This window comes from Dipodomys spectabilis, unplaced genomic scaffold, assembly GCF_019054845.1.
Source record: "Dipodomys spectabilis isolate Male_0828 unplaced genomic scaffold, ASM1905484v1 ptg000692l, whole genome shotgun sequence".
NCBI classification, from domain to species: domain Eukaryota; kingdom Metazoa; phylum Chordata; class Mammalia; order Rodentia; family Heteromyidae; genus Dipodomys; species Dipodomys spectabilis.
Window position 1 is genome coordinate 5192 of NW_024871369.1, and position 137065 is coordinate 142256.

General features: G+C 63.8%; 5 protein-coding genes across 10 annotated transcripts; 1 reads left to right on the forward strand and 4 right to left on the reverse strand.

Moving 5' to 3' along the window:
* Positions 1–13386: 13386 nt before the first annotated feature.
* Positions 13387–72682, reverse strand: Kcnq2 (potassium voltage-gated channel subfamily Q member 2). 6 transcript variants are annotated; one of them, XM_042672260.1, is made up of 17 exons: positions 72296–72591; positions 51450–51540; positions 47990–48116; positions 47487–47662; positions 46320–46445; positions 44654–44764; positions 44063–44158; positions 42538–42632; positions 40696–40725; positions 34814–34882; positions 32703–32732; positions 21899–22122; positions 21146–21254; positions 20327–20458; positions 17305–17412; positions 14734–14857; positions 13387–14109 (listed from the first exon to the last, which is right to left on the reverse strand). In XM_042672260.1, the coding sequence occupies exons 1-17, from the start codon at positions 72589–72591 to the stop codon at positions 13387–13389; spliced, it is 2667 nt and encodes an 888-aa protein (XP_042528194.1). The 6 variants fall into 6 exon arrangements, with proteins under 6 accessions (XP_042528194.1, XP_042528195.1, XP_042528199.1 ...); XM_042672261.1 differs by lacking the exon at positions 17305–17412 and adding an exon at positions 28304–28357; XM_042672265.1 differs by lacking the exon at positions 17305–17412 and having other exon boundaries at positions 21146–21251; positions 21899–22086.
* Positions 72683–82100: 9418 nt separating this feature from the next.
* On the reverse strand, positions 82101–92829 carry Eef1a2 (eukaryotic translation elongation factor 1 alpha 2). The gene is made up of 7 exons (XM_042672279.1): positions 92670–92829; positions 90844–91023; positions 90074–90370; positions 86408–86558; positions 84438–84694; positions 83407–83641; positions 82101–82228 (listed from the first exon to the last, which is right to left on the reverse strand). Exons 1-7 carry the CDS (start codon positions 92811–92813, stop codon positions 82101–82103), a joined length of 1392 nt encoding a protein of 463 aa, XP_042528213.1. The 5' UTR covers positions 92814–92829.
* A 14619-nt stretch (positions 92830–107448) lies between these two features.
* On the forward strand, positions 107449–108314 carry Ppdpf (pancreatic progenitor cell differentiation and proliferation factor). Its single transcript, XM_042672283.1, has 2 exons — positions 107449–107503; positions 108043–108314. Exons 1-2 carry the CDS (start codon positions 107449–107451, stop codon positions 108312–108314), a joined length of 327 nt encoding a protein of 108 aa, XP_042528217.1.
* A 5738-nt stretch (positions 108315–114052) lies between these two features.
* Ptk6 (protein tyrosine kinase 6) lies at positions 114053–121290 on the reverse strand. Its single transcript, XM_042672276.1, has 8 exons — positions 121061–121290; positions 120037–120158; positions 119620–119783; positions 119138–119291; positions 118317–118478; positions 115117–115298; positions 114564–114717; positions 114053–114256 (listed from the first exon to the last, which is right to left on the reverse strand). The coding sequence occupies exons 1-8, from the start codon at positions 121288–121290 to the stop codon at positions 114069–114071; spliced, it is 1356 nt and encodes a 451-aa protein (XP_042528210.1). The 3' UTR covers positions 114053–114068.
* Positions 121291–127756: 6466 nt separating this feature from the next.
* On the reverse strand, positions 127757–131325 carry Srms (src-related kinase lacking C-terminal regulatory tyrosine and N-terminal myristylation sites). The gene is given in 15 exon segments (XM_042672285.1): positions 127757–127781; positions 127783–127858; positions 127861–127932; positions 128146–128216; positions 128218–128300; positions 128367–128566; positions 129182–129251; positions 129254–129273; positions 129276–129359; positions 129432–129524; positions 129527–129564; positions 130159–130208; positions 130210–130322; positions 131070–131188; positions 131288–131325. Coding segments are annotated over 15 exon segments (1152 nt in total).
* Between the last annotated feature and the right edge of the window lie 5740 nt (positions 131326–137065).

The window sequence follows — 137065 nt, forward strand, 5'->3', positions numbered from 1 at the left end:
GGGAGCACCGTGCACTGAGCCCCTGCCCACGGGGAGCACCGTGCACTGAGCCCCTGCCCACGGGGAGCACCGTGCACTGAGTCCCTGCCCACAGGGAGCACCGTGCACTGAGCCCCTGCCCACGGGGGGGGAGCACCGTGCACTGAGTCCCTGCCCACGGGGGGAGCACCGTGCACTGAGTCCCTGCCCACGGGGAGCACCGTACACTGAGCCCCCTGCCCACAGGGAGCACTGTGCACTGAGTCCCTGCCCACGGGGAGCACCGTGCACTGAGCCCCCCTGCCCACGGGGAGCATCGTGCACTGAGCCCCTGCCCACGGGGAGCACCATGCACTGAGCCCCTGCCCACGGGGGGGAGCACCATGCACTGAGCCCCTGCCCACGGGGGGGAGCACCGTGCACTGAGCCCCTGCCCACGGGGAGCACCGTGCACTGAGCCCCTGCCCACGGGGGGGAGCACCGTGCACTGAGTCCCTGCCCACGGGGAGCACCGTGCACTGAGCCCCTGCCCACGGGGAGCACCGTGCACTGAGCCCCTGCCCACGGGGAGCACCGTGCACTGAGCCCCTGCCCACGGGGAGCACCGTGCACTGAGCCCCTGCCCACGGGGAGCACCGTGCACTGAGCCCCTGCCCACGGGGGGAGCACCGTGCACTGAGACCTCTGCCCACAGGGAGCACTGTGCACTGAGTCCCTGCCCACGGGGGGAGCACCGTGCACTGAGCCCCTGCCCACAGGGAGCACCGTGCACTGAGCCCCTGCCCACAGGGAGCACCGTGCACTGAGCCCCTGCCCACGGGGGGAGCACCGTGCACTGAGACCTCTGCCCACAGGGAGCACCGTGCACTGAGTCCCTGCCCACGGGGAGCACCGTGCACTGAGTCCCTGCCCACGGGGAGCACCGTGCACTGAGCCCCTGCCCACGGGGAGCACCGTGCACTGAGCCCCTGCCCACGGGGAGCACCGTGCACTGAGCCCTCTGCCCACGGGGGGGGAGCACCGTGCACTGAGCCCCCTGCCCACGGGGGGGGAGCACCGTGCACTGAGCCCCCTGCCCACGGGGGGGAGCACCGTGCACTGAGCCCCTGCCCACGGGGAGCACCGTGCACTGAGCCCCCTGCCCACGGGGGGGGAGCACCGTGCACTGAGCCCCTGCCCACGGGGGGCACCATGCACTGAGCCCCTGCCCACAGGGAGCACCGTGCACTGAGCCCCCGCCCTGTCCCTCTCCTTCCCAAGGCCACTCCCCTGGCACTCGGTGGGTCTACTGTCCACGGCCTCCTGCACTGTCCACTGCCTGCCTGCACTGCCTGCCACGGCCTCATCTGGACCAGGGCCTCCCTGAGCCGAGACCCCAGTGGACCCCGGGTCCCAGGGTCATTCCTGGAGGTCCAAGGTACGTCAGCGCCCCATGACGCATGCAGACTGAGCCAATGCCAGCCATCTGTCAGCCGTGCCCAGCCTCTGGCCAGGCACATGCACACCAACCCTAGAGCACTCGAGCCTCGGGCCAGGCACATGCACACCAACCCTGGAGCGCTCGAGGAGCCGTGATGGTGTGGCTGTGTTCTTGCAACTGGCCCAGACTCCTGCACAAGCGGGCTAGGGGACGGGGCTGGCGGGCACTGGGCACGGGGGACAGGGGCTGAGGAGCACTGGGCACAGGGGACAGGGGCTGGGGAGCACTGGGCATGGGGGACAGGGGCCAGCGGGCACTGGGGACAAGGGCCGGCCACAGGACAAGGTCACCTTCCCAGAACAGCTGGCAGCACACAGGAAGCCACAGCTTCCGGACACTGACACCGGCCGCCAGGAAGTGCAGCGCCAACGGGAGGAGCGCGCTGCTCAGCTGCTTCCCGGGGCTGAGCTGGGGTCAGGCAGCAAGGAGCCGGAGAGAGGCTGTGGGCCTGGACCTCAGAGATCTGCGAGAAGTTCCAGAACTCTACACAGTGGAAATGGAGCAAAATGAAGAAAACCAAGCCAGAAACAAGGCTGTAATCCTCACTCTCAGGAGGCTGAGATCTGAGGATGGAGGTTCAAAACCAGCCAGCGCAGGAAAGTCCTTGAGGTGCTTATCTCCAGTTAACCACCAGAAGAACTAAACTGGAATGTGTGACTCAAGTGGTAGAGCGCCAGCCATGAACAAAACAGCTAAGCAAGAGTGTGAGGCCCTGAGTTCAAGTCCCAGTACTGACACACAGAAGAAAAAGGAAGGAGGATGGGGAGGAGGAAGGAGAGGAGGGGGGAGGAAAACAGAAGGAGAAGGAGAAGGGAAAAGGGGAGACAAAGAGGGGGAGGGGGAGGAGGAGGAGAAGGAGGAGGAGGAGGAGGAAGAGAAGAAGGAGAAAGAGAAGAAAGAAGAGGAAGAGGAAGAAGAAGAAGAGGAGGAAGAGGAGAGGGAAAAGAGGAAGAGGGGGGGGAGGAAGAGGAAGGGAAGGGGGAGGAAAATTTAAAAGAATTAAAAAAAAAATTTAAACAGAAAAAGTGTATTTTCACCCAAAGTTATGTAACATGAACACATTGGGGTCAAATTTTTGAAGTACACAAGGAAAAATGTCAACCTGACATCCCACAGGAGCCCAAGCCCTTTTAGAATAAGGCAAGGCTGCGCCCCAGCCCAGGGCAGAGCTAGAGACCCGCACCAGCCGCCACGCACAGCCCAGCACAGCACGCTTTATGGTGCTTAAAGAGCTGTACGGGGTTACAGCTCTGTTAGTCAGGTAGAGTGCGGCTCTTCTACGCCTGTGTCACCCGGCCCCCTCCCCGCTCCGCAGCCTCTTGCGGGGGAGGAGGCTGCCCGCTGCTGCCCGAGCCTGTGGCCTGTGTCCCCTGGGCTGCACAAAAGGCTTCACAGCCAAGAGCCCTCAGGAGCCCGAACAATCGTAAAGCCAGAGACAACGTGACCGATGTTGGCACTACCAGATGGAAAGCTTGAAACAGTCAGGAGCAGCGTGGATGCTCCTGAGACGGGGTAGAAGCACCAGTCCTCATCTCTGCAGAGGCTCCAACCACAAGAACGAACCTGACAGAAACACTTGGAGCAAAAGAGAGCTCAATGCCAGGAAGAATCGGACACAGCTCCCATGCCCAGTAGACACAACACAGCCGGTGTTCATGGAGACAAAGACCCAACTCCCCACCCACAGAACACACCCTCGTGCATGAGGGAACACCACTGAGGGCAACAGAGAGGATCTGGGGGAGCAGCGGACACCCTTTCCAAACTCAATTACAGACACAAACAAAAGGGCTAGTGAAGTCACAGAGCGTCAGATAGAATAACTGCCCACAGTGGCTGCCCATGGGAGTGTCCAAAGACAAAGCAAGACTCTTGGAGAAATATGTGCATGCTCTCACACACACACACACACACACACACACACACACCCCACCCTGCACAAAGGCATGCGAACCACCCAGACTTCTTGTAGCCACAGTGTGAGCAAGAAGCCGGTTTTGGAGACATCACCTTCACTGAGCAACAAATCTGCCCATCCAGTGCCCAGCTGCGGCACTGTTGAGTTCCTCCCCAAATGCGAAGGCAAAGCAAGGCAAGATCTTCAGCCCCAGCTGTTCTCCCAAAGAAGCCCGGGGCACACTCTCCAGACGGAAGGAGTGGGGCGGCCATAGAGGAAAGGAAGATTCCAGAGATCAGATACGTACATCTAACATACAGATCACTTTATTTACTTGCTCTGAAATATTGTCCTTTCAAAGCAAAAACAGACAGCAGAATAAATGTCTAATGTCTGATCGCAGGAGAACATGTCGAGGGCTGACTGGGTTATTCTTAATTTGCCCAACAGAAGACAGAAGAGAAGAGCGATGGGAAGACGAGGCCAAACGCAGCAGCAAGATGACAGATGCCAACGCAGCGTGTCAGCAGACTCCGCGGGTGAGAACGCAGCGACGGGCAGCCCGTCCGCAGGGCCGGGGCAGGGCAGAAGCCCCAACAGCTCTGTCCCGGTGATGTCTGCAGAAGAGCAGCACACAGAGACCCCCACCCACTACTATTCTCTCGTGCACTGGCCTTCAGCAAGATACAGCGCATTCTGGATCATGAAACAGATCCTACCAAAGTCCAAGAAATGCAAATCATACCAAGTACAGAGTCAGAAATAAGGGAGAAAATTAGAAATAAGAGCCAGGCACTGGTGGTTCACACTTGTAATCCTGGTTACTCAGGAGGCTGAGATCTGAGGATCTCAGTTCAAAGCCAGCCCAGACAGAAAAGTCCCATGAGATTCTTATCTCCAATTAACCCCTCAAAAGCTGGATGTGGGTGGAACTGTGGCTCAAAGTGGTAGAGCACTGGCCTTGAGCAAAAGAGCTGAGGGACAACACTCAAGCCCTGTGTCTGGGAAAAAAATTAAAAATAAGGGAAATAAATTAAATTAGATCACAGCCACAAAAGAACTCATGAAAAGATACCTCAAGAAAAATTTGAAAATATATATAATATAATAAAAACAAACCCCCAACATATCAAATTTTGTGGGAGGCAGGTAAGGAAGTGCTTATAGAAGAATATTCCAAATATGTAAACTAAGCCTCTGCCTAAAGAGCCTGAAGAGAGAAAATCACCTCGTAGAAGTAGCTGGAAACAGTAAAGATTAGAGCAGAAATCCATAAAATTGACACCAGAAAAACATGAAAAGCAAGCCAAAATCCAAGTCTTTGAAAAAGTAAAACTGATGAATCTTTGGACAGATTAGCTATTTTTTTTAATGGAAGGAAAAAAAAGGCACAAATGACTAATTTCAGGAGAGAGAGGACAGACACGGCCAGCCCCCCCTCCCCCCTCCCCCCTCCCCCCTCCCCCCCCACCTCCCACCCTCCCCTCCCACCCCCCCTCCTCCTCCCCCTCCCCCCCACCCCCCCTCCCGTTACTGGAACGGTGAGGGAATGATTTAGTTTGCCAGCTTCAATGGATGAACAAGTCCCTTGACTTGTGTCCCTTGACACAAACTGCACTCTCTTGAGGAGAAATGGAGAGCCAGGATAATCCCCTACTTCTTAAAGACATTGAATTTATTGTTCAAAGCCAGAGAGAGAGAGAGAGAGAGAGAGAGAGAGAGAGAGAGAGAGAGAGAGAGCGCACCTCTGGGCCTCTCGTTTCACTGGTGAATTCTAACCCCGGCTTGTGTTTGAGCCTGGTCAGGGCTTGGGGACAGGGTCTGGAGGCTGTGGCTCTCGGTGCTGGTCAGCGAGGCCTGGTCAGGGCTCAGCCCCCAGCGGGCCACTCTCAGCAAATCTCCCATGGAGATCAGGAGACCACACCCACCCTGCTGTCTCTGCCTCCAAGCTTGGGCTTGAAGCAGGGCTGGAAGCCTTCCTGAAGGGGTGAGCCACGTTCTCCTCCCCCTGGAAAGCAGGGGAATGCCTGGTCTGGGGTTCACGTGTACGGCCAGCGGGGCACCACTGAGCTGGTCAGGAAGGAGCCTGACATGAGGCTTCTCCTGTGAGCTGGTGAGCAGCAGAGGATGCCAGAGAAGGATGGCCTGAGCCAGGGCCTGGCAGGAATGCCACAGCAGTGCCAACAAGGCCGTGGCATGAGCGGCAGTCGAGGCCTAGCCAGCACCTAGCCAGAAAATCTGTCCAGAAAATTAGCAGCTCTGAGAGTCTTGGTGGTGTGCATCTATGGCCGCGTGGCTCCCATGGGTGCCGGTGGAACTGCTGAGTGTCTCTCCAGCTCCCCAGCATATAGGTGCTCCAGGATGTGGTAAACTGAGGCACAGTTAGGAGGCAGGCAACTGGACACAGGTGTATCCGGTGGAGAGGTCCCTGCAGGGAGAGCAGCCTGCGGGCCAGACACGCAGGGCAGAGGGGAGACTCCGCCCCTCCAGGCTACCCAGGCCGCCCACACACACCCAAGGCCACGTCTGGGCCAGAGGATGAGGTCCTATGGGCAAAGTGACCTCCGACCCAGATCGCCCCCGAATTCACTGACAAGGGCCAAGAGTGGGTCCCAAGGAAGACTGAGAGTGCTCATGGACCCAACCCCCAGGATGCACCCTGGCAGGCTCGCACGAGGCCCGCGGGTCCCGGGCCCCTGCCGCGTGCAGTGCCCTCGGGCCGGGGGGGCCAGGCTGAGGCAGCCCGGGACAGTATGAGAACGAGGACATGTCGGTGGACCAGCTGAGCCCAGCAGTCCTGGCCACAGGGATCGGCCAAGCACCAGAGGAAGGGGCGCTGGAGAGGCCCACTCTTCTGCCCACGTGCGTCAGAGGGAGGGCGTGGCATCCTGGCGGCGTGCCCCCTTGTGTGGAAGGGACATGACACATCCCACAGGCACCTCAGGTACCTGAGCCACCCACCCAGCCACACAGCCATCCCGTGGACAGCGCTGCATCCACCCTGCCACGTGACCATCCCGTGGACAGTGCTGCATCCACCCTGCCACACGGCCATCCTGTGGACAGCGCTGTGTCCACCCAGCCACGTGGCCATCCCATGGACAGTGCTGCAGCTACCCTGCCACGTGGCCATCCTGTGGACAGTTCAACGTCCACCCTGCCATGCGGCCATCCCGGGGACAGTGCTGTGTCCACCCTGCCATGTAGCCATCTTGTGGACAGTTCAACGTCCACCCTGCCACGCGGCCATCCCGTGGACAGCTCAGCATCCACCTTGCCACGCGGCCATCCTGTGGACAGCACTGCATCCACCCTGCCATGCGGCCATGCTGTGGGCAGTTCTGTATCCACCCTGCCACGCGGCCATCCCCTGGACAGCTCTGTGTCCACCCTGCCACACAGCCATCCCATAGACACCTTTCCCCATCTCAGGCTAAAGTCCCTGCAGGAAGGACCAGAGAAGGGGAAGGGAAGGAGTTGTTGGGGCCCTGGAAGACAGAAGAGTGGACAGTGAGATGGCCAGCAGGTAAAGATGCCTAGTGGACACTCCGTAGGCCGAATGGCCTGGCCAGTACCCTGAGGGAAAGGAGGTGCCCCAGAAAAGGCAGGGCCTGCACGGGCCTCTCCTCAGAGGCCCCAGGGCTCTGGTTACTCTCCTGCCGCCACCTGACGCGAGCACCCAAGTCTATCACTGCCCGGAAAGCCGGCCCTGGGTGTCACCCTGCCCAGCACGCCGCCTGCCCGTCCAGACTCCATCGGGAGGTGCCCTCCTGCACACTTCCCACCCACCCCCTGCACACCTTGTGCCAAGTCTGGCCTCAAGGACTCGTGCATTAACACAACTGCCTGAGGATCCAGGGAGCAGCAGGGCGGGGCTTCCTGGTGGAGACTGGCAGCAGGGGCCAATCGGATGGTCCCAGAGTCAATGTGTGGCCAGCGCAGAGTTCCCACTGGGCAGGACTGCACCAAGCCCAGCGTCCTCATCTGCACAGCCACCTGCTGGTGTGGCGGCCTCTGCAGGGGCAGCTCAGGGAGGGCTGGACACGTGTAGCGCTTGGCCCTGAGACCGGTGCATTCGTGGGGCAGCAGGATGCCCAGGGAGGTCAGAAGCAGCAGCAGAGCTGCGACTCGGCCGAGGGAAGCTGTCTTCTTCCTTCGCTTTGCTCCCGGTGACAGAGGACAAGCATTGACAACGGTGCAGGTCCAGCCCTCGCCCGAGTCCTGAGGGAACGTGTGGGCACAGAGAAGTGTGGCAGGCACTGCAGCGAGGAGGCCGACCGCCGCCCTTCCCCTGTGCTGGGCGTGGCCACACCCGTCCATGTGGGACCACCGGGGACCCCAGTAATCACGGTGGCTCTGGGCACCTGAAGGCCTTGCTGGCCCCCACTACAGCCAGGGGTGTCTGCCACAGCCCCGGGGCTCAAGCCCCTCCCCTCCCACACCCTGCTGGGCAGGGACCAGGCATCTGGGCAGGTGCGGACACCGAGTCGGAAAGAAGTTCTGGGCACCAAGCGCAGGGCCAGCCGCTGCTGCAGGGCACCTGATCCCACCAAGCTCAGCAGAGACCCAAGGAGAGGGAGGGTCTGCCTGGATAATTCCAGAGGGCAGAGACAGTAAGCCGGGCCACATGCCCCCATCCCGAGGGGCTACCTTGCCCCGAGTCCTCTGGGGACCCACCAGTGAGGGTGATGGGCCAGCGGCCACCCAGCTGGTGCTCCAAGGCAGCCGGCTGAGTGCTGAGGCAGGGCCTGGAGCGGGGGCTGGGAGGGGGCAGGGGCCGGGCAAGTGCCCAGCACAGTGGAGCGGCCCTGGCTTCACAGCCCAGGCTGGACGGCCAGCCAGACCCTTGGCCAGCGTGCTGCAGACCCAGGGGCCTGAGGAGGCCTCTGGAAAAACAGGCCCACAGACTCACATCCAGGCCCCGAAGCCATTAAGGTGGGGCCTGGGGCCCTGCATAGCAGGTGCAGCCCCCCTCCCACTCCCCCACACGGCCCCTGGCTGAAGCACCCTGGGCTCCTCAGGGCACAAGCTCCGGAGCTGCCTGGACAGGAGTTCCTGGAGATTCAAGGCATCAGAAGGCTTGAAGTTGGTCAGAGGGCCCAGGGAAGCTCCCGGTCCAGGCCTTGGGGGCCACAGCCTCCCTCCCCAGACCAGCGCATCTCAGACCAGCGTACAAGCAGCGGCAGGAAGACCAAAGGCACTCCACCCGGTTGAATCACTGATTTTACTAAGTGCACGGGTCCACTGGGCACCCACTCAGCCCCATGGCAGCAGAACTTTCCAGAACTGTCCACACATGTCCTTCTGAGAGATTCTGCACCGGAAGCCCCCCGCCCCCGCCTGACCACACCAGCTTGTTTGCGTGGCACGAACGTGTCCGTGTTGTTTGGTTCTATCCTGGCGAACCCGTTAGAAGACTAGCGTCCGTTCCCTGGGCGTCCGACGGTGGTGCGCAGAGTGGAGACGTCAGCGTCCAGGGCCGCACGTTGCCGAGAGGAAAAGGCTGGTGCGGCGCCCGAGGCCACATACGAAATGGTTAGGGTGCAGTCGTACAAAGGCAGTATGAAGTATTCTTTGGAGCATGAACGAAAGTGCAAAGACAGCCAAAGGCAACCGCAGAGATGGGGAAGCTGCACACGCAGGGGAGGGCAGGAGTGCCGCAGGCGGGCGCGCGCTGCCGGGGGCGCTGCTACCCGGGGCCCTCGGGCCGGAGCGGGCGCGGCTTTGAGCCCAGGGCCCTCGGGCCGGAGCGGGCGTGGCTTTGAGCCCACGTGCCCCACCAGGGCTGCAGCCCTTGCTGGCACTTGTGTCTGGCTGGACCTGTGGACTCTCACGGCCCGGCCTGGAGGGGCCCAGGGACACCAGGCAGCCTGGGGATCGCTGTCAACATGCGTTAAGGCAACAACTTTGTCAAACCCAATCTGAGTCGGATGTGCGGTGCTTAGCGATGTGTGCTCCTGCCCCAGAGCCCCGGGAACACAAGGCCTTGGGGGGCTGGGACCCCATCCTCCAGTGACAGTCCGATGCCAAGGGAGTCTTGGGGTGGGTCAGAGACCAGACCCAGCGTCCTCGGCCAGCTAGGGGCACCGGAGCAAGCATACAGGACAGAGCTGGCCCACTCCCCCTTGGATGGATTGGGGGGTTTCGCTTCACTCTAGTTTGCTCCCCACAGCCCCCTCCTGAGGCCTGCTGTCAGCCCCACCAGGACGGCACAATCCGGTGATCCTGACCCGTCCTTCTCGCTCCGGGCGTGTGGCAGAGGCCGGGCTCAGGCATCCCGCAGGACAGGACCAGGGTCCTATCCACACCCTCTCCTCACGAAGCCCCCATGCTACCTCTTCTTAGCTCCTTGGGAGCCCCAAAGGGGGCTGGGACAGCAACCCTGGGGAAGTGACCAGCCATGCGTGGGATCGCCCTGACCTGCGCTCTTACCACACCCCGCACTCTTACCACACCCCACGGCCCTGCCCTGCCGTCTTACCACACCCCACAGCCTGTGTGCACCAGAGAGGCCGCAAGGTCCACAGGGGGCAGGGGCGGGCCTGGCTTTCTGTGGCTGAGGGCACTGGGCAGCGTGTCGGGGGCTGATCACAGCTCTGCGTGCTGGGGGCCCACAAGTGCCAGGCAGGGCCCCTGCTCAGAACCGAGCCCTGCTGCTGTGGTGCAGAGCGGCCCCTCGTGGTGGCCTTGCCATCCAACCGCCCCTACCAGGTGTTTCTAGGGGTTGTGACCTATGAGGTGGTGAACGTGTCCCCCGCTGACCTCACAGCCTGAGGCCGGGGCGGGCGTGGTGGCCTCCGCCACTTACAGCCGGGCCAGGTGACACTAACATTCCTGCGTCTCCAAAAAGAACCACCCCCGGCCTCTGGGCAGGCTGGGGAAGGGACTGGAAATACCTGGGGACCAAGCTTCCACAGAGAACAGGGCTGCTCTTCCCAGGCCCTCTCAGTAGAAGACATGGAGCGGCCCGGCCGTGGCTGGGCTCCGCGGAGGCTCTGGGCTGACCGATCCACAGCGGGGCTCTCCAGAGAGCTGTCCGCAGCGCCCGGTCACTTTGCAGCCTCAGAGCGGGGATTGGAGGCAGGCACGCCCTGCGGGTCCGGCTCTGTCTCCTGCGCTGCTCAGACCACAGGTGAGGGGCTCTCCAGATGGCCCAGCCTGACACACAGGGGCTGTGCCTGAAGAGGATGCAAAGGGAGATGCTAGGCTAGAAAATGCCCGTGCTCAATAGGCAACGCCAGCCCAGCGCAGGGCCTGGCACCTCCCAGGAGGGCACCGGGAGTCAGCCAGCACGAATGCCGGCCTGGCCTTCCATGGTACTGGACCTCCCTGGCTCCAACCTCGGCTTCTCCTGTTACTTGGCAGTCCTCGGGCTCCGGGCGGAGACCGTGAGCGGCAGCAGGCCGGGGGGGCTTGCGTGGCACTGGCAACCCCTCCCACTGCTCCCTGGAGCCCAGATGGCTGGACCCCACTTAAGCTTCAGCAGCAGCCTCGACCCATCTGCCCAACGCCACGAGTTCCGTGGAGCTCCCTCTCCAGACGTCGATGGAACAGAGGGAAAGAATGGCCAAAGTAGGCAGCCCGTGCAGGGCGCCTGTGTGTGCACACGCATGTACACGCAGCTCAGGTTGTGTGCCATGCGTGTGCACGTGCATGGAGCTGTGCGTGTGTGCATGTTTGAGCTGGCATGTATGGAGGCACACACTTGCCAGGGTGTGCGCGTGCATTTGTGTGTGCCTGCATGAAACTGTATCTGACATATGATCTGTGTGTGCATGCATCAGAGTACGCCTGTGGCCACCATGTGTGGCCGATGTATGTTTGCACCTGTGTGAGCTGATATGGGGTGTGTGTGTTAGGTGTAGCCACTAGTGTGAAAGAATGTTGTTCCCACGTGTGTTTACTTGCGTGCACACGCGACTGCCTGTGTGTGCGTGTGGAAGTGTGGCCTTTCTGTAGGCATGCCGTGTGCGCGCAGTGCAGGGAGGTGCTAGCGGGTGTGTGGGAGCGTGTGTGACTTTCCCGCGGGGTGGCCGCTGCCCCTCACACTCACACTTGTTCTCACACTCGGGTGGGCAGTGGGCAGCTGTGCAGCTCTGGCCGGGTCTGGGGGGGCCCCTGCCACCCGATGGGGGCACCTCGCCCTCCAGGCCCCGCCAAAGCTCCTCTTGCTGTGGGCAGGCAGGCCCTGGCCGGCTCCCTCTGGCTGTAACCCAGGGTCCCCTGCGGTCCGGCCAGCTGACCAGTGCTCAGCTGCAGAACTTGGGCCAGGTCACCCCAGTGCTCTTCGGGACAAGACTGGAGGCTGCCTGTCTGAGTCAGGACACACAACACCCTGAGCACAGGACGGGGGGGGGGGGGGGGTTCCTGCAGCTCCTGGGTCCAAGCAGTGCAGGCCTTGGAGGGGTAGGCGGGGCTGTCAAGGTGCACACCCCCCTCCGCCTGGGAGCCCCCCTCACGCCCCCCCATCCCACCAGAGGGCAGAGGGGCCTCTGAGGCCGGCCAGAGGCCTGAGGGCCCCAAGTACCCCATCCCAGACAGCGTCCACGCTTCACCACAACGTGGTCTCCCACGCTGAGCCACGCGCGGCAGGACTCCTGGCCCGCGGCCTGGCAGAGGCCCTGGCGGTGTCCGCAGGTGTGGAGCCCCCAACAGCCAGGCCCAGCCACACATTTTCCCAGTGGGCAGGCGGGGTGGGGCTGGCTAACCTCAAGGCCCTAGACCAGCTATAGTTCCGGTCCAAACCAACCTCCAACAAGGGCATGAGACGTGGGCGCCTGGCCTTTCTGTGCCTCTCTTTTGGGGGTGCCTCAGCTGGCCAGCCCAGCCCCGGCACACATGGAGGGGGGCTGCTGCAGAGCCTGGGCCCCACCCCACTGTGCCCAGCCTACAAACACAGATGTCTCTGGCCTGGGCCCCACGGGCCCGGCCCGGGCTTCCACCCTGCTTCTAGTGCTGAGCTCACGCCCCCCAAACTGGCTGCCCATGGACCCTGGGCCCCCGGCGGACAGGATGTCTCCCACGCTCCAAACACCAAGAGACGGCAGCCGTGGGACCAGCGTGTGGCAGCAAGGCTCCCAGGGTGACCCCCCCGCCCCAGTGGGCCCTCTGCCAGGCACCAAGCGGCTCCTGTGGGAAGGACCCTCTGCCAGCCCCCCCGTTTGATGTGGGGCGCAGGGGCTGCGTGGAAAGGCTTCGCAGCCCACCCCGCTGGGGGCCGCAGGGTGTGGGAGCGTGTGGGGGAGGCCCTGGCGGAGGACATGCAGCTCGCCCCCAGGCTGGTGTCCCCCACGGCTAACCACGGCCTAGAGACAGGCACTGACCCGGGATGAGGAGTGGAGAGCACAGGGGCCTGACCTCAGACCTCCTCAACTGGGGTGCTGTGGCTCTCGTGCACCCCAGGGACACTGGAGACCCCAAGGAGCAAGGCTGTGATCAAGAGGGCCCAAGGGGCTCTCTAGGGAGCCGGGCTGGTCCCTGAGGCCTCGTCCCTCCCTCTCCCGAGGCTTCTGCCTGGCAGCGGCTCCATGGGGAGGAGGACAGGGAGGACGCAGCCCTCGAGGTACCCAGGGGCCGGGGCACTGCCCAGCTGTGTGCACACAGACGGCTGGCCAGGCTTCCCGCAGCCTCCTGAGCGGCCAGTCCAAGGCTGGCCAGGGCCAAGGGCCAGGTCTGTCCTTCACCACCTCCCGGCAGGGCCCTACCACAAGCGCATGCTGCAGCCATGCCCGCCATCGCCCCAGCCCTCCGCGTGTGCAGGTGGTCTGTCCCCAAACAGAGCAGAGGGGCTCCGGGGCCCCCTGACCCAGCCTCCCCTCCGCCGCTGGTTAGAAAGGAACTTTTGTAAAATGTCACCTTGTGAGCCCAGGAGCCCGACCTGCCCACCACCCGACGCAGGCCGGAGCACGGACCCCACGGGGCCTCCGCCGGCCCCATGATGCAATCACTCAGTGAAAAGGCCCCGGAGGGCCAGCCCAAGCCGGGCCGGGCCGGGCCGGGCGTGGCAGGCGGCCCGCGGCCCACAGTGGCCTCACTTCCGGGGCCCGGCCCAGCCCACGTCGCCGAAGGGGCCCTCGCCCGTGGCGGAGCGCGGCGGCGGCCCGCAGGGCGTGCAGAGGTCCGAGTCCGTGTCCGACTCGCCCTCGGCAATGTAGGGCCTGACTTTGGCGCACGGCGCCACGGCCGCGTAGCAGCTGCTGAGAGCGTCCAGGTTCTCCCGGGACTGGGAGATGCTGAAGCCGCTGAAGGACCGCTCCAGCTCCTCGTGGTCCACGGACGGAATGGAGATGGACGTGTCACTGTCCCGCAGCGCCTCGTGCGGCCGGCTGGCCGGCGCGTCCTCCAGCTTCAGGAACTCGGTGCTTGCGCGGTGGCCGCCGCTGTACGCAGACAGGGACCGCTCATGCGCGGGGGGCGGCGGGATGCGCACCAGGGAACCGTGGTCCCCGACCGGGGAGGCGCCGTGCCGCTGGTGGCCCTGCTGCTGCCACGAGGTGGACGGGGGGCACTGGGCCGGGGGCGCGGCCGGGGGCGCGGCGTAGTTCCTCTGGCCGGTGGAGCTGGTGGAGCGCACGATCTTGATGATGCAGCCGTGCTTGTCCGCGTGCTCTCGGCTGTCCTCGGGGCTGTGGTAGGGGGGCGCCGGCTCCGGCTCCTTGGCCCCAAAGTAGGCCTCGGTCTCGGCCGCGGGGATGCCCATGCGCTGAGTGTAGATGCTCACCAGGAAGTCCAGCTTCTTCTCCATGGACAAGACCTGCAAGACGGGGCTGCTGCTGGGCTGGCTGCTGGCACTGGGGCCCAGCTCACCCCGCCTCCGAGGTGGGGGGGCGGGATTTGGGGTACTCCAGACCACCCCGGATGCCAGGCAGCTCAGCTTCTCACCCCGCCGTCCACATGTGGGCCGGGCGCAGGCCCGCGCCAGAGCCAGCCCCGGGGGGCCGTGCCCACGTGTGGTGATGTCTGGGGCGGGGGGGTAAGAGGGCGGAGAGGAGGAGACCAGCCAGGATGACTCTGGCAAGCCCCACAGCACATGACCCCTGCCGAGGGACCCCACAACCATGCCCCACAGCCCCCCGGCCCGGACGTGGAGAGAGCGGATCCTGGGACTGAGGAGGACCTCCTCCCAGGACGTGCAGGCCTGGCTGAGGCACACATCGCCCCGGGGGGGGTGTCAAAGGCTGGCCCCCTCCACAGCCCCCCGGATCCTAGGACCCGGGAGGAGGTCCCACATCGCCCCCGGGAGGGGGTGTCAAAGGCTGGCCCCCTCCACAGCCCCCCGGATCCTGGGACCCGGGAGGAGGTCCCACATCGCCCCCGGGAGGGGGTGTCAAAGGCTGGCCCCCTCCACAGCCCCCCGCAGCCCCTCAGTCTCGCCCACCTGCTTCTCCACCTTCCCGAGCCGTCCCATCATACTGGGGTCCTCGGGCAGGTCCACCTCCGCCGGGCCCTTGGCACGGTCCTTGTCGGTTATCGCCGGGCCCCGCCCCACGATCTGGTCCACTCTGCCGGGAACAGAGACCCGGCCCCCGAGCGTGAGTTCAGCATCGTGGGGCCAGGCCCTGCCCCCTCCTCCTGGGACATCCCACAGCCCCCCAGATCTGGGCTCTACGACCCTCTCAGAGCCGACCGGGGGGGCCGCAGGTGCCAGGACAGACGGACAGCGGTGCTCGTGTGCTCGCGCTGCCTCCTTGCGCTCCGGTCCAGTCCCTGCTCCGTCCATTTCATGGGATGTGGCACATTACTGAGGAGTAAAGTGAGGTGCTTCTGCCTGCTCAGCCCCGCCCCACCTGCGGTCCCCACACCCATCAACCTCGTGCCCTGCCCATCGCTGCCCATGTCTCCCCTCTCCTCCCTGGCTTGGGCTTGCTGGTCCTACAGCAAACCCAGGCCCCGGGATCCGTGACAGCTGGTGAGCATCTAGCCGGGGCTCCGAGCACAAGGCCAGTAGCGTCCCTTCCCCTCTTCTCCCCTCCCCTCCTCTCCCCTCCCCTCCCCTGAGCTTTACTCCTGTGTAATGCACCATGGAGGCCTCCACGCTGACAGGTACGACACAGACAACGCTAACGTCTCCAGCACGGACGACAGAAGCAGGAGGTTGAGAGCTGTTGCTCCATGCTCCAGGACAAGGGAGGGGACAGGGCTGCACGGGAAACCACAACGCACAACCAGAGGCGAGGAGAGGAGCCGCAGCCAACCAGAGCTCGGAGTGTGCAGCGTGTGCCTGTGGTGCATGTGCATGCATGTAAATGCACGTGTGTCTTGCAATGGGAGTGCGTGTGCTTGTGTGTGCAGGACGCAGACCTCAGCTGAGCTGATCTGTCAAGGCTGAAGGTTGAGGTTGCCAGGAAGGAAGGTGGCTGTGTGCCCTTGGGGGCGGGGTGGGGGGAGACTCCCATTTGTTTAACATAACACCAGAGACCCTCGGCAGATGTGTGGGGAGCAAAGGCCTGGCCATGCTGGGGCTGCAGGAAATACCAGCCTCCCGGCACGTTCCCTCACAGAGTTCGTTCAGCAAGCCGTGCTCTGCACAGGGCATGCTGAGCAGGGCCACTCCAGGCCGGCCACACAGCTGCAGCCCTGAGCACAAAGCACGTCCTGGGGCCCCTGGGCCCAGCAGCCCCGCGCAGTCTCAGCCTGCAGGGCCGCCCCCCATGCACTTCAGGGGTGCCGGCTGACAGGGCTGGGGGAGGGGCAGGCTCACATTAGCCAGGTGCAACTAGCTCCATGCTGGGTGCATGCACCAGGGTCGGGGGAGGCAGGGGGCCCTCCAGCTGCAAGCAACGCCATGGCCACGGCGAAGCCCCCCGTGTCCACACAGTCCAGGCAGATGCACAGCCCCTTCACCCTGCCACATGACAGACCACCTGTCGGGGGAGTCCCAAAGGGAGCCTTGGCTCAGGGCTGGGCCTGGGGCCGCCTGCGGTCCCCGAGGCCTCGTGCGGCCTCCTCTGGCTTCGGCCTGGGATTCGTGCTGGAGTGCTCAGCCCGTCCCGGGCTCTTCCTGGTGTGAACCTGCGTGAGGAAGGCTGGGGGACTCCCAGCCCCGGCCCAGAACCCCCGACGCCACGCCCACAGCATGCCTCGGACGGCAGCGGAGCGCCCTCTGCTGGACACACTCGGGACGCACAAACACAACCCTGTCCCTGCGGGTTGGAGCTCACAGTGAATCCTTAGCCTCCTCGCGGCCCAAGGCAGTGATGGGAGGGGGTGCGGGCTGGCCTGAGCTCCCCCTGTGCCGGTCACCTGGCTGCTCCTAAGCTGCCCAACAGAGCCGCACTGTCCACTTGCCCTGCCCCTGCCCTGGCCAGTCCCACGGGCGGGAGCAGGCCCCAGGGAAGCCAGCAGGCCCCTGAATCTGAACTAACTATGCAGGGGCCTGCTCTTGCCAGCGGGCTGTGCCCTGAACTCATCTCCCCGTGGTCATGGGTACTGCCCACGAGGCGGCCGAGGTTGAGGTGCTCAGCGCCCACACAGCCAGCCTCGTGCGGCTGCCGTCACTCTGGGCAGTAGCTTGGGAGGCTGGTGCTGTTGCTGTCTGCACCTCAAGTCCAAGGAGGGGCACGGGGAAGCAGTCCTCCCCGCCCTGCTGGGACCAGGCAGCCGTGAGCCCGGGGCCAGACACATACAGGGGCCTGAGTCTTGCCCAGGAGGCCACGAAGGCTGTGGCCTGAGCAGGGGCAGGACACAGCTTCCTGGCCATTAGCTGCTCTCTGCTCCCATCCAGAGCAGGCCCTGTTGATGGGAGTGCTCCCTGCGGGGAGCACTGTCAAGGAGGCTCTGTGCCTCCCGCCCGGGGCTGAGGAGGGCCGACCTTCTTCCTTCCGTGCGTTTTTAGGGAGATGTGTCTCGCTGTTCCAGGGAGGGGGTGCAAGGGGCTGCAGTCATGTGGCCTGGGGCGAAGGGGCTGGCCATTCACAAAGACAGGCCAGGAAGAGGTGCTGGTCCTAACCTAGGTGAGTACTGGGGTGACTCTCTCGAAGGGGCCGTGGGTCCTTTGGTGGGGTACTTCTTATGCCGGGGAGTTGAAGGGGGTGGGGGGCCCACAATCATATCTATCCTGGCAGTGTAAACAAGAAGAGAGACACCAGCACAATGCATCATCGAGCAACTCCAGGCAGAGCTGCTGGAAATGCGAAGAAACAGCAAGGGCGGCCTGGTCCTTCTGCAGTCATGCCACTCCACCCTGGCAGCACCGTGTTTGCAGACCGCCCTGGGCTCCCAGCAAAGCACTACACGCAGGAGCTGGGCCTCGGGGAGCCTGGCCCCACTGCCGGAGCAGAAGACGCGGGATAGACAGCCTCCGGACGCCAAGGCCCGGAGAGGGGGCTGCCCACAGGCAAGATGAGCTCTGTGTGTCTGCTTTCCAGACAGAAGGGGAGGGAAGGGGAAATGTCAGATTGGAAAGCTGTGGCGAGCCATGGAGACACAGCACAGGTCAAAGGCTAGGGGTTCCCACTCACCAAAACACAGCACAAGTCCGGCCGCTGCTCTGGGGTCCCAGAGAGGCCCCAGCCTGAGCTTACTGGGGCTGTGACAGGGCCCCACCTGTAGAAGCAGCTAAAGGCCTGAAGACTGCTCCTTGTCACCTGTGGCAAGTGGGTGGGCACAGGGCAAGGGGAGGCTGCTCGTGGTGGCCAGCTGTAGACCCAGGCTGCCCACCCCGCCCACCCTCACGGGTGACAGTCCCCACCCTGCCCACCCTGCCCACCCTCACAGGTGACAGACCCCAGGCTGCCCACCCTGCCCACCCTCTGACGTGACAGTCCCCAGGCTGTCCACCCTCACAGGTGACAGACCCCAGGCTGCCCACCCTGCCCACCCTCACAGGTGACAGTCCCCAGGCTGCCCACCCTCACAGGTGACAGACCCCAGGCTGCCCACCCTGCCCACCCTCCGACGTGACAGTCCCCAGGCTGCCCACCCCGCCCACCCTCACAGGTGACAGTCCCCAGGCTGCCCACCCTGCCCACCCTTACAGGTGACAGTCCCCAGGCTGCCCACCCTGCCCACCCTCTGACGTGACAGTCCCCAGGCTGCCCACCCTGCCCACCCTCTGACGTGACAGTCCTCAGGCTGCCTACCCTCACAGGTGACAGACCCCAGGCTGCCCACCCTGCCCACCCTCACAGGTGACAGACCCCAGGCTGCCCACCCTGCCCACCCTCCGACGTGACAGTCCCCAGGCTGCCCACCCTGCCCACCCTCACAGGTGACAGACCCCAGGCTGCCCACCCTGCCCACCCTTACAGGTGACAGACCCCAGGCTGCCCACCCTGCCCACCCTCACAGGTGACAGACCCCAGGCTGCCCACCCTCACAGGTGACAGTCCCCAGGCTGCCCACCCTGCCCACCTTCAGGGGTGACAGACCCCAGGCTGCCCACCCTGCCCACCTTCAGGGGTGACAGACCCAAGCACCACCTTCAGGTCTGAAAAAGTGCCCCAGCCCTGCTGGCCCTGTTGCCAGGGGTCTGATGGTGGGGATCTGATGGCGGGGGTCTGTTGGTGGGGGTCTGATGACGGGGGTCTGATGGTGGGAATTTGATGGTGGGGGTCTGTTGGCAGGGGTCTGATGGCGGGGGTCTGTTGGTGGGGATCTGTTGGCGGGGATCTGATGGCGGGGGTCTGATGGCGGGGGTCTGTTGGTGGGGGTCTGATGACGGGGGTCTGATGGTGGGAATTTGATGGTGGGGGTCTGTTGGCAGGGGTCTGATGGCGGGGGTCTGTTGGTGGGGATCTGTTGGCGGGGATCTGATGGCGGGGGTCTGATGGCGGGGGTCTGATGGCGGGGGTCTGATGGCGGGGGTCTGATGGGGGGAGTCTGATGGCGGGGGTCTGTTGGCGGGGATCTGATGGCGGGGGTCTGTTGGCGGGGATCTGTTGGCGGGAGTCTAATGGCAGGGGTCTGATGGCGGGGGTCTGATGGTGGGGGTCTGATGGCGGGGGTTGATGGCGGGGGTCTGATGGCGGGGGTCTGATGGCGGGGGTTGATGGCGGGGATCTGTTGGCAGGAGTCTAATGATGGGGGTCTGATGACGGGGGTCTGATGGCGGGGGTCTGTTGGCGGGGATCTGATGGCGGGGGTCTGATGGCGGGGGTCTGTTGGCAGGAGTCTAATGATGGGGGTCTGATGGGGGGGTCTGATGGCGGGGGTCTGTTGGCGGGGATCTGATGGCGGGGGTCTGATGAGGGGGTCTGATGGCGGGGGTCTGATGGCGGGGGTCTGATGGCGGGGGTCTGTTGGCGGGGATCTGATGGCGGGGGTCTGATGATGGGGGGTCTGACGCACCTCAGAAAGGCCTGGCAGACCCAGGGCTCCTTGCTGTGCTCCGTGTGTACTTGTGTGTCGTGTGTGGCTTAGGGTGGAGCCCTGAAGGCTACCGGGCTACCGGCTCCTAGTGTGGGGCACAGGGGCCCTCGCCGTGCCCACAAACCGCAGCTCGTGTGACTCCTGGGCAGAGTAAGGTCTCGAGTTCTCACACCCAGAGGAGCCAGCAGGTGCCCGCTACAAGCCACACACACCTGACTCCCCGCTGCCCAGGAAGCACAACCCATCACCAACACGCCTACACCGTGTGCATGGACATGTGTGCACGACCCACACACACATAGCACACGCATGTGCCACACACATGCATAGACATACATGCACACACACGTGTGTGCGGGCTCCCGTGTGTACATCTGCACGCACGTGTACACATCCATGCAGTGAGCATGTGCACCACACAGCTACACAGCGCGGTACGGTGAGTCAGGGAAGAAGGGAAAGACAAAAGAAACACTCAGAACAGACACACTGCGTGAAGACTCGCAGAAAGCAACAAGAAGCGGACGTGGGGGCGAAGGCCCCCGTGCTGGGCACTGGCCCTGCCTGGACACATCCCACACCAGCCCTGCATGTCTCCTACTCCATGCCTGGCTTTGGCCACAGGGCCCAGCCCTTGCCAGCCTGGACAGCAGGGCCCTTGCCTGGACTGCAGGCTCTTGATGCGGGACAGCATGTCCAGGTGTCCAGCCGAGTACTGCTCGATGACATCCATCACGTCGTACGGCCGGAGGCTCTCCTTGAACTTGCGCTTGGACACCAGGAACCGCATGACACTGCAGGGTGGGGGGAGGGGACTATGAGCTCTGGCAGGTGCCATCTGGGCCAACCCCATAGCTGGGCCGGCCCCAGGTCCAGTCCAGCCCCACAGCCAGTCCAACCCCACGGCCAGGCCAGCCCCAGGTCCAGTCCAGCCCCACAGCCAGTCCAACCCCACGGCCAGTCCAACCCCACGGCCAGGCAGCCTCACATCCAGGCCAGCCTCACGGCCAGGCCAGCCTCACGGCCAGGCCAGCCTCACGGCCAGGCCAGCCTCACATCCAGGCCAGCCTCACGGCCAGGCCAGCCCCAGGTCCAGTCCAGCCCCACGGCCAGGCCAGCCCCATGGCCAGTCCAACCCCACGGCCAGTCCAACCCCACTGCCAGGCAGCCTCACATCCAGGCCAGCCTCACGGCCAGGCCAGCCTCATGTCCAGGCCGGCCCCACGGCCAGGCCAGCACCACCTCCATCTGCCTGTCACCCTCCCAGCCTCTCTAAGTCTACGGTCCAGACACAGGTGCCAGGAGCAGGGAATTGAAAGGGGTGAGGGTGAAGCTCCCTCGGAGCAGGGCCGCAGGCCCACCCGTGGCCTCTCCTCTCTGCCTGGCCAGGAGGACCAGCAGCCGTTGGCACCGAGAGGGAGGCTCCTGCACCCTGCGCGCAGCCCTCGTGCACCCCCCCCCCAGCAGCTGGGGTCCCTCACCACACAGCTCTGATGCTGACTTTGAGGCCCGGGGTCAGATCCTCGGTCACAAACTCGCAGTTGCAGCTTTTGTTGTCCTCCACGATGTCCTCCCCGGGGAGACTTGCTTCTAGTTGGAAGGAATGCAGACCATCAGAGGAGCCCTCAGCCTGCGCGTGGGTCCCTGGAATGTCCCCGGGGTGCCCTGCCTTCCCACAGGCCCGTGGGACCCTCCTGGATGTGGCCCTCCGGGAGTGGCTAGCGTGAGGGCTCGCGTGGGTGAGTAGATGGTGGCAGATTCAAATCACACCTAGAAAGCAGCTCCACTATAGAGGAGATGCTGACCCACGCCACACGGAGGAGCCCACACTGTGCCGGGTGAGAGTCCAGCCACAGTGTCCCTGGGCCCACGCTGCGGAGTGTCCCCACGTGACACGCACAGAAGAGGAACTAGCGGCCGGGAGCAGGCGCTCTGGCCAGGGCCGGGGAGGGGAGCGTGACCGGTGGCAGCTCCCGTCTTCCCTTCTGGATCACGACAGCGTTCACACCGGGACAGCCGTGTGGTGGCAAGCACCGTGGGTGTGGGAGACGCCACGGAATGGTATGCATTTAAAATGGTTCCTCTTACACAAAATTTTCCTAAAAGCACAAGGAGCAGGGGCCTCCCAGCTGACAGCGGCTTCCGCCTTGCTCTGTGTTTGAGGGCCACCTCCCCTCTGGGCAGCCCCCGGCCCCAGGGCCCATCGTGGGACAGCCAGGCCACGCCAGACCCACCTTCCGAGTTCTGGCGGGACGCCGCACCCTTGATGCGGAAGGCCTGCCGGGCCCGGCTGCGGTCGCCGAAGCTCCAGCTCTTGGGCACCTTGCTGGGGCTGTCGTCCAGGCTCTGGTCAGCACTGGGAGAGCGCCGTACCGTCTGGGCCTGGGGAGACCCCTTCCCTTTGGCAGCCACTCCCCGGGGGCTGGAGAAGACACGATCTTTCAAACTGACCTTCTGACTGCTCCCGGGAAAAGCGATGGCAGACAGACAGAAACACACACAGACAGAAAAACAGCAAGAGAAGTCACTCTGGAAGAGACACAGGCTGTGTCTGTGCAGCCAGTGTCGACCCACAGGACAAGGGGGGACGCAGGTTCGAAGACCAGCCAGCCACGCGAGGGCTGGGCAGCGGCGGGAGCACGGGGCGGGGGGACAGGCTCTGTGGTGCCCAGGACACTGAGGCCAACAGGTGACACTGGGGCGCGCCTCCAGACGCCCTGGCGCTGGGCCCTTCCCCGAGGCTCGTGTCTGCATGGGCCTGGCCACTAGCGTTCTCCGCCGGCCCTTCGGCTGTCACCAAGAGTGGCCTCCCCGCCCTCAGCCTCTCCCTCTGGCTCCTGAGCAGAGGAGGTCATCATAGGCTGATGCCTGTCCATCCATACTCTGGCCTTTCCAAGGAAGCCTGGAGCCTCCTGGCCTCCGCTGTGGGGCCACCGCGTGGCGTCTGCCGGGTGTCACAGTCCACCGCACCTGCGCTCATCCGAGCAGCTGACCATGTCTGCTTCTGGAATGGCGGCAGGAACAAAGCCCCGGCCCAGCCCTGGCCCAAGCCCAAGCCCTGGCCTCGGGGGCCGGGGGAGGAGGTGGCCACAGCGACAGGACAGAGGTCAGGCCCTACTGTATGTGCGTATTGCGAACGCATTTTATTTATGGCGGTGCTGGGATCTGAACTCAAGGCCTTGTGCTATCACTTGAGCCATGCTCCTGATCTTGTGTTTGCTTCAGTTATTTCTCAGGTAGAGTGTTGAGTTTTTGACAAGGGCAGGTCTTGAACTTGGAATCCTCTGATCTAGGGCCCCCTGTGTAGCTAGGATCGTGGTCTGCACCCCCGTTTGACCTCCTGCAAAGTTCTTTTCAGTCTGTTTCTCAGCTACCCAAGACCCTGGGCCCCTCCCCCCATTGCTGCTGTCCATGAGGACCCTGGGCCCCTCCCCCATCACTGCTGTCCGTGAGGACCCTGGGCCCCTCCCCCATCACTGCTGTCCATGAGGACCCTGGGCCCCTCCCCCCATTGCTGCTGTCCGTGAGGACCCTGGGCCCCTCCCCCCATCACTGCTGTCCGTGAGGACCCTGGGCCCCTCCCCCCATCGCTGCTGTCCGTGAGGACCCTGGGCCCCTCCCCCATCGCTGCTGTCCGTGAGGACCGCGGGGTCCCTCCCCATCACTGCTGTCCGTGAGGACCCTGGGCCCCTCCCCCATCACTGCTGTCCGTGAGGACCCTGGGCCCCTCCCCCATCACTGCTGTCCGTGAGGACCCTAGGCCCCTCCCCCATCACTGCTGTCCGTGAGGACCCTGGGCCCCTCCCCCATCACTGCTGTCCGTGAGGACCCTGGGCCCCTCCCCCATCACTGCTGTCCGTGAGGACCCTGGGCCCCTCCCCCATCACTGCTGTCCGTGAGGACCCTAGGCCCCTCCCCCATCACTGCTGTCCGTGAGGACCCTGGGCCCCTCCCCCATCGCTGCTGTCTGTGAGGACCGCGGGGTCTCCCATCGCTGCTGTCCGTGAGGACCCTGGGCCCCTCCCCCATCGCTGCTGTCCGTGAGGACCCTGGGCCCCTCCCCCATCACTGCTGTCCGTGAGGACCGCGGGGTCTCCCCTCCCCCACATCACTGCTGTCCGTGAGGACCGCGGGGTCCCCCCCCATCGCTGCTGTCCGTGAGGACCGCGGGGTCCCTCCCCCATCGCTGCTGTCCGTGAGGACCGCGGGGTCCCTCCCCCATCGCTGCTGTCCGTGAGGACCCTGGGCCCCTCCCCACCACTGCTGTCCGTGAGGACCCTGGGCCCCTCCCCCATCACTGCTGTCCGTGAGGACCGCGGGGTCCCCCCCCATCGCTGCTGTCCGTGAGGACCCTGGGCCCCTCCCCCCATCACTGCTGTCCGTGAGGACCCTGGGCCCCTCCCCCATCGGTGCTGTCCGTGAGGACCGCGGGGTCCCCCCCCATCACTGCTGTCCATGAGGACCACGGGGTCCCCTCCCTCATCGCTGCTGTCCGTGAGGACCCTGGGCCCCTCCCTCATCGCTGCTGTCCGTGAGGACCCTGGGCCCCTCCCCCCATCACAGCTGTCTGTGAGGACCGCGGGGTCCCTCCCATCACTGCTGTCTGTGAGGACCGCGGGGTCCCTCCCCCATCACTGCTGTCCGTGAGGACCGCGGGGTCTCCCCTCCCCCCCATCGCTGCTGTCCGTGAGGACCGCGGGGTCTCCCATCGCTGCTGTCCGTGAGGACCGCGGGGTCAGGGTTCACCCCCTCCAGGGGTCTCCAGCAGGCACAGCCTCCACCTCTCCGTCTGGGACGTCTCAGGCGCTGGTCCAGGCCTGCTGCTTGCTCCCCCCTCTGGGGGGCCCCACTACCATTCCCAAGGGAGACTGGCTATGCGTGGGCCAGCCAGACTTCCCAGGTCAGCCCCAGCCCAAGGGTCAAGAGGCCCCAACACACAGTGACACCCACGGGTGCCCGGATCCCTCTCCCAGCCCCTCCTGCCACGGCCCACAGGGACCCACAGCCAGACACGTACAACCGAGTGCCAGGGTGACCACCACAGTGAGGAGTCAGCACCACGCCCTGCATGGCCTGGACACCCTGGCCATGGCCTGCGCGACCTGAACACGCCGGCCAGGGCCTGGACACCCCGACCGTGGCCTGCACGGCCTGGACACCCCGACCATGGCCTGGACACCCCGACCGTGGCCTGCACGGCCTGGACAACCCGACCATGGCCTGGACACCCCGACCGTGGCCTGCACGGCCTGGACACCCCGACCATGGCCTGGACACCCCGACCGTGGCCTGGACACCCCGACCGTGGCCTGCACAGCCTGGACACCCCGACCGTGGCCTGGACACCCCGACCGTGGCCTGGACACCCCGACCGTGGCCTGCGCGGCCTGGACACCCCGACCGTGGCCTGAACACCCCGACCGTGGCCTGGACACCCCGACCGTGGCCTGTGTGGCCTGGACACGCTGACCATGGCCTGCGCGGCCTGGACACGCTGACCGTGGCCTGTGCGGCCTGGACACCCCGACCGTGGCCTGGACACGCCGACCGTGGCCTGCGTGGCCTGGACACCCCGACCGTGGCCTGCGCGGCCTGGACACCCCGACCGTGGCCTGGACACCCCAACCGTGCCCTGGACACCCCGACCGTGGCCTGCGCGGCCTGGACACCCCGACTGTGGCCTGGACACCCCAACCGTGGCCTGGACACCCTGACCGTGGCCTGGACATCCCGACCGTGGCCTGTGTGGCCTGGACACGCTGACCATGGCCTGCGCGGCCTGGACACGCCGACCGTGGCCTGCGCGGCCTGGACACCCCGACCATGGCCTGGACACGCCGACCGTGGCCTGCGTGGCCTGGACACCCCGACCGTGGCCTGGACACCCCGACCGTGCCCTGGACACCCCGACCGTGGCCTGCGCGGCCTGGACACCCCGACCGTGGCCTGCGCGGCCTGGACACCCCGACCGTGGCCTGGACACCCCGACCGTGGCCTGCGCGGCCTGGACACCCCGACCGTGGCCTGGACACCCCGACCGTGGCCTGCGCGGCCTGGACACCCCGACCGTGGCCTGGACACCCCGACCGTGGCCTGGACACCCCGACCGTGGCCTGCGCGGCCTGGACACCCTGACCGTGGCCTGGACACCCCGACCGTGGCCTGGACACCCCGACCGTGGCCTGGACACCCCGATCGTGGCCTGGACACCCCGACCGTGGCCTGCGCGGCCTGGACACCCTGACTGTGGCCAGTGCCTTCCCCACCCCATCTTTAGGCAGTGGGAAACTTGGGAGAGCATCTGTGTCTACATATCAATACAGAGGAGGAACAAGGCAGAAGCCACAGGGCCAGTGCTAGCCACGGGGCCACTCGGGAAGGGTGTGGTGACCGCCAGGCATCCTGTGAGCATCAAGGAGCAGAGGCTCTGTTGGCCTCAAGTCTAGCTCCGTGCCCTGGCCCCACGGCCCCCTGGCCCTGGGCCCGGGCCTCTGTGCCCCCCGGAGGCCAACCCACCGGAGCCTGAGCTCCTCCCAGTCCACGCGGCCTTCTGGTTTTGGCCTCAGCAGAGAATCTGGCTGGCACAGGGAGCACTGAATGTTAACACTACCTGAAAACAGCTGAGGACTGTGGTAGCACTGGGGCCCACCTAGACCTGTTCAGCTGAGGGAGACTCTGGCTTCTAGGACATTCCTCGCGACTCTCACAGACAGACCCCTTCTCTAGCAGAGAGGCCACTGCAAACACAGGAAGGGAGGCCCCTCTGGGCCTCCCGGGGAGGACCTGACCCTGGGAAGACCATCTTCCGCGGTCCCTCCGACTTGCACACACAAGGTAGGGAGAGGTAAGCAGCCCGAGAGCAGCCCTGGCTCAGTCCCAGCTGCGAGGATGCTGGGCGGGCGTCGGTCCAGCCTCCACCACAGCCAGCATGTGGCCGCTGCGCTCAGCTTTCCCAGAAGCCTCAACGCTGGCAGTGGGCAACCACGGAGCCAGACACGGAATCAGGCACGTCTCCCACCACTCAAGGCCGAGTGGCGGCGGGTAGCGTGGCCACGGGCTGCCTGGAGAGGGGCTGGGCAGTCTGTGGGACCCTCCGGGTGAGGAACCCCAAGGCCAACCCCATCTCCCTCCTGGTGGCACTTCCTCCGGGTCTCTAAGTGCCAGTACAGAGGCCTCTCCAAGGCCTCCAGCCACATGCGTGACCGGGCCACGGCAGTCTCAGCTCTGTGTTTCCAGCTCTTAACCCTGCTCCCACCCAGGCCCAGAGGAGGCCCTGCCCAGGGAGGCCCTGCAGAGGAGGCCCTGCCCAGGGAGGCCCTGCAGAGGAGGCAGGCACAGTGACAGGCCTTGGGCCCATCAGCCTTCCTCACCCCGGAGCCGGGACACCAGCAAGGACGGGGGGGGGGGGGCCTCCCTCACCTCACCACACAAACCAAGAACCAAGCAAACCCAAAGAGGGGCTCTCAGGGGCTTCCTCCACTTACTCAGCAAGAGCTTGCGGCCAGACCCGACCTGTGTACAGAAGCTGTGGGTCAGGGGTCACTCAGGAACGGCCGGCAGAGCTCTGGCCCTTCCCCACTAGCAGCCTCCCCAGGGCCCTGTGGGGGGACGGCCCCCGCCTGGCCAGCACGCAGGCGCCCAGCTCAGCAGTGCAGGGGCTGGCATCCACAGGAAGCTGTCCAGCCTAACTGGGGACAGAGGACACCCAGGAGAGCAAGGGGACCTTCCATGAGAATGCACACAGCAGAGCCCCAACACTTCCACAATCTTCTGGTCCCAAGCGGCCTGACCCCATCCCCTGTCCCAAGGCCCAGCCCAGGGCCAGGAGCCGCCAGACACAGGGGTAAGCAGGTAGCTTCAACCAGGGCTCAAGCCAGCCGCCGCCCCCACTGGAAGCTTCAAGAGGCCCCCGGGCAGGGGGGACGATCCTGCAAGCCCCTCATCCAGGTGGGAAGGTCTGGAGCATGCACGGGTGCAGATGCACAAGCATGCTGCTCGTGCTAACCGGCCACATGCACACAATGGGGGCTCTTGCAGGTGGGCTCTGCAGCTGCCGGCTGCACTGGGCTGCACTGGGCTCACTGGCCGGGAAGGGGGTGGGCAGCACGGGGAAACAGGAGGCAGAGGCCCTGGAGCAAGCAGGAGCACAGAGGCCCTCACACACAGACAGCAGACAGGGGACAGGGACAGGAAAGGTGTGGTCAAGGTGCAAGGGACGGGGTGTCTCCGCCATCCTGTTTCCGGTCTGCCCTGAACCAAGCCTGCAAGTCACAAGTGGTAGCCATGGCTTCAGGCTTTTGGAGGTGGGGGGGGGGGGGGTGAAGAGCCCAGACCACAGGACGCAGCCTCTACGGTGAGGTAACCAGCTCAGGATCGGTCCTCAGTGCCTACTAGAGGCGCCAGACTGACCAGCCCAGGGCGGGGCCTCTCTCTGATGGGCATGTCACGTCCACATCAGCGCCCTGGCCACGGCAGGGCTCCGTGTGGAGGAGGGAGGCCAGGCACCCGGGTCTGCCCTGTGCTCTGGGCACCAGGGAGTCAGAGCTGGGCCGGTGCTGCCGTGGCTCGTCCCAACCTCCAATAAGCAGGGAGGGCAGGGGCGTGCAGCGAGGCCGGTCCGTGCGAGCGTTGCATGGTACCTAGAGTGTCCCGGGCAGCATCCACACAGGCACCCTTGGCACGGTCTGCCTTTACTGGAAATGAGGAGAGTACAGTTAGTCCCGGGGAGGGCGGGGGAGACAGCGGGACCAGAGAGCGGGTACCGAGTCACGCAGCCCCGGCGTGGGGGGGGGGGGGGGGGGGGACAAGGACAGTGAGGCAGCCTGGAAGAGAAAACAATCACCTATTTTTGGAGAAAAAGAATCCCCGTGGTTTTTCTCCAAAAATACCTTTTCCTTCCAAAGCCAGAGTTTGGGTCATGTCTTAAAAGATGTATTACTATTATTATTTCAATTTTTTTTTGTTGTACTCATGCCAACAAAAAAAAAAAAACCTGCATGAGGTAAGACTTTAAAGGCTCGTGGACAGACATGATCCCCGAAGTGGCCGCTCTGCAGCATGCGCGTTTTACAAGGGGGAGATGTGCAGCTCAGCTTTACAAATCCACCAGCGAGGCTTCACCATGCCAGCCTGCGGCGGCCCAGTCCAAACACAGTGTACCCCTAATTCTAGGGAGCTCAGAAGAAGGGACACCTGGGTTCAAGAGATTTGCCCCAAGTTGACTTGCCTGAGGCCTTGCAGGCCCTGAGCCTTGGACTGTGGTGAGTGGCAGCGTAAGGGCCTGTCAAGGCCTGGAAGATGCTGCCTTCCCCAGAGCCCCATGGACCTCAGAGGCACACCCGCACTTCAAGAATAATCCTTCTTTCCCTTCAGGCTCCTCCCTGGCCCTTCCTGGCCAGCAGATAGCGTCCAAGGAGCCCAGCGTTCATGGCAACGGTCTCACATCAGACACCACCGGGCCGGGGAAGAAGGCGCTCACGTCTACTCTCCTCCCACATTCGTTTAATGTCAGCCGACAGTTATGCCCTGTCCACATACATCTCTCCATCTGGGCCTGAAGGGCGAGTCACCACCTCTGGTAAATGAACCTTCGGATGGCAAGACTCCTCAGAGTTCTCTGGTCTCTTCCCAAGCAAGGCCCTGAGCCTGCAAGCTCCGGCCCGCCAGTGAGCGCCAGCCCGCGGCCCCGGCCAGCAGTGAGTGCCATCCCCTGCTAGGCTCAGTTTGCTAAAGACAAGCAGCTTTAGGTCCCCTTGGGGTGCGGAGCTGAGGCCGCACTTGTGCATGGCCAGCCCACCAGCAAAGCTCCTAGCCTTCTGGAGTTGGCCAGGGCAGCGGCACCTCCCACTTCCCCTCAGTGGTCCCCAGGCCTACCGCCCCTGAGCCCCTTCCCACCCCTAGGGAAGGAGGGGAGTCCTGTGGCCCAACCCAGCTCTGCAGAGGGGAGATGTCCACGGCTGCACTGTGGTGGTAGCCACCAGCCACGCAGGGCCACCAAGACAGGGCTGAGCTATTTGAATGAGCGTGGTGGCAGCTAGTGGCCCCTGTGTGGGACAGCAGGGCTAGCCACAGCAGGCGAGAAGGCCCGCTGGCAGCAGCCCTCCCGGGACACTTTCCCGCTTAGGCTACCATGATGTGGTCTATTGCCTCTGAGCTCTAGGCCCAGGCAGGGGCTGCCTGTGGAGGGCAGATACCCGCACAGATGCGGGCCAAGGCCAGGCGCGGGCAGGCACCAAACTACACAGAACGCCACCACCTGTGAAAAGAGACGGGACACAGACGGGAAGGCCAAAGCCAGGGCACGAGGGCCTCGGCATGGAGGCGGGAGGCAGAGGAAAGGCGTGGGACCACACAGGGCGGGTCACAAGAGACACGTCACAGCCTGAAGCCCAGCTCCCCAGGACCCCACCCCAGGCCCCGCAGCGCTCTCTGAACAGCTCCATCCCAGTCCCCCAGGGGTGCTTAGAGCCGAGCGCCCCCGCTGGCCAGGGCTCACCCCCGCGTGTGAGCCCTGCGCAGGGCACAGAGCCTCCTCTGAGCAGCACCTACGCACTGGGTGCCAACCAGGGGGTGCGTGCCGCACCGCGGGGGGCGGAGACGCCACCTCTGCCTCCTGGCACCAGGTACAGACCCCAGGGAGGGGGTCCTCACTCCCCTGGCACCCCGATCCCCCCCCAGGAGCCTCACACCTGCCAGCCAGGTGTCCATGCTGAGGCCCTGGGAGCCCTCTCGGCTGAGCACGGTGGGGTCCCAGACCTGGTGGCAGTGGCCCTCAGGGAAGGGTGTGGGAGGCACAGGCAGGCAGGGACCACCAACACACGGGAGGGAGACGGAGGAGCGGCAAGGGGCGGAGTGGGGAGCCACGGACATACCGGAGAGCCGGGCTCCCATGGTCCTCACCTGGAGTCCCACTTTCAGGGCCAGCACCTCATCCCAAAAGACAGAGCAGACGAGAAAGGGGCCAAGAAGGGCAGTGACAGTGATTAAAAGCACTTGGGGGCGGCAAGGTTTTCCAGATGGGGCAGGAGAGGGGGAGAGAGAGAGAGAGAGAGAGGGGCTGAGACAAGAACAGGGCAGCCAGCCCCGCAGCCAGGGCGGCAGCGCACGGGCCCAGGAGCCCACAGCCAGGGCGGCAGCGCACGCCCGCGGGGAGACCCGCAGCCAGGGCGGCAGCGCACGGGCCCAGGAGCCCCGCAGCCAGCCCCGCAGCCAGGGCGGCAGCGCACGGGCCCAGGAGCCCACAGCCAGGGCGGCAGCACACGGGCCCAGGAGCCCCGCAGCCAGCCCCGCAGCCAGGGCGGCAGCGCACGGGCCCAGGAGCCCCGCAGCCAGGGCGGCAGCGCACGGCCCGTGGGGAGCCCCACAGCCAGCCCCGCAGCCAGGGCGGCAGCGCACAGCCCCGCAGCAGCCGCTCCCAGAAGGGCACGTGCCAGGCGGGCTGGGTGGCACAGAGCTGGGTGGAGAGGCCTCCGGAGCCATCACGGTCAGGATCCATCTCTGCCCACCCGAGGCAGGGCTGTGGCGGCCGTGGCCAAAGGGGCTGCTCCTCTCGCCCACCACCTGTCAGCTGGAGGTCACAGCAGGGCGGGGGGGGGGGGGGGGAGGGGGCTGGACCAGGGTCCCCTGACAGTGACTGAGGAAGGAGGGCGGGCTGACCTCCGGGAAGCTGGACAACTTTCTCACTTCACCTGTGTGGGCCAGAAGGGGTTCTCATCCCTGCCATCGGGACAGGGGACAGCGCTAGGTCCCATGCCAGCCAGGGGACAGTGCTAGGTCCCACACCAGCCAGGGGACAGTGCTAGGTCCCATGCCAGCCAGGGACAGCGCTAGGTCCCACGCCAGCCAGGGGACAGTGCTAGGTCCCACGCCAGCCAGGGACAGTGCTAGGTCCCACGCCAGCCGGGGGACAGCGCTAGGTCCCATGCCAGCCAGGGACAGCGCTAGGTCCCATGCCAGCCAGGGACAGCGCTAGGTCCCACGCCAGCCAGGGGACAGCGCTAGGTCCCACGCCAGCCGGGGCTGCACTACTGGCTCCCCTCTCCCCAACTAGCTTCCCTTGTGGCCTGATCACTGCCCACTGCTCACTGCCTTTTTTCTTCTTCTTTTTTTAAATGGATATTAGGTGATGACATAAATTTCACACACTTCACAGTATCCCACTGGTCACTGGTTACTCTCCTTTCCTGGGATTAAGAGAAGGTCATATCCAGCAGATAGAGACGATGGGTTGGGCCCGATTCCACCTCGTCCCACAGAACAGGCATGCCTGTGTGTCCTGCCGTCTGGTCATCCGAAGGCCCAGGCAGGCGTGAGGGGGCAGACAGGGCACAGGAGACCCGGTCTGGGGCTAGCGTCCTGTAGCCCTGGGGATGGGCGGTGTGGGGAGGGGACACACTGTGGTCAGGCTGGCTTGCAGCCAGCAGAGACGCCCAGGGGCTAGAGTTTTAGGCTGGGGCTTTGTGACCAGAGCTTGGCACGCTTCTAATGCTAGGGAGGCAGGGGCCAGCTCCTGCCGGCACTGAGCTCTGCCTCAGTGGCCAGATGAGCAGCATGTGGGTCCCGTCAGAAGCTAGACAGGAGGCCTGCGAGGTCTGGATGCCCATGGGGAGGCCCCCAGAGCCCAGGCTGATCCACACTCTCCCATTGTCCCTGGCGAGGGCCTCCTCCACGTGTGTAGTATTCGGGCTCCGCCTGTATGTGCACGGCCCTCCTCCCTGCCCACCCCACGGGAGCTCAGGGCCCATTTGGGGGATTTTCACTCTAGCTGAAAATTGGGTTACATGCCCACCGGAAGTACTTAAACAGAAATGTCTGCCTCCAGGCCCCTAGGGGTGGGGGGGTGGAGGGGTCCCAGGAAGGCCCAGCTGCCGGACAGAGCCCGGGGAGAGGCCGTGGGTAAAAAGCAGAGACAGAGCCATGGCAGCCCAGCGGGCCCTGACGAGGGCACACGGAGAAGCGGGCACACACGTGTGCACACACGCACACACACACACACACACACACACACACGCTGGGCGGCTGGAGGCAGGAGGGACTGACCTTGGTGATGGCTCTGGCGGAGGCTCCTTCCTGCAAGAAGACAAGAGGAGGACTGGTCACCACTCAGACGGCCCCAGGAGGGGCTGATGGCCAAGGTCGCAGACCCCAGAGCCATGGTCCCACCCGACCCATGCTCCACAGTGGAGCTGCGTGTGCGGGGTGCGGGGAGGCGCTGCCTCTCCGGGGCAGCGCGGGTGGGCCCGGAGCCCTGGCCTCAAGGAGCCCTGCCTCGACCTCCTCCCATGCAGCTCTGGCAGACACACGTCTCCACAGAAGGCATGCCCGTCTCACGGAGGTTCAGGAAGGAAAGGCTTGCTGAAGAACACGCCGGAATTCGTGGAGTTTCTCTCCTCTGTGTCATGAGGGTGGACCGGCCAACCTTCCACTGCTGTGTCTGTTTCTCCCACCTCATTATGAAAGTGATAAAAGATTGGTACTGGACCATACTTGGCTAAGCACAAAAAAACAGGCCCCAGGGACGGTGGCTCCCCGGTCAGTCTCAGAGCCTGGGGGCAGTGGCTCCCTGGTCAGTCTCAGAGCCTGGGGACGGTGGTCCCTGGTCAGTCTCAGAGCCTGAGGACGGTGGCTCCCTGCGTCTCCTGTGATACTAAGAGGCTCTCTGGTGCATTTCCAAGTACTGTGTGCAACAGGACCTAGTCACTGCGTCAGTACAGCAAATGACAGCAGAGGAGAGAGATATGGGCAGACTCCCTGCTTGGCCTAGAGCTCCGAGACTGAGCCTAAGCCACCGGGCTCCATTTATTGCTTCAGGAGCAACGTGCCTCAGAGGGCCAGGCACACGTGAAGGCCATGCCTGCGCTCGGCTGTCCTGGTCTGGTCCCACCGCCGTCTGGCCAGCTGGCCAGCTGGCCAGCTGACACTTGAGGCCAGGTGTCCAGAGCAGCAAAGATGCTCACCGGGGCCCCATCCACCCCAGTGCGGTTCTGCAATCACCACAAACTTGGAAGATTTAACCTAGGAGGAATTTACTCTTTCTCTGTTCCAGAAGCCAGAAATCCGAATGGTCAAGGCCATTCTCCAGTTCATCAGGGAAAGTCCACCTGCCTCTCCGGCTCTGGGCGCTCCAGTCCCCTGTCCCTAGGGGACTCTCCTTTGCTGCCTGTGTCCTCAGAGAGACAGCGCCGTGTAGCTGTAGCTGGGACAACCAGGATGCCCTCCCCTCCACAAAGGCCCTTTTCCAAATAGGGTTGCATTCAAGGCTCAGTGTCAAAGGCTTGCTCCATAGACAAGTTCATGGCTGTGGGCCACGCCGGGAGGCGGGGCCAGGTTGAGGAAGTGGATCCCTGTGGGTGTGGCTTGGGTGGGCAGGTCTTGCCACTGGCCGCCTCCAGTCTCTCCCTGCTTCCTCTACCATGACGCTCTGCCTCACCTCAGCCTAAAAGCAACGGAGCCCAGCTGACCAGGGACTGCTCCTCTAAACCGGCCAGCAACTGAACTGCCATAACAAAACCCACAGTTGGCAGCTTAAACCAAGAATGTTACTCTCTTAGAGTCCTGAAAGCGAGGGGCCACAGGCCAACTCCTTCCCCAGAGGAGGAAAGGATCCCTCTGCATTTCCCCCAGTCGCATGGCTCTAGGTGTCTGTCCCTGGCATCTCCACCGGGACGTCAGCAAAGTTCCCTCTCGCTGGGACGCCGCCACTCAACCCAGGGCCCCACGGGAAGTCCAGTGTGAAGCGGATGGTGACAATCGGGCTCAGTTCCAGGGTGCAATGTCCAGACTCTGCTGAAGGCAGCTTGCTCTGGCCGCTCCGCACGCCCATCTGCGTGGGAGCCCGGGGAGGACCACTGGTCTGGGGCTACAGCGTCTGCCCCAGCTGGGGTCACTCTCCCGAGCTGCGGACGAGCTACCAGCAGGGCCTCCTCTATCCATCAGCCCTACACTCCTCTGGAGACAGAAATCTCCACCCGTCAGCAACAACGGAAAGAGAACCACATGAAGACCAGCGGCCAATCCCAACCCAGGCTCCCTGCCCTCTGGGGACAGCACCAAGGCTCTTGCTGCTCGCCACAGGGTCGTGGGCCCCTCAGAAAGCCTGAGCTCTCCTCCGCCCCACAGCTCCAACCCCATCCTGGAACCACCATGCTGACCTGAAGGTGAGGCCAGATTTGCTCTTGAGGTTTCTCAGCAGCTCCAGCTGGTTGAGGGGTGGGATAAGTCTGGGGCAAAAGAAGGAGAGGCAGGTCAGCCTCACTCTGGAGGAGGTGGGGAATGTCAGGGGCCTGGGCCCCGGCCACGCCTCCCCACGTGCCCCCAGGGCCTGGGGCCTGGGCTCAGACTCTGGCTCTGCCCAGCTCCAGGGCGGCTCAACTCTGTGCTGTTCCTGAGGCTGAGGCCTTGGGCAGGGCCAGCATGCACAGCAGAATCCAGGCTGCCACGAGATCCTAGACCTCCAGGCTGTGGAAGAGGGCATCCCCTCCCCTCCCCTCCCCTCCCCTACCCCCCCTGAACATCCCCTCCCCTCCCCCCTCCTGAACATCCCCTCCCCTTCCCTCCCCCCTCCTGAACATCCCCTCTCCTCCCCTCCCCCCTCTTGAACATCCCCTCCCCTCCCCTCCCCCCTCCTGAACATCCCCTCCCCTCCCCCCTTCCTGAATATCCCCTCCCCTCCCCTCCCCCCTCCTGAACATCCCCTCCCCTCCCCTCCCCCCTTCCTGAACATCCCCTCCCCTCCCCTCCCCACTCCTGAACATCCCCTCCCCTCCTCTCCCCCCTCCTGAACATCCCCTCCCCTCCCCTCCCCACTCCAACACGGTCTGCCCCAGGCCCCCTCACTCCCACAGCCCCCCTCGCCACTACAGCCTGCCCCCGGCCCCCCTTACCCCCACGGCCTGCCCCAGGCACCCCTTACCCCCACGGCCTGCCCCCGGCCCCCCTTACCCCCACGGCCTGCCCCCGGCCCCCCTTACCCCCACGGCCTGCCCCCGGCCCCCCTTACCCCCACGGCCTGCCCCCGGCCCCCCTTACCCCCACGGCCTGCCCCCGGCCCCCCTTACCCCCACGGCCTGCCCCCGGCCCCCCTTACCCCCACGGCCTGCCCCCGGCCCCCCTTACCCCCACGGCCTGCCCCCGGCCCCCCTTACCCCCACGGCCTGCCCCCGGCCCCCCTTACCCCCACGGCCTGCCCCCGGCCCCCCTTACCCCCACGGCCTGCCCCAGGCCCCCCTTACCCCCACGGCCTGCCCCCGGCCCCCCTTACCCCCACGGCCTGCCCCCGGCCCCCCTTACCCCCACGGCCTGCCCCAGGCCCCCCTTACCCCCACGGCCTGCCCCCGGCCCCCCTTACCCCCACGGCCTGCCCCCGGCCCCCCTTACCTCCACGGCCTGCCCCCGGCCCCCCTTACCCCCATGGCCTGCCCCAGGCCCCCCTTACCCCCACGGCCTGCCCCCGGCCCCCCTTACCCCCACGGCCTGCCCCCGGCCCCCCTTACCCCCACGGCCTGCCCCAGGCCCCCCTTACCCCCATGGCCTGCCCCAGGCCCCCCTTACCCCCATGGCCTGTCCCCGGCCCCCCCTTACCCCCACGGCCTGCCCCAGGCCCCCCTTACCCCCATGGCCTGCCCCCAGCCCCCCTTACCCCCACGGCCTGCCCCAGGCCCCCCTTACCCCCACGGCCTGCCCCAGGCCCCCCTTACCCCCATGGCCTGCCCCAGGCCCCCCTTACCCCCACGGCCTGCCCCAGGCCCCCCTTACCCCCATGGCCTGTCCCCGGCCCCCCCTTACCCCCACGGCCTGCCCCAGCCCCCCTTACCCCCACGGCCTGCCCCAGGCCCCCCTTACCCCCATGGCCTGCCCCAGGCCCCCCTTGCCCCCACGACCTGCCCCCGGCCCCCCCCCGCCACTACAGCCTCCATAAACTTTCTCTCCTTGTTTGGGGGGACAGCTGGAGGGTGGTGGACCCCAAGTCCTAGCTGTCCCTCTGGTGACTCAGGCCCTACCCTGCTGTCTGAAGCCTCATGTGCTCCACTCGGCCCCCACCCGGACCCCAGCTGGAGTCCATCCAGGGCGGGGTGCGGGGCCCCAGCCAGTTCTTCTCCGTCTCCATGCTGCCCGCTCTTCAGTGCAGGGCGCCCTGGCCTTCCTGGCCTGGGGTCCTGGGGAGCAGCCGGCCCCTCCCATCACCTGCTGCTTCAGCCAGCAACTCTGGACCCTTCACCCAGACCCCCCTCAGCCAGGTCCAGCAGGCAGACCTCCAGAGCCCTCACATCCCCCACTCGAAGCAATGGCCCCAGTGCCTCTAAAACAAGAGGACCCTGAGCCCCCAGCCTCCCCCATCTCCAGCCTCCCCCATCTCCAGCCTCCCCGATCTCCAGCCTCACCCCAGCTCCAGCCTCACCCCATCTCCAGCCTCACCCCATCTCCAGCCTCACCCCATCTCCAGCCTCTCCCATCTCCAGCCTCACCCCAGCTCCAGCCTCACCCCATCTCCAGCCTCACCCCAGCTCCAGCCTCACCCCAGCTCCAGCCTCTCCCATCTCCAGCCTCACCCAGCTCCAGCCTCACCCCAGCTCCAGCCTCACCCCAGCTCCAGCCTCTCCCATCTCCAGCCTCACCCATCTCCAGCCTCACCCCATCTCCAGCCTCACCCCATCTCCAGCCTCACCCCATCTCCAGCCTCTCCCATCTCCAGCCTCACCCCAGCTCCAGCCTCTCCCATCTCCAGCCTCACCCCAGCTCCAGCCTCTCCCATCTCCAGCCTCACCCCAGCTCCAGCCTCACCCCAGCTCCAGCCTCACCCCAGCTCCAGCCTCTCCCATCTCCAGCCTCACCCAGCTCCAGCCTCACCCCAGCTCCAGCCTCACCCCATCTCCAGCCTCACCCCATCTCCAGCCTCTCCCATCTCCAGCCTCACCCCAGCTCCAGCCTCACCCCATCTCCAGCCTCACCCCAGCTCCAGCCTCACCCCAGCTCCAGCCTCTCCCATCTCCAGCCTCACCCAGCTCCAGCCTCACCCCAGCTCCAGCCTCTCCCATCTCCAGCCTCACCCCAGCTCCAGCCTCACCCCAGCTCCAGCCTCACCCCAGCTCCAGCCTCTCCCATCTCCAGCCTCACCCAGCTCCAGCCTCACCCCAGCTCCAGCCTCACCCCATCTCCAGCCTCTCCCATCTCCAGCCTCACCCATCTCCAGCCTCACCCATCTCCAGCCTCACCCCAGCTCCAGCCTCTCCCCAGCTCCAGCCTCACCCATCTCCAGCCTCACCCATCTCCAGCCTCACCCCATCTCCAGCCTCACCCAGCTCCAGCCTCACCCATCTCCCGCCTCCCCCATCTCCAGCCTCACCCAGCTCCAGCCTCACCCCATCTCCAGCCTCACCCATCTCCAGCCTCACCCCAGCTCCAGCCTCTCCCCAGCTCCAGCCTCACCCCATCTCCAGCCTCACCCATCTCCAGCCTCACCCCAGCTCCAGCCTCTCCCCAGCTCCAGCCTCACCCCATCTCCAGCCTCACCCATCTCCAGCCTCACCCCATCTCCAGCCTCTCCCATCTCCAGCCTCTCCCATCTCCAGCCTCTCCCATCTCCAGCCTCTCCCATCTCCAGCCTCACCCATCTCCAGCCTCTCCCATCTCCAGCCTCTCCCATCTCCAGCCTCACCCCAGCTCCAGCCTCACCCCAGCTCCAGCCTCTCCCATCTCCAGCCTCACCCCATCTCCAGCCTTACCCATCTCCAGCGTCTCCCCAGCTCCAGCCTCACCCATCTCCAGCCTCACCCCAGCTCCAGCCTCTCCCAGCTCCAGCCTCTCCCATCTCCAGCCTCACCCCAGCTCCAGCCTCACCCCAGCTCCAGCCTCCCCCATCTCCAGCCTCACCCCATCTCCAGCCTTACCCATCTCCAGCGTCTCCCCAGCTCCAGCCTCACCCATCTCCAGCCTCACCCCAGCTCCAGCCTCTCCCATCTCCAGCCTCTCCCATCTCCAGCCTCACCCCATCTCCAGCCTCACCCATCTCCAGCCTCACCCATCTCCAGCCTCACCCATCTCCAGCCTCTCCCATCTCCAGCCTCTCCCATCTCCAGCCTCTCCCCAGCTCCAGCCTCACCCCTGCTCTTCCACCTGGGAAGGCCAGCACACCCTCAGGGCCACAGCCAGTGCCACCCACAGCCCTGCAGTGGGCATCTGCCGCATGGAGCCCTGGGTGTCTGGTGTCCTCCAGAGAAGGCAGCACAGACCGCAGGAGTGGCGGCCCTGGTCCCCCACTTCTGGAAGCCCAGCAGAGCCTGGCCCCGGGAGGGCTCCGCGGATGGCAGCAGCAGGGGGAGGGCCCGTGCACTCTGCCCGCCTCTTCCTCCTCCCTCCCTCGCGCTCCTTCCCCAGCCCCCCACGGTCCGCAGACCAGCACTGACAGCACAGGTGCTCCTGCTATGGTGCAACAAAGCCCGGAGGCCAGCCAAGCCCTGGGGACGCAGCTGGCCCCCAGCCTCTTCCCCTGCCCATCCCGCCACTCCCCGCCCCCCCTCCTCACCCGCCCTCCCCACTGCCCTCCTCAGCCCGGAGCAAGACCCTAAGGAACACCTCCCGCACGGGTCCCATGCACACAGGCCCAGGCTAGACTCAGCTCTGTCCAGACAGGACACATGCCACAGACACTTGGGCAGGCCGTGCGCAGCCTGCCACCACAGCAGCCACAGCGGCGAGGGTGCAGCGTGCCCATGGGGAGGTGGCAGGGAGCACCCAGGGAGGAGCACAGCCCGGCCCGGGGACGCAGCCAGCTGCAGGGACCGCGCTGGCCGGGAGGCGGGGGCCGGGGACGCAGCCAGCTGCAGGGACCGCGCTGGCCGGGAGGCGGGGGCCGGGGACGCAGCCAGCTGCAGGGACCGCGCTGGCCGGGAGGTGGGGGCCGGGGACGCAGCCAGCTGCAGGGACCGCGCTGGCCGGGAGGTGGGGGCCGGGGACGCAGCCAGCTGCAGGGACCGCGCTGGCCAGGAGGTGGGGAGGGACAGCCACACCGCCTGTGCCAGGGACCTCTCATTTCTTTCTCCAACTTGCCTGGCGAAGATGGGCAAAAGAAGCCACCGCGTCTAGGAGGGCCTGTGAGGGTGCAATGCCAACCCCACCCACAGGGAGCGGAGAGCTGTGGGACCTGGGAGGAAGACACTGCAGCTTGGCCTCCACCGTGGGGGGTCCAGGGGGGCACAGACCCCCCTCCGGGCCTGACCGACAGCTGCTGTTCACAGCCCCTCCATCCTGGAGACGGGCTGGCAAACTGTGGCCCCACGGAAGGGAGCCTCCTGCACTGGCCAGGGCTCACTGGGACGGGCCACCACTCCCTGAGCAGCTCAGCAGCCCCACTGAGCCAAGGGCTCCGCTTCCAATCTCCACGCCCGGCCACCTGGGTGGGCACTCTCTAGAACAGAGAGGAAGGGCCACGCGAGCAGGCACATTACCCAGGACGGGGCGCGTAGCTGCTCTCGCTGCTCTGCCCCTGGGGCCTGGATGGCTCCTAAGGCAACAGGCTGGGGGACGCAGCCCGGAGAGAGACTCCAGAGGCAGGCCATCCAAGCAGGGCCTTCGTGAGGGCAGCCATGCTGGTCGGGGAATTTTCACCCAGGAGCTACTCCTGCCCTGGACGCACTTCCCCCAGGAACACGGCAAGCCCCACAGCCAACAAACTGCTCCGTCGTTTGTGTGGCCAGGGGCTGGAAAGGAGGCAAGGTGAGGAGGCTTCAGTTCTAAGACAAGGTGGAAGCAGGCCAAGGAAAGCAGACAGACTGAGGACAGGGATCCGCAACAGGAAAGCAGAGCAGAGCAAGGGAGGGGAGCTCACACTGCGTCAGGGAGAGAAAGGGGGTTCGTGGCCCAGGCAGGGGGGCGCAGGGTGCCCAGCATGAGGACCACAGGGTTGGTGCTTCGGAGCTGGTAGACCATGAGACTCCCAAGGCCTAGCCCTCCCAGCCCCACGGAAACAAGAAACACGCGCACACGCACACGCACGCACACGCACACACACATGGCTTTAGTCCCATGCATGTCCTACCTGGAGGCCCCGTAGGTTTGAGTTTGCGAGCTTTCAAGTGTTTTCACACACACGCACACACAGAGAGAGAAGAACCAAAATGGTTTAAAGAACGGGATAAGAAAAATGAAAATGAAAGAGAAAATAGTCAAGGGAAGTGGGGGAAACAAAGAACAAAGAAAATTAGCACAAGGCTCCGTCCTGGCGGGGGGCACGGCGCTGGGCACCCTGGTGTGGGAGTGGACTGAGGGACAGCAGGGCCAGGGACGGCGCTGGGCACCCTGGTGTGGGAGTGGACTGAGGGACAGCAGGGCCAGGGACGGCGCTGGGCACCCTGGTGTGGGAGTGTCCTGAGGGACAGCAGGGCCAGGCACGGCGCTGGGGGACAGCGCCCTCTAGTAGACGGAGGAGGAAGCTGGCCTGTCTCAGCCTCTCGCTCACCTGGTGCAGGGACAGCCGTCAGGAGGTAGCCACCCAGAGGGGCTCTGTGCCCAGCACTCAGGCCTCAGTACCTAGCCTAAGCATAGTCCAGCATTCGCGGCTCGGTGAGCGCTGCCTCCTTTGCCCCGCTGGCCCACAGGCCCATGGAAGCTGCCCTCCATGCCTAAGGAGGCTCTCTTCTTGCTGGTGTCCCAGGCTCTGTCCTAGAGTCCCTGAGGATCCCCAGACAGTGGCCCTGGGCTGATCCTCGCTGGACAGTGGGGTTCTTGGCCCTGGGCTGACCCTCACTGCACAGAGGGGTTCTTGGCCCTGGGCTGACCCTCGCTGGACAGTGAGGTTCTGGCCCTGGCTGACCTCTCTGGACAGTGGGGTTCTGGCCCTGGGCTGACCCTCTCTGGACAGTGGGGTTCTGGTCCTGGCTGACTCTCTCTGGACAGAGGGGTTCCTGGCCCTGGGATGAGCCTCACTGGACAGAGGTTCCTGGCCCTGGCTGACCCTCACTGGACAGTGAGTGGGGTTCTGGTCCTGGCTGACTCTCTGGACAGAGGGGTTCCTGGCCCTGGGATGACCCTCACTGGACAGTGGGGTTCTGGCCCTGGGCTGACCCTTGCTGGACAAGGTGGCTCCTGGTCCTGGGCTGACCTTCACTGGACAGTGGGTTCCTGGCCCTGGCTGACCCTCTCTGGACAGTGGGGTCCTGGTTCTGGCTGACCCTCTCTGGACAGTGGAGTTCTGGCCCTGGCTGACCCTCTCTGGACAAGGGGGTTCCTGGCCCTGGCTGACCCTCACTGGACAGTGAGTGGGGCTCTGGTCCTGGCTGACCCTCTCTGGACAGTGGGGTTCTGGCCCTGGCTGACCTCTCTGGACAGTGGGGTTCTGGCCCTGGCTGACCTCTCTGGACAGTGGGGTTCTGGCCCTGGGCTGACCCTCTCTGGACAGTGGGGTTATGGCCCTGGCTGACCTCTCTGGACAGTGGGGTTCTGGCCCTGGCTGACCTCTCTGGACAGTGGGGTTCTGGCCCTGGCTGATCTTCACTGTGGCTAGCCTCCCCCCGGGCAGCCCCAGCCCCTGCTGAGGACAGGGCCTTCGGCCTCACACTGTGGGATACCTGTTCCTGCAGGGCACAGTGCCAGAAGGATCTAGCGCCCAGACCTAGGGCCCTCTGGGAGAGGCCTGCCTCCTGTCCCCTTACAACACACACAGCAAAGGACAAGAAATGGGGCCGAGAAACAAAAGCCGCATACTACAAATCAAAGAACAAAACCAATACTGTGAAAGAAACCACACTGAATATTTTTTTGAAAAAGACATACATTTTAACAAAAAAAAATCAATCAACATAACAAAATGGGGTTTCACATGGAATTAAACAGTTGACAAAATTAAAAAGCAAAGCATGGGTGCCGGCGTGGGCGGTGGTACCTGTACATGGGGACGGCCACCGTGCGTTCGTAGTACTGCCACGTGGAGTGCAGGTCTGTGCGAGACAGGTTGGTGGCGTAGAACCTCCAGGCAGACTGCGGGGGGAGACAGGGCGGTCAGCATGGCTCAGCTAGACAAGGACCACCCCTCTCCGAGCCCTCACCCTACCCCGTCAGGCAGCGGAGGCTCTAGGAAGCTGCATCCTCACACCCATCCTCATACCACAGCCTCAGTTTACCCTTAGAAGAACAAAGTACCACCAACACTGGTGTGAAGAGAGGGTCTCAAGGGCTTGGGCCCGGCTCACAGTGGAGAGCATTCCCCACCTGACATTTGAGAGGCCTCAGAGCCCTCTCTAACCCTAGAGGCACACGGCCCTGACCCGGGGCAGGGAGGGGTGGGGCATGGCAGGCGGTCCTGGCCAGACAGGCCGGAGCCTGCCACTTAGCTGGTCTGGGCTTCTTTTGTCTACACATCCTCTAAAATCATCATCGCAGCCATCACCGCAACCTGCAGGCTCGCAGGACCCCTGGGGCTGCCCCATGGGTCTGTCCTTCCTTGGAAATCAGAACCAGACGCAGGTCACAGGCCCTCAGAAAACAGCTGGTTCCTATAACTGAAACTTCAGCACCCAGCCTTGCAGAAAGCTCAGCTCCTATCGCTTCCCTCCCACAGAGACTGCACCCCTACCTGCCCATCAGAGCCAGGCTAGAGATGCCCTTGATGCTCTGGGAATAGCCCGGTGCCCAGCCTCGGTGGCACAGCTGGTCTCTAGACCTGCAGGCCACTGGGTCACCTCAGAGAGGAGGTTCGTGGAGGCTATGCGGGGTTTCTCATTCCCTGCTTAAACCTTTAGCCACAAGCACCTACAGTCTTTTTTTCCCCCCATTCTCAATAGCAGGGTGAGATTGTGAGTAGTTCTGTTCTTCATTCTCTTTCACAACTAGCAAACAACCATTTGGTGTTTGACGGTGAAAGAGAAATGTAGGCACCCAAGGCCAAGACCACAAGCACGACAACTTCTAAAAGAAAGCTGGTCCTGGACAACCAGAGAGCCTGGAGACAACTCTCAGCTCAAGGGGCCTCTGCGCCCTTCCTGCCTCTGAGCTGGAGCTGGCTGTCTGCGCTCTGGCAGGATGGGGCAGTGACCACAGCTCAAGCTTGGGGCCACAGCAAGATCTCAGGTGCTACTCACTACTGGAGCAAAGACACAAACCTCAAACCCCACAGCTGTACCACAGGTGTGCGAAGGGATCCACCTCCCAGGGTGCTGGGAGGCGGCCTGGGTGCTGCACACCCGCTGGGGACGGGGCCACCCAGCACCACCACCTGGGGCATCTGTACTTCTGCACTGACCTGCCTGCCTGTGACTGGGCCTGGACAAGCTCCTGCAGGGGAACAGGGCCCCAGCCCCAGCCAGGAAGAAACCTGGAGAGGCCAGCCTCAGGCCAGGGCCCCGGCAGGCCCTGCTTCTGGGCAGGGTGGTGCTGCACGGTCATTGGGGCCCTGTGGGGCCATGACTGACCTGGATGAGGCCGGCCGCTGGGTTCCGCCGCTTCTCAAAGTGCTTCTGCCGGTGCTGCTCCTGGACTTTCAGGGCAAAGCCAGACCCCAGAATGCCCTGCAAGTCGTGGAGGTGAGGCCAGGTCCAGGGAGCTGCTGTGTCCCTGGCATGCTGGTCCATACAACCCGGCTTTGCAAGCTCTGCCCCCCACCCCCCAGTCCCTCAGCACCAGGGACCAGGCCTGGGGAACCCAAGGAAGGCTCAGGCCAGCAGGAAGCACGGCAGTACCCACAATGAACCCAAGAGGGAGCCCCCTTCCCTGCTCTGCCACAGGGCACCCAGGCCAGCCGCCAGACGCTGCTGTGGCCCACGTCTGCAGGCTTCCTCCCCCTCCCGGCAGCCTTGGTCTCAGGGCCCTGACAGAACTTCATCTGCTGGAGAGGCCGCTGGACCAAGGGGCGCCGGGGAAGCAGGGCTGCCGGGCCACATCTGGGTGGCACTCTCCACAGAGGGCCGTGAACTCCGTCCCAGGCCCCCACCTCGGCGGGGTGAACCACGGAGCGCGTGTGAAACCCCGTCTGCCCCCAAGGCAAGATGCGGCCCTGGGCTTACCGCAGGCAGAGCGAAGAAGGAGACGCCAATGAGGGTGAAGGTCGCCGCCAGGAGCCGCCCGTTCCAGGTCTGCGGGTACTTGTCCCCGTAGCCAATGGTCGTCAGGGTGATCTGAGGGGCAGCGGGTGCGGGCCATCGGACACCCGAGCTCCAGGGCACCTCTCGCGGACCCGTGGGCCCGGCTGCACGGCCGCAGGACTGCCTGCGTCCCAACACCCCCACCAGGGCGAAGCGAGCTCAGGGTCTGCGCCGGCCACGCTGGAAGGGCAGCCCCCCAAATTCTCTGCTCCCCATTTTCTCCAGGAACGAGTTTTCCCCCAGTGCAGAGCACAGAGGCATCTATGCGCTGTAGGTGGCTGGCCCGCAGCCCTGGACTGCTCCGGGGCGGGGAGGCGGGCACAGGAAGCCCTGAGCAAGCCTGGTCCAGAGCAGAGGAAATGTGTGAGGAACCTGACACAGTCGTGGGCCGGCTGGGACCGGCTAGAGGCTGCGGAGGCCAGAAAAGGGAGCAGGCCAGGCCCAGTCCAGTGGTGGCTGCCAGGAGGCGAGCGACTCCACAAGAAGGTGCTAGAAGGGAAGGCTAGCCTGCGTCCTGGTATTTGGGTGCATAATTTCCTCAAGGAGGGGCCGCCAAGCCTCCTTGGGTGATCACAGAACCCTGCCTGAGGGAAGAGAAGGCGGGGGGACACACTGGAGTCTCTGCACCGCCTGACCATGAGTAAGGCAGCAGGGGGGCCTCACAGCACTCCGACACCCCCACGGCCCTTGCCCAATGGCCTGCCGTGGGAGGTCTCCTGGCTGTGAGCAGGAAGTGGGCCCGGGAGCTTCCTGTGAGACGGTCTCGGGTGACTGGGGATGGGCAGGCGCAAGCCAGGGCTGTGCACTCCCGTGCGGGCCGGGACCGGGCTCCGGCTGGCTTTCAGTTGTCACAGGAAGTGCCCTTGAGGTGAGCCTTAGCACTGGCCTCACTCCTGGCAGCCCATCCTCACGATGATAACTGTCACCACACACACACAGCACGGTGGCCTCCTCCCTGGGGAAGCCGCCCTGCTTCCCAGTGGCTCCAGCTACACAGCGCCTGGCTGGCCAGCCGCCACAGCACCTGGGCCAGCACGTTCAGGGCTGGGATCGGCCCTGGCAAGGGCCACTCAGAGTGCCCAGCCCCCAACTGGAGTCCAGAAGTGGCCGCAGGAGTAGGCCGCTGGCACACAGGCGAGCGATGCGCAGGGCAGCAGGGAGGCCACCGAGGAGCTCTGCCAGGACGGACCGGGTCAGCCTCAAAGGCTGAGCCCAGAGTGTGGCGCCCCCTCCCTCTCTCACTGCGGTGGGCAGGACAGGGGTGGGAGCCAGGAGCAGGGAGGCCGAGACCTGAGGACCAGGACTCCAGAAACCGCCGCAAGGCCAGGAGAGTCTGGGCCCTTGAGGCTCAGCTCCCAGCCCCCTCTTCCCACTGCTCAGCCTCCACCTCCTGCACTTTCTCCTCTCCTACCCGGGGGAGCCAGAGGGGTCCACAGGCCTCAGTGACGGGTGAGAAGATGCCAGCGTCCACCCACAGCAGGACAAGATCGTGACAAGCCGCCAGCAGGCATCTCCCCAGCCCCACAGCAGAGCAGCAGGAGGCAGGAGGCGGCTCTGGATGAGTGGAGGGCCACAGAGCAGGACTTACCAGGCCCCACCAGAGTGCGTCTGCATAGGTGTCAAAATGGTCATTCTCCCCCTTCTCTGCCAGGTACACCAGAAACGAGGCTAGGATGAGGCAAAGGAAGCCGATGTACCAGGCCGTCACCAGCTCCTGAAAGGCACACGGGTCACCCTCAGCCTGGCCCGAGCAGCGGACAGCCCAGGAGCCGTCCCCAGGCCCGCCTCTCCAGGACTTGGCAGGGTAGATTCTCATGCAGCTGGGGTGGACCCTCATGGGACTGGTGGGAGGGCTAAGCCAGCAGGATCAGGGCCGCCGCTAGGACTACGAGCAGCCAGAGTCCTTCACCTGTGCACCTCACGGCCGGACACCAGCGGCCCGAGTCTGTGCCACACGTGGCCCGTCAGAGACGGCACCGGGTAAGATGAGGCCCAGCTGCCGCGTTCTCAGCACCAGCACCACAGAGGCAGAGGAGAGGGTCTGGGCCCCAGGGAGCCACGCTAGCTGACAAGGGCTTCATGGGGTGGGGGGGCATGTGTTCCGCGCACCTCACCCTAACAGAACCAGTTTCAGCCACTGGGGGCCCTGGGACCCCCTGAACTCAGGTCAGGTGGCCACAACCGCCCCATGTGTCACATGGCCCACGCTGTAAACCACAGCTTGGACAGTCACGAGGACTCAAAACCAGGGAAGAGCACACAAGCACCCAGCAAGTGGCTCCGAGGACAGCTGTGCAAGCTAACCTTGCAAAAACACTTTCTGGGGGCAAGTGACAAAGATGGGTCGAGTTGTACAAAGAAGGAAGGGGCTCGTTTGTCTCTGATCAGCCTCCTGACTCCCGTCGACTCACTGGCTGTCCACGCCCCCTGGACTCCTGGGGAAAGCCCACAGTGGTGGGGAACTCGGATGGGCGGACGGCAGCCCCCCAGGGCCTGGGGGGGGGGGGCAGGAAACAGATGGTAGCTCCCAGGACCCGGGATAGATGGACGGCAGCCCCCAGGGCCCGGGGTGGGTGGACGGCAGCCCCCCAGGGCCTGGGGGGGGGGGGGAACAGATGGTAGCTCCCAGGACCCGGGATGGGTGGACGGCAGCCCCCAGGGCCCAGGATAGATGGACGGCAGCCCCCAGGGCCCGGGGTGGGTGGATGGCAGCCCCCAGGGCTCGGATGTGTCCTCAGGGCTCTGGACCACGCACCTTGCTGTGCGCATAGACCACCGAGCCCAGCAGCTTCCAGGTGCCCCCCCTCCGGTCCATGCGGATCATACGCAGGATCTGCAGGAAGCGCAGGCTCCGGAGCGCAGAGGTGGCGAAGACATTCCCCTGGGAGCCAGCAGCCAGCACAGCAATGGAGGCAATGAGCACCATGATGTCTGCAGAGAAGGGGCAGGGCTTGTGAGGGAAAGGCACCTCCACTGCCCTGCAGAAGGGGCGGGGTGGCCAGGGCTCCAGCAAGAGGGACGGGCCGGCCTGGCCAGGCCTGCAGCACGCTGCCCTACTAGATGGTCGCCTGCCCATAGGGTCCAGAACCAGCTACTCAGCACTTGGTCCCTCCAACAGCTAGGCCACATTTGCCAGGGGAGAGGTGAGGTGAAACTTCCAGGAGCAGGGACTTTCCCTCTCTCCCAACCACGGTGGCTGACACAAAGGCCAGCTCCAGCCCCCCCCCCCCAGCGTCCACCCCCCCCCCCCAGCCTCACCAATCACACAGAAGGGCTTTCTGGCAAACTTGAGCCTCCCCCTCCAGCCTCGGTACCGGCAACAGCAGCCAGCCGCCCAGATCCTCACAAAGTACTCCACACCAAATACCACGATGGTCACGATTTCCTACGGGGGTGGGGGTGGGGAGGGTACAGCTGAGGCCTAGTGGGGTTCCCGTGTGGGGTTCCCAGCCCAGGGACAGAGCCTCGGGCCACAGGGTCCCCAGCTCCAGCCAATGGAGCAGCAGGGGCCAGGCCTTCCCTGCAGAGCCAGCCCTGGAACCTGGCCAAGTCAAGGCCTGAACCACCCACCTCCCTGAACCTCCCTCTCTGTGGTTCAGCCTGGTCTGAGAGTGGGGTCTGCTTGTCCAACTGGGAGGTACTTCTCATTTGGAGGAGTCTGTCCTTTCTAACCCTGGGCAGGGGTGAGCTAAGGATGGGAACTCTGCAGGGGAGGAGAGGGCTGAGGGTGGGAACTCTGCAGGGGAGGGGAGGGAGGGCTGAGGGTGGGAACTCTGCAGGGGAGGGGAGGGAGGGCTGAGGGTGGGAACTCTGCAGGGGAGGGGAGGGAGGGCTGAGGATGGGAACTCTGCAGGGGAGGGGAGGGCTGAGGGTGGGAACTCTGCAGGGGAGGGGAGGGGAGGGCTGAGGGTGGGAACTCTGCAGGGGAGGGGAGGGAGGGCTGAGGATGGGAACTCTGCAGGGGAGGGGAGGGCTGAGGATGGGAACTCTGCAGGGGAGGGGAGGGCTGAGGGTGGGAACTCTGCAGGGGAGGGAGGGCTGAGGGTGGGAACTCTGCAGGGGAGGGGAGGGGAGGGCTGAGGGTGGGAACTCTGCAGGGGAGGGGAGGGGAGGGCTGAGGGTGGGAACTCTGCAGGGGAGGGGAGGGGAGGGCTGAGGGTGGGAACTCTGCAGGGGAGGGGAGGGAGGGCTGAGGGTGGGAACTCTGCAGGGGAGGGGAGGGAGGGCTGAGGGTGGGAACTCTGCAGGGGAGGGGAGGGAGGGCTGAGGGTGGGAACTCTGCAGGGGAGGGGAGGGCTGAGGATGGGAACTCTGCAGGGGAGGGAGGGCTGAGGGTGGGAACTCTGCAGGGGAGGGGAGGGGAGGGCTGAGGGTGGGAACTCTGCAGGGGAGGGGAGGGGAGGGCTGAGGGTGGGAACTCTGCAGGGGAGGGGAGGGCTGAGGGTGGGAACTCTGCAGGGGAGGGGAGGGAGGGCTGAGGGTGGGAACTCTGCAGGGGAGGGGAGGGGAGGGCTGAGGGTGGGAACTCTGCAGGGGAGGGGAGGGAGGGCTGAGGGTGGGAACTCTGCAGGGGAGGGGAGGGAGGGCTGAGGGTGGGAACTCTGCAGGGGAGGGGAGGGAGGGCTGAGGGTGGGAACTCTGCAGGGGAGGGGAGGGGAGGGCTGAGGGTGGGAACTCTGCAGGGGAGGGGAGGGGAGGGCTGAGGGTGGAAACTGCAGGGGAGGGGAGGGAAGGGCTGAGGGTGGGAACTCTGCAGGGGAGGGGAGGGAGGGCTGAGGGTGGGACCTCTGCCGGGGAGGGGAGGGGAGGGCTGAGGGTGGGAACTCTGCAGGGGAGGGGAGGGCTGAGGATGGGAACTCTGCAGGGGAGGGGAGGGGAGGGCTGAGGGTAGGAACTCTGCAGGGGAGGGGAGGGGAGGGCTGAGGGTGGAAACTGCAGGGGATGGGAGGGCTGAGGTGGGAACTCTGCAGGGGAGGGGAGGGAGGGCTGAGAGTGGGAACTCTGCAGGGGAAGGGAGGGAGGGCTGAGGGTGGGACCTCTGCAGGGGAGGGGAGGGCTGAGGGTGGGACCTCTGCAGGGGAGGGGAGGGAGGGCTGAGGGTGGGAACTCTGCAGGGGAGGGGAGGGAAGGGCTGAGGGTGGGAACTCTGCAGGGGAGGGGAGGGCTGAGGGTGGGAACTCTGCAGGGGAGGGGAGGGCTGAGGGTGGGAACTCTGCAGGGGAGGGGAGGGAGGGCTGAGGGTGGGAACTCTGCAGGAGAGGGGAGGGGAGGGCTGAGGGTGGGAACTCTGCAGGAGAGGGGAGGGGAGGGCTGAGGGTGGGAACTCTGCAGGGGAGGGTAGGGAGGGCTGAGGATGGGAACTCTGCAGGGGAGGGGAGGGAGGGCTGAGGGTGGGACCTCTGCAGGGGAGGGGAGGGAGGGCTGAGGGTGGGAACTCTGCAGGGGAGGGAGGGCTGAGGGTGGAAACTCTGCAGGGGAGGGGAGGGCTGAGGGTGGAAACTCTGCAGGGGAGGGAGGGCTGAGGGTGGAAACTCTGCAGGGGAGGGAGGGCTGAGGGTGGGAACTCTGCAGGGGAGGGAGGGCTGAGGGTGGAAACTCTGCAGGGGAGGGGAGGGGAGGGTTGAGGATGGGACCTCTGCAGGGGAGGGAGGGCTGAGGATGGGACCTCTGCAGGGGAGGGGAGGGCTGAGGATGGGACCTCTGCAGGGGAGGGGAGGGGAGGGCTGAGGGTGGGAACTCTGCAGGAGAGGGGAGGGGAGGGCTGAGGGTGGGAACTCTGCAGGGGAGGGAGGGCTGAGGGTGGGAACTCTGCAGGGGAGGGGAGGGAAGGGCTGAGGGTGGGAACTCTGCAGGGGAGGGAGGGCTGAGGGTGGGAACTCTGCAGGGGAGGGGAGGGAGGGCTGAGGGTGGGAACTCTGCAGGGGAGGGGAGGGAGGGCTGAGGGTGGGAACTCTGCAGGGGAGGGAGGGCTGAGGGTGGGAACTCTGCAGGGGAGGGGAGGGGAGGGCTGAGGGTGGGAACTCTGCAGGGGAGGGGAGGGGAGGGCTGAGGGTGGGAACTCTGCAGGGGAGGGGAGGGGAGGGCTGAGGGTGGGAACTCTGCAGGGGAGGGGAGGGGAGGGCGGGACCTCTGCAGGGGTGGAGTGAGCAGCTGTTGGGTCATTGTAGGGACCCAGCTCCCGCTCAGCTCTCTGGTAGCCAGGCCGGGGGCAGGTGAAGGAGTGTCTGGTGGGAATCCGGCTCCTTGGAGCCCTTCCCCACCCCGTTACCAATGACAACACCGAATCAACTATGGTGCTGTCAGGGTGCCTACTCCTGCCCTGTCTGGGGGGTGGGGGGGGCATGGCTGTGCCCACGTCTGCTGGGGAGCGCCCCAGGGCTCCAGGGTGAGCAGAGGAACAGCAGAGTGGACTGGGGTCATGGGGCTGTCAGACCCTGTGATGTCAGACCACCGAGGTCCCGCAAGCCACCCACAGCACCGGGTAGAACAGCATCACCCATGTGAGGAGGGCATGTGAGACCAGTGCCAGGCCACAGGGGTCCCCTCCCCTCCCCGCCTCCCCTCCCCTGCCCGGCTCCCCTCCCCTGCCCGCCTCCCCTCCCCCTCCCCGCCTCCCCTCCCCTCCCCCGCCTCCCCTCCCCCTCCCCGCCTCCCCTCCCCTCCCCCGTCTCCCCTCCCCTTCTCCTGCTTTCCCCTCCCTCCCCCGGTGTGGGCTCACCAGAATGTACAGGGCACCCTCTGAGCTCTTCTCATACTCCTTGATGGTGGAAAACACTGAGAGAACAAGGCAGGAGAAGACCAGGAGGAACCTGGAAGACACAGGAGACAGATGGGCCACTTCAGCCATGCAGCAGCTCCAGACACAGGCCTGGTCCTGCGCTCGAGCCAGCAGGGTCTGAGGGCCAGCGTGGGCCGAGTCCACAGAACCCCACGGAGGGACCAACACCTCCCGTCGCTGCCCCTCTGGAGCCCGCCAGCCCATGCTTGGGAAGTCCTCCAAACTCTCCAGGGAAACAGGCTCGTGGGAAGATGAGGAAAGCAGGCGGGCGGGCACCGAACACCCTTCCTCAGGGGAGGGAGCCCCGCCCCGCTGTGGGCGCACCCACCCCTGACACCACCTGCTTTGTGGTCCCCAACCTGTCCGCCATCCTCTCCAGCAGAGAGGCAGGGAGGCCCACGGCCAATGCCCGGCATTTGGGCCTGGTGACTGGTGGGCTCCCTCTGCCTTTGTGCTCTTGAGGAAAGGCCCCGGGGCACCATGGGGACCGTGAACCCTCCACACAAGTCATGGAGGCCCTGGCTTCACTTCACCCCCAGAGCGACTCCATGTCCTGGGAGAAGACTCAGACCTGCACAAGGGCACATAGCACGCAGGGACTCAGGGCCAGGCCTCCTGACTGCAATGCCTGGCTTTCCTCCAGAAGGCCCGTTCTCCACATCCCCAGGCCGGAAGTGGGCCCCCAGGCTGGCAGTGGGCCCCCAGGCCGGAAGCGGGTCCCCAGGCCGGAAGCGGGTCCCAGGCTGGAAGCGGGTCCCCAGGCCAGAAGCAGCCCCCAGGCCGGAAGCAGCCCCCAGGCCGGAAGTGGGCCCCCAGGCTGGCAGTGGGCCCCCAGGCCAGAAGTGGGCCCCCAGGCTGGCAGTGGGCCCCCAGGCCGGAAGCAGCCCCCAGGCCGGAAGCGGGTCCCCAGGCCGGAAGCGGCCCCCAGGCCGGAAGCAGCCCCCAGGCCTCGCCGTGCACTGAGCAGCACCGGCGGCACAGCCTAGTGTGGCCCCGGAAGGCACTGGGCGCGTGTCTGGCCCACACAGGCAGCGCCTCCACCGGGCCACTTGATCTCACCTTGCTCACATGAGCGCGCCAACCTCTGTCCCTGTCTCCTCCTCCCGTCCAGAAGGGACAGCCCACTGTGGCTGAACCTCTGCCTCCATCCCCCACCCTCTGACCCCCAGAAGGCTCCTCACAGGCCACCTGCCTTACTCAGAGCGGCTGACTGAGATATGTATCGAATCCAGCAGCACCTGAACATGTGCTGGTCACCAGGGCACCGGTGCAGCTGTGCTGCCACAGGAACTGACCGTCCAGGCCCTTCCCAGGCGCGGGGGGACCAAGGCCTTAGACAGGGTCTGGACACACTAGGCCACTCGAGAGGCACAATGCCTGAGGACACTGTGGAAAAGACGATGGCAGGTACTCCTGGTGAGGGCCGGTGCCCACACTGGCCTCAGAAACACCTGCCCAGCACTCTAGCCACCTGTCTGCATCCGTGCTGGGCCGTGGGGACAGGAGACTCCACACAGCATGGGAGGGACACCAGGACCCGGCCCAGGCCACTCACCATCAGGGGACAGGTCTATGCAGAAACACAGAGCAGACGCTCTCACAGTGGACAGAAGCTGGACAGTATCCTGGGAACTGAGGACAAGCTACGGTCAGAGACAGCACCCCCAGCCCCACTGGCTAGAAATCAAGACTACACATCTCCCCAAGGAAGCCTGAGCCCTGCAGGGCTAGCCGTCACAGTCCAGCCTGAATCCTGCCATCTCTGTGGCGCTCGGAGCCAACCACCAGCACAGGAACTCACAGCTCCAGCTGTGCCAAGGCCCCGTCAAGGCTGGTGCCAATACCCGGAGACACACGGTCCCCCGAGGTCGCCTCTGGCCAGGTAGACCAGCCGAGACCTGGTTGGCAGGGCGGTGTCCCTCATTTGTGACCCCTGCTAAATCCTAAACACATCTCCTGATGTCCAGGCCCTCCAGGCTGCTCAGCTCCTGGCAAAACACAAGCAGCGGCAACAGAGGCTGCTGGCACAGACAGAACACGCCAGAAGCCACAGTCATATTTCAAAACAGCAATTAATTTCCTTTGCTCATTAGCCAATTTATTCAATTATTGGAGTCATAGAAAAAAAAAAGAAACAGGAAAAAAGAAAAGGAAAATCATGTGAACATCTCAAGCATCTCATGAGCCTCCTACTGGTGATTCCATATCCCTGATGGGATCTTTTACCAGCTCAGTGGGAAGGAGCATGAGGGAGGACAGGGGATCTGGAAGGAGCAGGAGGGAGGACAGGGGATCTGGAAGGAGCAGGAGGGAGGACAGGGGATCTGGAAGGAACAGGAGGGAGGACAGGGGATCTGGAAGGAACAGGAGGGAGGACAGGGGATCTGGAAGGCAGGAGGGAGGACAGGGGATCTGGGGAGGAGCAGGAGGGAGGACAGGGGATCTGGGGAGGAGCAGGACGGAGGACAGGAGATCTGGAAGGCAGGAGGGAGGACAGGGGATCTGGAAGGAGCAGGAGGGAGGAGAGGGGATCTGGAAGGAACAGGAGGAAGGACAGGAGGTCTAGGCGCCAGTCAGGACTTTCGGAGTTGGACAGTAGGGTAGAGGGAGACTCAGGAGGGCTGTGGTTCCAGGACCAGCCCAACCCAGCAGAGCAAGGCCATTGCAGGTGCCCCACAGAGGTGTTTCCTAGGACAAACATGGAGAGCAAGGAGGAGCGGTCCTGGCATCGTGAGGAGCATAGGCACAAGCCCCGGGGTCTGAAGAGCAGGGGTGTGTGCGATCAGAAGGCCGGGGGCAGACCTGCAGACTCAGCACACTGCAGAGCATTCTTCCAAGATAAAACTGTAGGTCCGGGGCTGGGAAGATGGCTCAGTGGTAGAGCGCTTGCCTTACATGCATGAGGCCCTGGGTTCATTTCCTCAGCACCACATAAACAGAAAAATCCACAAGTGGCGCTGTGGCTCAAGTGGTAGAGCGCTAGCCTTGAGCTGAAGAGCTGAGGGACAGCGCCCAGGCCCAGAGTTCAGGCCCCAGGACCGGACCCAAAAAAACCCAAAAACTGTAGGGCCAACGGCTGAACAAATGCAGCAGCGGCACTCATTAGATACTATGTAGAAGATGAACTTTATAGCTTGTAGGCGTGGGTGGGAGGGAAACCCTGGGAGAGAGCAAAGGGGCGACGCTGCCAAAAAGACAGGAAAGTGTTATCCCTTTGTATGTCACCTTTATAATAGCAATTAAGAATAAAATCATTTTTAAAAGGCGCAAGCCCAAGGTGCCAAGTGATCTGATCCTCTTGGGTCTGTTCCTAAGGGGCTCTGGCCAGGCATCTAGAACATTCTAGAAACACAGAAGACAGGCCATCACATATGGACCTGCAGCCTGCGTGACACCAGTGATTTACACGGGGAAACGAGCCCAGCACCTGCAATGTGGGCAGAACAGTTTGGTCAGGGACAGGTGAGTCCTCTGCACTGGGCTCCAGGGTGCACCCCAACTGCGCAGCCCAGCTATCCCAGACGGCCACTCCACATTTTGTTTTTTAAGTTTTGGGAACAGACAGCACAGATGGCCCGATGCGCAAGGAAGCCACCCACACTGTTCCTGGAAGCCGGAGAGAGGGGGCTTGGGCTGCAGCTGAGGGCTGCCCCAGGCTCCACGCTCCCTGGAGGGAGGGGACCCAGCCCAGAGCGGAAGAGACACCCCCGGGGGCAGCAGGTCCTCTACCCACTGCGTGAATCAGGCCGGCTGAGTGGAGGCAGCCATTCCCAGCCCTCATCCGCCTGTGAGCACCAGGGTAGTCAACCAGGACCCGGCAGCACCAGACACAGGCCCCACACCCACCTCACAACCAGGGAAACCGAGGCTGGGGAGGCAGGCAGAGCCGGGCCACTCTGACTTCTGTCCCTGGGAGGAGCAAGCCCTCCAGCCTCAGCTTCCGAGAGGCCCCGCTTTGGGGGCCCAGTGTGGAGAACAGACCCTTATCCTCAGACCCAGCCCCACCATAAGACCAGCCACCTCGAGGCCAAGCCGGGGTCACTGGTCACTGATGGGGACCTATGCCCCAGGCCTGGGAGAGGCCATGTCCTGTCTGGTCTTCCCCCTCCTCCCTGCAGCACTGTTCTACTCACAGAAACCACAGCGGTGGACGGGGGATCCATCTCCTCCCTTTAGGAGAGGACAGACACCTTGGGAGTCCTGGGTCCACAATGGCCTATGGCTGTGCTCAAAGGGGCCCGGGACCTTCCACAGGACAGGGACCAGCCTGTGGGGAGACATGCGGACCTGGAGGTCAGCGTTCTGCTCACCGGGGTGGGGCTGGGGAAACCTGGGCCAGAGGCTCTGGGAGCTGCAGGCTGGAGACCACACTCTCAGCTTTGAGGACTGGCTGCATCCCCCTTCACCACCAACAAACCAAAGCAGGGAGCCAGCTGGGAGGAGGCCCTGTCTACCCTCCCACCTGGGACCCACCCAGCCGCAGCCTCAGACAGGACCAGAGGACTGTGGTTTCTGTGCTGCCCAGAATTACAACACAAGGAGTTTCAAGGGTAATTATGATAATAGATTCGACTCAAGATGCTGTCCGGGCAGCGGTTGCCAAGGAGACAAGCATCACAAGCAGCTGTCCCCAGCCCAACTCCTGGGCCAGGATAGGGCAGGCAGGGGCCCCGGAGAGCCGAGGCGGCCCACGGGCATGTGGAGCGTGTTGCCAGGAACCTCCTGCGTCCCCATGCACATCCAGGCTCCAAAGCACAAGAGAGCAAGAGAGTCATATGGGGGCTCAGCGGGGACAGACTGCCTTCACCAGCAGCTGGAGGAAACTGGACAAGAGCAAGAGCCTGAGCCCTAGGCAGAGGGGAGGTGCTGTGACAAACAGAGGGCAGAGGGGAGGGCACAGATGCCAGGCAGCACCTGGGGACAAGCCAACGGCCAGCACCGGTAGGTTCTGAGATGCAGAAGGGCGTGTGTGTGTGCACGCACGCGCATCTACATGTGTGCATATGTATATGTGCGTGCATGTGTGTATATGTGACTGTGTGTGCATCTACGTGTGTGTGCGTGTATATGTGTGTGTGCAATTGTGTATGAGTGTGTGCGTATCTACGTGTGTACATGTGTGCATGTGTATATGTGTGTGTGTGCGCACACATCTACGTGTGTGCATGTGTGTGTATGTGTGCATGCGTGTAAGTATGTGTGTGTGCACATCTACATATGTGCACGTGTGCGTGTGTATATGTGCGTGTGCATGTGTGTATATGAATGTGTGTGCTCATCTGCGTGTGTGCACGTGTGCGTGTGTATATGTGCGTGTGCGTGTGTATATGAATGTGTGTGTGCATCTACGTGTGTGCACGTGTGCGTGTGTATATGTGCGTGTGCATGTGTGTGTATGAGTGTGTGTGCGCATCTACGTGTGTGCACGTGTGCGTGTGTATATGTGTGTGTGCATGTGTGTGTATGAGTGTGTGTGCGCATCTACGTGTGTACATGTGTGCATGTGTATATGTGTGTGTATGTGTGTGCACACATCTACGTGTGTGCATGTGTGCGTGTGTGTGTGCGCGCATCTACGTATGTGCACATGTGCGTGTGTATGTGTGCGTGTGCATGTGTGTATATGAATGTGTGTGTGCGCATCTATGTGTGTGCACGTGTGTGTGTATATGTGCGTGTGCATGTGTGTATGAGTGTGTGTGTGTGCATGTGGGCGCGTGGGTGCACACACTGGAGCCCTGCTCTCCAGGGAAGCCCCCACTCCCTTGACTCCTCTGCTCCCACCTTTCCCCTCCCACCCCACCATCCCATTGCAAGGAATCTTTTTTCCCTAGAGAAGACAAAGCCCTGCTGCCTCATCCACTTCCTGTCCAATCTCCCTTCCCGCACGGGGGCTCAGCTGCTGTCTGGAGGTTGGTGGACAGCTACGACGCTGGCAAACACCAGCAGACACGGGCAGATACCCACATGGGATCGCAGACTCCGGTCAGCTCCAGCTCCAAAGACAGACTCCAGAGAGATGGGAGGGGTCCCAGCCCACTGCATATATTTAGTGACAAAGACCCCAACATGTGAGCAGCTGGCACAGGCTTGTCACAACTCCCCATCAGCAGACCCCCATCCTCAGAGCGCTGGGGAAGCCAAGTGGGAGGGAACTGGGACACCAGCCAAACACGGAGAGCGCCGACTTCATGCAACAAGGCAGCCATGTGTGCACACCCGCCCCACATGCCAGAGACAGGAAAATGGAGGCGCTAAAGTAACTTGCTGTGGCTCAGGAAGGAATCCAGCTGGAGCAGGCTGGCTGGGGGGGGGGGGGGGGTAAGGGAGGGAGGACAGGGGAGGAGACATCAATGGGGGGGCAGGGAGGGGAATTGGCCTCGGAATCCTGCCCTATATTCCCATGAGTCCCCTGCAGAAGCCACGCGCCCCTCCCAGGACAAGCACTGGGGGCCCAGGCACTCAGCCAGCCCTGGAAGAGGGGACAGCCAGGGAGAGAGGCCAGAGCAAGCTCCCATGGCCCAGCTCACACCCAGCTCCCTGGGGATGTTCTGCACATTAGGCCTCAGCCAGCCCCGTGGCCTGAAATCTAATTGTCCCCCTAATAAACTGCTCTGCCGCCAGACCCGCTGCCTCCTCCAATGTCGGGAGGGAGGAAAGAGTGCTGACGGCAGCTCCAGGCACAGGCCTGACGGACGGGAGGCCGCGCTGCTGCACCTGGAGCCTGGAGGCTGAGGCCGCGCTGCTGCACCTGGAGCCTGGAGGCTGAGGCCGCGCTGCTGCACCTGGAGCCTGGAGGCTGAGGCCGCGCTGCTGCACCTGGAGTCTGATGGATGGGAGGCCGCGCTGCTCCACCTGGAGTCTGATGGATGGGAGGCCGCACTGCTGCACCTGGAGCCTGGAGGCTAAGGCCGCGCTGCTGCACCTGGAGTCTGATGGATGGGAGGCCGCGCTGCTCCACCTGGAGTCTGATGGATGGGAGGCCGCGCTGCTGCACCTGGAGCCTGGAGGCTGAGGCTGCGCTGCTCCACCTGGAGCCTGGAGGCTGAGGCCCCACTTGTCCAGGGCTCCTCAGGGTGTCCTGCGCCGGGGTCTACATGGGCCAGCACACCAGAGCCACCAGCCAGGAAACCCCCTCCAGAGCCTAAGGCCCCAGAGGAGACAGGCCAAACACACCAGGTGCTCAGGAAATGCTGGAGACCCCATGCACACCCCGGGAGGCCCAGCCCAGAGACCGCCAGAACCTCTCATGGCATGAAGCACTCCCAAGGGACCCGGGTGCCACACTGCCCGGTGACGGTGCAGCCAGAAGGACCCTCTCTACAACAGGGGGGTTGCGGATGTCAGCGCCCCCCGTGGCTCCCTAGCCACCTGACTCACTAGAACCCTAAGACTCCTGAGGACCTCCCCCAGTACTGCTACAGCAGCTGTGGGCTCCCTGGGAGGGGCTGGGTGGGAGCGTCATGCTTCGGAGGATTCTGGAACCTCAGCAGGGAACCGCCAGCTCAGCAGTAGGGGAGAAGGCTCCTCCCGGGAGGGCACTGCTTCCTGACACGGCACCTCCAGCCGCAGAGTCCCTCAAGGCCGCGTTCCACAGTTAATTACTCCCGTCAGTCACCACGGGGGCTGCACAAACACCCGGGGTCCCACAAAACCGGGGAGTCCACACAGGGCTGCACAAGTACCCGGGGGTCCCACAAAACCGGGGAGTCCACACAGGGCTGCACAAGTACCCGGGGGTCCCACAAAACCGGGGAGTCCACACAGGGCTGCACAAGTACCCGGGGGTCCTACAAAACCGGGGAGTCCACACAGGGCTGCACAAGTACCCGGGGGTCCCACACAAGGCTGCTCCTGCTCAGGTCCACCCGGGCAGCCTGCCCTGCACAACAGCCCCTCCTGAGAGCCACAGCCCACCAGGGGCACCCTGCGCTCCTAAGAGCTCATCTGGGCCCAGCTATGCCCACTCGCTGCCCACTCCAGCTGCCTTCCACCCTACTGGGGCTGTGGGAAGCCCCTCTCATGGCCCCCCAGAAGCCACCGGACTGCTGGCATGCATCAGCCCTGGGGACCCCCGTACGACCCCACACAGGTGCCCTGGCCTGGTCAGCCCTGGCGACCCCCACACGACCTCCACTCAGGTGCCCTGGCCTGGTCAGCCCTGGCGACCCCCACACGACCTCCACTCAGGTGCCCTGGCCTGGTCAGCCCTGGCGACCCCCACACGACCTCCACTCAGGTGCCCTGGCCTGGTCAGCCCTGGCGACCCCCACACGACCTCCACTCAGGTGCCCTGGCCTTGTCAGCCCTGGCGACCCCCACACGACCCCCACACAACCCCCCCACAGACACTCTGGCCTGGTCAGGCTGGCGACCCCACACGACCCCCGCACAACCTCCCCACAGACGCCCTGGCCTGGTCAGGCTGGCGACCCCACACGACCCCCACACAACCCCCCCACAGACGCCCTGGCCTGGTCAGGCTGGCGACCCCACACGACCCCCGCACGACCTCCCCACAGACGCCCTGGCCTGGTCAGGCTGGCGACCCCACACGACCCCCGCACAACCTCCCCACAGACGCCCTGGCCTGGTCAGGCTGGCGACCCCACACGACCCCCGCACGACCTCCCCACAGACGCCCTGGCCTGGTCAGGCTGGCGCAGCAACTTGCTCTCTGCCCCCCTCCTGCTCTTGCTCAGCCTCCCCAGCCACTCCCTCCCCCAGGGTCTTTGACCATCTTCTTGCTGCCCAGCCTTGACCTCCAGGCCTCTAGCCCGGGTCCTGAGCCAGCCCCTCCTGAGACTGTGTGCTTCCTATACCTAAGAGCAGGGCCTCATCCACTCTGCCGTTCTGCCACCCAAGACCCACACACAGGGGCCACGACCCTGACGGGACCAGCTGCTGCTGAGCCGGCCCAGCTGGAGAGCAGAGGGCCAGGCCGCGGAGCACTGTCCACCGACTGCTGCCACCTGCCACCGGGCCGAAGGCAGGACCCAGCACACAAAGGCCGCGGGGGGTGACTCTGTGGGCCTGAGACCCACAGGCACACAGCCTGAGCCAGCAATGAGACCAACAGCTCAGGACAGAAAAGGCCGGGTCCCCAGAGAAGCCGCGTGTGCGCGTGTGTGAGCGCCAACACTTTGGTCAGAGCCCTCACAGAAGCCTGACAGCAGACTCCAGAGGCCCATTAACAGATGCCCAGACAGCCAGGGTCCCAGGAGCCACCAGACAGTGTGAGGCTCCAGTGCACCGGCGGGGACTGGCGTGGACCGTGCTCAGAGGAAGGCAGGAATCCTGACTCCAGAACAGGCACGCACAGAGGCAGAGAGGCCAGGGACTGCGGGGCTGGGGGAGGGGCCTGCGGAGACGGGGGGGGGGGGGGGGGGGGGGGGGGAGGGGAACAGAGGTCTCCAGAGAGCACTGGCGGCCGCCCTCCACATGTGCACAAGCACCATCAGAACATTTTCACCTGTGTTGACCTGGGGCAGTACTGGGGCTTGAACTCAGGACCTGGGCACTATTTCAGCTTCTTTGCTCAAGGCTGGTACTCTACCACTTGAGCCACAGCTCCACTTGCACATTATTCCCTTTAAATGGTTAAGTGCACATTAAAGTTTCACTTCAATTTCCCAAGAACTGAAGCAAGCAGGGCCACCTTGTCCAATATGGGATGCAGGGTTCTGGCAGGGAACTGCCCGCATTGTGCTGCCCCAGGCTGGCCCTGGTCCTCAAGGGCATCCTGCACAGGACGGACCCTAAGGAGGGCTGGATGCATGCTCCAGCCCACAGGAGTTGGGGTCCACAGGGCCATCTTACTGGGCAGTGAGCCCATCTGCTCGATAGGTAAAAAATACTATTCTACAGCCTCTCTGGACAAGAATGTCCCCACACTGGGGCGTTTTCCAATACAGAGAGGGATGGCAAGGCCAGCGGACAGGGCAACTCTTCTTCCAGGACAGCTCCTCACAGGTGAATGGTCCTGTCCATGGTCACCTGCAGTCCCCTGCCTCCCCACTCTCAGACGCCTCGGCCCGGGTGAGCTGCTGTGGGCCACATTTGGCACAGCCCAAGCCTTCAGCAGCCTTACTGTGTAGCAACCAAGCAGGGTCCAGATCCCTCCTGTCCCCAGAGCACAGACCCTTGAGGCATCTTGAAGCACCCTCCATGGCTCAGGATGCCGTCTGGCCACACACAAACCCAACCCCCTGACAGGGGTCTCTGGCAGGCCTTCCCAACCCTGGAGTGGCCAGGACTCTGCCTTGAACCCAGGTCAGGCTCCAGGTTGCTCCCTGATGAGTCCTCTCTCAGTCACAAGCACAGCTCCAGTGGTGGACTGATCCTGGTCACGTGCACACCTCCAGTGGTGGGCTGATCCTAGTCACGTGCACAGCTCCAGTGGTGGACTGATCCTGGTCACGTGCACAGCTCCAGTGGTGGGCTGATCCTGGTCACATGCACAGCTCCAGTGGTGGGCTGATCCTGGTCACGTGCACACCTCCAGTGGTGGGCTGATCTCAGTATGTGCACACCTCCAGTGGTGGGCTGATCCTGGTCACGTGCACACCTCCAGTGGTGGGCTGATCCTGGTCACATGCACAGCTCCAGTGGTGGGCTGATCCTAGTCACGTGCACAGCTCCAGTGGTGGACTGATCCTGGTCACGTGCACAGCTCCAGTGGTGGGCTGATCCTGGTCACGTGCACACCTCCAGTGGTGGACTGATCCCAGTCACGTGCACACCTCCAGTGGTGGGCTGATCCTGGTCACATGCACAGCTCCAGTGGTGGACTGATCCTAGTCACATGCACAGCTCCAGTGGTGGACTGATCCTGGTCACATGCACACCTCCAGTGGTGGGCTGATCCTGGTATGTGCACAGCTCCAGTGGTGGGCTGATCCTAGTCACGTGCACACCTCCAGTGGTGAACTGATCCTGGTCACGTGCACAGCTCCAGTGGTGGGCTGATCCTGGTCACATGCACAGCTCCAGTGATGGACTGATCTTGGCATGTGTACACCTCCAGTGGTGGGCTGATCCTAGTCACGTGCACACCTCCAGTGGTGGGCTGATCCTGGTCACATGCACAGCTCCAGTGGTGAACTGATCCCGGTCACATGCACAGCTCCAGTGGTGGGCTGATCTTGGTATGTGCATACCTCCAGTGGTGGACTGATCCTGGTCACATGCACAGCTCCAGTGGTGGACTGATCCTAGTCACGCGCACAGCTCCAGTGTTGGACTGATCCTGGTCACGTGCACAGCTCCAGTGGTGGGCTGATCCTGGTCACGTGCACAGCTCCAGTGGTGGGCTGATCCCGGTCACGTGCACACCTCCAGTGGTGGGCTGATCCCGGTATGTGCACACCTCCAGTGATGGACTGATCCTGGTCACGTGCACAGCTCCAGTGGTGGACTAATCCTGGTCACATGCACAGCTCCAGTGGTGGACTGATCCTGGTCACATGCACAGCTCCAGTGGTGGGCTGATCCTGGTATGTGCACAGCTCCAGTGGTGGGCTGATCCTAGTCACGTGCACACCTCCAGTGGTGAACTGATCCTGGTCACGTGCACAGCTCCAGTGATGGACTGATCTTGGTATGTGTACACCTCCAGTGGTGGGCTGATCCTAGTCACGTGCACACCTCCAGTGGTGGGCTGATCCTGGTCACATGCACACCTCCAGTGATGGACTGATCCTGGTCACGTGCACAGCTCCAGTGATGAACTGATCCTAGTCACATGCACAGCTCCAGTGGTGGACTGATCCTGGTCACATGCACACCTCCAGTGATGGACTGATCCTGGTCACGTGCACAGCTCCAGTGATGAACTGATCCTAGTCACATGCACAGCTCCAGTGGTGGACTGATCCTGGTCACATGCACACCTCCAGTGGTGAACTGATCCTGGTCACGTGCACACCTCCAGTGGTGGGCTGATCCTGGTCACATGCACAGCTCCAGTGATGGACTGATCTTGGTATGTGTACACCTCCAGTGGTGGGCTGATCCTAGTCACGTGCACACCTCCAGTGGTGGGCTGATCCTAGTCACATGCACAGCTCCAGTGGTGAACTGATCCCGGTCACATGCACAGCTCCAGTGGTGGGCTGATCTTGGTATGTGCATACCTCCAGTGGTGGACTGATCCTGGTCACATGCACAGCTCCAGTAGTGGACTGATCCTAGTCACGCGCACAGCTCCAGTGGTGGACTGATCCTGGTCACGTGCACAGCTCCAGTGGTGGGCTGATCCTGGTCACGTGCACAGCTCCAGTGGTGGGCTGATCCCCGTCACGTGCACACCTCCAGTGGTGGGCTGATCCCGGTATGTGCACACCTCCAGTGATGGACTGATCCTGGTCACGTGCACACCTCCAGTGGTGGACTGATCCTGGTCACATGCACAGCTCCAGTAGTGGACTGATCCTAGTCACGTGCACACCTCCAGTGGTGGACTGATCCTGGTCACATGCACAGCTCCAGTGGTGGGCTGATCCTGGTCACATGCACATCTCCAGTGGTGGGCTGATCTTGGTATGTGCATACCTCCAGTGGTGGGCTGATCTTGGTATGTGCATACCTCCAGTGGTGGACTGATCTTGGTATGTGCATACCTCCAGTGGTGGGCTGATCCTAGTCAGGTGCACATCTCAGTGGTGAAAGGCTCCATCTACAGACAGGACCCAGATCCTCTCAAGTCAGCCCTGGCTCTCAGGCAGCTCATTAGCCTTTCTATTGTACTGACAGGCAGAGCAGGGGACAAGGACATCCGGCCACCTGCTCCTGTGGTAGGAGATATGGAGTACATGGGAATGACCCACCTGGTCCACCTAGATAGGACACACCTGGGAACAGGTGTATCCCTGGATACGTGACAGGCTGCTTGTGGCTCTATGATGGAAACTCGCGCGCCCATGTCTCCACAGACTGGCCTGTCGGAGTGACAGAAGATGAGGGAAGAAGACGCACGGAGACATTCCAAGGCACACAAAGACACAACAGGCCACAGCACCACTGGCCCATGAGAACACCCCGTTACAAGCCATGAATGAAGGAAAAGCTAGGAGCCCAGCCCCTGGTTTGTTCAAAAGCTGTGCAAGAGGAATAAAGGCATGGAACTGGTCAGAAAGAGCAATCACTCTCCTCATGTGTTCCAGACTTCTCCCAGTTGCTGCCAGTGCTGTGTATTGTTTTTGTAACAATTACTTTAAAAAGAAGTGATCAGCCCGATGCCAGTGACTCACACCTGTAATCCTAGCTATTCAGGAGCCTGAGGTCAAAGACAACCTGGGCAGAAAAGTCTGTGAGATCCTCTCTCTAAAATAACCAGCAAAAGGCTGGAGACATGGCTCAAGCCAAGCAAGCAAGTATGAGGCCTGAGTTTAAACCCTAGTACTGACAAAATAATAATACTAAGGAACAGTGTCGCCAGGTGTTTCTGCAGCAGATGAAGGAGCCAGCCCGGCGCGAGTCCCATAACCATCTGTCTCAGACACAGCACGCCTCCCTACTGCTGCGTCCACACCCCACTCTGCGTGCCCTGCGTGTGGGAACCCCGGACTCGGGAAGCACAGAGCCGCCTCGGGTCTCCACCCCGCAGACAGGGCTTCCCTCAGCAGTGCCTCCCAAACACCGGCCCTTCCTGAAAGCTGGCAGCGATGAGCCAGCCACCACCCTGAAGAGCTCCACCAAAGGAGTCCAGCATGCGCATATCCACCCAAGGAGGCAGCGCTGTGGGTGCGTTTCAGGACCATGGCCAGCACCCCAGAGCGAGCCTCCCTCTCAGCTGCCCCAGCCCACCTCCTGGCATGGAACTAACTCCCAGAAGAGGTGGGAGCGTGACCCTCAGCCCCTCCCCTGTCTCTGGCTGGCCACCTCCCACAAACAGCACACACAGAGCTACTCAGCAACACTTGCTGTCTGGTTCAAGGGAAAATGTGACTGGCGATGAGAGTCCTTCCTCTAGCCATCTCGCCTAGACACGGCCTCTGCACGTGTTCGTGCAGACATCCGCTTGCAGGAGCCTCCCTGCAGCGCCTGGTGGAAGGGAAACCCCAGGACAGGCCTCCGTGAATGGGGAACCTGGCATAAGTGTATCCATGCACCTGGGCCACCGTCCCGGCCCTCACGGTGCAGGCAGCACACGCACAGTCAGGAGCTACACGGAGGTACATGCGCTGAACCACCAGGACGTGTGCCAAGAACATCTTGGAAGAAGCTCTGCTCTTTTTATTCTGCGACAGGTACTGAACTCAGTAGCTGACATTTTTGCTCACTGCCTGGCACTCTACCTGAGCCATGCCTCCAAACCCTCACTAGACATTTTTAAATATGTCTCAGGGTTTTCCGCCATGCTTTGTTTTCCGTGTGTGTTCTTTGTGAAACTGACCTATTCTGGAAGGAGATGAGAAGGGCAGTAGTCTCCAGTCCACCAAGAGGCCTCCCAGGCTGGCTTGGGGGTAAGGAGGTCAGCGCCAGAAGCTGCTGACCGGCACCCCGGGGCCAAACTCCACCCCACCACGGGGCCTGCCCCAAGCAGGGCTGTCCCTTGCAGACAGGCTGTCCCTGGCCTGTTGGCTTTGCGCCCAGGAGCATATTTCTGCACTCTGAGAGAGGCAGTCACGGAGACCTGCCCACAGCACCGCTCGGTGCCCCACACACTCACCGTGACTCCTTATCCACAAGCCCTGACCGGGCCTTCCAAATCCCTGCCTTGCCCTCAAAGCTCCTCGCTGCTCCTCACTACTGAACCCAAGGCACTTCGCCCTTCCCCCTACTCCCCGGAAACTGTCTTTCCAAGCCTAAACAGAAGCGTAAGGAGCAGGACAAGGCAGGACCAGGAGGCCAAGGCAGACCCCGGCCACAAAGGGGGTGGGCAGACCCCGGGCCCGGGCCCCCACAGAGGGGGTTGAAGACACAGCAGGACTCTTCAGGCCGCCCAGGCAGCCTGAGGCTCCTGGCATCACATGACACCCCAGAGCTCTGCAGATACTGGTTCCAACAACTCCTGTCAGAATGTGCTGGAACAATCACTTTTCCGGACAGTCACAAAATTATCCCCAGTAATGCAAGAGGAAACTGAAGACCTAATTTTGTTTGGGGCGGGGAGCCGGCAGAGCCAGTGGCAAGAGGCTCTAGAACCGACCCGGCCTCAGGTCCCGGCCCAGAGAAGCCTCTGACACCAAGGCCTCGCTTTCTGTGCAGAGAAGCTGCTGCAGGAGCGGTGGGACACTGGCCGGCAGCCCTTCCTGTGGGCCACTCGAGCACAACAGGCAGGGACAGCCAGGGGACATGGGTCTGAGGACCAAAGGCCCTGGGGGACAGCTCCTGCTCACAAGAGCCATGTCTCTCCGCGTCTCACTTCGTCTAACCATCCACCTGCCTGGCCCTGGGAATGAAGTGGTAACGGGAACACCAAGAGCCCAGAAGACTCTTGCAGCCAAGTTGTGCGCCAGGGCTGCAGCCTGGCACGCTGGCTGCCTCTGCCATTATTCTCGGCCTGCTTGCAGAATTTCCTTTCCAAGATCCCACCTGGGAAACACAGACAGGAAGCCCTGCACCGGCTCACATCCCACAAGGGGACACACCTCGGATTCCCAGGGGAGACCTGGGACCGGTCAGCAGAGAGCCTGGGCCCGCAGAGAACCCAGCTGGAGTCGGTGGTGGATGGCTGGGCAGCAGGGTGGCCGTGTGAGTCAGCTCCAGGCTGCTCCTCGGGGACAACCCCGGAGCAGCTTCCCCTCTGCCCTCCACGCTGGGCCCAGCTGCACTGTGCCCGCTGTGGTTAGGCAGCTGGACAGGTGCCGCGGGGCCACCTCCTCCCAGCCTCAGCCTGGCGCGTCACCACAAGCCAGCAAGGCACCGTTTTAAGATGCCCCTGCTCAAGGAGCTGTCAGCACATTGCTGTCTGAAAGCAGAGCTCAGCTCCAGCCCCTGAAGGGAGAGGGGCGCGCGCCCTACACGCAGGAGCAGCACTCATGGAGAAATGGGCCCAGCCTGGCTGACTGCACCCCAGCCTGGCTGGCTGACTGCACCCCAGCCTGGCTGACTGCACCCCAGCCGACACAGCCACGGCTGCGTGGAAATCGATGCCTGGGGCTTTCTTGAGGCTCCTCCTCAGCCTCAAGGGCTTGCCGGAACCTCCTTCCCGCTGAGGTGTTTTGCCAACCAAACAGTTCCTCTCCTCCGTGCTGACTCCCGAGGACGCCCAAGCAGGATGTCTCTGAACTCCTGCAGCCACAGAGCAAGAACTCTGTTCTAGGGAATGACCAGCTCCTGGGTGGGCTCACAGCAAACCCCCAACATCCGGAACCCAGAGCTCACACCCAGATGTGTGCTTCTAGTTACCGTGCAGCCCCAACCAACTCTCAAGGTCAAGGCACTGACGTACAGGCATGAGAATTTTCCAAGGGACTGGACGAGGGTCAGAAGCTGAAGGACACTGTCCAGGGCAGGCAGTGTCAGTCACCCCAGCCTCCACGCCCCATCTGGCAAGCCTGGCAGGTTGTAAGGACGGTGGCAGGCCTGAGCACCGAACAGCAGCACCAAGTGCTGGGCCACATGACTCATGTGAGTCACATGACACAGGGCCCTGCCATACCCAAGGCTGTCACTCCCACTTCGTGACAAGGAATCGGGTCCTCAGCAGGGAGGCAGCGCCAGCAAGAGCCTTGAAGACAATCTCCCTCGTCTTTAAGTCCCAGGCCTCCAGCGGCCCACCACGCCACCGAGCCTCACACCAGCGGGGCAGGAAGCGGACGGGCCCCTGGGGGATCTGAGGCTGCGTCTGTCCACAGCATACACGCTGACCAGCAATCTCATACTTCAGTTTCGTTACGTTTATGCCTAAGGTATCTCAAACGACCCACAGCAAGGTGGGCTGCTTTACCTGGACGCCGTGTGGAACACAACGTGGGACACTCAGCAAAGCATGGGTGGTGGCACCAGCCTGGAGCAGCGGCCTCCTCCCTAAACAGGGCCGTCCCAGCCCCACCCTGTCCTGTCCAACCTCAAGGACAGAGAGCACAGCACAGACAGCCTTCTGCATGACAATTCAGCCCTCTCAAGTTCAAACACCCCGTGAGGTGTTCCCCCAAGAGTGCTCGGCCCTGACACTTGTACATTTCCCCAGCTCTGCCCCATCTTATACAAGAGTTTTGCCAAACAGACGGTGAGACCCGCAGGCCAGGCCCGCCCAGCCCCCAGCCCCCAGCCGGCAGCATGCTGACAAGCGGGTGCTCACCATGCTGCCCCCATGCATGCTGCGTAGCCCACCAGGAGAATGGGGACTGAAGTCTGCAATTCATTTAATAACGAGAAGAGCTGGGAGCAGGCCTCCTCTGGACTCTGCCCATGCGCTGGACCCTCCTGCAGGCTCTTCCAAACCATGTGTGATTCAGAACTGGAGAAGCCTCCGACGGACGTGGTCCAGCGTGGTCCACATCAAAAGTCTTCAGGCCACTGACCACAGCCTGTGTCCTCCTGAGGCTGTGTATAGGCCGATTTGAATATCTGACTCACACAGATTTTTGTAGAACTACTGTAGTCTGAGACACTGCCCAGAAAGCCCCCTACCAGCCTGCTAATTAACTATGTGTTCCATTACCATACAGAAACAAGAATGTTTAGAAATTTACCCCCATGAGTGACCAAGACAGACTGATTTAAAATAGTTCACCATTTTAGAGTAATCACTGTGAGGGTTAGGAATGCTACAGAGATTTGGAAGATGGATAAGCCCAGGTTCCCAGCAAACCCAGGTCTCCCTGGAAAACACCCTCTGAGGCATTTTCACTTTGGGGGAAATTTCCATACGATTCTCCGACCCCTCAGTCAATAGACATCTCCTCCTCAGGCGGGCTGAGACTGTGGGGAGAAGTTGAGAGCAGGCCACCGTTCGCAGACGTGGCCTCTCTCGGGGGAAGAGTACCCAGCCGCAGAGGCCTGGCCCTGTCACAGGGCTCTGAGGCTGTCCCCACCGAACCAGGGCCCTCTGAGGGCTCCTTTGAGCCTTAAAAGCGACCACAGGGATGAGAAGGGGTGATGAAGGGGCCCAGGGGCGGGTGGGCTCCACCCCACTGGGTTGTCCGGGGAAGGACCACCAAAGAGCCTGGAGGGAAGCCTGGCTGGGGCGGGTGGGCACAAGTCAGGCAGCCCACACCAGCATGGCCCCGGAGCTCCCAAGGCCTCCCAGAACAGAGGCACCAACTGTGAGGGAAGCAGCCCCAAGACTCAGCCGCGAGTATTCACTCAGAGTTTCCATTTAGGCGATGTTAAACACCATCTCCTCCTAGCCTAGCCACCCTCCACCAGTGTTGGGAAGGGTATGCAGTCTGCACCCCAGCGCCCTCCTCCGAGGCAGAGGCCCACCCACAGCCCACACAGGAAAGCCAACAGGACCCCGGCTTCCCTGCCCTGCCCACCTGGCAGGAGCAGTCCCATCACCGTCCAGGTCCCATTCCCTCTGCGGCCCGAGTCACAGGAGGGCCAGGCCAGGCTCTCACCTGCAGCTCCAAAACCTGACCCCTAGGCAGCTCCCTGGAGCCGCCCGCCTTGATCACCCATGTCTGCCCAGTCAGGGCCTCTCCTGACTTGGTACTCCACACAGACTGTCTGTGCAGCCCCGGGCTGGGTGCGGGACTCTGCCACTTCCACAGGCCCTTCTAGAAATGCTCACAAGCAGCGCAAAATGGCTACAGCTCTGCCAGAGGTGCACGGCAGGGCCCTGTGGCTGGCGGCCTGAGTGATCCTGCCCACCAAGCCCTGGGCCCAGGGCAGTGGCCTCCTTCCCCACTCTGGGCAGCGGTGGCCAGCCAGGATTCTGTCAGGAATGGTCAAGCGGCTGGCACCGCTGGGCCTTTCACAACGCTCAGAAACCAGGCTCAGGTAGCCAAAGGCAGAAGAAAATGGCTCAGGAGGACCCAGCACTGACTAGACCTGGGGCTCCCTTCTACTGTGAGGTCCTTTCCCACCAGGCTGTCCAAGAAGAGAAGGGACTCCACCCCATTATTAACCACTGAGCAGGCCAAAGGCCCATGCATCACGGCCAGTTCATGTGGCCTAGCAGGGGAACACACATGCTCCAAACCCCGGGATTCCACACCTGGGAGCCCGGGGGATGGGCCAGGAACAACCACCGCTTTCAGGGGACATGTCACCTGTCACTCCACAGCCAGACCCAGAGCGGACACCCAGAGCACAGGAAACGGCTGTCTCCCCTTCTCTGACAAGGCTTCAGAGGTTCTGAGCCAAACCTGGCTGTCTGACTCAGGAAGTGAGGGCCCAAAGACCCTGCTGGGTCTGCACATCCTTCCTGCCTTCCCCGCTCTCCCCGGAGCACTGCTGTGGCAGCTCCCCTGCAGCCTCCCTATCGGGAGTTGAGGAGGGCCTGGAACAGGAGGGCAGCCTCCACAGTGAAAGCCTCACCCCAGGTCTCACACTGGCCACACAGCTCTGGAGGCTGCCACTCAGGAAGTGGGCAGCAGAGACCCAGGGGCTGGCCAAATCCGGCCAAATTCTGAACTGCCAGCCAGAAGGACCACAACCAGTCCCCTGGACCCTTGAGTTTTGTTCTGTCTGCATCTCAGATGTGACTAGTGCCAGGCTGGCCAACCACAGCCAGCCTCCACAGAAGCCTCTGGCCCCAGTCAGGCAGAGAGGGAGGCAGCAGCGCAGGTGGGAAACCTGCTCCACCTTGCTGGAGTTGGTGGCACAGGCCCGCACAGGGCGGCCAGGGAAGCCCCACACTGGGCAGTCTCCAGACCTCCGGCAGAAGCCACCAAAGGCTGTGGACACGCCAGGACACCTGCCCTGCAGGCAGCCTGGCATTTCCCTCCGTGGATCTACCTCCACCACCCCCCACGTCACATTCCAGAACATACACTGAGCACAATCACTGCACACACCCTCGGGGCGGAAGACTTCCCCAGAACCTGCTCCCCATTTCCAGTCCAAAATACCTCTTTCACACAAAATGGCTGAGTCCTGCGCTCTTCTTGTGTCCCTGGTTAGCTGGAACAAGAGAGCAAGCATCTCACACAGGGAGGCTGTGCACACTTGCACAACTTGTAAATACCACAAACATCCATGAGTGCACAAACACCAGGGCCATGCCAGGAGCAGGGCGGAGGCAGACCCCCGAGCCGGAGCCCCCAAGGGGTACAGCCCACTCGGGGACCAGGGCTGAGGCCCCAGGACAGACAGCAGCCTGCTGCTCTTGGCTTCGGCTGCCAAGGGGATCAAAGCCCCGATGTGCAGGGGGCCTTCAGCGGCGATGCAGGGGTCGGCTTGTGCTGAGGGCAAGGAGGTGGGGGGAGCAGAGGGGGGGCTCAAGCCCGGCCATGAATGGGGTCGCAGGCAGCTGCCAAAGGCTAAACCTGGGGTGATGCCGGGACCCCTCCCCATCTCTGCCACCAACAGCTCGGGGGCTGGCGAGACCTCTCCCTCGGCCCCCACCCGCTGGGGGACCCTGAGAAGGCCCAGGCCGCCCGCCCGGCCGCCTCGCTGGCCCTTTGTTCCGCGCCGTGGGCCCTGGGGAGGGGCCTCGGGGCCCGGGTCTGGCGCGCGGCGCCGCGCCGGGCCGGACACCCCGGCCCCTCCGCGAGCCAGCTGCGGGATGGCTCTCCATCGCGGCGCTCCGCTCTGAGCAGGGCCCGCAGTGCCGGGAGCGGCTGCCAGGGCGGGCGGGCGCGCACGCACACGGAGACCCCGCGGCGCGGCGCGGCCCGCACCGGAGGCCCCGCCGCCCGCCGCCCGCCGCCCCCGCCGCCGCCCGCACTCACACGTAGGCGTGGTAGATGAACGCCCAGCCGCGGGGCCGCTCCAGCACGTTGTAGAGGAAATTCTGCAGCTTGCGGTAGAAGGCGTTGCGCTTCGGGGGCTTCCCGGCCCCGGCGCCGCCCGCGCGCGGCTTGCTCAGGATGCTGCCGCGCTTGGGGGCCTCGGAGCCGGCGATGAGCAGCGCGCCGTCGCGGGTGGAGTCGGGCGCGCCGGGGTCCAGCCCCACGAAGCCCACCTTGAGCTTCTTCTCCCCGCTCGGGCCGGGGTACACGCCGCCGTTGCGCGACTTTTGCACCATGGTGCCGGGCGGGCGGCGCCCCGGCCGGGCGCGGGCTCAGCGCGGACGGCGCGCGGGGGGCGGCGAGGGCCCCAGCCCAGGCCCCGGGCCCGGGAGCCGCATGGCCGAGGCGGCGGCGGCGGCGGCGGCGGCGGCGGCGGCGGCGGCGGCGGGCGGTCCTGCCGGGCCCGGCCGCGCGCGGGGACGCTGCGGGCACCTCGCTCCGCGCGCGCCTGGACGCCTGGCTCGGGGCCGCGCTGACTCCGCCCCGCGCCCGCCAGGCCACGCCCCGCGCCCGCCAGGCCACGCCCCGCGCCCGCCAGGCCACGCCCGCTCCCGCCAGGCCACGCCCCGCGTCCGCCAGGCCACGCCCGCGCCCGCCAGGCCACGCCCTGCGTCCGCCAGGCCACGCCCCGCGCCCGCCAGGCCCCGCCCCCCAGCCCTGTGGTCACCCCTGACCCGGGCAGGCCCATGTCGGCGCCGCCCGGCCGGCCTCCAGGTCGGACGCTGGCCCGGGCCCCTGTGGCCGGGAGGGTGTGGGCTCTGGCCGAGCTCTAGGGCAAGGTCCGCACGCAGACCACGTGTTTAGGCCCCAAGCCCCACATTGGGTGCAGGGAGAGTCGGGGGGCTTTCTAGGACACGGGTGGGGCTGGGCCGGCGCAGGCTCGGGCAGGGGCGGCTCCCGGAGGCTAGGAAGCAAGAGGAGAGGCCAGACCCCAGACGGACCCGGGCGGAGGCCAGGGCAGCACGGAGGCCCACGGAGATGCTGGTCCAGGACTCGGGACGTAGACAGGTGTCAGCTAGCGAGGGGAGCACAGGCCGGGATCATAAGCGTCCTGCGAGGATCTCTGGGCCATCCCGCAGGCCGGGCTCCCAGCACCGGCACCTCGCCACACCCCTCTCCAGGGCCCCTCCTGCACACCTGGGCAGCATCAGCTACAGGTGTATCACCTGACCATATCCAGCCTCCTCTCCTCCGCTCACCTCCACCAGCACCGCATGAGCTTGCTTTTCTTTAAAAAAAAAAAAAAAAAAATGGCCAGGCGCCGGTGGCTCATGCCTGTCATCCTAGCTACTCAGGAGGCTGAGATCTGAGGATCATGGTTCAAAGCCAGCCTGGGCAGGAAAGCCCATGAGACTCTTATGGTGCTGTGGCTCCAGTGGCAGAGCACTCGCCTTGAGCTGAAGAGCTGAGGGACAGCGCCCAGCCCCAGAGTTCAAGCCCCCCCCCAAAAAAAAATGTTACTTATATGATTATTTTAAGACAGAGTTAGAAGCCAGGTGGCTCATGCTGTAATCCTAGTAGCTACGTGGGAGGCTGAAAGCTAGAGGGTTTCAGAGGAGTTTGTGAGACTCCATCTCCAATTAATTAGCAACGCTTATCCTGCTGAGGAGAAATCGGGGCTTGCTCCCTCCTGGGAGAGCAGCTTCTCAGGTTTGAGGTCAGAGCAGAGTGGAACTGGAGGTCAGAGTTGGTTTCCAGGGACCTCTAGCAGGTGCCTTACACCAAGCTGAGGGGCAGGCTCAAGGCACTATGGAGTTTCCTGGCATCAGGAGGAACAACGGTCTTCATTTTGTCTTTCAGAAGAGAAGGGGAGCCAACAGAGACTCCACCATTTCCTGGGGGTTGTTGAACATGAAGCCCCCCCCCCAGCAGGGGGTGGGGTGGAAAGGGACCCGGCTTGGTGCTCAGGGGTCTGTAAACCCCCTGATCGCTTTCCCCTCCCTATTCACGGTGCTTGCGTTAGCAGCTCTGACACATCCCAGAAGGTTCCAGAAAGTGACTTCTGCATCAAGGATTAGAACCTGCTGCTTCCTCTATTTAGAATGTCCTCTCTGTGAGCCACCTCATTAATCATTTATACTCTCCATATCGTGCCTCGCACACTGGTGGACAGGGCTGTCAGCAGCCTGGTCACCCATACACCCACACACACACACCCGGCCCACGACTGGATGAAGTAGATCATGCAAACTCAGTGGTGAATTTCACGCGGGCAACAGGAACTCCCTTTTACTTCAAAGTAGATGGGAAAAGCTTTCAGACTCAAGCCATCTTTGCCAAGACTGCAGCGACAGGATTCCAGAATTGGGGAGTGGAAAAGTTGCAATGCACATGAGGGCTCCAGCTGGGAAGAGCTCTGCTCCAGCAGTGGGTAGCTTTCCTCCAAGCCAGGAGCTGTCCCTCCAGCACCCGGAACCTGCCTGCACAGCCAGGACCTCTGGCTGCTCCCCTGGGAAAGAAACCTAATGAGCTTCTTCCCACTGCTGAGCCTGAGTTCCTGCCCCGAAGCCCAGGTCCCATGCTCTGGAACTGTGGGGGGATGGCGTCCATGCCCAGGCGCGTGGCCACCCTGGCTGTGAGGGCCAGTGGCCACAGAAGACAGCATACCTGGACCCTGGAAAGCAGGGTCTGCTTTCTGCACCCCCTCCTGAGAGAGAAAGGAGACTCCTCCTGGGTGTGGCCCACAGGAGCCCAGAGGAGAGAAGCTCGGCCAGCCTAAAAACAAGACTTAATTCAAGGAAATGAGAGCAGACAGGTTCTCAATCACTCTAGTTGGGTCAGAGCCGCTGCTGTTTCAGTCCTGTAATTTGGACAACAGGAAATGCCTACCCAGGCAGAAAGGCCCAGCCACCCCCCCCCCAAAGGAATTTTCCATTATTAGGAGGAGGCAGGGCTGTGTTTACCCAGCTCATGAAGAGCAGGGAAATAGGGGAAAGATTTAAGATATGAAACATTGATTTTTTTAGACATCTTACACTAACGCCTATTGGCTAAAGTCAATAGAAATTTAATTTATAGTTTTTTAAGAAGAACCAGAGCTCTCAACAAACTCCCTTGGGCTTTGGCGAATAGCTAGCTGCGCGAGGAAATAGACTTACTCTTCCCAGACACATGCCTAGACACAGGTGACAGCCAGAGAAAGCGTGGCACGCGGCGCTGGGGGTGTCCAGAGGCCGACACCTGGCCCCGGGCCTCCACTGTCCACTTGGGCCCAGTCTCACAGTGACACGCCCATATTCCTTCCCACAGCTCCAGGCAAAATAGAGCCACCTTGACAGCCATCTTTTTCTGGTGTGGGGGTGAGGACTACCAAGGCCTGGGCTGTGGCCTCACCACAAACGGCTCCATGCCCTCATTCCTCTCCAAATACTTTCCAACCCCAGCCCCTGCCTGAGAGCGGCCTTGACACTGGCTCTCAGCGCCTCCCAAGCTTTGTCTGAAACTCCCACCTGGCACAGGGCAGAATACGGTTTCCTGTTCCGGCATCAGTGGCTGCTCGGCCTCTCCGCAGGGAGGTTCTGCCCGTGGGCGCTGCTGCTTGTCTGCCAGACGCTCGCCCACCCTGGGCCGTGCATAAAGTTGGGAGCTGACGCCTCAAGCCCAGACCATCCACAGGAGAGCCGCATCAGCACTCACTAAGGAGTGAGCGGTCACTCTGATCTAGGCCCAGGGAAGGTGTGGTCAATTAGATCTCAGGGCCGTGGAGATAGCTCCTGAAGGCAAGCATTCAGTACCTGCTCCTCGCAGGCTGTCAGCCACTGATCCCTGGCTCCCGCCCACTGTTAGCCTAGGTGTGCTCGAGTGCCTCAAATGACCAGACATCCAGTAGGCCTTGGACCAAGCTAGCCAACCTGGGCTGTTGGAGTTACCAGCCTCAGCCCAGACAAGGTCAGCAAACCACACAGCAGGGGAAAGACAGGTCTCTAACAGGCCAGGGCACATCAGTCTAGACCAAGGGCTCCACGGGCACCCTTGTCGACAAGGATACACCCTTGTTGTATACCTCCTGGTATACAACAAGGCTGCACCCCCACACCCACAAAAGCTCCATCCTGCACGGCTACAGGAGGGGGAGTAGGGGCAGGGCTGGGTCTGAGCTGCAGAGAACAGCCCCCAGGTGGCACTGGGCGCCTCTCAGCTTGGCAACCTTGAGCAGACCTTGAGTCCAAACCGGATTCAGCATTTGTGTCTCTCATGTGTTGACATCCTAACGAACGCACAGTAATGGTGTAAGAAGCAAGACCAATGCAGCCAGTGGGCTGTGGGCGTACAGCCCCATGGAGGGGTCCAAGCCCCTTCAGGGAGAGACCAGAGGCCCAGACTTCCTCTCCACTCTGCCAGGTAAAGCCCAGGAAAGGGAATTCTCATGGAAAAGGGAGGAGAGCCATGGCACAGACAGTGCACCCCACCCACCAAGGGCAGGAAGGGCTGTGAGCAGCCACTGCTTCAAGCAATGGCTGGGCCCCAGGTGCTCGGGTGGACCAGCGGCTGAGGTGCCCAGAGCTCCCACAGTTCCCCTGCTGTTCATCTCCAGCCTGCTGGGAAAGTGGTGCTTTCACGCATCACAGAAGGAACACGTGTGCCCGTGTTGCACCGTTAGGAGCTTGGTTTACATCTGTGACTTGGGCACACGTGCACTCTCTGTACCTTGGTTTCTTCACCTGTTAAGTGAGGGGAAGACAGTAAATCCACTGTGGCTTGTTATGACTGTGGGATGGGGTTTGTGAAGCACTGAGAACGCTCCTTGCTCATCTAAAACAGAACAAAAAGGCAAAGGCGTTATGTAAGCACTGAGGTAAAAACAAGCAGGCTGGGTCCTGGCCGGCCGGGCATAGCTTGGCAGGCTCTGCCTTCCTGGGCCCTCCAGCCGACCAGGAGGCACATGGAGCAAGCAGGAGAGCATTGCCACCAAAGGCAGCCGGCACTCCAGTGCAAACAGCCTTGGCCTTCTGGGAAGAGCTGCCTGAGCCCCGCCAGCCCACGGCTCCTCCACACTGGGGCTCCCGTCTCTGCCAGAGCAGCTGGGGGAGACCTCCCTGAAATCTCAGAGAGAGGGCCGGAGAATGCCAACTGTTCCCCCGACCATCCCAGGCCTGCCCTTGAAGCCCTGCCTTCTGCTGTACCCCTAGCTCCATCTTGCCAGTGAGATGCAGCAGCCCTTCCTCCATCCTCAGCTCTGCAGCAGCTCCCAGGGCCCGGATAGGGGCCTGCTGCCTGTCCACGGCCGGCCTGTACCTCCAGCGAGAGTCCTGTCCCTAAACCCACGGGGGCATGTGAGGGACGAGCTTCACCCTTCCTGACTCTCATATGTCTGCCCTGTCTCTGTGCTTTTGGGCCACCTTGGGCCACACAGCCCAAGCCTGGACCCTGGTTTGGTGAAGCTGCGCTGCCCGCCGTGCCGGCCAGGACCCTGGCCAACCCTACCGCAGGGTCCCTGTTGGCCCCACACCGTTTTATCATCCTTGCTGCTCCTCTGACCTCTTCTTCTTCCTCTCCCAACCAGCCCCAAAATGACACACCAAGAATGACGAATGGGGCTCGGTGGGAGAGTGCTCACCTGGCATGTAGTAGGAAGCCCTGGATTCGATTCCTCAGCACCACACACACAGAAAAAACCAGAAGTGGCGCTGTGACTCAAGTGATAGCTGCTAGCCTTGAGCAAAAGCTCGGAGACAGTGCCCAGGCCCTGAGTTCAAGCCCTAGGACTGGCAAAAAATTAATTTTTTTAAAAGAATGACGAATGAAGCCAGAAATGAGCCAGAACCTCCCAGCTCCCAGCTCCCAGGGGACTTTCCTCCTGCCGGCAGCAGCCGCCTCCAGCCTGTTCACCTGCCAGTCCACCCACACCCCCGCTCTTCCTGGCTCAGCTCCCAGACAGGGACGGCTGTCACCACGCTCCTGAGCCCGGCACCCAGCGAGCACCTTCCAGGGACTCAGTCTCGACTCCAGGCAGCCAGCCGCAGAGACAGAGCCAAAACACACAGACATGCGTGTGTGAGTGCTTTCTGTGCACACCCTACATATCCACACGCATTCACACACACACCATGTATGCACGTGTGCACTGCCCTGGCTTCTCAGGCTCCAAGATTCCTACCACAAGACACACGTGGGGGGGTGGGGGGGGGCAGGGAGCCCTAGGCCCACGTCCACACAGGAGCCCGGTGGGGGGTGGGGATATGCCCTCTGACCGGTTTAAGGGAGGGTGCAGGGGCCCTAGGGAGACCTGAGGAAATGAGCTCAGCGGACTCCAGAGCCCAGCTCCAACGCCTCAGTCTCCCAAAATGCTCATCAGACTGCCACGAAGGGTCCGAGTAGAGCCTGCTTTAAATTATCCGCCAACCCTGGCGCTGGTCGCCCACCCCATAGCTGCATGCAGGACCTGTGCCAGGCCCCAGCTGCCTCGGGATGGCACTCCAGTACCTGCCAGCAGCCAGCTACCCGGGGTCCAGGACACCCAAACAGCAGCCCAAGTGCCCCGGCCCTGACAGCCCCCCTGCTAGGCCCCTGGGCTCTCGGGGTGCTGTCACCTGTCCCTGCCCCTGCCATCTGTCCAGCTGTCTACTGGGCTCCCTAGGCATGTCCTGGGTCTGGCCCCACTGGACTTCCAGGGGCTCCCCCTCTCCCCCCCCCGTTGGCAATGGCAGGGGCCACCACAGGCCCAGGCCTGACAGGGTCCCAGCCCCGCCCCAGTGTTCCCCTTCCTCTGGGCCTGGCTCAAGTAGCACAGAGGCGTCAGGTCAGGATGAAGTCACACTCCTCCCAACAGGAGGCCCACCTCAGCTACCTTGTCCCTCAGCTCTGGTGTGTGGTCAGCCGTGCCCAGTCCCCCAAAGCCCCTTCCCTGAGAGCTTCAGGAGCAAGTCAGAGCCCTGGGGCCACAGCTGCCATGGGGCCCAGGTTTTGACCTCTCCAGAGTCTGTGGTGGGCTGGACACAGGATCTGCAGAAGGCATCCAGCACAGAAACTCGGGTCTCCCTTACCCCACCCCAGAAGAGGACCCGCCTTCCAGGCCACTGCAGCCAATGGACACTCATCTTACAAGGACTCCATTGGGAACAGGAGGGCCCCACCTGTCTTCAGCGTCCTGGGAGCTCACAAGGACGTGTCTTTCTTCACCCAGAATGTGCCCGCCTGATGGTAGATAGTATGGCCCAGCAGGACACCGGCCAGCAGGACAGGCGAGCCTGGCAGCAGGCTGACCTGACTGGACCGCAGCCTGCGGTTAACTAGGGCCTCCAGGGGGGCCAGAGCTGGCATCGGAAGAGACAGGAGGGGGAGGGGCTTGAGGCCCCTGGGGGTCTGACATGGGGCTTCCTCCAACTCCAGGCCAAGGACTGTTTCTCACTCCAGCCCTGTCTCAGGATAAGAAATTTCTTGTTTGAGCCCAAGCGGGCTCAGTGCGTAAGGACAACCTCCTTGGACCAAGAGGTTCTGTGGAGTCACACTAGGTCCTCCTGCAACAATGGTCCTGCACAGGCCAGCGGCCCAGGGACCGGCCCAGGAACGACTGGTGTCCTTGAGCAGGACACCCAGTCAAGTCAGATGAACAACTAATACCTTTTAGTGTAGCTATGTCCCATGTGCATGCATATGTGTGTGTGTGTGTGTGTGTGTGTGCGCTAGTCATATATATTGCACTGGTCCTAGCACTTGAGCTCATGGCCTGGCATGGTCCCTGGGCTTTTTCACTGAAGGCAAGCTCTCTACCACCTGAGCCATGCCTCCGCTTTTTTTTTTTTTTGGTGACTAATTGGAGAGAAGAGTCTCACAAATTTTTCTGCCCAGGGCGGTTTTAAACTGTGATCCTCAGAGCTCAGTCTCCTGAGTAGCTAGGTGTGAGCCACTGGTACCTGGCTGTCCCAAATATTTTAGGCTAACAACGTAGGTGGTATGTATCTGAAGGTCAGGTTTGATGGGGCATCTTGTATCTTTGTCTGCTAACTCGGCCCCCTCCCTGGGAGGCCTCTGATGTGTGGGGTCTGTGGGCAGCCACCGCTTCCTGGTCGCCCACGTTGCCTCACTCCCTCTGCTACCTTCCTGAGGTGCTGAGGGTTGGTGGAGACAGCAGCAGTCCTTCTGAGGGCTCCCTGTGTGTCTCTCTGGCCGGCAGAACTGCCCCTCACTCAGGCTGCACGGCTTCCATCTGCCCAGTGTAGAGCACTAAAGAACACCTGGAACTTGTGATGACAACTCTATGCAAGAAAGGATTCCAGGCCTCCAGGAGAGGTCTGACTGCAGTCACATGGGCCTTAGGGGGGAGATGTGACACACCCTCCAAAGAGGTGCAGCCACCTGACAGGGAGACGGGGGCAGGCGGGCTGGACACCAGGGCCTGGCCCCAGCTCCGGAGCGGGGAGGACGGAGGCGCCCTGCCTGCCTGCAGTACCTTGCCTCCATGGTGCGGACTCTGAGCTGGACGGTCACTGTGACAGGGACCCGGGGGGACTAACGCACTGGGATCTGGGGGCCCCTGTCTGCACACCTCTCGGGAACTGCCGCAGTCCACACCCACCGCAGGCAGGATGGGGGGAGGGGAGCCGAGAAGACTGCCTTGGACCCTGTGAGCAGGACCAGGGAAATCTGCCAACCAGCCTCCATCTGCAGCAATAAGAGCAGGCCTGGCCAGAGGAAGCTTCGTGGAGCAGGGGTGAGTGGACAAAGAGCAGCCATGCTGACCAAGGGCAGGGCAGGGCCGGCTGGATGACCACAGGGCCACAAGGAGGGCCGACGCCTACTGACAAGTCCTTCTAGGCCAGGAGTTCTCCCTCCCCGGCGGGCGCTGGCGGACCTGGGGCTAGCTCGCCCACACTCGGGGAGGGGCGCCCTCTACTGCCCACAGGGCAGCCCGGGGCTGGGCTGGGTGACCTCGGGGGTCAGAGGGCGGCTGGGCTGGGTGACCTCGGGGGTCAGAGGGCGGCTGGGCTGGGTGACCTCGGGGGTCAGAGGGCGGCTGGGCTGGGTGACCTCGGGGGCCAGAGGGCGGCTGGGCTGGGGTGACCTGGGGGCAGGGGCAGCGGCGTGGGGGCGGGCAGCAGCGCACACAGCCGTGGGGTCGCTCAGTTTATTGGGGGGCACGGGCACTGAGCGGGGCGGGCGCGCGCGGAAGCCGGGGCGGGGCGCTTTTCCTCTTGAAGAACTTCCACTGGACCTTGATGGCGAGCATCCAGTCGCTGACGTAGAGCCTCTTACAAGCGGAGGTGCAGACATGCGCCTGGCGGGGGGGCGGGGCGGCGCCGCGGAGGGGGCGGGGCCGCGGGCGGGGGGCGGCGCCGCGGAGAGGGCGGGGCCGCGGGCGGGGGGCGGGGCCGCAGAGGGGGCGGGGCCGCGGGCGGGGGTCGGCGCCGCGGAGGGGGCGGCGCCACAGGGAGGGGGCGGCGCCGCCGGGGAGGGCCGAGCCGCGGAGGGGGCGGGGCCGCGGCCAGGGGGCTGGGCCGCGGGGAGGGCGGGGCCGCGGGCGGGGGGCGGGGCCGCAGAGGGGTCGGGGCCGCGGGCGGGGCGCGGCGCCGCGGAGGGGGCGGGGCCGCGGGCGGGGCGCGGCGCCGCGGAGGGGTCGGGGCCGCGGGCGGGGCGCGGCGCCGCGGAGGGGGCGGGGGGCGGGGCCGCAGAGGGGGCGGGGCCGCGGGCGGGGCGCGGCGCCGCGGAGGGGGCGGGGCCGCGGGCGGGGCGCGGCGCCGCGGAGGGGGCGGGGCCGCGGGCGGGACGCGGCGCCACCGGGGAGGGCCGCGCCGCGGGCGCCCGCGCTTCACTTGCCGGCCTTCTGCGCCTTCTGCGCCGATTTGGTGACCTTGCCTGCCCCGCCACTCTTCTTCTCCACGTTCTTGATGACGCCCACGGCCACCGTCTGCCGCATGTCGCGGACGGCGAAGCGGCCTGTGCGGAGGGATGCGTGAGCGGCGGCCGAGATGCAGCGCGCATGCGCACTGGCCCAGACGGCATCCCGGCCCGGCCCCGGCGGCCCCGCACCACGCAGGGGTCCGGCCCCGCCTGTGGCTGCCGGCCGGGCCATCCTGCTGGGAGGCCACTCAGCCACTGTGGGCCTTGCGCAAGTCATGTAAGGGACGCCATCGCCGGTCTGCCCAGCCACCTGCACTCAGTCACCAAAGCCAAGGGTCTCTTGAAAGCCAAGGGCCCCCACCCACTGCGCACCTCCTCCCCAGGGGTCTCCACTCTCAGTTGGGATGGGTGGCCGGCTCCAGGCTGCGAAGCCCTCAGCACCCCCAGCTCATCTAGGAGTGGGTACCACGTTCAGCCCCCCAGCTCATCTAGGGGTGGGTACCACGTTCAGCCCCCCCCAGCTCATCTAGGGGTGGGTACCACGTTCAGCCCCCCAGCTCATCTAGGGGTGGGTACCACCCTCAGCACCCCCCAGTTCATCTAGGAGTGGGTACCACCCTCAGCACCCCCCAGTTCATCTAGGAGTGGGTACCACGTTCAGCCCCCCCAGCTCATCTAGGAGTGGGTACCACCCTCAGCACCCCCCAGTTCATCTAGGAGTGGGTACCACCCTCAGCACCCCCCAGCTCATCTAGGAGTGGGTACCACCCTCAGCGCCCCCCAGCTTATCTAGGAGTGGGTACCACCCTCAGCGCCCCCCAGCTTATTTGGAGTGGGTACCTCCCTCAGGCCCCCCCAGCTCATCTAGGAGTGGGTACCACGTTCAGCCCCCCCCCAGCTCATCTAGGAGTGGGTACCACCCTCAGCACCCCCCAGTTCATCTAGGAGTGGGTACCACGTTCAGCCCCCCCAGCTCATCTAGGAGTGGGTACCACGTTCAGCCCCCCCAGTTCATCTAGGAGTGGGTACCACATTCAGCCCCCCCAGTTCATCTAGGAGTGGGTACCACCCTCAACCCCCCCCAGCTCATCTAGGAGTGGGTACCACGTTCAGCCCCCCCAGCTCATCTAGGAGTGGGTACCACGTTCAGCCCCCCCAGCTCATCTAGGAGTGGGTACCACGTTCAGCCCCCCCAGTTCATCTAGGAGTGGGTACCACGTTCAGCCCCCCCAGCTCATCTAGGAGTGGGTACCACGTTCAGCCCCCCGGCTCACCGAGGGGTGGGTACTGTGAGAAGCTCTCCACACACATGGGCTTCCCGGGAACCATCTCCACGATGGCTGCATCGCCAGACTTCAGGGACTTGGGGTTGTCCTCCAGCTTCTTGCCAGAACGCCGGTCGATCTTCTCCTTCAGCTCTGCAAACTTGCAGGCAATGTGGGCTGTGTGGCAGTCGATGACTGGTGAGTAGCCAGCGCTGATCTGCCCAGGGTGGTTCAGTATGATGACCTGAGGACAGGGTTGCATGAGACCGTGAGGCATGCTCTGTGCGTGGCTGCCTAAGGAGGGGAGGGTCAACCCTAGGTGGAGGCTCGGGCATGGGGGTGACGCCTGGACCCCACCCCCACCCCCAGCCTGCGTGAGAGTGTTGACTGGGGAGGAGGCTCACACCATGGGGGCCCGCCTCCAGACCGAACCCCAATGAACTTGCTGAACTCCTGAGAAGCCACTGAGCAACAGCTGACTACACTGTTTGAAACCCTGTCCATGGGCGAGAGAGAAGGCAAGTGAGCCTCACAGTTGTTACAACCTACGGAAGTCATTTTAGAAATTTTCCTTCCACGAAGAGATGATCAAAGAGGGTACAACTTAAAAGGTAGAGAATCATCAAGTATTGCAGAGGAGCTGGGCAGAGGGGGACACTCCTGAGATGTACAGGTATGGTTTGAGGCCAACCCAGGCAGAAAAGTCTGTCAGACTCCATTCCCAAACTAACCAGCAAAAAGTAGGGCTGGAGATGTGGCTCAAATGCTAAAGCACCAGCCAAGAAAAGCAAGCAAGCTAGCAAGTGAAAGGCCCTGACTTGGAACCACAGTACTGCAAAATAAACAACCAAACATGGATCTCAAAGACAAGCTCTGGCAGCCTAGGGCTGCGCAGAGGCTGCAGTGTGTGTGTGGCGGGGGACTCGGGTGTCACTCTGCCTGCCCACCGGACGCCTCAGGTCTGGGTGGCCCTGTGCAGACATGGTGATTGTCATCCCAGCACCAGCAGGCCCTGTCCCGCTCTGGGAGCGAATGCCCACCTGGGAGGTGAACTGGGCGGCCTCCTGCGGCGGGTCCGACTTGCTGTCCCCACACACGTTGCCCCGCCGGATGTCCTTGACAGACACATTCTTCACGTTGAAGCCCACATTGTCCCCAGGCAGGGCCTCGCTCAGCGCCTCATGGTGCATTTCTACCGACTTCACCTCCGTGGTGATGTTCACCGGAGCGAAGGTCACCACCATGCCCGGCCGAAGGATGCCAGTCTCCACTCGGCCCACGGGGACCGTGCCAATGCCTGGGCCCAGAGGAGGGAGGTGTGAGGGGCTTCGGGTGGGGATGTGGGGCAGGTCGTTTAGGCACAGAAGCAGAGGCCTCAGGAGCAGGGTGGGAGCGTGCCACACGTTTGGGGTAGGGCAGGGGTCCTGGAAGAGGAAGACGCTGAGATTCTGAGAGGTGGAGGTCCCCTGGTTCAATCAGGGGAGGAAAGGCCGGAGTTCCAGAACCTCGAGGGCAGGAGACAGTGCCGTGTGGGGAAGGGTCCCCTCCAATGGCTGTTCATAGCACGGGGCGGGCTAGTTCACCCGGGGCCCCTGCGGTGGGCCCAAGGCCCTGCCCACCAGGGGCTCCCTGCGCCCAGCACAGCCTCTGTCGCGGAAGGGGCATCCACACCCAGCCCTTCCCACAGGTCTGCCCACAGCAGCCTGGGTGGCTGCCAAGATGACAGCCTGGCTTCCCAGGGAGGGGTTCTCTGAGGCCTGGGTCGCACAGTGGGAGGCAGATGTGGAAGCTGTGGCTGGGGGGCTGGGGTCACACCTCGGGCTGGAGCCCCTGCAGGTCTTATCTGTGAGGGCCTATTTATCCTGTGACCTGTTTTTCTCATTTCTGGATGGGGACCTTTGTGGGGTGAAGTGTGAGTCGCCTCTGCTCCCACCTTCTGCCTCCACCTCCTGGCTCAGAGCTGAGCACCTGGAGGGAGGAGAGTGGGTAGGGTGGACAAGTGGAGGACCATGGGTAGGGTGGACAGGTGGAGGACCATGGGTAGGGTGGACAGGTGGAGGACAGTGGGTAGGGTGGACAGGTGGAGGACCATGGGTAGGGTGGACAGATGGAGGACAGTGGGTAAGGTGGAAGATGGACAGATGGAGGACAGTGGGTAGGATGGACATATGGAGGACAGTGGGTAGGATGGACAGATGGAGGACAGTGGGTAGGATGGACAGATGTGGACAGATGGAGGACAGTGGGTAAGGTGGAGGATGGACAGATGGAGGACAGTGGGTGAGGTGGAGGATGGACAGATGGAGGACAGTGGGTGAGGTGGACAGATGGAGGACAGTGGGTGAGGTGGGTAGGATGGACAGATGGAGGACAGTGGGTGAGGTGGAGGATGGACAGATGGAGGACAGTGGGTAGGATGGACAGATGGAGGACAGTGGGTGAGGTGGAGGATGGACAGATGGAGGACAGTGGGTAGGATGGACAGATGGAGGACAGTGGGTAAGGTGGAAGATGGACAGATGGAGGACAGTGGGTAGGATGGACAGATGGAGGACAGTGGGTAGGATGGACAGATGGAGGACAGTGGGTAAGGTGGAGGATGGACAGATGGAGGACAGTGGGTAGGATGGACAGATGGAGGACAGTGGGTAGGATGGACAGATGTGGACAGATGGAGGACAGTGGGTGAGGTGGAGGATGGACAGATGGAGGACAGTGGGTAAGGTGGAGGATGGACAGATGGAGGACAGTGGGTAGGATGGACAGATGGAGGACAGTGGGTGAGGTGGAGGATGGACAGATGGAGGACAGTGGGTGAGGTGGACAGATGGAGGACAGTGGGTGAGGTGGAGGGTGGACACACGGATGGGAGAGTGGGCAGGTGTACTGAGGGGAATGGGTCGTCCCCTCCAAAGCGGGTGGTGTGAGGATGCCAGGCTCCGCGCTGGGCCCTGGTGCAGGGGAAGGCGGTGGGGGCTGGGGCACCGCGTGAGCATGAGCCCTCACTCACCGCCGATCTTGTACACGTCCTGCAGCGGCAGGCGCAGAGGCTTGTCTGTGGGGCGTGTCGGGGGCAGGATCGTGTCCAGGGCCTCCAGCAGGGACACGCCACTCGCGTTCCCTTCCTTGCGTTCCACTTTCCAGCCCTTGAACCACGGCATCTAGAGGGGGAGACACCGATAGAGCACAGCCTGCCGTGGCCTCCGGCCCTGGGGCCTGCCTACCAGGCCTGGCCCTCAAGAATGGGCGGCATCAGGCCCTTGTCTCGGGGTTGCCCCGGAAGGTGGTATGGTGGCCCCTGGTGCCTGACTTCTGGCTCATTTCAGGGGAGGGGTAATGGGGGTTTGGACCACTGGGCCTTGTACCTGCCAGGCAGGTGCTCTGCCTCTTGAGCCCTGCGCTCAGCCATCCTTTCTCTGGTTATTTTTGAAAAGTGTCCCTTCTTGCTCAGACCAGCTTGGACTCAGACCCTCCCGTCCTAATGACGTGAGAATGGCAGGCCATGTCCCACTCTCGGCTTTGTTTTCTGTTTTATTCTGTTTGGGGGGGGAGAGAGGGAGAGGGAGAGTGTGTGTGTCTGTGTGTGTGTGATGTGTGTGTGTGTGTGATGGGTGTGTGTGATGGGTGTGTGTGTGATGGGTGTGTGTGTGTGATGGGTGTGATGGGTGTGTGTGTGTGATGGGTGTGTGTGATGGGTGTGATGGGTGTGTGTCTGTGTGTGTGATGGGTGTGTGTGATGGGTGTGTGTGATGGGTGTGTGTGTGATGGGCGTGATGGGTGTGTGTCTGTGTGTCTGTGTGTGTGTCTGTGTGTGTGTGATGGGTGTGTGTGTGTGATGGGTGTGTGTGATGGGTGTGATGGGTGTGTCTGTGTGTCTGTGTGTGTGATGGGTGTGTGTGATGGGTGTGTGTGTGATGGGTGTGTGTGATGGGTGTGTGTGTGATGGGTGTGCGTGTGTGATGGGTGTGTGTGATGGGTGCGTGTGTGATGGGTGTGTGTGATGGGTGTGTGTGTGATGCATGTGTGTGTGATGGGTGTGTGTGTGTGATGGGTGTGGGTGTGATGGGTGTGATGGGTGTGTGTCTGTGTGTGTGTGATGGGTGTGTGTGATGGGTGTGTGTGTGTGTGATGGGTGTGTGTGTGATGGGCGTGATGGGTGTGTGTCTGTGTGTGTCTGTGTGTGTGTGATGGGTGTGTGTGATGGGTGTGTGTGATGGGTGTGTGTGTGATGGGCGTGATGGGTGTGTGTCTGTGTGTGTCTGTGTGTGTGTGATGGGTGTGTGTGTGATGGGTGTGTGTGTGATGGGTGTGTGTGTGATGGGTGTGATGGGTGTGTCTGTGTGTGTGTCTGTGTGTGTGTGTCTGTGTGTGTGTGTGTGATGGGTGTGTGTGATGGGTGTGTGTGTGATGGGTGTGTGTCTGTGTGTGTGTGATGGGTGTGTGTGTGATGGGTGTGTGTGATGGGTGTGTGTGATGGGTGTGATGGGTGTGTCTGTGTGTGTGATGGGTGTGTGTGTGATGGGTGTGTGTGTGTGATGGGTGTGATGGGTGTGTCTGTGTGTGTGATGGGTGTGTGTGTGATGGGTGTGTGTGTGATGGGTGTGTGATGGGTGTGTGTGTGTCTGTGTGTGTAAGTGATGGGTGTGTGTCTGTGTCTGTGTGTGTGATGGGTGTGTGTGTCTGTGTGTGTGATGGGAGTGTGTGTCTGTGTGTGTGTGATGGGTGTGTGTGTCTGTCTGTGTGATGGGTGCGTGTGTGTGTGAGAGTGTGTGTGTGTGATGGGTGTGTGTGTCTGTGTGTGTGATGGGTGCGTGTGTGTGAGTGTGTGTGTGAGAGTGTGTGTGTGTGATGAGTGTGTGTGTCTGTGTGATGGGTGTCTGTGTGATGGGTGTCTGTGTGTGTGTGTGTCTGTGTGTGATGGGTGTCTGTGTGTATGTGTGATGGGTGTGTGTGTGTGTGTGTGTGTGTGTGAGATCCTTGTCAGTACTCAGGGCTTACAGCTCTTGCTCAGCTTCCTCACTCATGGCTGGTGTTCTACCACTTGAACTCTGCCTCTGGTTCTGTTTTTTTCTGTTTAATTGGAAATAAGTCTCTCAGATTTGTCTTCCCTGAGCTGGCTCTGGACCGTGATCCTCAGACCTCCACCTCCTAAGCAGCTAGGATTATAGCTGTGAGCCAGAGGCCCCGAGCACCCTCCCAATGTTTTACTGGTTGAGATGAGGTCTTGAAAACTCTCTGCCAGGCGAGCCTAGAGCCACAGCCCTGCTAGCCTGCATCCTCTGGCTGCAGGCGTCAGCGCCTTGCTCAGCCCTGGCTCAATGATTTTGTGCCTCTCCCGGCACCGGACAACTCACAACTCGCCTTTCTGCTCACGTCCTCAACCACAGGGACCCTGGGCCAACTCATCTTAAGGAAGAGCAAAGAGAAAAGGCCTTCGCCTCAGCCCAGACTTCTCTAGAGTGCATCTGACCCGTGAAGAATCCCAGCCCTGTCTGACTCCCGCAGCTCCCAAGCCTGTGGCCAGCAGGCTCCTGAACCAGACAAGAGCTGGGCAGAAAGGGACAGAGTCCGGGGAGTGGCCTCGCCATGGACGGTGGCTAGCGATGCTCCAGTCCCAGAAGCTCTTCTGGATTCCACGGTGTCTCCAGGCTGGGCACTCCACCCTGAGCAGACAGTGAGTCCTCCCTGCATGGAGCTCCCCGGGGCCCTACCATGGACAGGGACAGAGAGGGGCCTTGTGCCTCCTGCCCTTGTCTTCACAGCAAATACCAACACCCCGGGTCCACCGTGGGCAGTCAGGCCCTGGCCCTGGTCACAACAAACTCACAGCAAGTGCCAACAAGGGGGCCCTGCTTGTTAGGGGCTTCCTTGGGACGGTAGAGAGCCTGCCTGTCTGCTGCGACATGTGTGAGGGTCGGTATGACCCACAGGCAAGCAACACCTAGCAGAGCAACATGGAGGTGGGCTAGAGCACCCCTCACCCCGCGAGCAGTCTCTAGACTCTAAGCTGTGGGCTCTGTGCAGCTGGTCCAACAGCTCCTGACCGCCTCTAGCACTCCAATTCCATGCGACCTCCCTTAGTGGTTGCCTGACTTGGACCAGGGTCTCCTCTGGATGGACAGTTAGGAGCACCATCCCAGTCCCCAAAAAATGCCCCCCCACCTCTGACCAGCCCTGGACTGCAGGCTGCTCAGCCTCAGGCCTCCCAGATTGCCCGCCAGAGCCAGCCCTCCACCGTCCTGTCCAGCACAGGATCCAACACGCTTTTCAGAGTCCAGCCCACCCTCCACACTCCAGGGCAGGCAGCCCACGAGCCCCGGGGCCTGGCTGACCCTGCACAAAGTCCAGGGTCAAGACAATGCCTGCGAAAAGCCATCTTCCTTATCGTAGGATTCTGGGGCCAAGACCCTCAATCCTGTGCCTGGCCACTGCTGCCCCTGGAGCCAACTCGGGGACCACACCTAGCAAGAGAAGAGCCCTTGGCTGCCCCCTCCCCGGCTGTGAAGGCCACCCGGGGGGACCTCCAGGACAGCCCCCCTACCAGACAGACACCCCCAGGCCAGTGTCTGACACAGCAACGCTGTGGGTCAGCCGCACTGACCCTGCTCAGCCCTGGGCCCTGCCCTGACTCGGCCTGACCGGCATTGGCGCGCCCCCAGCCGCCCCCAGCACTCACGTTGGGTGAGGGCTCCAGCATGTTGTCGCCGTGCCAGCCCGAGATGGGCACAAAGGGCACTGTGGCTGGGTTGTAGCCGATCTTCTTGATGTAGGCGCTGACCTCCTTCACAATCTCATCGTAGCGCTTCTCGCTGTAGGCAGGCTCCGTGGAGTCCATCTTGTTGACGCCCACAATGAGCTGCTTCACGCCCAGCGTGTAGGCCAGCAGAGCGTGCTCGCGGGTCTGCCCATTCTTGGAGATGCCAGCCTCAAACTCACCGACGCCTGCAGCCACGATCAACACCGCGCAGTCCGCCTGTGCAGCAGGGGCGCAGTGAGCCTCCTCTGCCTGCCGCAGGCCCCACCACACAGGCTGTGCTGGCGGTGGGGACTCCGTGGCGTGGCGTGGAGGACAAGGCTTGCATCGAGGGACCCAGATGTGGGAACCACGCTACCATGGGTGCTGCTGGATGAGTCTCTGTCCCTCTGTCCGTCTGTCCGTCCATCCATGAGTGCCCCCAGGAACATCTGGTTGTGTAGTCTGACTGTCTGAGTGTCTGCTCACATCCCAGTCTCTATCCTGGCTTTGTATCTGTCTGTGATGGGCACAGGGCGTCCATATCTGTCCCCCCCAATGGTCCCAGCACATAGTGCTGGATGCAGGCTGAGATCTGGGCCCCTGACTCAATTCTCAAGGACTCTGTGACAAATGCCCTGGTGGGAAACACAGGAGACCCCAATGCTCTGGAAGAAGTACAGGGGTCCCCAGGTGCACCCCTCACTGCCCACCTGGGACGTGCCAGTGATCATGTTTTTGATGAAGTCCCGATGCCCTGGGGCGTCGATGATGGTGATGTAGTATTTGGTGGTCTCGAACTTCCAGAGGGAGATGTCGATAGTGATGCCACGCTCCCGCTCGGCCTTCAACTTGTCCAGCACCCAGGCATACTTGAAGGAGCCTTTCCCCATCTGGAGAGATAGGGGGGCCTCAGGGCAGGTTCTCAGGGCCCTGGCCTCCCTGCTGGGCCAGCCCCAGGCCCTGGACGCAGCCCATGAAAGGCAGCTGGGCCCTGGGACGCTGGCCCTGGCCTGTCTCAGTGCAGCCACAACCCACCAGGTGCTGACAGGTCGTTGCCACCCAAGTCCACCAGCAGGTGGCGTGAGGGCCTAGAAGCTGACGGGCCCGGCTGACCCCCGCCCGAGTGGAGAGCTCCCCTTCATCTGAAACGGGGTACTCCTCACCCCTTCATCAACAAGAGGCAGTCACACCATGGATTTGTGGCTGTCCAACAAAAGGCCATCTGTGTTATTTTTAATAACAAGAAGGAAAGGAAAAACTGGATGAGGTTTTGATGAAGGCCTTGCTCTCCGTAGCCGGTAAAGACTCCCAATAGCTCAAAGGTACCCCTCCTCCCTCCACCCTCAGGATCAAAGCTGGCAGCCTTTCACAAACACTTGGGTGCCTGGGAACTGTGGGACCCCACCCCTACCCCCACCCCCGGGCTGGGCAAGAACTGTGCTTCAGAACCTCCATGGACAGACATCTGCCCTTGGGGAGACTTCCAGAACCTCTGCCCTTGGGGAAGCTTCCAGAACCTCCATGGATAGACGTCTGCCCTTGGGGAAGCTGCTGGTCCCCGAGCACCCACTCAGACAGGCGCAGCAGCTTGCCCTACCCCCATGCCAAGGGTGGGGACGTGGCTCTCGGGCCAGATGCACAGAGAACCCTGTCCATCACCAAGGCAGGGCCTCAGGCCAAGGTGCTAGACAAAGTCCTCTCAAAGCCCAGGGATGGGGGCAGAGGATAGACCCTGATCTTGGCTCTTTCTCACTCACCAGCCTCAGCCAGGAGGGAAAGACAGAGACAGAGAAAGACAGAGAGACAGAGACAGAGAGAGACAGAGACAGACAGAGACAGAGAGACAGAGACAGAGAGACAGAGATAGAGAGAGAAAGACACAGAGACAGAGAGACAGAGAGAGACAGAGACAGAGACGGAGACAGAGAAAGACAGAGACAGACAGAGAGACAGACACAGACACAGACAGAGACAGACACTGAGAGAGACAGAGAGACAGAGACAGAGACAGACAGAGAGACAGACACAGAGACAGAGAGAGAGGGATGGAGGGAGAGGGATGAAGGAGATGGAGGGAGGGAGGGGGGGGAGGAGGAGGGAGCGCGCCAGCCCCCTCATCCTCAGAAGGCGCTGGAGCCCTGCTCTGGGCAGATGCGGGGATAAGCAGCCCTCCCTCCCCCCCAGCCTGAGGAGATGGATGTGCAGGCCAGCTGCCCATCAATCAGCTATTAATAGCAGCCCTGAGCCCAGCCTGGTCCTGGGATGAGAAAGGGCAGCACCAGCCCAGCCCCAGCTTCAGGCCTCAAGGGCCTGCGAAGCTCTCACCCTCCAAGGCCCGGCCGTGGGCCTGTGCAGAGCAGGGGCCTCACCTCTCTGGTCCAACCCCCCACGGGCAAATCTGGCAGCACAATGGCCCCTTCCCGCCCATCGACCCCCCCCATCTTCTCTGGTGGGGACCGGGGCACACAGGCCCGGTGCCCAGGGGGAGAGCCGTGTTCCAGGGGCCAGGGCTAGAGCGGGGGACCCCCTCCCTCACCTCAGCCGCCTCCTTCTCGAACTTCTCAATGGTCCTCTTGTCGATGCCCCCACATTTGTAGATGAGGTGGCCGGTTGTGGTGGACTTGCCGGAGTCCACGTGACCAATGACCACAATGTTGATGTGAGTCTTCTCCTTGCCCATTGTGCCGGCCTGGGGAGAGGCTGGAGAGGCTAGCACACCAGGAGCTGCTGAGTGGGGGCTGGGGGGGGCTCACCCTCACCCTGTGTGGGGCGGGTGGGTAGCATCCACACCCGAGGCGGGGCCGGCTCTCCGCCCCTCTCCCAGGAGAGGGAGGCCTGGTCCCAGGCGAGCCAGGCGGGGTGTGGGCCCCACAGCGCCCCCGCCGCCGTCAATGCCCGGGGGAGCGCTCCTCCCCAGGGCACAGCGCGCGCGGCGCGCAGCAGCGGGGCAGCGGCTCCCGGTGATGAGTCACCGCGCGCGCCCGGGTGCCCTGTCCTGCGTGTCCTCGGGCTGCCACCAACCCCACCCCCGCCCTCGGCAGCCCGGGCAGACACCGCGCCCCACCCCCACCTGCTGCCGCCCGGGGGAGGCGGCCAGCGCTCCCGCGCCCCTCCCCGGCCCACGGCGCCATCTTCCTCTCCTCCCGGCCTGCGGGCTGGCTGGCGTCGGGAGGCGGGCGGGCGGTGCCGGCCCGGAGCCCAGAATAGCTCGAGCCCCTCAGGGCCGGGCAGAGGGCAGAGCTGGGAGCTGAGGGTCCCCGTGCGGCCGAGGCCAGGCTGGGGGGCTCGCCGCTCAGTCGCTGCTGGGGGCCTCGGCCGCACCTTCCCCCTTAGCCCAGTGCGGCCGGCTCGCCCGGCTCGGCCCGCGCCCGGAGAGCCCAGGAGGGGCCGCGGCCTGGGGCGGGGTTCCCGGACGCCCAGCCCTCCAGCCCCCTCCGCACCGCGGGCCCCAGGGCCTGCCCGCGCCCGCCCCGCAGCCCCGCGCCCCGCGCCCCGCGGGGCAGAGCCGCCAAGGTCACGGCGGGCGCCGGGCCGGAGGATGCGCGCGGCTCCGGACCGCGGCGGCAGAGCGGCCGTCCTTACCGAGCGAGCGGGCGGGCGGGCGGCGGGCGGAGCGGGCGAGGTCCCGGCGGGCGGCGGCGGCGCGGCGGTTTTATCCCTGCAGGAGGGGTCCTCCTCCGTGCGGCGGGCGGTGCGGTGCGCGCGCCCTGCGCTAGGGCACTGCGGTACCGGGGAGGCGGGGCGGGGGGGAGGACGCGGCGGGGGGGGGGGGGGGGGGGACGATCCGCTAAGACTCTCCAATGAGCGGCGCGCAGACGGGAGGCGCGGGGCCGGGGCGCAGGCGGGGCCGGGCCGGGGTGCGGGGCCGGCGTGCCGGGCCGGGGCAATGGCGGGGCTGGGGCACGGGGCTCAGGACGGGGGCAAAAGCGGGGCCGGGGCGCAGGCGGGGCCGGGGCATAAGTGGGACCGGGGCCGGGGCGCAGGCGGGGCCAGGCTGGGGCGCGGGGCCGGGGCGCGGGGCGCAGGTGGGGCGCGGGGCCGGGGCGCGGGGCGCAGGCAGGGCCAGGCCGGGGCGCGGGGCGCGGGGCGCGGGGCCGGGCCGGGGCGCAGGCAGGTCAGGCCGGGGCACGGGGCGCGGGGCGCAGGCGGGGCCAGGCCGGGGCACGGGGCGCAGGCGGGGCCGGGGCGCGGGGCACTGGGCCGGGGCGCAGGCAGGGCCAGGCCGGGGCACGGGGCGCGGGGCCGGGCCGGGGCGCAGGCGGATCAGGCCGGGGCACGGGGCGCGGGGCCGGGCCGGGGCGCAGGCGGATCAGGCCGGGGCACGGGGCGCGGGGCCGGGCCGGGGCGCAGGCGGATCAGGCCGGGGCACGGGGCGCGGGGCCGGGCCGGGGCGCAGGCGGGGCCAGGGCGCGGGGCCGGGCCGGGGCGCAGGCGGGGCCGGGGCGCAGGCGGATCAGGCCGGGGCACGGGGCGCGGGGCCGGGCCGGGGCGCAGGCGGGGTCGGGGCGCAGGGCCGGGCCGGGGCGCAGGCGGCGCCGGACTGCGCTCTGAGCCCCTGGACGCACCGAGCCTGCGCCTCCCACATGAACAGGGTCCCCGGAAACCGCTCCGGCCCGGGTTGGGGCGAGGAGGGGCCGTGTGTCCCGCCGTGCCGAGGCCGGGCCCGGGGCTTCCCGGGCTGCCCGGAGACCCAGCCCGCCGCCCCGCCCCAGCCCTCTCCTCCCGGCCCGGCATTGCCTCCTGGGCAGGCGGGTAGAGGTCTCGGCCGGTGTCACGAAGCAGGTCGCACAGCCTCCCCACCGGGCCCGGCTGGGTCCCTCCCGGGACCCTCCTTGTCACCCCACGCAGACTCCGGCCTTCTCCTGGCCCTACTCCACAGGGGTCCTCACCCCTGCGGGGTCTGCAGGCAGGGTGGACAGCAGGGGCACAGGGGACACAAGAGAGGCGCCCGCCCGCACCCCCACCCCAGCCTCCTGGCTGGTGTGAGGAGGGGCACAGGTGAGGGTCTGGGCCTGCCTGGGGGCCCGGGCCTGCGCCCCAGCCAGGGCAGCGGGGCCTCTCAGATGGCCTGACACTTCCGAGGGCTGCTGACCGTGTCCGTTGGGAGCCAGGAATTAAAAATAAACCCTCTAGCCCTGCCCCACTGGCCGCTGGCCGCTGCCCGCCACGTTCGGTGCCTCCTTTTCTTGCCAGGTTGGGCCAGGATCGGGATTGGAGGCTGGCTGGCTGTAGGTGCCGTGATTGGCCAAGGCTGGCAGGCAATGGTCAGATCCTAGGGACTTCCACCAGTAGGCAGGGCCTGGGCACCCCTAGCTCCAGGGTCTGCACCAGACACTGTTTCCTGCACAGTCTGGCCACCGCCTCACCCCCGGACAGCAGTGAGCGGCAAGGTCGGGACCAGGACCTCGCACCTGGCTGGGGACTGTGCCACCCAGACCACTGGCCACAGCCAGGACTCTGCCCTGACCTGGGGCTCCCTGGCCCCCCTCCAGAGCCTACGTAAGGTAGCGATGCAGTATGGTAAAAAGCTAGCCCTGCAGGGTAGCTCTAATGCTGTCAGTGCCAGGCGACAACCAACAACCCAAAGCACCGAGTAATCAGGACAGTGCCGGGTGACAACTAACCACCAAAGTACCGAGCAATAAGGACAGTGCCGAGTGACAGCCCCATAGTACCAAGTAATTGCAACTGTGCTGTGACAACAGTCCAACAGTACAAGAATCCCTACCTACAAATTCTCCACCTGCTGGGTAGCTACTGTTGCCATCTGAATGAGCCCCTCAAGTCCTGTCAAAGGCTTAATCCCAGAGCTGGGGACCAGCGCCTGTCATCCTAGCTACTCAGGAAGCTGAACTCTGAGAATCCCGTTCAAAGTCAGCCCAGGCAGAAAACTCTGTAAGACTCTTATCTTCAATTAACTACCAAAAAAGCCAGAAATGGAGGTAAGGCTCAAGTAGTAGAGTGCTAGCCTTGAACAGAAAGCTCAGGGACAGTACCCGGACCTTGAGTTCAAGACCCAGGATCAACACCAAAAATAAAAACGAAACAAAAAGAAACTTAATCCCAGGACAATAGTGCCGGTAGTGGGGGTCTTGGTGGGGGTGTCTGGGGGCCCACCTCAGCCGTGGGTTCGTGACCCTGGAAAGGCTGTAGGAAGGGTCTCTCCTACTCTATGCCTCACCATGTCACGCCTCAGCCAGCAGCCCTGACCACGAGTCCAGTGTTGATCTTGGACTTCTAGCCACCAAAACCACAAGGAGTAAAACTCTGTTCTTCATAACTTCCCCAGCCAATGGTCTCCTGTCAGGCCAAGTGGACTAGGATGGCCGAGAACCATACAAAACAATACTAAGTAACTACATCAAACACAAGATAGTGACCAGAATTTCCACGCCCTGTGCAGGGAGGAACTGAGCACAGAGAGGTTAAGCATGCTGCCTGAGGTGACACAGCGAGGAGGAGGCTCAGCAGGCCTTGGCCAGGCCAGTGTAACGTCCAGTCAGACTCCGGCCCCACCTGCGGCCACGACCTGTGCTGACTGTCCCCTCTCCGAGTGGGTCGTCACCACCGGCGGGGCCAGCTAGGCAGGGAGGCACGCCAGGAAGGAAATCGGGCTCTCCTCCTCAGCCCCCTCCTGGAGCCCTGGGGGTCCATCCTTGAGCTGTTGGGAGACTCAGCAGCCTCCTCTTTGGCTGGCTGGGGTTTCACGAGCTTGGGAATGAAGGTCCAGCTAAAATTAACTATTATCAAGCTGTCAGCCCTGGAAATAAACTTGCTTCCCATTGGGTGCCGGTGACGTCACTTCAGGTTAATAATAGCTCAAGTGCACAGAAGCCACCTGTGCCTTGCCTCCTGGGCCTCTCCTGACAGTGACCTGTGAGCCACGGCCCCGGGGCACTGCAGATGGCTAGTGCTGGGCCCAACGTGGCTGGACAGGGGCTTGGGGTCAGAAGAGAACCAGGGTGAACTGTCTGTGGATGGCCGAAGCCCAGCCTTGACCCCAGACTGCATGCATGTACATCTTACCGGCCCTCCTCCCTGGCATGCAGGGTCCCGAATGGCCACAGGGCCAGGTCCTCCCCGTGGCCACTCTCACAGCACCAGGAGCCTCGCAGGCCAGGAGCTCTTAGCTCAGCTCCGCTTGGAAAAGCAATGACTTGCCTTCCCAGGGGCTGGGTGGTGGCCGGTGCTGGGCAGACCAGCCAGCCAGACCAGGGCCAGCATGGCCGGGCCCAAGCCACCCTCAAAACTCACGTAGTCAGGGAGCCCCAGGCCCCAGGGAGCCGTTGCCGCGGGGACGGGGGGGGGGGGGGTGGGGGGGGGCACCGCCGGTGGGAGGCTCCTCCCTCCTCTCCAGGGATCTCAGCACTGGCTAAGGAGCACTTCTGCTCACCAACAGCCCATGGCGGAGGGAGCAGCGGGCCTCTGCGGTGCTCATCGAGGACCCGGATGCCAAGGAAGAGGCCAAGCTAGCCTGAGAGCTCCTGGGGTCAGGATGAGGGCAGGGCCAAGAGGACTGGAGGGGGTTCTTCAGTAGATGGGGAGACGGCTCTGCTCCCTCTGGCGGCCCCCATCTCTGGCTGGACCCCTTAGCGCTCACCAGAGTCCGCTCCCTCAGGTGAGCCAGCCCTGGAAGAGGAGCGGTCACACTGTGCTGCCCGACTCCGCCCGGGGACCTGACACCAGGTTCAGGGGGGCCTGGGAACCCGGGGCTAGGGGCGCCAGGAGCAGGGGAGGAGGGCAGGGTGGCACCCCTGGCTGGGTGGGGCAGGGCGGCACCCCTGGCTGGGTGGGGCGGGGCTGGGCGGGGCAGGGTGGCACCTGGGCGGGGCGGGGCGGCACCCCTGGCTGGGTGGGGCGGGGCAGGGCGGCACCCCTGGCTGGGCGGGGCAGGGTGGCACCTGGGCTGGGCGGGGCGGGGCTCACCAGCACCCACAAGGAGGCCAGAGCCTCCCCACAGCCCACGGCCACACCAGAGGCAGGAGGAGGACACGACAGCCACACCAAGGACAGGAGGACAGCACGGCCACACCAGAGGACAGAACAGCACAGCCACACCAGGGGACAGGAGGACACAGCCACACCAGGGGACAGGACAGCACAGCCACACCAGGGGACAGGACAGCACGGCCACACCAGGGGACAGGAGGACACCACGGCCACACCAGGGGACAGGAGGACAGCACAGCCACACCAGGGGACAGGAGGACAGCACAGCCACACCAGGGGACAGGAGGACACAGCCACACCAGGGGACAGGAGGACAGCACAGCCACACCAGGGGACAGGAGGACAGCACAGCCACACCAGGGGACAGGAGGACACCACGGCCACACCAGGGGACAGGAGGACAGCACAGCCACACCAGGGGACAGGAGGACACAGCCACACCAGGGGACAGGAGGACACAGCCACACCAGGGGACAGGAGGACACAGCCACACCAGGGGACAGGACAGCACAGCCACACCAGGGGACAGGAGGACAGCACGGCCACACCAGGGGACAGGAGGACAGCACAGCCACACCAGGGGACAGGAGGACACAGCCACACCAGGGGACAGGAGGACACCACGGCCACACCAGGGGACAGGACAGCACAGCCACACCAGGGGACAGGAGGACACCACGGCCACACCAGGGGACAGGAGGACAGCACAGCCACACCAGGGGACAGGAGGACACCACGGCCACACCAGGGGACAGGAGGACACAGCCACACCAGGGGACAGGAGGACACAGCCACACCAGGGGACAGGAGGACACCACGGCCACACCAGGGGACAGGACAGCACAGCCACACCAGGGGACAGGACAGCACGGCCACACCAGGGGACAGGAGGACACAGCCACACCAGGGGACAGGAGGACACCACGGCCACACCAGGGGACAGGAGGACACCACGGCCACACCAGGGGACAGGACAGCACGGCCACACCAGGGGACAGGAGGACAGCACGGCCACACCAGGGGACAGGACAGCACAGCCACACCAGGGGACAGGACAGCACGGCCACACCAGGGGACAGGAGGACAGCACAGCCACACCAGGGGACAGGAGGACAGCACAGCCACACCAGGGGACAGGAGGACACAGCCACACCAGGGGACAGGAGGACACAGCCACACCAGGGGACAGGAGGACACCACGGCCACACCAGGGGACAGGACAGCACAGCCACACCAGGGGACAGGAGGACACAGCCACACCAGGGGACAGGAGGACAGCACAGCCACACCAGGGGACAGGAGGACACAGCCACACCAGGGGACAGGAGGACACAGCCACACCAGGGGACAGGACAGCACAGCCACACCAGGGGACAGGAGGACAGCACAGCCACACCAGGGGACAGGAGGACACAGCCACACCAGGGGACAGGACAGCACAGCCACACCAGGGGACAGGACAGCACAGCCACACCAGGGGACAGGAGGACACCACGGCCACACCAGGGGACAGGAGGACAGCACAGCCACACCAGGGGACAGGAGGACAGCACAGCCACACCAGGGGACAGGACAGCACAGCCAGGAGAGAGAGCTTGAGTGAGCACACACATTGTGCAGGTGGCCCTGATCTCGGAGTACAAGCCTGCCAGTAGGCAGGACCCTCCAGCTACACAGCCACGGCCTCTCCGCGGACACCAGTGTCCTACCCTCCTGAGTCCACAGCCAGCTGCTGAGCTGTACACCATACCTGCTCCCTCCAGTGTTACGCTGATCTGTACACCATACCTGCTCCCTCCAGTGTTACGCTGATCTGGACACCGTACCTGCTCCATTTACAGTGTTACGCTGATCTGTACACCATACCTGCTCCCTCCACAGTGTTACGCTGGTCTGTACGCCATACCTGCTCCCTCCACAGTGTTACGCTGATCTGTACACCATACCTGCTCCCTCCAGTGTTACGCTGATCTGTACACCATACCTGCTCCCTCCACAGTGTTACGCTGAGCTGTACACCATACCTGCTCCCTCCACAGTGTTACACTGAGCTGTACACCATACCTGCTCCCTCCACAGTGTTACGCTGAGCTGTACACCATACCTGCTCCCTCCAGTGTTACACTGATCTGTACACCATACCTGCTCCCTCCAGTGTTACGCTGATCTGGACACCATACCTGCTCCCTCCACAGTGTTACACTGATCTGTACACCATACCTGCTCCCTCCACAGTGTTACGCTGATCTGTACACCATACCTGCTCCCTCCACAGTGTTACGCTGAGCTGTACACCATACCTGCTCCCTCCAGTGTTACGCTGAGCTGTACACCATACCTGCTCCCTCCACAGTGTTACGCTGAGCTGTACGCCATACCTGCTCCCTCCACAGTGTTACGCTGAGCTGTACACCATACCTGCTCCCTCCACAGTGTTACGCTGAGCTGTACGCCATACCTGCTCCCTCCACAGTGTTACGCTGAGCTGTACGCCATACCTGCTCCCTCCACAGTGTTACGCTGAGCTGTACACCATACCTGCTCCCTCCAGTGTTACACTGATCTGTACACCATACCTGCTCCCTCCACAGTGTTACGCTGAGCTGTACACCATACCTGCTCCCTCCAGTGTTACGCTGATCTGTACACCATACCTGCTCCCTCCACAGTGTTACGCTGAGCTGTACACCATACCTGCTCCCTCCAGTGTTACGCTGATCTGTACACCATACCTGCTCCCTCCACAGTGTTACGCTGAGCTGTACACCATACCTGCTCCATTTACAGTGTTACGCTGATCTGGACACCATACCTGCTCCCTCCACAGTGTTACGCTGATCTGTACACCATACCTGCTCCCTCCAGTGTTACGCTGATCTGTACACCATACCTGCTCCCTCCACAGTGTTACGCTGAGCTGTACACCATACCTGCTCCCTCCACAGTGTTACACTGAGCTGTACACCATACCTGCTCCCTCCAGTGTTACGCTGATCTGTACACCATACCTGCTCCCTCCACAGTGTTACGCTGATCTGTACACCGTACCTGCTCCCTCCACAGTGTTACGCTGAGCTGTACACCATACCTGCTCCCTCCACAGTGTTACGCTGATCTGTACACCATACCTGCTCCCTCCACAGTGTTACGCTGAGCTGTACACCATACCTGCTCCATTTACAGTGTTACGCTGATCTGTACACCATACCTGCTCCCTCCAGTGTTACACTGATCTGTACACCATACCTGCTCCCTCCACAGTGTTACGCTGAGCTGTACACCATACCTGCTCCATTTACAGTGTTACGCTGATCTGTACACCATACCTGCTCCCTCCACAGTGTTACGCTGAGCTGTACACCATACCTGCTCCCTCCACAGTGTTACGCTGAGCTGTACACCGTACCTGCTCATTATTTTCTGTTTCTTCTTTGATGGTAGTGTCTACCAGGAATGCATGTTGAATTTTATTCATCGCTGACTCTCCCTTATTTGATCAAAAAAGTACTTACAGGTGCCTGTCGGTACTTTACTTTTTCCTGAAGTCTTTGTTGGACAATTCCAACCTCTGCATTACCTCATCACTGATGTTGGTTGGTTGTCACACTCTGTATGAATTGAGGTTTTTCCTGGAATTTTTATGCTGAGTAATTTTGGTATTTTTCCTAAGGCTTGGCATTTTTTGATGAATGAACACTGATTGGCTTGCTGAATGTCTTTGGTTGAAATCCAGAGTACTAAGATGGCGGATGTAGACAGCACGGCGCAGGCTTCCGGCGCACTGGGGCTGATGCTGTTTGCTCTTCTCCCTGCTGGCTGCAGAACTTCGGCGTCTTTTACTACTCCGTTTGCTCTTTCATCGCGTGTCTTGAAGTCTACTATGGAGCCGATGCTGCTTCATTGAGGACCCCATGGTCAACACAGATCTTGCTTTACCAGCCAGCAAGTATGTTAGACTACTTCCAACAGCGACAAGCACAGCAAGTCACAATAATGTCCAACAGCGACAAGCACAGCAAGTCACAATAATGTCCAGAGATGTGTGTGTGCTGTGTGTGAGCTTAGGGCTCAGACATGCTAGGGAAGCACTCCACCATGGAGTGACAGTCCACCAAGCTCAGGTCTGAGCATGTACAGGAAGCTTCATCAGTTCAAGACAGTAGCCCCATGAGTTAGATACTTCTCTGCTTTACAGACAAGGAAACTGAGGCACAGAGAGTTTTCTAGCCGCTGTTGTCCCAGGGCTCCACCAGTCCACCTCCATCATAATCACTGGTCACTAACAGCAGTCTTGTCCTCTTCAGCAGGTGATGCCAGCTTTGGAGACCAGCTCATTCCAGAGCCAGGAAGCACTGCAGCAGAGGCCAGCGAGCCTTCTCACCCCAAGGCCCAGGGGCAGGGCCTGGGCTGGTGCAAGGACCCCCCCCCCCCGGGGCAGACAGAGGAGTGGTGTGGGCGCCGGCCCTGGCCAGGGGCTGGCACAGCTCAAGCCCCTAATAGCTGTGGCTGGAGAGCAGCACAGGTCTGGATTGAGATGGCAAAGCCTCTGCAGGCAGGAGCTTCCCGCCACCATCACGCGCCTGTGGCAGAGGCCCGGCCGGGGTGGGGGGGTGGGGGGGGGAGAGGGAGAGTTATCCTTGGGACTCAAAGCCTGCAGCCGCCAGCTGATATGAACGGTCAGCAACCTGCTCTCCATTAGCACAGCGTGCGCGACAGATTCCCACCCACATCCAATTCCTGCGCTCGGAGGCCAAGCTAACTCAGCCCTGCAGACCTGAGTCCCCAGCTGTACTCCAAACACACCATGCAGAGGTCCCCGAGCTCACGCTTCCAGAGCACAGCCCCTCTGCAGGCTGACACTGTGTGGGAGAGGCTGAGCCATCCCCCGCCGGAGACCAGCAGGCTGGACCACAGGCCTCACGGCTCAACTGCCTGCACTCACCCACGCCTCTCTGCCCAACAAGGAGAAGGACCAGCCGCCACTGAGCACCTCAGAGGAGACAGCGTGGGCAGCATTCACCACCCGTCTTCACAGAGGCGGGGGCTGGGTGTGTGGAGACTGAGGGCCTGCGCCAGGGCCGCGATGCAGCCTCCAAGAGCTAGAGTCTCCTACCATGCTGCAGTCCCACCGCCCGGGAGGCTGAAATGGGAGAATAACTAAGCCCAGCCACCCAGGGTCAAGCAAGGCAGTGTAGCAAGAACTGCCTGTCTCTGTAAAGAAAGAGGGATGGGGGCCTCTAACGACCGCTCCTTGCACACGCTAAGTCGAACAGCTATTTTCACACCCGGCCACTTCCACAGAGCTAGGGCGATCAGATAACGAACTCACAGACCGAAAGAGACTTCCTCAGGGTTTCTGAGTGGTACAGCTTGAACCAGAACCCGCCTTCTGATTCCCAGCCAAAACTCTTTCTCCATATCAGAATCTGTGGCATGTGTGAGGATGCCTAACACACATTGATCTTTCCACAAGTGAGAAGTCTCTGTTGAAGAAACCAGTTCTACCCACTGAGAGTTCTCTGCATTCTTGCTTCTGCCTAATCAAAGCTTTTGACACCCAGAACTCTCTTTTCAACAATATGTGCTTTGCATTTCTCAAACCTATAGCATCAAGGGGTGAAGAAATAATGTAAACATTGACCCAAGAATAAATGAAGTTCAAATGTTTAAAGCATGTGGGAAATGGAGCTCAAAGTCTTTTTAAAAAATACATGATGAGGGGGCTGGGAAGGTGGCTCAGTGGTAGAGCGCTTGCCTTGCATGCCTGAGGCCCTGGGTTCTATTCCTCAGCACCACATAAGCAAAAAGAAAAAAGCCAGAAGTGGCGCTGTGGCTCAAGTGGTAGAGCGCTAGCCTTGAGCTAAAGAGCTGAGGGACAGCGCCCAGGCCCAGAGTTCAGGCCCCACAACCGGACCCAAAAAAAACATGATGAGGGGCTAGGAAGGTGGCTCAGTGGTAGAGTACTTGCCTCGTATGCATGAGGCCCTGGGTTCAATTCCCCAGCACCACATAAGCAGAAAAGGGCAGAAGTGGTGCTGTGGCTCAAGTGGTAGAGCGCTAGCCTTGAGCTGAAGAGCTGAGGAAGAGTGCCCAGGCCCAGAGTTCAGGCCTCATGACCAACAACAAAATACACGATGAAAAAGAAATAACCAGCCCTTTTGGCATGGCAATGTCGCTCAGCTGGCAGGATGCTAGCCAAGGAGTGAAAGCATCAGGTATCCAGTTTGAGTCCAGGTCTCAGACCTAAAAGGAGAAAAGAAAGAGATGTGCTGGTCATAGTGCATCAGGGTCATCTCACCAAGAGCAGGAGAGACCTGCGGTATGAAACAGATAAGTCCTACGGTTTCGATTTCTTAGAAAAGAATTGTCAAGGGCTGGGAAGGTGGCTCAGCGGGAGAGTGCTTGCCTAGCATGTATGAAGCCCTGGGTTGGGTTCGATTCCTCAGTACTGCCAGAAGCAGAACTGTGGTTCAAGTGGTAGAGCACTAGCCTTGAGTAAAAGAAGCTCAGGGACAGTGCCCAGGCTCTGAGTTCAAGCCCCAAGACTGGCAAGAAAAAAAAAAAAGAATTGTCAAGTTAGGTCTGCAAACAGCACAAGGGGTGAATAAGACTATACAGCAACAATATAATGTAAAAACTAAAATACAGCATAGAACAGGAGGTTGAGATCTGAGGATCGTGATTCAAAGTCAGCTTGTGCAGGAAAGTCTAAGACTCTTGCCTCCAATTAACCACCAAAAAGCCAGAAGTGAGCTCTGGCCCAAGTGGTAGAGCACTAGCCTTGAGCACAAAAAGCTCAGACAGCACCCAGGCCCTTCGTTCAAGCCCCAGGACCAGCACATACACAAACACACAACCTAAAACACATACCTAAAGTACAAGTGTGCTCATTTTGATATGACTGCCTGGCTAAGAATAGCTACTGTTATTGCTAATCCTACCTGTGTCACTACCACAGCTGTTGCTATGCGTTCTCCATTTCTGGAGAACCTAATACCTGCCAGGAGCTACTTAATGCTTCACACCTGTGATTTGTTCAATTACCAGATCAACTCCACTTGATAAAACAAGGTCAGCTGTGAGTGATGGAGCTGCAGTGGCAAATAGATCTGACTCATGATCTGCACTCTTAAAAAGAAGGGGTGGCACATGCCTATAAGGCACTCACCAGAGGCAGAAGGGTCTCCAGTTGGAGGCCAACTTGGACTCATAGCCAGAACCTGTCAAAACAGAAACCAGCTGGGCACTGGTGGCTCACACCTGTCATCCTAGCTATTCAGAGGCTGAGATCTGAGGATCACAGTTCAAAGCCAGCCCAGGCAGAAAAATGTGTGACGCTCTTATCTCCAATTAACCACCAAAAAGCTACAGGTGGAGCTGTGGCTCAGGTGATAAAGTGTTAGCCTTGAGCAAAAACAAACACTCAGGGATAGGCACCCAGGCCCTTAGTTCAAGCCCAAGGATGAGAGAGAGGGAGAGAGGGGGAGATGGAGAAAGAAGGGGAGAGGGAGAAAGGAGGGAAAGAGAGAGGGGAAGAAGGGACGAGAGAGAAAGGGAGGAGGGAGAGAGGGAGAAAGAGGGGAGAGAGGAAGGGGAGAGAGAAAAAGGAGGGAATAAAGAAGAAACGGTTCAACTATAAACACAGTGCACTGTGATTCAGTTGGTGGATGCGGTGGGGATTGAACTTGGGCCCTTGTGCTTGGAGTACAGGAGCTGGGGTGACCCAGACCCACGACGTGCAAGCCCGGCGCGGCCTGCAGCCAGGCCGGCCCATTGCAGCCCTCCCTCCCACTCTGGGCTGGCTGTCTGTCGGTCGGGCCAGCCTCCGTCCGAGGCCCGGCAGGGCTGTCTGTCGGTCCGGCCTCCGTCCGAGGCCCGGGCGGGCGGGCTGTCTGTCGGTCCGGCCAGCCTCCGTCCCAGGCCCGGCGGGCTGTCTGTCTGTCTGTCGGGCCAGCCTCCGTCCGAGGCCCGAGCTGTCTGTCTGTCTGTCGGTCCGGCCTCCGTCCGAGGCCCAGGCGGGCGGGCTGTCTGTCGGGCCAGCCTCCGTCCGAGGCCCGGGCTGTCTGTCTGTCTGTCGGTCCGGCCTCCGTCCGAGGCCCGGGCTGTCTGTCTGTCTGTCGGTCCGGCCTCCGTCCGAGGCCCGGGCGGGCGGGCTGTCTGTCGGTCCGGCCAGCCTCCGTCCGAGGCCCGGGCGGGTTGTCTGCCTGCACGGGCCGGGCCACCACGGGCCCGGGCCCGGGGCTCCGGAGGGCGGCGCGGGCCAGCGAGCCGCGCATGCGCATGCGTCGGGCTCCGGGAGCTGCTCGGCCCCGGCGGCCGGAGGGCTGCAGGGCGGGGCCTCGTGGGACCAGGGGGTGGGGCCTAGCTGGGGCTCCGCCCCTCGGCGCGGCTGCGGCTGCGCACTGGGAGCGGGCTCTTCGCGTCCAGCCCCGCCGGCCTCCAGCGTGCGCCGCGGCCCGGGAGCGGACGGCGGAGCGGGGCGGGGCGGAGCGGGGCGGGGCGGAGCGGGGCGGGGCGGAGCGGAGGGGGGCGGGAGCGGACGGCGGGGCGGGGCGGGGCGGGAGCGGACGGCGGAGCGGGGCGGGGCGGACGGCGGGGCGGGGCGGGGCGGGGCGGGGCGGGGCGGGGCGGAGCGGGGCGGAGCGGGGCGGGGCGGGGCGGGAGCGGACGGCGGGGCGGGGCGGGGCGGAGCGGGGCGGAGCGGGGCGGGGCGGGAGCGGGGCGGGGCGGGGCGGGAGCGGACGGCGGGGCGGGGCGGGGCGGGGCGGGAGCGGACGGCGGGGCGGGAGCGGGGCGGGAGCGGGGCGTGGCGGGAGCGGGGCGGGGCGGGAGCGGGACGGGGCGGGGCGGGGCGGGAGCGGACGGCGGGGCGGGGCGGGAGCGGGGCGGGGCGGGAGCGGGGCGGGAGCGGACGGCGGGGCGGGGCTGGGCGGGGCGGAGTGGGGCGGGGCGGGAGCGGGGCGGGAGCGGAGGGCGGGGCGGGGCGGGGCGGGGCGGAGCGGGGCTGGGCGGGGCGGAGCGGGGCTGGGCGGGGCGGGGCGGGGCGGGGCGGAGCGGGGCGGGGCGGGGCGGGAGCGGACGGCGGGGCGGGGCGGGGCGGGGCGGGGCGGGGCGGGGCGGGGCGGGGCGGGAGCGGACGGCGGGGCGGAGCGGGAGCGGACGGCGGGACGGGGCGGGGCGGGGCGGGAGCGGGGCGGAGCGGGAGCGGACGGCGGGGCGGGGCGGGGCGGGGCGGAGCGGAGCGGGGCGGGGCGGGGCGGGGCGGGGCGGGCTTTGTGCGGCCGCGCGTCCGGCCCGAGCTGGTTGGAGCCGCCCGATCGCCAGCCGCGGGCGGGACGGCGCCGTCCCCGCGCCCACGGCGAGGCATGGCCGCCATCCCCTCCGGCGGCTCGCTCGTGGCCACGCACGGCTACTACCGGCGTAAGTAGCCCCGGCGGCCGCGCTGGCCGCTCCTCCCCCGCCGTGCCCCCGCCGTGCCCCCCGTGACCCCTCCGTGCCCCCGCCGTGCCCCCGCCCGGCCCTCCATGACCCCTCCGAGCCCCTCCATGACCCGCCCGTGCCCCTCCATGACCCCTCCGTGCCCCTCCATGACCCGCCCGTGCCCCTCCATGACCCCTCCGTGCCCCTCCATGACCCGCCCGTGCCCCTCCATGACCCGCCCGTGCCCCTCCATGACCCGTCCGTGCCCCTCCATGACCCCTCCGTGCCCCTCCATGACCCCTCCGTGCCCCTCCATGACCCGTCCGTGCCCCTCCATGACCCGCCCGTGCCCCTCCATGACCCGCCCGTGCCCCTCCATGACCCGCCCGTGCCCCTCCATGACCCCTCCGTGCCCCTCCATGACCCGCCCGTGCCCCTCCGTGCCCCTCCATGACCCGTCCTTGCCCCTCCATGACCCCTCCGTGCCCCCGCCCGGCCCTCCATGACCCCTCCGAGCCCCCCCCCCGGGTCTCCCCAAGGCCGACCCCGGAGCAGCGAGCCGTCCTTCCGGCGGCGGCGGCTTCTCCACATCCCGGCTCCGCTCCCCGCAGGCCGCCCCCAGCCCCGGCCCCTAGAGCCAGGAGGAGGCAGCCGCTCAGCCCGCCCGGCCGGGCCCACGCTGGGCGCCCACCCTGCGCCCGAGCAGCTCCTGGGCCAGAGCCCGGCCTGCCGCGCCGCGGACCCGGCCGGCCGCCAGCGGACACCGGCGGAGGCCCAGAGCCCCCCGCCCCCGGCACCGAGCAGAGAATGACCCCACGCAGCTGTCCATCCCTGCCGTCCAGTCCACCGAAACGCGATCCGGTCCCCAGCCCCAGGGCCTCCTCCCAGCGAGGCCCCCTGCGCCCCAAGACGCTGGTGCATGGATGGGAGCCTTCCCCTAGAAGAACCTTTCCCGTGGAAGACACCACCAGGGAGGCTGGCAGAAGAGACAGGCCAGCTGCAGAGCTGCTGCTCCTCCGCAGGGACAGGCCGGCAGGCTGTGGGTTGGGAGGATGGGTCCTGCCATGAGTAGCCTGGCTCTCAGGTCAGAGAACACAGGAGCTAGGCAGGAGTAACGGCATAGAGAGGGAGCTGCGGCTTGGGGTTTCCTGCCCCCTCCCACCCTCTGGGGACACACACACACCCCTACCCTACCCTCTGTCTATGGCGAGACACACACATGCACACCCGTGCCCTCTGTCTGTGGGGAGACACGCTCACCCCTGCCCTCTGTCTTGGGGAGCGGTTGGGCTTGTGCTCCTGAGAGCCGAACCTCCTTGAGGCCCAGGGTAGCAAGGGCAGGTGCTTCCTGGCCGGCAGGGAGGGAGGGTGTGGAGGGGGGTGTGGGTCTGCCCAGTGGCAGCTGCCAGTCCTACAAGAGGCCAGGGCCAGCCATCAGGGCTGGTGAGCAGGCAGCACACGGACCTCCTCCCCTCTTGTGGGCAGATGGGTCTCCTCACCAGGCTGCCCAGCTGCAGTCTGCAGTTTCAAGGAAGGAACTCTGAATGCTTACTGATTACAAGCCAGAAGGTTGGGGAAAGTTGGGTATTAATAGTTTTGAGAGTGGTAGTCAGATATTGGAGGAAATAGTTCAGGACCCAGTGGGTCCCAAGACCTCAGACGCAATGGGCAGGTCTGCAGTGGGGTACTCAGACAGCAATGGGCAGGTCTGCAGTGGTGCACTCACAAGCAATGGGCAGGTCTGCAGTGGTGCACCCAGAAGCAATGGGCAGGTCTGCAGTGGTGTACTCACAAGCAATGGGCAGGTCTGCAGTGGTGTACTCACAAGCAATGGGCAGGTCTGCAGTGGTGCACCCAGAAGCAATGGGCAGGTCTGCAGTGGTGCACCCAGAAGCAATGGGCAGGTCTGCAGTGGTGCACTCACAAGCAATGGGCAGGTCTGCAGTGGTGCACTCACAAGCAATGGGCAGGTCTGCAGTGGTGCACTCACAAGCAATGGGCAGGTCTGCAGTGGTGCACCCAGAAGCAATGGGCAGGTCTGCAGTGGTGTACTCACAAGCAATGGGCAGGTCTGCAGTGGTGCACTCACAAGCAATGGGCAGGTCTGCAGTGGTGCACTCACAAGCAATGGGCAGGTCTGCAGTGGTGCACTCACAAGCAATGGGCAGGTCTGCAGTGGTGCACTCACAAGCAATGGGCAGGTCTGCAGTGGGGTACTCAGACAGCAATGGGCAGGTCTGCAGTGGTGCACTCACAAGCAATGGGCAGGTCTGCAGTGGTGTACTCACAAGCAATGGGCAGGTCTGCAGTGGTGCACTCACAAGCAATGGGCAGGTCTGCAGTGGTGCACTCACAAGCAATGGGCAGGTCTGCAGTGGGGTACTCAGACAGCAATGGGCAGGTCTGCAGTGGTGCACTCACAAGCAATGGGCAGGTCTGCAGTGGTGTACTCACAAGCAATGGGCAGGTCTGCAGTGGTGCACCCAGAAGCAATGGGCAGGTCTGCAGTGGTGTACTCACAAGCAATGGGCAGGTCTGCAGTGGTGCACCCAGAAGCAATGGGCAGGTCTGCAGTGGTGTACTCAGACAGCAATGGGCAGGTCTGCAGTGGTGCACTCAGACAGCAATGGGCAGGTCTGCAGTGGTGCACTCACAAGCAATGGGCAGGTCTGCAGTGGTGCACCCAGAAGCAATGGGCAGGTCTGCAGTGGTGCACTCACAAGCAATGGGCAGGTCTGCAGTGGTGCACTCACAAGCAATGGGCAGGTCTGCAGTGGTGCACCCAGAAGCAATGGGCAGGTCTGCAGTGGTGCACTCAGACAGCAATGGGCAGGTCTGCAGTGGTGCACTCACAAGCAATGGGCAGGTCTGCAGTGGTGCACTCACAAGCAATGGGCAGGTCTGCAGTGGTGTACTCACAAGCAATGGGCAGGTCTGCAGTGGTGCACCCAGAAGCAATGGGCAGGTCTGCAGTGGTGTACTCAGACAGCAATGGGCAGGTCTGCAGTGGTGCACTCACATAGCCTCCCCCAGATGCCTCCACAGAATTCGTGTAGCCTCACAGGCTGTGGTGGCTTTTTTTTTTTTGGGGGGGGGTCCAGTCATGGGGCCTGAACTCTGGGCCTGGGTGCTGTCCCTCAGCTCTTCAGCTCAACGCTAGCGCTCTACACTTGAGCCACAGCACCACTTCCAGATTTTTCTGCTTATGTGGTGCTGAGGAATTGAACCCAGGGCCTCAGGCATGCAAGGCAAGCGCTCTACCACTGAGCCACCTTCCCAGCCCTTCTTTTTTTTTTTTTTTGCCAGTCCTGGAGCTTGAACTCAGGAACTGGGCACTGTCCCTGAGCCTCTCTGTGCTCAAGGTTAGAACTGTACTGCTTGAACCACAGTGCCACTTCTGACCTTTTCTGTTTATGTGATACTGAGAAATCACACCCAGGGCTTCATGCATCTAGGCAAGCAGTCTACCACTAAGCCACATTCCCAGCCCCTGTGGTGGCTTCTTAACAACCACAGAGAAAACTAGGAAGTTAGCAATCGAAGTGAGTCCACTGTCGCTCCTTTGATGGACACTGATCATTTTTAGACGCGTGTCCTACCTCACTGCCCAACTTTCTGTGCTTACAGCCGCAAGCTCTATATACTGCATAAGTATAGATATTACGTTTAGTAATTACTCTTTCAATGTCTTTCTTAGAAATGACCCAGATATTCAATGACTATTACTTAAGTTAACTTCAATATTGGAAACTTTGTAAGTAGGCCTCTTACAAAAGAAAACTGCTGAAGAGTTCATTTATAAAGTTTTATCACTAAAATTCATCTTATTTGCTCATTCTTGGCGGTTACTGCTGAACTCATGCGGATAAGAAGTCTCATAGACTTAGCCAGCCAGCACCCTAGGTAATTCTTGTTACAAGTGAAGCAAATATCAGAAATAGCATAGAAGAAAGGAACTACAAAGAGGGTCCAGGCATAACAGTGCACACCTGCAATCCAGCACTTAGGAGGCATGAGGACCGAAGTTTGAGGTTAGCCTGGGTTATATAGCAAGACACGGGTACTGGGCTTGGAATCAGAGACTTATGCTTATTGGATGGCTTGCTCATGGCTGCTGTTCTACCACTTGGGCCATGCCTCCAGTCTGGCATTTTGACACCTTTCTGCCAGGATTGGCGTTGAACACAGCCCTTGAGTAGCTTAGATTATAGGCTGAGCCGCGGGTGCCCAACTTCTCTCCTTTCTTCCCTCCTCTCCATCTCTCTTCCTGTCCATTCTGCTTTTGGATTGGATTTCTAGTTTTATCATCCAGTAAAATTAACTTAAGCCTGTTTGACTAAGCCAAGTTGGAAGAAGCTATATCTGCATCACTTTCAATGCTGATGTTTCCAGAAACTTCCTCGTTTCTGTTCTGCCAGCACCTAAAACTAGTTTTGCTTACCAAAAATGGTTCTAAATTGTGAACGTTAAATAAAAAGTGCTCTATATACATAAAATACTTCATATACATAAAACAAACCTCCATGACACAGAGACAACATAGAATGTGCTAGTCCGGAGTAACATAGGCTTATATCCACTTGCATTTTTGCCCAAATTGTATTTCTGGCAAGAAAAAAAAAAAGGTTCCATTTACTCAGGTGGCTAAAAGTGGTACTAATGTTTGTACAAAAGACCTTTTCACCTGTTCAGTTTTCGAATAGTTATTTCTGGTGGTATTGGGTTTTCTAACTTAGGGCTTTTCCTCCGCAGGCCAGTGCTCTACCCTGTGAGCCCGCTCCCGTCCACAAACAGGAGTTTGCCCTTCTTTCCTTTTTTTTTTTTTTTTTCCCAGTCCTAGGGTTTGAACCTAGGGCCTGGGCACTGTTCCTGAACTTTTGTTTTTTTGGGGGGGGGTCCGGTCATGGGGCCTGAACTCTGGGCCTGGGCGCTGTCCCTCAGCTCTTCAGCTCAAGGCTAGTGCTCTACCACTTGAGCCATGGCACCACTTCTGGCTTTTTTCTTTCTGCTTATGTGGTGCTGAGGAATGGAACCCAGGGCCTCATGCATGCTAGGCAAGCGCTCTACCACTGAGCCACCTTCCCAGCCCCTGTTCCTGAACTTTTCTGAACAAGGCTAGCACTCGACCACTTTGAGCCACAGCGCCACTTTTGTTTTTCTGGTGATTAATTGGAGATATGGGTTTTATGGACTTTCCTGCCCAGGCTGGCTTTGAACTGCCAGATCTCAGCCTCCTACATAGCTAGGACTACAGGCGTGAGCTACCAGTGCCCGGCTGGATCCCTGAAATTTCTATTTCAAAGATGATTCTGTTGCAGGAGAGCACAGGACACTATCTCTGGCGCAGAGTGCACGCTCGGCGGGCTTGGAGGCATCTGCCTCCCGTCAGGGGTCCTGAGATTGCATCAGCTCGTTCCAGTAAGCCAGCAAGAAGTTGCCCCTCCAGAGCGCGAGGGCCCCGTGGGGGTGGGAGTGGGGGCCCTGCTGGGCCGCAGCTGTGGCAGGCAGGGGCAGGAGCCACCCGGGGCCAGACCCCAAGGGGCAGGGGAGACGGGCAGAGCGTGTGACCAGCAGGCTTTCAGAAGGGGTGGGGGCTGCTGGCTAAGTCCATGCCGGGGTTGGGGGAGGGTGCTTAGAACACATCTTCCATTTGAACATGAGCTTCTAGTAAGTCCGCTTTTGACCAGCAAGCTCTAAAAATCCTCAAGTGCCCCATTATCAACAGGACAGGGGTGAGCCCACAGCATGAGCTCCTTTAAACCTAAAGATGACTGTCCAGTGGCAGAACCAGAGCCAGAGCCCTTATAACTGCACCGTGGGCCAAAAAGCCCTGAGAAGGAAGGGCAGGAAGTGCAGGCTGATCAAGCCTGAGGCCAGTGAGAGGAAGAAGGGCCTGTTTGGGGGGGGAGCAGGCTGGGCCCCTCTCCTGCCTCTGTGCCCATGCCCACACCCATCAGCATGGCTAGCCTGTCAGAACCCACAGCCGCCCCTGGAAGGAACGGCAGCCCACCCAAACCAGACCGGCCTGCGAACCCTCATCTGACTTTGGCAAAGAGGACAAGAGGCTTCTCCCTTTCTCTTCCACGCAGGCACCACAGGCAGAGACCTGGGAGGGCCGAGGCTGGAACCTTACCTCTCCCCCCTCTGCCGCCCCTCGCTGGACACCAGAAAGGACTCTTCTCAGGTGAGGCAGGCTGGCAGAAGGAAAGGTCCAGTTTATACGGCCTGAGTTCTGTGAAGATGCAGGAAGGGCTGTGGTGCAGGGCCTGGCCTGGCAGGTGTCTAGTTGCTCAGACTCCTGGCAACTGTGAGTAACAGGCCTCTCCTCAGGGACAGGCAGGACACCTGTGCCACGAGATCACGGAGCAGGGAGAACAGAGACAGTGGCCTCCTGGGGACTGTCCTGAAGGAAGGGGTGGAGAGGGGCCGCTGCTCTGCTCTGCTGGTCCCACCGAGCCACATTTGCTGTGTTTGCCGTGTGTCTTCTGTGCCCACTTTGTAGCCAGAGGATGTCCGGGACGGCGGCAGGCCCCTCGTCCGCCCGGCCTGGCTGCCTCTGGGCTGTTCAGAGCGGGTTCTCGTACCTGGTGAGGCTGGACAGCCGCTCACGCAGGTCTCTGAAGCAAGGCCTCCGCTCGGGATCCTGGCTCCAGCAGGAGCACATCAGCTGGTGCACGCTGGGCGGGCACCCTGCGGGGCAGGGCATTCGGTAGCCTGCGCTCACCCTCAGGAAGGCCTCATGGTTGGACATGCCTGCGGCCAGGAGGGAAGGCGGAGCTGGAGAGAGGGAGGCTGGTGCTGGTGCCCCCTGGCACACAGCTGCCTGCCAGTCCCTCCGGAAGCTTTCCCCGGCACAGGGCACGGTGGCCTGCCATGCAGGGTGCCTCAGCACATGCCCTCTGGACAGAGATGCCAGGAGGTCACGCCAGGACAGGGCAGAGGAGCAGCTGCCCTGGAGGGCCAGCAAACGCTTCAGGGGCGAGGCCCCCGGGCAGCGCTTCTGCTGGACACCAGGGCCCTGCCCCACCTCCTCTTCAGGCAGAGGCACCGGGGAGAATACCTGGGTAGGGGGTCTGACCCCTGCTGAAGATCTCATGGAGGAGAACGCCGAAGGACCAGACATCAGACTTGATGGAGTAATGCCCTCGGGAGAGCGCCTCGGGAGCCGTCCACTTGTAGGGGATGCTGTGCTCGTGAGAAAGGTAGATGTCCTCCTGCAACCACACAGGGGCCAGTGACCCGCCTGCAGTGTGGACAGTGGGGCCAAGGTCCTGGGGGCAAGTCTGCTGCCCGCGGTGCTGCCCAGTCTGATGGCTGACTGCTGCCCGCGGCGCTGGAGGGGGTCCAGGCAGGCTCCATAGGACTGCCTGGGCCCGGGCGCAGACGGAGGCAGCGGGGAGCAAGGCTGTGAAGAACACGGGCGGCAAATGCAGGAGGCTCCAGCTTACGTCTGGGTGCCGAGGGCTGGGCCAGCGCACCCGGGAGTGGGGCCACATCTGTGTGGACGAAGCCGCCCCTTGTCCGCAAGGAATCTCTCCCCGCGTGGCTGAGATTGCAGCCAGGAGCCCAGAGGAGAGGAGGCCCCACCACCCGGGCCATCCCCCGGAGCCCACCTTGATGAGCCGGGCCAACCCGAAGTCGCCCACTTTGCAGATGTTGCTCTCCCCCACGAGGATGTTCCTGGCAGCCAGGTCTCGGTGGATATAGTTCTGTGATTCTAGATAGCACATGCCCGCAGCCACCTGTGCCGCCATGTCTGCCAGCTCTGACCCGGGCAGGACCTTCTCATCAGACTCTGCAGCACAACCGGAGGTCAGAGTCAGCCGGCCAACCAGGGGAGGGCAGGAGGGCTGGGGAGGCCAGGGGAGGGCAGGGGAGGGCAGGAGAGCAGGGGAGGGCAGGAGGCCAGGGGAGGCCAGGGGAGGGCAGGAGGCCAGGGGAGGGCAGGAGAGCAGGGGAGGGCAGGAGGCCAGGGGAGAGCAAGGGAGGGCAGGAGAGCAGGGGAGGGCAGGAGGCCAGGGGAGGCCAGGGGAGGGCAGGGGAGAGCAGGAGGCCAGGGGAGGGCAGGAGGCCAGGGGAGGGCAGGGGAGGGCAGGAGGGCAGGAGGCCAGGGGAGGGCGGGAGGGCTGGGGAGGCCAGGGGAGGGCGGGAGGGCTAGGGAGGCCGGGAGGCCTGGCTTAAGATCAGCACAGAAGCACAGGCCAGCCCAGTCCCTCCACAGTGTGCATCTGGTCCAAGAGCAGTGCACACACCACCTCTGCCCCGCAGCTTCGCTCTGGGGGCTGAGAAAGTCAACTCAGCTCCAAGATTTGTGTATCCGGGCATCGGCCACAGCTCTGTCACCTACCCTGGGCACCCTCCCGAGGCGGGGCGGCAGGCATGGCTGGGGGCTGTAGCTTATCTGGCTGCGTTGGACAATGGAGCTTGTTATGTGAAAAACAGGTTACAAACTTTCTGACATGAGAATTGTAAATGTGACACGCAAACACGTTTCACAGGCACACACAAACACACGATGTCATTCTTCCTAAGTGCAGCGTTTTGTTCTAGGATTTGGAAATAGAGCATCTCAGTGGCTTGGGAAAGACCGTCGTGGTTTTGGCATTGAAGATGATGCTCTTGGAGAGTATGAGAGGCAGCAGGTCCTGGGCCGGAGAAGCTGCAGGGCCGACAGACCACTCTGAGCCCACTGGTAAAGTGGACTGCACTGGCTACGGGTGTAATCATTGCAACTTTTTTGTCGGGTCTGAGACTGAGACTCAAACTCTACCGATGTTTTCTCTCAGTGGCTCAGGCTCTACCAACTGAGCAGCGCCTCCAACCCCAAGAGTGGCTCAGGCTCTACCAACTGAGCAGCGCCTCCAACCCCAAGAGTGGCTCAGGCTCTACCAACTGAGCAGCGCCTCCAACCCCAAGAGTGGCTCAGGCTCTACCAACTGAGCAGCGCCTCCAACCCCAAGAGTGGCTCAGGCTCTACCAACTGAGCAGCGCCTCCAACCCCAAGAGTGGCTCAGGCTCTACCAACTGAGCAGCGCCTCCAACCCCAAGAGTGGCTCAGGCTCTGCCAACTGAGCAGCGCCTCCAACCCCAAGAGTGGCTCAGGCTCTACCAACTGAGCAGCGCCTCCAACCCCAAGAGTGGCTCAGGCTCTACCAACTGAGCAGCGCCTCCAACCCCAAGAGTGGCTCAGGCTCTACCAACTGAGCAGCGCCTCCAACCCCAAGAGTGGCTCAGGCTCTACCAACTGAGCAGCGCCTCCAACCCCAAGAGTGGCTCAGGCTCTACCAACTGAGCAGCGCCTCCAACCCCAAGAGTGGCTCAGGCTCTACCAACTGAGCAGCGCCTCCAACCCCAAGAGTGGCTCAGGCTCTGCCAACTGAGCAGCGCCTCCAACCCCAAGAGTGGCTCAGGCTCTACCAACTGAGCAGCGCCTCCAACCCCACGTGGCTCTCCTCATCTGTACTGGGCAGCGCCTCCAACCCCACGTGGCTCTCCTCATCTGTACTGGGCAGCGCCTCCAACCCCACGTGGCTCTCCTCATCTGTACTGAGCAGCGCCTCCAACCCCACGTGGCTCTCCTCATCTGTACTGGGCAGCGCCTCCAACCCCACGTGGCTCTCCTCATCTATACTGAGCTGTGTTCCTCAAGTGCATTAATCACATTTTAAGTCATTTCTTTTGGCAGTACTGGGGTTTGCGCTCAGGGGTGAGTGTGAGTGTGTGCACACACACACCAGTGTTGGGACTTGAATTCAGAGCCTCACACTCTCACTTGGCTTTTTGCTCAAGGCTGGCACTCTACCATTTGAGCCATACCTCTACTTTCCACTTTTTTGCTAGTTAATTAGAGATAAGAGTCAGTGAGACTCTTCAAATTACAAAGATTTGCTTCAAATTACAAATCTCAGATCTCAGGTCTCAGCTTCTTGAGTAGCTGAGCCACCAGTACCCAGCTAAACCCAGTATCTGAGCCACCAGTACCCAGCTAAACTCAGTAGCTGAGCTACCAGTACCCTAAATTCAGTGCTTGTGTTTGCTAGGCAAGCACTCTACTTCTTCTTAAAAAAATGTTTTATTGAGCCAGGCACCGGTGGCTCACGCCTATAATCCAAGCTACTCAGGAGGCTGAGATCTGAGGATCTCAGTTCAAAGCCAGCCCGGGCAGGAAAGTCCATGAGACTCTTATCTCTAATAAACCAGTCAGGAAACCAGAAGTGGTGCTGTGGCTCAAGTGGTAGAGTGCTAGCTTTGAGCTGAAGAGCTGAGGGACAGCGCCCAGGCCCAGAGTTCAAGCCCTATGACTGACCAAAAAAAAAAAAAAGTGCTCCCTCTGTATGTCACCTTATAATAACAATATTAATGTGTGTGTGTGTGTGTGTGGTCATGGGGCTTGAACTCTGGGCCTGGGCGCTGTCCCTCAGCTCTTCAGCTCAAGGTGAGTGTTCTACCACTTGAGCCACAGCGCCACTTCCAGCATTCTAGTGGTTCATTGGAGATAAGAGTCTTATGGACTTCCTGCCCGGGCTGGCTTTGACCTGTGATCCTCAGATCTCGGCCTCCAGAGTAGCTAGGATGACAAGCGTGAGCCACCAGACCCAGTTTAAGTCATTTCTTGGTCAAACAAGTGATTAGCGGTTGGAAGTGAGGCCGGGTGCTTGACCACCAGCCAGGGGGTCAGGGGAGAGAGGGGGGAGACAGGCTTGTTCGAGAATTCGCTGGCTATCCTACAAGAAATGGACAATCTACATCTTCACGGTCTTCTCTGTGTTTCCCAGGCTCTGGGAGCTCTGGGCAGGGCGGGCTGCTCACTCACCCCGCAGCAGCTCCAGCAGGCTGCCCTTGGCCATGAGCTCGGTGATGATGTAGACAGGGTCCCCCAGGGATGCCACCGCGTACAGCGCCAGGATGTGCTTGTGCCGCAGCTGCTTCATGGCCTGGATCTCCGACTGGAAGGTGTGCTGGTGCTGGAGGTTGTCTGCGAGGAGGGGCCGGTGGGAATGACCTGCCCTGCAGGGGCTCTGAGAACATGGATGTCCTGGGGCCTGACACTCCAGGCCACACAAGCCTGCCCCGCCCCAGCAGAAGCTTCTGGGCTGCTCTGCTGGCCCGTGTGGTTTGGGGACAAACCCTAGAGGCTCTGGGGTTCAGGTGAGCCTGTCAGACTTCTAGTGATTATTTTAAGTTTCCTATTTCGTTAAGGATTTAAATTTCTTTAGCTAGTAAGTGCATTTAGGGAAAAACAAGGTGCCTCCAGGTGCGGCGGTGCTCATGCCTGTCATCCTAGCTACTGAGGAGGCTGAGATCTGAGGATCACGGTTTGAAGCCAGCCCGGGCAGGAAAGTCCGTGAGACTCTTAACTCCAATGAACCACTCAGAAAAAGCTGGAGGTGGAGCTGTGGCTCAAGTGCTAGAGAGCTAGCCTTGAGCACAAAAAGGCTCAGGGACAGGGCTCAGGGGCAGGGCTCAGGCCCTGAGTTCACATCCCAGGACTGGCAAAACGAAAACCTGGGCATCATGAGAAGAAAGCACCCCTCCAGGGTGCTGTGTAGGCCGGTGTCTGCGTCAGGCACAGCCCTGGTGGAGGACCAGGTGGTGGGAAGAGCCCCTGACCAAGCGGACCATGACCCTACTCACCTCGAGAGATCACCTTGACGGCCACTCGGACTTGGTCTTTCCAGAGCCCCTCAAAGACCTCCCCAAAATAACCAGCCCCCAGCTTCCTGCATAGCGTGAACTCCTCCCGCGGCCGCTCCCAGTCCGCCCACTGCGGCAGAGGCTCCGACTCGTGCTGGAGAGAGAGGCGGGCAGAGAAGACAGGGCAGAGAAGACCGGGCCGGCAGGGTGCCAGCCAGCGCTGGTGCTCAGGAAGGGCTTTCTCCAAGCCTGCCCAGGGAGCTCGGACTCCGCCCCACACTGAGGGCCCCACCCAGCATGGCAAAGGCTGAGCGCCCCTACCCTGGGGCACGGCCAGGGTCCTCTCTAGCTTTTGGCTCTCTTTGGGAATTCCCCGTGTGGGGCTTCACCGAGCTCCTGCAGCACAGCTGAGTGACGGCCGGGCGCGTCCCTGCGCATCTGCGCTCCCTCCCGAGGGGCGGCTGCACGGGGGCGGGGCCTACCTTCCAGCAGGGCGTGGTCAGCCGCAGGCCGGGAGCCAGGCTCCGGGCCCTGTGATAGCTCACCAGCTCCGGCAGGCTGGGGAAGGACACCGTGTCGTTCAGGTGCAGCCGGCCGCCCGAGAGCCGCCGAATCCGGTAGTGCCGAACGGCCTGGGCATCCCGCACTGGGGAGGGCGGTGGGCCGAACGGTGAGGGGCCGCGCGGCCCAGGACCCCAGCCCTCTCCCAGGCAGGGCCGCTTCCCGTGTCCAGCTCCTGCTCCCAGCTCTCAAGTGCAGGGCCACGCATAGGACAGGACCCCTGTGGGTCAGCCCGAGAGGAGCTCAGAGAAGCCCCCACCCCAGAGGGGCCCCTTGCCTCCTGCCCGTGGAGGCCTCCGTGTGACCCGACGGCCCTGGGATCCCCCCGGCCCAGGTACCTGAGAGCACGTAGTCAGCACCCGGCTTCTCGCTGACCCTGACCAAAAACGAGCCGGTGGAGCCGCCCTCTGCCTGCAGCCGCTGCGTGGCTTCCGAGCGGGAGATGCGGCCGAAGAACCACCTGCAGGGAGGCAGAGTCTGACTCCACAGGACCCCGACCCAGCCCTCAGCCCACCCCACGGGGCCTCTCTGCCCATCGGTGCTGGGGCCCCTCAGGCCAGCTCAGAGCTGCCTCAGACACCAGGTCCTCAGGTGCTGCCACCTGTGCCAGCTGTCCCTGGAGCTCACGGGCTCTGGAAGCCCCCCACGTAGAGGACGGGGTGGGGGTAGCATGGACTGGACCAGGGGCAGCAGCAGGGAGGGGACGGGAGGGGAGGGGGCATGGACTGGACCAGGGGCAGCAGCAGGGAGGGGAGGGGAGGAGAGGGGGCATGGGTCCCGGGTGCCAGGCAGAGGGGAGGGGAGGGGAGGGAAGGGGAGGGGTATGGACTGGACCAGGGGCAGCAGCAGGGAGGGGAGGGGAGGGGAGGGGGCATGGACTGCATCAGGGGCAGCAGCAGGGAGGGGAGGGGAGGGGAGGGGGCACGGGTCCCGGGTGCCAGGCAGAGGGACATGGACTGGACCATTTCTTCCCACACACGCTGTGGGTGACAGGCATGTCCCAGTACCATCCTGTCTACTAAGTAGGTCGCAGACCTGGTTCTGGCTGTTTGGAAAGTGAGTAAATGTCACACCCAAAGGCCCTATGCTGGCACACACTTCGCTACCAGTGTCCTGGCCGCCCACCCCGGACCTCGGCCCTGAGAGTCACAGAGCCGCACTCATGACTGGAGGTGGTCGTGGGTGGAAAGGAGAGAGAGGCCCTGTCCCCAGAGGCCACACGTTCACATGGCCAGCCCTGCCAGGTACCAGGGTGGCACACCCAGGCTAGGACCAGCCAGACGTGTGGCCTCTGTGGTACAGCCGTGGTCTCTGGCCCTGGGGCCCTGCCCTCCCTGGTGCCCGCCGCCCGGGGCCACTCACGGCTCAGACTCCACCGTCTCCTCCTCAGCCAGGTAGTTGTGGGGCACGTAGCCCTCGGCCAGGGTCCTGCCCGCTGCGTCCAGCCGCCTGGCCCACCACCACTGCTCCTCCCTCCAGACCACGCGGAGCGGGTCCCCCGCCCGGAAGCTCAGCTCCTCGTCTGTTCTGGCATCAAAGTCCCAGAGGCCCACGTACTTGGGGCCCAGGGGGTCCTGGCCGCGGGACACCATGGCAGGCAGGGAAGCAGGGCCAGCTGTGGGCTGGGCCTGGCACCGAAGCTGGGAGGAGGAGGTAGGGCCAACTCAGCAGACTGCCCCGCCCGTTCCTGAGGTTAGCAAAGGCCAGCCACTCCCAGGGCCTGGGCAGGTCCTGGTTCCGCTCAGAGAGCCTGGCCGGCCTGCTCCCCACCTGCCCCCCCCCATCCTCGGCCTGCCAGGGCCTTCATGCTGGGCACTCACACTGTCTGTGGCCATGTGGGAGGCAGGTGGGGTCAGATGAAGCCATGGCCACATGGGTAGCACTTGGAAGTGTGGGTGAAATACAGAAGGGGGATGAGGGTTGTGGGCGGGTTTCTGAGCACACGCTGCAGCCTCTCTTCCACCAGGAGGCTCCCTGCTCTTGCTGGACAGCTCCCCTCCAAGGGCTGCCTCCCACTACCAGAGACGAGAGCTGGTGGGCACGGCAGGCTGAGGGCTACCCCCCAAGGTCTGGGGTTGACGGGGCCCCGGTCTAGGACCTGGTCTGGGGTGGATGGGCCCCCGGTTTGATACGAAGAAGGAGACAGGGCAGTGCCAGGATTCGGGTGATAGCGAGGATCAAGGGCACACCTGGGCCCGGGCTTCTGACTCAGCCCGGGAAGGGTGCTACAACACTGTCCACCTGAGTGTGCAGACACTCCCAGGCCTGCGGGGCCAGGACCCGGGGAGTAAAGGGGCATAGCAGGCACTGCAGGGCACAGCGGGGCGCAGTGGGGCAGAGTGGGGCGCAGCGGGGCAGAGTGGGGCGCAGCGGGGCGCAGCGGGGCACAGCGGGGCGCAGTGGGGCAGAGTGGGGCACAGCGGGGTGCAGTGGGGCGCAGCGGGGCGCAGCGGGGCGCAGCGGGGCAAAGGGGGCGCAGCAGGGCAGAGTGGGGCACAGCGGGGCGCAGTGGGGCAGAGTGGGGTGCAGCGGGGCAGAGTGGGGCACAGCGGGGCGCAGCGGGGCAAAGGGGGCGCAGCGGGGCAGAGTGGGGCACAGCGGGGCGCAGTGGGGCAGAGGGGGCAGAGGGGGCGCAGCGGGGCACAGCGGGGCGCAGTGGGGCAGAGTGGGGCACAGCGGGGCGCAGTGGGGCAGAGTGGGGTGCAGCGGGGCACAGCGGGGCGCAGCGGGGCGCAGCGGGGCGCAGCGGGGCAGAGGGGGCGCACCGGGGCGCAGCGGGGCAGAGGGGGCGCAGTGGGGCAGAGGGGGCAGAGGGGGCACAGCGGGGCACAGCAGGGCAGAGGGGGCAGAGGGGGCACAGCGGGGCAGAGGGGGCAGAGGGGGCGCAGCGGGGCACAGCGGGGCACAGCAGGGCAGAGGGGGCAGAGGGGGCACAGCGGGGCAGAGGGGACACAGCGGGGCACAGCAGGGCAGAGGGGGCAGAGGGGGCACAGCGGGGCAGAGGGGGCAGAGGGGGCACAGCGGGGCAGAGGGGACACAGCGGGGCACAGCGGGGCAGAGGGGACACAGCGGGGCACAGCGGGGCAGAGGGGGCAGAGGGGGCGCAGCGGGGCACAGCGGGGCACAGCAGGGCAGAGGGGGCAGAGGGGGCACAGCGGGGCAGAGGGGGCAGAGGGGGCACAGCGGGGCAGAGGGGGCACAGCGGGGCAGAGGGGGCACAGCGGGGCAGAGGGGACACAGCGGGGCAGAGGGGGCACAGCGGGGCACAGCAGGGCAGAGGGGGCAGAGGGGGCACAGCGGGGCAGAGGGGGCAGAGGGGGCACAGCGGGGCACAGCGGGGCACAGCAGGGCAGAGGGGGCAGAGGGGGCACAGCGGGGCAGAGGGGGCAGAGGGGGCGCAGCGGGGCAGAGGGGACACAGCGGGGCACAGCGGGGCAGAGGGGACACAGCGGGGCACAGCGGGGCAGAGGGGGCAGAGGGGCACAGTGGGGCAGAGGGGGCAGAGGGGGCACAGCGGGGCAGAGGGGGCAGAGGGGGCGCAGCGGGGCAGAGGGGACACAGCGGGGCACAGCGGGGCAGAGGGGGCAGAGGGGGCACAGCGGGGTGCAGCGGGGCAGAGGGGGCGCAGCGGGGCAGAGGGGGCGCAGCGGGGCAGAGGGGGCACAGCGGGGCACAGCGGGGCACAGCGGGGCACAGCGGGGCAGAGGGGGCACAGCGGGGCAGAGGGGGCACAGCGGGGCAGAGGGGGCACAGCGGGGCAGAGGGGGCACAGCGGGGCAGAGGGGGCACAGCGGGGCACAGCGGGGCAGAGGGGGCACAGCGGGGCGCAGCGGGGCACAGCGGGGCAGAGGGGGCACAGCGGGGCAGAGGGGGCACAGCAGGGCAGAGGGGGCACAGCAGGGCAGAGGGGGCAGAGGGGGCACAGCGGGGCAGAGGGGGCACAGCAGGGCAGAGGGGGCAGAGGGGGCACAGCGGGGCAGAGGGGGCACAGCAGGGCAGAGGGGGCAGAGGGGGCACAGCGGGGCAGAGGGGGCGCAGCGGGGCAGAGGGGACACAGCGGGGCAGAGGGGGCACAGCGGGGCAGAGGGGGCACAGCGGGGCACAGCGGGGCAGAGGGGGCAGAGGGGGCGCAGCGGGGCACAGGGGGGCAGAGGGGGCAGAGGGGGCGCAGCGGGGCAGAGGGGGCGCAGCGGGGCAGAGGGGGCGCAGCGGGGCACAGCGGGGCAGAGGGGACACAGCGGGGCAGAGGGGGCACAGCGGGGCAGAGGGGACACAGCGGGGCAGAGGGGGCACAGCGGGGCAGAGGGGACACAGCGGGGCAGAGGGGGCGCAGCGGGGCAGAGGGGGCACAGCGGGGCAGAGGGGACACAGCGGGGCAGAGGGGGCACAGCGGGGCAGAGGGGGCACAGCGGGGCAGAGGGGACACAGCGGGGCAGAGGGGGCACAGCGGGGCACAGCGGGGCAGAGGGGGCACAGCGGGGCGCAGCGGGGCACAGCGGGGCAGAGGGGGCACAGCGGGGCAGAGGGGGCACAGCAGGGCAGAGGGGGCACAGCAGGGCAGAGGGGGCAGAGGGGGCACAGCGGGGCAGAGGGGGCACAGCAGGGCAGAGGGGGCAGAGGGGGCACAGCGGGGCAGAGGGGGCACAGCAGGGCAGAGGGGGCAGAGGGGGCACAGCGGGGCAGAGGGGGCGCAGCGGGGCAGAGGGGACACAGCGGGGCAGAGGGGGCACAGCGGGGCAGAGGGGGCACAGCGGGGCACAGCGGGGCAGAGGGGGCAGAGGGGGCGCAGCGGGGCACAGGGGGGCAGAGGGGGCAGAGGGGGCGCAGCGGGGCAGAGGGGGCGCAGCGGGGCAGAGGGGGCGCAGCGGGGCACAGCGGGGCAGAGGGGACACAGCGGGGCAGAGGGGGCACAGCGGGGCAGACGGGACACAGCGGGGCAGAGGGGGCACAGCGGGGCAGAGGGGGCACAGCGGGGCAGATGGGGCGCAGCGGGGCACAGCGGGGCAGAGGGGACACAGCGGGGCAGAGGGGGCGCAGCGGGGCACAGCGGGGCAGAGGGGGCAGAGGGGGCGCAGCGGGGCACAGCGGGGCAGAGGGGGCAGAGGGGGCGCAGCGGGGCAGAGGGGGCGCAGCGGGGCAGAGGGGGCGCAGTGGGGCACAGCGGGGCAGAGGGGACACAGCGGGGCAGAGGGGGCACAGCAGGGCAGAGGGGGCAGAGGGGGCACAGCGGGGCAGAGGGGGCACAGCGGGGCAGAGGGGGCACAGCGGGGCAGAGGGGGCACAGCGGGGCACAGCGGGGCAGAGGGGGCAGAGGGGGCACAGCGGGGCAGAGGGGGCACAGCGGGGCAGAGGGGGCACAGCGGGGCAGAGGGGGCACAGCGGGGCACAGCGGGGCAGAGGGGGCAGAGGGGGCACAGCGGGGCAGAGGGGGCACAGCGGGACAGAGGGGGCACAGCAGGGCAGAGGGGGCACAGCGGGGCACAGCGGGGCAGAGGGGGCAGAGAGGGCACAGCGGGGCAGAGGGGGCACAGCGGGGCACAGCGGGGCGCAGCGGGGCGCAGCGGGGCGCAGCGGGGCAGAGGGGGCACAGCGGGGCGCAGCGGGGCGCAGCGGGGCAGAGGGGGCACAGCGGGGCAGAGGGGGCACAGCGGGGCACAGCGGGGCAGAGGGGGCAGAGGGGACACAGCGGGGCAGAGGGGGCACAGCGGGGCGCAGTGGGGCACAGCAGGGCCTCTGGGTGAGCCTGCTGGAGGAGGAGCTGCCCGAGCATGCCTGCAGTCCACACAGGATAGCAAGGGCCCCGGGGCCTGGGTCCCCTCCTTCCTACCCCACCCTCCACCCCCCTCCAGCTCACCCCCTCCCACTCCTATCAGCCATTGTGCCCCCACCCCAGCCAGTGGATCTGAGGCTGATTCTCCCCAGGGTAACGCCCCCCCCTGTAATGAGCCCCCCACCGCACGGTTCCTACCTCGAGGTCTGCCGGAAGCTGCGCTGGGTGGGGGGTGGGGATTGCCGAGCTGTAACAAAGAATCACCTGGAACTTGAGCAGTAACTGCTCCTACATACTCACCCAAGACCGCCTATATACTAAGCAAACACCACCCCAGCTGCAACCCCTAAAGTTTGTCTTTCTTAAAAGGTAGACAGTGGAGGCAAGTCCATTTTTCATTTTGAGGTTAAGAATAGGCAGGTGAAGCCGGGCGCCAGTGGCTCACACCTGTCATCCTAGCTACTCAGGAGGCTGAGATCTGAGGATCACAGTTTAAAGCCAGATGGGGCAGGAAAGTCTGTGAGACTTCTTTTTTATTTTTGGTCAGTCGTGGGGCTTGAACTCTGGGCCTGGGCGCTGTCCCTGCGCTCTTCAGCTCAAGGCGAGCTCTCTACCGCGTGAGCCACAGCACCATTTCTGGTTTTCTAGTGGTTTGTTGGAGATAAGAGTCTCATGGACTTTCCTGCCCAGGCTGGCTTTGAACCTCGATCCTTAGATCTCAGCCTCCTGAGTAGCTAGGATGACAGGCGTGAGCCACCGGCGCCCAGCTTCTGTGAGACTCTTATCTCCAATAAACCACTAGAAAACAGGAAGTGGCGCTGTGGCTCAAGTGGCAGAGTGCTCGCCTTGAGCTGAAGAGCTGAGGAACAGTGTTCAGGCCCCACGACCCACAGCAACAACAACAACAGAATAGGCATGTGGATTATTTAGCAGGTTCACAAGCGTGCTGGCCTGCCCAGTTCCGTGTCTTACCAAGCTGCAAGGAAGGGCAGCGGAGAGCTCAGATGAGGACTAGCCAGGAAGAAGACAGTGCTGGCCTCGATGTGAGGAGCCAGCCTTGGGTGGCTGGGTCCGAGCTGAGTCCTGGGCAGTGGCCTGGCTCACGGGTTCCCAGCAGGAGCAGGGAAGTCTCAGGAGAGCCCGAGCTGCCGTGCAGCGGCTGAGGAGGTGCCCAGACAAACCCACGGAAGGGGCTGCAGCCTCAACCCAGCCGACCTCTCCCCACAGGCTTCTGAGTACAGCGGCTGCGAGGCTGAGGTGGGCCTGGGGTGACTCAGATTCCTGCCCTTCCTGGGGAGCGAGAGGCTCCCCCAAATGCAAATGTGGCCTGCTGGAATGACCCAGCCTGCCCGGCTCAATCCAGCCCGGCCCAGCGAGGCCTGAGGCTTTCACGAGGCCCCGGGGCGCTGCACAGATGCCATCCGGGTACCGTGCCTCGCTGTACTAGTCCAGGTCTCTGTCCCTTTGCAGGCTGGGTGGACCAGCGTCAGGCTCTGGGATGCAACCACCTGGGCAGACCTCCGTCGTTGGGAGCATGTTTATTGGGTGCCACCTTCCTGTACCCGAGCCTGCCCTGCCTGTGGGTGGGAGGGGGCAGTGTTGGTGCAGGGCCATTGGTGCCAGTATGCAGCTGAGGTCTTCCTGGGAACCACAGCTCAGGCTGTGTGTGGGGGGGGGGGGGGGTCTGTGTGTGTGCACTCACGTGCGTGTGCACATAGGCAACACCACCAGGGCGAGGACTCGGGGCCTGGCGCTCCCGCTTGCCCTTTCCCCCAAGGCTGGCTTTCTGCCACTTAAAACGCATGCACATTTCTGGTGTTTTGCTGGTTGATTGCAGATGAGGGTCTCACAGACTTTTCTGCTCAGCCTCATGAGCAGCGAGAATGACAGATGTGAGCCAGCAGCAGCCAAGTATGGCCACTTCCACAAAACCACAGTAGGAAATGGGCCTGGCACTCTTGACCCTGGGGGGAGTCGAGTTGGCCCAGGAAGAGGCTGGGGCAAGAAGGGAGCTGCTGGCTCCACATGGACACCTCTGCCCAGTGCCCTCAGGGACCCGGGCACACCCGGCACAGCACCTTGGTGGCATTGGTGGCCTTGCGCCATCAGCAGACATCTACCTGGTGAGCACACGCCAGTGTCACCAGCCCAGCAGAGAGGGGCCCGCAGTCAGACGTGTGTCTGGTGCCGGTGCGGGCGGTGTGGCGTCTCTGGTGTGCGTTGGTGGCAGGCACCGTCCTGGGGTGGCCCTGCTGGCTGTGGCGACTGCAGGGACCTGGAGCCCTTGGTCACAGGAGGCCCAGGTGCAGCCTGGATGGCACCCAGCTTCTCCCACAGTGCAGCCGAAGCAGGCTGCTCCTCCGGGCTGTCCTTCCATGAGCCGCAGACCTCTGCGGGCAGGCTGCCGGGCCTGGCAGCCGGCAACCTCTGCTGATCTGTTGTAGTGTCTCGTGGTTGGTCATTCCTGGGGGTGAGGTCACAAGAGGGGCCACCAGGGGTCTCTATGAAGACCTTGGGATTTCAGCCTCCCCGAACTCCCTCCCAGCCCTCTGGCCTCCCGCCTCAGCCCTGCCCCCCCCCCCGCCCTGGGGTCCACAGCACCCAAGCAGCTACGCTCCTCCAGGCTGCCCCTCAGACCAAACTTCCAGACAGGCCCTGTCCCCGCCAGGTGGCCCACCTTCATAGGGACACTGGCCGTAGGCAAAGACCTCATACAGCAGGATGCCAAAAGACCAGACATCCGACTTCTCGGTAGTTGGCTGCCTCGGGTGCAGTCCACTTGACTGGGATCTTGGAGCCGCTGCTGGGGGGGAGGGGGGAGTAGACGTCGTCCTGGGAGGAGGGCAAGGGTGGGGGGAGGGGGGACAGTGCCCTCCCCTGGGGGGCGGAGCTCCGAGCCCCACCCTTCTTGAGGAGCCTAGCCAGACCAAAGTCAGCCACCTTACAGGAGAGGTCATGGCCCACAAGCACGTTCCTGGTGGCCAGGTCCCAAGGACCACTTGCCATTCCCAGAGGTTGTTCCCAGGTGCCCTCAGCCACCTGGCAGGTGAAGCCCAGCAGCAGCAGCAGCAGCAGGCTCAGGGCCTGGCCCTCGGGGTCTGCAGGGAGGAAGCCCACAGCCAGGGCCAGGGGGCCGGGGGCAGGCCTGCGGGGCCCGGAGACCTCCAGGGCGCTGCCTCGGCTCCACATCCACCAGGGATTGAGTCGGTGGAAGAGGTGGTCCTGGGCTGCCCAGGGACCCTCTGGATGGACTGCCCTGTGGCTACCAGCCTGGACCCAAGGGAAGAGGCTCAGAGGGGCGCGCACCCAGGGCCCACAATCACAGCTCACAGGCTGGAGACAAACCTGGACTCCCTTCTTGCCTGTCTCAAAACCACCAGCCGCTGTCTGAAGCTCTGCTGGCCAGAGGCCGGCCAGGTCAGACATCTGCAGTCCTGGCCAAACCCACTCCATGGGAAGGCCTCTGCGTGAGCCTCAGCCCTGGCGGTGAGCCCCATCCCGTGGCCGGGGCAGATGCTGCAAGCGCAGTCCTCTTGAAGGAGAGCCAGGAGAGCCGCTGCTGCACAGGAGGAAAGACCCGGCTCCTTCCTCTGAAGGGAGGAGCCCAGGGTCCAGCCAGAGGGAGGAGGCACTGCTGCCCAGAGGTGGTGGCCCTAAGGGGTACAGGTCTCAGAGCTGCCCGTGGCGCGGCTGCCAGGCAGTGTGGGTGGTACTCGCTGCCCAGGCAGGCCTGCGGTGGCCCTTGCCCGTGAGCTCGGTGACGACGTACATAGGCTCCCCCACACAGAGCACACGGGGTGCAGCCCATCAGCTGCTCCCGCCTCAGGCTCATCAGAGCCTCCATCTCCTTGGTGAGGTCGGCCAGCTTCATGTCGTCTGGGGAAGAAGATGCTGCTCCAGGACCGCCCAGGCCCCAGCTGAGCCCGGGGTCAGAGGTCAGAGCCTGCCTGAAGCCGGGCGGGCCTCACCTGACTTGAAGGAAGCCCAGCTGCAGGCCTTCCCACACCGCCCCCAAGTGGCCTTCGCCCAGCTTCCTCCGAAGGACAAACTCCGAGTGGGTTGCTCCCACTCGTCCTGCACCAGGGCCTTCTGTGGAGACAGTGCTTCCGTGGCAGGGGCAGCAGGGGGCGGCAGGGAGGCTGGGCGGGTGGTGCGGCAGGGAGGTGGGGGGGGTGGGGAGAGCCTGGCTCGCAGCAGAGCCCAGCGCCAGGCCACAGGGGGTGGGGTGCGGGGGCTGGCCCGCAGCGCGGCCCCAGCAGAGCCCAGCACCAGGCCGCCGCCCTCCACCCAGCACCCTAGGTCTGCCCAGAGCTGTGACGCCTGCTTTGAGGACCTCAGTGAGCCTCGGTCAGCAGGAGTGAGTGGACACCGTCCTCCTCAGACTCAGTACCACCCTGGCCAGCTTTCACTGGGCACAGAGAAACCTGATTGCCACCCTGCCCACCACCACCTCAGGAATGCTGTGTCTCCGGGTCAGCCTGCCACAGCCCAGATAGCGCTTCAAAGATCACAGAGCCTCCCACAGCGTCTGCCCTCAGGCTGGGGCAGCTGTGGTATCTCCCGCAAAACAGGTCCCTCCTGCTCCTCTGCAGAACACTGCACAGCTGACCCCCCAGCACTTGCACACCAGAGGAGAACTCAAGGGGCAGGGCTCAGAGTGGGGGAGGAAGGGGCCTCAGGCCGCGGGGCCACACAGGGCTGCAGCAAGGGGGGCTGAATCCGCTTCCAGTTGGCCTTGTAGCCAACTGGCAAGCAGGGCCTCCAGGGTGGGGAAGGGCCGGCCTTCCTGCGGGTAGAGGCTGCGGCTGGGTGCCATGCAGATGCAGTAGTGGCAGGCGGTAGCCTAGGCCCAGACTGCGGGACAGAGGTGAACACCAGGGCCTTGGCTGCACCTGCCCCAGCCTCCCAAGGGGCCCTGCTCAGACTGGACAGGAGGCAACTGAGGCAACAAGCATGATGTTGGGGGGGGCTGCAGGGCAGGAGGCAGTGAGGGGACCCAGGGGACACCAGAAGTGCGTAATGAGGGGCTTGTGTGTGTGCGCGCGTGCGTGTGTGCGTGTGTGCGCGCGTGCGTGCGTGCCCCCGCGCGTGTGTCCTAGGGCTGGAACTCAGGGCTTGGGCACTGTCCCTAAGCTTTTTTTATTTAAGGCGAGTGCTCTACCACTTGAGTCACAGCTCCTTCTGGCTGCGTTCACTGGAGATAAGAGTCTCATGAGCTTTTCTACCCAGGCTGGCTTTGAACTGAGATCCTCAAATCTCAGCCTTCTGAGTAGCCAGGATTACAGACGTGAGCCACCAGTGCCTGGCAAGCTTCATAGCTTCTTGTTCTAGTTCATGAGTAAGTGAATAAAATAAGGAGAAAGGGATAAAAAGAGAAAGAGAGAGAGAGAGGAAGGGAGGGAAGAAGGGAGGGAGGAAGGAAGGGAGGGAGGGAGGGAGGGAGGGAGGGAGGGAGGGAGGGAGGGAAGGAGGAATGAAGGAAGGAAGGAAGGAAGGGGGAGGGCAGGCAAGGATACTGGCTGACTAGCATGAGTAAGGAGCTGGCAATCTTGGCCAAGAGTAGCTGGCCTGGGGGTGGGCACGATGCCCTGGTGTACGGACCTGACAGGGAGAACTCTCCAAGGCTGCTCTCGCTGGGCCTAATGAGCAAGGTGCCCGGCGCGTTGGCGGACAAGAGCAGCTGCTGGGCTTTGGTTCTGCTGATCCCCCCCCAATACCAGCTGAAAGGGGAGGGGCAGGGGTCACCTTGGCCCTGTGTAACCCAGCCGTGCGTCTGGCCATGCCAGGCCCTCTGCGGGGGTCCGGCCCAGGCTCTGTACCAGTCCTGGCTGCAGAGTGAGGGCTGGTCGGTGACCATCATGTGACTCAAACACTGCCGCCCACGGGAAAAACTACCCATGAATCGGGGCCTAGGCTCTGGCAGCTCTGCTGCAAGCGACCCCTCACTCAGAAAGTGACCACCAGCCCTCAACCTACCGAACTCGAACCTCTGCTGAGCCCTGCGGGGGGTTCATGGGACCCCAGGAACCTTGTGGACTGCTGGTGGGGCTGGAATGGGGCCACCTGGCTGTGTGCGGCTCACTTGAACCTCTGCTGAGCCCTGTGGGGGGTTCATAGGGACCCCAGGAACCTTGTGGGCTGCTGGTGGGGCTGGCATGGGGCCACCTGGCTGTGTGCGGCTCACTTGTCTCAGGAGGGTGGCAGGGATGGGGGGTGGGAGCCCCAGAAGAGGCAGCCGGAGCGGTGGGGACAGGGAGGGTGTGCGTGGAAAGGACTCAGCTCATCCTGGTCCCAGAAGAGCCAGGCTCAGGGCTCAGCCTTGAGCCCTGGTGCTGTCAGAGATGCTCCTTTCCCAGCTCTGTTGGGCCAGCACCAGAGAAGAAAAGCCTGCCTGCCTGAATGCAGCCCTGGGCCGCCGGCGCCCGCTCCACCTGGCGCGCAGCTGGGCAGGACACAGGAGAGTGGCTCCTGGGAACCAGCCATGCTCTGGGGAGGAAGAGCTGCTCCCCGCCCCACCCCAAAGCTGCATCTCTGCCCCTCAAGGCCCAGCTGGGGCTGTACAGCTGGCTCAGCTTCTTATCCAAGCCTCCCCCTTCCAGAACCTTCCAGGGACCCAGCAGGCTAGGCCTTGCAGAAGAGCCCTGGGAGCACATCCACTCCTCCACCGGCCAGGAATGGGGAGTGGGGGCTCTGCACCTATGGGGGAGCAGGGTCATGAGGGGCCTCAAAAGATGCCAGCATGACACAAACTGGGGCAGCCAGGGCCTGGGGCCCGCCCAGAGCCAGAGGGGCAAAGGGCCCCAGACACAGGGCTAGCACTGGAAGGCAGGCTGGATGAGTAGCTGTGCCAAAGACAGGGCTGCAACCTGGCTGGGTCACCTGGTGGTCGGTTTCCCTGGGCAGCAGGCTCAGCGGCCCACAACTCATTCAAGGGCAGGAGGGGCAGCCTGTGAGGTACCTAGCTCTCCACACGTTCTTCCTGCGGCTAGAGACCCTGGGTCCTGCCCGGGGGGGGGGGGGGGGGGAGGGGGAGGGAGGGGAAGATGAGACCCTCAGGCTGGTGATGGGTCTCACGTCCCAGGACAGCAGGCCTTGGGAGCCAGGAGCAGTGTGGCTTCTCCCACACCCTGCCCTGAACCCCATGTCAAGGTCCCTGCAGGTTGCAGAGAGCTGAGCACTGCCAGGGAAGTCCCGCCTCAGGATCTCTCTGGGGCACAGGGCTGAGCACCTGGGGCTAATGACACCATGAGTGTGCTCCCAGGCCCGGACGGTCATTAGCTCTCCCACAAGTGCTGCCCTGCCCACCCCTGGAGCCACCTCCCCAGAGCCAGCAGGGAACGTGGGGCCACCCACCCGAGCCGGCGGGAGCACGGGGCTGCTCCCCCAGTCTCCTGCCCCTGCCAGGGAGCGCAGGGCAAGGGCTGTGGCTCTAACTTCACTTGCCATGTGAAAAACGACCCTGGATACAGTGCCCGCTGGGGGACCCCAGGAGGCGAGAGGTGGACTTGAACAACGCTGGGACTGGAGACTGATCCACAGAGGAAAGGGCCGGGGCTCAGGGCAGGGCTGGGGCTGGGACAGGGCCGGGGCTCAGGGCAGGGATGGGGCTCAGGGCAGGGATGGGGCTCAGGGCAGGGCCGGGGCTCAGGGCAGGGATGGGGCTCAGGGCAGGGCCGGGGCTCAGGGCAGGGCCGGGGCTCAGGACAGGGCCGGGGCTCAGGGCAGGGATGGGGCTCAGGGCAGGGATGGGGCTCAGGGCAGGGCCGGGGCTCAGGACAGGGATGGGGCTCAGGACAGGGATGGGGCTCAGGGCAGGGATGGGGCTCAGGGCAGGACCGGGGCTCAGGGCAGGGATGGGGCTCAGGGCAGGGCCGGGGCTCAGGGCAGGGCCGGGGCTCAGGGCAGGGATGGGGCTCAGGGCAGGGCTGGGGCTCAGGGCAGGGATGGGGCTCAGGGCAGGGCCGGGGCTCAGGGCAGGGCCGGGGCTCAGGACAGGGATGGGGCTCAGGGCAGGGATGGGGCTCAGGGCAGGGATGGGGCTCAGGGCAGGGCCGGGGCTCAGGGCAGGGCCGGGGCTCAGGGCAGGGATGGGGCTCAGGGCAGGGCCGGGGCTCAGGGCAGGGCCGGGGCTCAGGGCAGGGATGGGGCTCAGGGCAGGGATGGGGCTCAGGGCAGGGCCGGGGCTCAGGGCAGGGCCGGGGCTCAGGGCAGGGCCGGGGCTCAGGACAGGGATGGGGCTCAGGGCAGGGATGGGGCTCAGGGCAGGGATGGGGCTCAGGGCAGGGCCGGGGCTCAGGGCAGGGCCGGGGCTCAGGGCAGGGATGGGGCTCAGGGCAGGGATGGGGCTCAGGGCAGGGCCGGGGCTCAGGGCAGGGATGGGGCTCAGGGCAGGGCTGGGGCTCAGGACAGGGATGGGGCTCAGGGCAGGGCCGGGGCTCAGGGCAGGGCCGGGGCTCAGGGCAGGGCCGGGGCTCAGGACAGGGATGGGGCTCAGGGCAGGGATGGGGCTCAGGGCAGGGCCGGGGCTCAGGACAGGGATGGGGCTCAGGACAGGGATGGGGCTCAGGGCAGGGATGGGGCTCAGGGCAGGGATGGGGCTCAGGGCAGGGCCGGGGCTCAGGACAGGTCCAGGGCTCAGGACAGGGATGGGGCTCAGGGCAGGGATGGGGCTCAGGGCAGGGCCGGGGCAGGGCCAACGGGGTGCAAGGGCGGAATCCCGTAGGCCGCTGCAGCTGGCTCCGCTAGCCCTGCTCCTGCCCTGCTTCCAGACCGGTCCTGGCAGGGCACACCCCTAGCTACATGAATTCCCAGCGCAGCAACAGCCGGGGGAGATGTCGAGCCCCAACGTGGGCAGGACAGACGTTGTCTGACGGTGGAGATGCAGCGGGCACCGAGCCTGGACTCCCCAGGGGAAGTGGGGCGAGCCTGGACTCCCCAGGGGAAGGGGGGAGCTCCCCAGGGGAAGGGGGGCGCTCCCCAGGGGAAGGGGGGCGAGCCTGGACTCCCCAGGGGAAGGGGGGGCGCTCCCCAGGGGAAGAGGGGCGAGCCTGGACTCCCCAGGGGAAAGGGGGCGAGCCTGGACTCCCCAGGGGAAGGGGGCGCTCCCCAGGGGAAGGGGGGCGAGCCTGGACTCCCCAGGGGAAGGGGGGCGAGCCTGGACTCCCCAGGGGAAGGGGGCGCTCCCCAGGGGAAGGGGGGCGAGCCTGGACTCCCCAGGGGAAGGGGGGCGAGCCTGGACTCCCCAGGGGAAGGGGGCCCCGCGCCAGGACTCGGCCATCTGCGTGGGAGCACGGCAGCGACCGCACACAGCGGGGCCTGGGCTGGCGCGTGGGGACACACGGGACGCCTGGCCTCGGTCTCGGCCCGGGACCACCCTGGCTCTCCCAGGACCTGCTCCGGCAGGGACCCGGCAGGGCGCCCCGCCCCGCCCCGCCCCGCCCCGCCCGGCCTCACATCCCGGCCCGGCCCCGGCGCCCCGCCCGCCCCTCCCTCCCGCGCCGGCGCGACCCCGCGTCCCGGCCACGCACTGGCGGCCTCGGCGACGCGCGTGCCGGGCGCGGCCGCCTCGCGCCGGGACGCACAGCCGGTCCCCGCGGCGACGCGCGGCTCCTCCAGTCGCGGAGCGCGCGGCCCGCCCCGGGGCCGCCGTCCTCCGTCTCCCGTCGGGCCAGATCTGATCCCAGACGGAGGACGGCCAGGCGAGCCGCTTCCGCAGGAAGCTCCATGCCGGGCGCGCCGGGGCCAGCGCCGCCGCCCGCCGCCCAGGCGGCTCCGGAAGGCCGCGGGACGGCCGGACGCCGCCACCCACCGGGGCGCTTCGGCTCCCCCGCTCCCCCGCGCGAGGGAGGCCGCCTCCGGGCGGCCCACACCGGCAGCCCCTCCTTTGCCCGACCGCTACGGTGTCCCGGAGCCGCCGGCCTTCTGGGGAAGCCGGGCTGGAGCAGCTTCCGCTGCCAGAGCACTAGGGCGGGGCCGGGGGCGGGCCGGGGCCGGGGGCGGGGCCGGGGCGGCGAGGGCGGGGGCGGGGCGGGACCAGGGGCGGGGCCGGGGCGGGGCCGGGGCGGCGAGGGCGGGGCCGGGGCGGGACCAGGGGCGGGGCCGGGGCCGGGGCGGCGAGGGCGGGGCCGGGGCGGGACCAGGGGCGGGGCCGGGGCGGCGAGGGCGGGGCCGGGGCGGCGAGGGCGGGGCCGGGGCGGCGAGGGCGGGGCGGGACCAGGGACGGGGCCGGGGAGGCGAGGGCGGGGCGGGACCAGGAGCGGGGCCGGGGAGGCGAGGGCGGGGGCGGGGCGGCGAGGGCGGGGCGGGACCAGGGGCGGGGCCGGGGGGGCGGGGCCGGGGAGGCGAGGGCGGGGGCGAAGCCGGGGGGCCGAGGCGGCGGGGGCGGGGCCGGGGCCGGGGGGGGGGGGGCGGGGGCGGGGCCGGGGGGCGAGGGCGGGGCCGGGGGGCGGGGCGGGGCGGGGCCGGGGAGGCGAGGGCGGGGCGGCGGGGGCGGGGCGAAGCCGGGGGGGGGGGGCCGGGGCGGCGAGGGCGGGGCCAGGGGCGAGGGCGGGGCGGCGAGGGCGGGGGCGGGGCCGGGGCGGCGAGGGCGGGGCCGGGGCGGGGCCGGGGCGGGGCAGGCCCAGGGCTGGCGGGGTGCACAGCTGACCCCGGAGCGCTGGGTCCCTCGGCACCAGGGAGCCGGATCCGTCCGAAATCCGGTTGTGTTTTCCGTCTTTCAAGCTGCTCGGGGCAGCCTTGGGCCCAGCGTGGACGCCGCCCCGTCGCTCCAGGACGCGGACCCAGTTGGAAGAGTGGACCCTGGGCGGGCAGCCCCGTGGGGGTCAGTGGAGGCGCACACGGAGCTCGGCGTTCTCGGACGCGGCGGGCTGGGACTTCCGGGCCACTCCACCGGCCTCTGGGGCCTCTGCCGGGAAGAGGCCGCCCAGGACGGCCGAGCCCCGGGCTGGGCTCTCTGCCAGGGGTCAGCACGCAGGGAGCGGCCTCGCGGCCCAGTCCCGCATCTGAGGAAACCTCAGTCACCAGGGAGGCCTGGGATGTGCGTGAGCCGGGAGCCAGCCCAGCCCCGGCCAGCCCAGCCTTAGCCAGCCCAGCGGGGAGCCAGCCCAGCCCTGGCCAGCCCAGCGGGGAGCCAGCCCAGCCTTAGCCAGCCCAGCGGGGAGCCAGCCCAGCCTTAGCCAGCCCAGCCCCGGCCAGCCCAGCCCTGGCCAGCCCAGCGGGGAGCCAGCCCAGCCTTAGCCAGCCCAGCGGGGAGCCAGCCCAGCCTTAGCCAGCCCAGCGGGGAGCCAGCCCAGCACTCCCCCCCCCCCCCCCCCCCGCAGCCCAGCAGGGATCCAGCCCAGTACTCCCCCCCCAGCCCAGCAGGGATCCAGCCCAGCAGGGTGCCAGCCCCCCAGCCCAGCAGGGAGCCAGCCCAGCCCTGGCCAGTTCAGTGGGGAGCCAGCCCAGCCCCCTGGCCAGCCCAGCTCTTGACAGGGCCTGGAACAACCCTGGGCCGGGGCCTCTCCTAGCCCAGCACCTCCAGCCTCTGAGTCTTTCTTGAGTTGCTCCTCCCCAACAATCTACACCTAATCAAGGCTCGAACTTCATTCAGGTGGTGT

Bases quoted from the DNA above. Each gene is read 5' to 3' on its own strand.
- Kcnq2 (XM_042672260.1), bottom strand. From the start codon at position 72,591: ATGGTGCAAAAGTCGCGCAACGGCGGCGTGTACCCCGGCCCGAGCGGG. The intron at 44,765-46,319 runs GTAAGTCCTGCT...GCTGCCCCTCAG, and splicing joins ACGCACTCTGGTGGGGCCTG to ATCACCCTGACGACCATTGG. The intron at 40,726-42,537 runs GTACCACCGCCC...AACACTTGAAAG, and splicing joins GTGGCCGTCCCCATGTACAG to CTCGCAAACTCAAACCTACG.
- Eef1a2 (XM_042672279.1), bottom strand. From the start codon at position 92,813: ATGGGCAAGGAGAAGACTCACATCAACATTGTGGTCATTGGTCACGTG. The intron at 90,371-90,843 runs GTGGGCAGTGAG...CCTGCTGCACAG, and splicing joins TGATCACTGGCACGTCCCAG to GCGGACTGCGCGGTGTTGAT. The intron at 82,229-83,406 runs GTGAGCCGGGGG...CCCTCCGCACAG, and splicing joins CTCACAGTACCCACCCCTCG to GCCGCTTCGCCGTCCGCGAC.
- Ppdpf (XM_042672283.1), top strand. From the start codon at position 107,449: ATGGCCGCCATCCCCTCCGGCGGCTCGCTCGTGGCCACGCACGGCTAC. The intron at 107,504-108,042 runs GTAAGTAGCCCC...GGTCTCCCCAAG, and splicing joins CACGCACGGCTACTACCGGC to GCCGACCCCGGAGCAGCGAG.
- Ptk6 (XM_042672276.1), bottom strand. From the start codon at position 121,290: ATGGTGTCCCGCGGCCAGGACCCCCTGGGCCCCAAGTACGTGGGCCTC. The intron at 119,784-120,036 runs GTACCTGGGCCG...CGCCCTCCCCAG, and splicing joins TGCTGACTACGTGCTCTCAG to TGCGGGATGCCCAGGCCGTT. The intron at 115,299-118,316 runs GTGAGTGAGCAG...GTTGTGCTGCAG, and splicing joins CCTGCTGGAGCTGCTGCGGG to AGTCTGATGAGAAGGTCCTG.